This window comes from Anarhichas minor, unplaced genomic scaffold (assembly GCF_050575085.1).
Source record: "Anarhichas minor isolate MPS153535 unplaced genomic scaffold, ASM5057508v1 ptg000138l, whole genome shotgun sequence".
In the NCBI taxonomy this organism is placed as follows: domain Eukaryota; kingdom Metazoa; phylum Chordata; class Actinopteri; order Perciformes; family Anarhichadidae; genus Anarhichas; species Anarhichas minor.
Genome location: NW_027466584.1, coordinates 169 through 142,838, shown reverse-complemented (window position 1 = coordinate 142,838; position 142,670 = coordinate 169). Strand labels below are relative to the sequence as shown.

Genomic DNA, 142,670 nt, shown 5'->3' with positions numbered 1-142,670 from the left:
GTCCTGAATCTAGGGGTCCTATAGGCACTGAAGCAACCTTTCAATGGGTTGTTTTTCAAACACCCTCTGACTCTCTAACGTCCCGTCTCACCTTGTTGTCTTGTCTTCTCTCAGAACTGGTACAAGGAGGCCAACAAGAACCAGATGCCCACCGGTTACTCGCTCCCCCACGACACCCCTCTCATCAAGCAGGCTAAGATGAACAGCATCGTCACCAGCTGTGTAAGTACAACCATCCACAGAACTTGTTTGCTAATGGAGTTTCTTTCTTTTTTTATCTTACTGAATCATATTTTGCTTTATTTGTGCAGGTGAAGTACAAGGAAGCCTACGAGATGATGAAAGCGAAGGCCTACACTCTTCACCCAGAGGGCGTGAACTTCGTCAACTCAAGGAAGGCCAACAAGATCACCAACAACGTAAGATGAGACACAGCTTCTCTTCCACTGGATAAAACTAGTGAGGTAACAGATCGTAGTGGATCCGTGATCCGTGCTGATCCCCTCTCGCTTCATCACACAGTGAACCTCAGATCAATCACACAGTTCATCGTTAACCATCACAGTGTAAATAAAGTTTCACTGACGATCGTTCTCCAATATTCAGTAAAATATGTGATCAGGACTTCATGGAGGTTTTCACATGAATATAAAATAGATATTAGAGATGAATTATGAGCTGTTTAACTTCATAACACGAGCTCTAAGAACATTATAATACATCATTCAAAAATAACAATGACTAGATTCATTTTAATGAAGAAAAATATAATTTGAATGAAGAAAAAAAACACTATAAATGACTATAACAAAGTAAAAGTACAACATTCAGTATTTTGACTGTTTACTGACTTCAGAGCGTTGAAATGATTTTTGGGACGGTGGTTAAAATATCAACATGCTGGATCCTTGTAGACCAGCTGCTGTAATCAAACAACAAAGAGATCTGAATCTGCAGATATGGATAAACAATGATCATCATTTAGTATCAGCGGCAAAAACACTTGATCAGAGATCTAAAAGTAATATTTAATCCTTTTTATCTTTTGTGCTAACCGTAACCGAACCGTGACTTTCATGATCCGCTGCACCGCTCGATATAAAACACTCTCATGTGCTGCCTTCTGTCCTCCACAGCGTCTGTATCGGGAGGAATACCACAAGCAGAAGGACAAGATCCACACGACCTACGACACTCCGGATATCAGACAAGTCAAGAAGAACCAGAAGCACATCAGCGACGTAGGGAACCGCTTCCACACAACTCACGTCATCCGTGCACCTGATGAGTGGTATCTTCTCATCATTCTGCCTTTTTGTTCCCGTCTCATTTCCAGTTGTGCTACAGAGAGAAATACTACAACACCAGAGGCCAGCTGATCAATTTGCCCATCACGCCCCAGCTGATGCACTGCTACCACGTCAACCAGATCACCAGCGAGGTGTGACGACAAGACGCACGACACACGGAGGTATCTCTAAAACTTTAGTATGAAACTGTCGGTTGAAATCTTTGTTGTTTGTTTTGTTGTAGCTGAAATACAAAGAGGATCTGTCGTGGCTGAGAGGACTCGGCTGCTTCTTGTATGACACCCCAGAGATGATCCACATCCGCAACATCACCAAGCAAAGGGTGCGTGTTTCAGTATTCATTTAATATTCAAGAGAAGACGATCCTTCATTAGTGCCACAGCGCAGATCTAAAGTATTACAGCAGCAGAGAGGATAGTGCAACAACAGGAGGCATCAGCAGAGACGTAATAAATAAGTAGAATATTGTCAAAGTGAATGTTTGAGTTCACTTCATTGCACATATGAAATCCTGTGTTTTATAGGTGACCTACCCGGTGGAGGCCAAGAAGAACCTCGCCAACTTCTCCGTGGTCCTCAACACACCAGAGTACAAACGAGTGACCGAGCTGAAGACCCACATGAGCGGCGTGAGTCGTTTATCGCTTTATAGTCAGACTTCAGTCCTGGTTGATTTATCGTCTTATTGGTGGAAACAGCAAAATGTGGTTTAATTCACTCAGGTCCCAGATTTACTGGGCTGTTGTTTTATTTGTACATGTTTAATATCTTTTTAGTCTGATGATTTTGTTTTATCTTATTTATTATCAGTCAATGGTTTAAAATTGGGAGCAATTCAATTTGAGTGGAACCCAAAGTAATCAGTAACTGTTTATGAATTCTTTATGAGCTGGAAGAGTCAGCATCCATCCAGAGATGCACCTTATGGTTCTCTCTTTAGATCGGCTTTGTCAGAAATCCAACATGGCGACACATCTGAGACTTGTTTTTCTGCTCCTCTATTTGCAGATGATCTACAAAGCCCAGAGCAAGCAGGACATGGCGAAGGTCTCCACCACTGTGGACTCTGTGGACATCTTGAGAGCCAAATGGGCCCAGCAGCTGACGAACAACGCAAGTTCTAAACCCACCTTCCCTCACTGGGTGTATGGATGTGTTTTTCTTTCGCTGATGGTCTAAAGAGTATCTGTTTTTCTACAGTTCCAGTACACCAATGTGGCCAGTAAGGAGAGATCTCACTTCACTCAAGAGAGTGAAACTCCAAACATGGGCCACGCCAGAAGAATGAAAGTCATCTGCAGTGATGTGAGTCTTTTCCTCGTTTCTTCCCATCGTACCTTCATCGCCTGTAGAATCAAAGTATACGTTAACAATGTCAGTGATGATGTAACAAGTACGATTGAACTCTCCTCTCATTGCTTCCCGTAGAACAAATACAAAGACCAGTATGAGAAGATGAAGCACAGGTACACCGCCATCGCTGACACGCCTCTCCTGATCCGGGCCAAGAAAGCCTACCTCCAGTCCAGTGATGTGAGTTCCTCACATTCAGAGCACTTCATGATGAATACACCTTCCCTTTAGCAGTGAACATGTGTGTGAGTGTGAGGATTTAAAATGACACTATGGGAATTGTTAAATGAAGATCTGATTTCATTTATTTATTTTGAATGTTATTTTATGTTTGATTGTATTAGTTTTTCCAAGTGTGCGTCTTTTGACTTTATGTTTGTTGATATGCAACAAAAGAAAAGTTTTATCATCTCAGTAGGATTTCACATACAAGGCATTTGCTTTGGTGTACCGGTGCATAACATAAACATAAGAAGAACAAATCTAACAACAGACATATAGAACAGAAGAGAAATATAAATATAAATACCATCAAAGTGTTTACAATATGTCTGAATTCAAACTGCTTGTGGATGATGTGTTTGTGTGTTTGTGTTTGATCTGCAGCTGCGTTACAAAGAGACCTTTGAGCTCGCTAAGGGCCACTGCCACGCTGTGAAGGACGCTCTGAACCTCTCCTACCACCGCAGGGTCACCGATGCCATCAGCGAGGTCAGCAGTAGACACCAGCTGATCCATTGTTATATTCATTCATTCATCTTATATTTAGACCACGTTAGGGAGACATTTAAGATCATTTTCCAGCTTTCTTACTGTTTCTGTTGTTCCTCTTCCTCAGGTGAAATACAGAGAGAAGTACATAAACACTCTGGGAACGTGGAAGTCCATCCCCGACCGTCCTGAGTTCTTCATCAGCAGAGTTGCCAACGAGAACGCCAGCACCGTGAGTTATGAGCCCAGTGTTGAAATATTCACTCCCACAGCAGATACCAAAGAGGGTCATTGATATTTGAATAAAAACCCTGTTTTATTATGTTCCCCTGTAGGTGAAGTACAAGGAGGACCTGGAGTGGCTGAAGGGTATCGGCTGCTACGTGTGGGACACACCTGAGCTGGTCCAGGCTGAGAGGAACAAGACGCTGTACAGCGGGGTGAGGGATCCATTAGAGAAGCCACTTTGAGCACTGGATACAAATACGCTTCTTCACTGTGCTACATGAAGGGGCCTTTAACGGAGCCGTGTATTCCTCTGCGTGTTCCTAACGAGCGCTTCGCTTCCTGCTGACAGAAACTCTACAGATCCTCCTTTGAGAAGAACAGAGACAACTTCAAGTACACCTGCGACAGTCCGTTCTTCCAGGCTGTCAAGTACGCCTCCACCCTCATCAACGACGTGAGTGCCCTCAGTCTGAAGCTCAATGCAATCATTATAACATCGTTATGATTACTCTGTTGTAGTTCATTTGTAAAGTAGATATTTTAATCCCACTTCTCTGTTTCTGTGCATCTCTGTTGGACTCTCAGCTTGGAGGTAAAAGATTGTGAATTCATAGTATTATTATTATCATGTTTATTGACTGAAATGTTTATTACCTGCTCTTTTTTATAGGTAACCATAATACCAAGTGTATAGAAATGTGTCTAATGTTCTTTATATCAACTTGTTTCAGCGGTGGAGGAAGTACTCAGATCCTAGAAACACCACAGTTTAAAGTACTCCATTATAATCAGTAACATGTACTCTAAATATCAAAAGTATTCTCCTTTCAAAATGTAATGTTATGATAGAATGTTTTAATATTTAGTTTTTATCACTACAAATAGACTTAATTGAGACCAGTTGTAATGAGATACTTTGTATACTACGGTAGATAAGAAGTATACGTTGGTACTGCATCAAAGTATCTATAAGTGTAGATAAATGTAGTAAAAGGAACAATATGTAGCAGAGTGGAAATATGACGTAGCAGAAGATGTAAATACTCAGGTAACTGTACTTCACTCCAGCACTAGAAAGCCTCGTCACATGAAAGCGTTTGTCTTTAACTACCTTCTGACGTCCTGAGCAGAGATCCTACAAAGCTACTTATGAGAAAACCAGGGATAAGTTCACCATAACTAAAGACGATCCGAGATACGTTCTGGCCAGAGCCAACAACAACATGAGCCAGGTAAACGTCACTTCCTCGCTGCGTACCAACCCGGCCCGCCTCCTCCGCTGCAAGTCCGGTCCCGCAGACCTCCAGCACCGGTGCATGAGGTCGTCGCATGATAGAGCTTCCAACGCGACACGTTTCTCTCTTTGTGGGTCCGTCTGTTTTCTTTTAGGTCGTAAAACGGCGCCACTCAAAGAGCAGCCGGACGGCTTTGTTGAGTGAGCAGGACTCTCCTTTATCTGTGCCATCGGAGAGAGACGGATTAATCCAGGGGTGCCCGAACCTTTTTCCTTTTAAAGGCCAAATCTGACACTTAATGTTGGGCCACAAGACAAAAGCAAACACAGATTGTATTGTATTATATTGTTAAGATGCCAAATGTTACGAGGATCCTTTGGTCCTTTAATTTATTTCCATGTGCCGCTGCCTCTCCATTTTGTTCTCACTTCTTTGGCAGCAAACTGACTTCCAACAGTTGATAATTAGGAGTTCTACATCTTTTACTCACAAAACATAAACAACAATGTTTTGGATAATTATTATAATTTTTTCTAGAAACATCTGGCGGGCCGAATAGAACTTAATATTCACTCTTTCATTTGTTCATCCAGCTTATGAATATATAGATTTCTGTCCCTCTGAAGGCACAGATGAGGACAAACAGCTCCTCCGTCACGCTTGGATCTCCGGAGCACTGCTCCAGTCCTCCCAGTGTTACTGCTGTTATCTTCACGTGTCCTCAACTTTGGCATGCTTTGTGTGTGTGTGTGTGTGTGTGTGAACAGGCAAAGTATAAATCCAGAGCAAAGGATCTGCTAAAGAGCGGTTGCAATGAGCTTCAGCGCACTGACATCCTCGCAGCCCTTTACCAGTCCACTCTGAGCAGCAAGGTAAACGGACACAGAGCAGTGACCCGTGGTGACGAGCAGAACACGATCCCTGTGTCACCAGCTCACTTTGTTCCTCTCTCTGCTCATCCTCTCGTAGAAACTACTTCCCTCCATTCAAACACTTTAACTTCCACACATTCCACCATTCTCTTCATGCAGTAATCCGTCCATCACCTGTCCTCTCCTCTTCATGTCTCTTTGATTATCGAACCTTTAAGGACTTTACCGAATGTTTTTGGACATACGAAGCTAATAAAAAATACATATTTTGTTATTGTCGGTATTGACTGAAGGCTAAAATCCACCAAATATGGATTGAAGCAGAATAGTTCGTGAGATAAAAACATGAGTTTAGAAAATGATCTGTCTTTAAATAACTTCTGTCTCTCAGACTTAATGTAACTCTCTGTAGTTATTGGAAATGTTTGGAAACAATCCTACGTCGCCACCACTGGAATCTAATTCAACAAATCTATTATCATACGAATAACATCAGTGAAGCCTGATCTTCATCTGACACTGAGCACAAGGGTAGTATCTGTGCACCAGCAGACGGACGCAGCATTACAGACTCTGTAGAGACAGAAGATATTATGTATCTATACATTGGTCACCTGTTATACAGTTACTGACATTTGGTTCAGCAGTTTTATTCCCATAAGGTTTTTTTATGACCTTTTTCTATTGAGATTCCGGCAACAATTACATTTACTTCCAGGTCCAAATAAATACAAATCCTTTTTTTTAATAGTTTATAAAACAAGCTGAACAAAACACGACTCTAAATGAGCAGGAGTCACAACTTTACAAACACCACGCTGACGTATTTACATGTACATGACCAGGTTAAGCTGTAGTCACTGCTGGTGTCGTTGAGTAGGGAGAACAAAGTCTAGTCCAGAGGGGTCCACCGGGACCCAGACCGGTTCTCATATCCTGATTAATCCCTCGACATCTTTTCCAGAAGGAATATTCTCAGTTCCACCTTCTACCAATCGTCCAGTGCAGAGATGTCCAGAGTTTAAGAAGAGTGTTTATTGCTGCAATTCATAGTATTCCAATCAATATAGCGTTGCGGTTGTTCTTTGCAAAGTCAAACTTTAGCTGCCAAAAGACTCTGAGGAGGTGATAGCTCCAAGTCAAACATGCATATGTGCCAATTTGAATTTGCCTCGTCTGTATTGAAGCCTCAGATTCAGGGAGCTGTTGCATGAGAGGAGCTCCGTGGACTCTGCAGACGGTCACGACTGAATAGTGGTAACACGTGTCCTCGTCTTCATCTTCATCTTGGAGAGGAAAATCCCTCTACATGTTCCCTTCTGCATGTTCCATAAAGCATGTTTTCATAAACTTGTGCACGTCACCACTTCACTCATTACATACTGTATAAGTCTTTAAGTCTGATTTAATCTTATTGAGCTGGAGAACTATCCAAGAAAAACAAAAGAGTCTGTTTTTACTCTTTAGTGTTATTATGTAACAACAGAAACTTCTTCATCTGAGTTGACTCGGAGGAGGACATGATTTAAATGTGACTTCTTGTCCGTCACCGTCTCTCATCGACGACTCTTTCACCTTTTTTATGGATAGTTTTCTGTCTTTACTTTAGCTTCGTAGATTTGAAACACGTTGTCAGAATACACATAAATGATTACAGCGGTGAATGGACTGTCTGAGCGTCATTAACTTTCTGGTGTTTGCACGTCATCGTCCTCCATCAGTGGAGGTACAGGGAGCAGTACGAACGGGCCAAGAACAAGTTCACCTCGATTCTGGAGACTCCCTATTACGAGGCCCACAAACGCAGCAAGAAAATCACAGATGTGAGTTTTTGAATCTGTTTCAGAGGGTTGAATGTTTCTATCGGACAGAAAAGTGCTTCATTATGTGGTTATGTTTGGTGTCTTTTGAATCTTTTCCTGAGTGTGATGATGATTATTCCTCAGATCATCTACAAGATGGAGTACAACAAGACCAAGGCGAAGGGTTACACCTTACCTTTTGACACTCCACACCAGCAGCACATGAAGAGGGTCAAGGATATCACCAGCAATGTAGGTCACGCTCACACTGGCTGCACATGGTTATGAAATATGAAACACGTGTGTTTGTGTTTGATGGTGTTTTATTTTCATGCATCTTGCAGCTGAAGTACAGAGAAGTTTATGAGAAGAGCAAAGCCCAGATCACCATCGACCCCGAGGCTCGTTCCATCCGTGCTGCCAAGGACGCCTACAAGAACAACAGCAATGTGAGCGTCTTCAGTGATTCAGCCAGCAGTCATTCAAACTCAACACACCTGAGAATATTCATTCAATGTTGTTGTTGTTTTTTAGCTTACCTACAAGAAGAAGTACGAAGCGACCAAGGCCAAGTGGATCTGGACGGCAGACAGACCCGACTTTCTCAATGCTGCCAAGAACTCCCTGCAGCAGAGTGATGTGAGATGATGCTTCTTCTTCTTCTTCTGGTTTTTCATTCCAACAACATCCAACAGTGTTGTTGTAAAAGAAGCAATAGCAAGATCAGCATTTCATCACCTTGAACACAAAGTCAGGGACCGAACGATGAAACAAGACTTGGAGAAACTGATTTGTGCTTTTATCTCCGGCAAAATGAATTCCTGCAAAGGACCCCGAAATACATCCACGAGGCTCCTGGAACACAATTCATTTTAAAGTCTCGTTACGTATCTATAAATCTCTTCATGTATCTGGACTGCTAGTAGTGCTCAGAGCAAAGTCTTAACATAACCCTATATATATATATAAATATATATTTGATTTGATCTATTTCTAAATAAATCATCTCTTTTCTTTTGCCTGTTTAAACTGTATCCTTCCTGTTTTATGAGACATGATGAATGATATTTCTGCTCACGTCGTTTCACCGACAGGTTGAGTACAAGTATGACAAAGAGAGCATGAAGGGCTGTGTGATCCCCGTCGTGGACGACAGGTTGACCCTCCATAATATGAAGAACACAGACATGGCCAGCGAGGTGAGTTTCTCCACGTCTTCTAAGATAAACATGACATTACCTCAACTGTCTTCATAATTGAATGTTGATACTTGTTGACACTGTCTGCTGCTGCTCTCCAGCTGAAGTACAGAGAGAAGTACGAGAAGGCAAAGGGCCACTACGTCGCCGTTGATGACACTCCTCAGATCCTGCATGCCAAGGCTGTGCGCTCTCTGGCGTCAGAGGTACGTCTCCTTCAGTCAAAAGGCAACCAGTTATCATTTATGTTCAGAATAAGATATTTTATGACTTTAACTCTACATGTGTTGTGATGAATTTTCATCCTCAGAGCAAATACAAGGCGGCCAGTAAGAAGAACATGCAGTCCGGCTTGTTCACCACCCTGTCGGAGACTCGTGACACCGTTCACAGCAAGGAGATCAACAAGCTCATCAGCGGGGTACAAAGACTCCCCTTCATCTGGCTGACAGGAGCTCAGCCGTCTCGTAGTCCTGGACTTGTTTGGTGCGGCTGTCCCTGACGTTCCTCTTTTCCTTCTTTACAGAAATTGTACAAAGCGAAGTTTATGAAGGAGAAGGGCAAGTCCATTTATAACAACATGATTGCTCCACCTGATGTTCAGCACGCCATGGGAGTGGCCAAGAGTCAGAGCAACGTGAGTCGTCTCCTCATCCTCAAATATGATTTATTTCCTTTACAGCACACACTCTCAGCGTTGGGATAGTGTTTTTGGTGCATATTGTATTCTGCTTCTCTGCACAACCTCTACAGATCGCCTACAAGAAAGATGCCAAAGCCAACCTCAACTACACGAGTGTGGCCGACCGCCCCGACATCAAGAAGGCTACTCAGGCTGCCAAGCTCATCAGTGAGGTAATCACAGAGTTCATGAGTAAAAGCTGCACACACACACACAGGCAGCAATGTGCAGAATCTCAGTGTGCACAAGCCTGATTCTTCCCACAGTTAGCCATGAACACATGAAGCGATGTTTGCATATAAAAACAATATCACAGACCATCATGTTCATCTATTTGTGGGGAGCCAAAATCGTGATTGCAAATTAGTTTTTGATTCGTTGTGCAGCCCTGCACACAAACAGACGAAACGACAGGAAACAGTCTCCCCTGCTGTCTGTTTCACGGTCCACTGATTCTTGTTCTGGTCTCGTCTCCGAACAGATCGGTTACCGTGAGAAGGCCCGTGAGGAGGCGAGCCACGGAGGTTCTCTGGTCCACCGCCCAGACATCGCTCTGGCCACTGAGGTGTCCAAGCTGACCAGCCAGGTACGCCAAAACCCAAAATCAACCAGGCCAGACATGCTGCTCCTCCACTACCGTTATCATCTCCTAGAACCGTCCCCTTTTATCATACACGACGACCGGAATCAGTCACCTGCAAAGGTCTTCTGTGTGGGCGTCATGGTCAGACCAGCATTGCTGTGGTAGATACTTAGCAGCAGTCCTGTAGGCAGTGTGCAAAATACCCTGTGACAATCGGGGGGGGTTCCGTCTCCTCCGATTGCTCACCCCCCCCCCCCACACACACACAACGCAACAACCTCGCTCTACAGCAGAATACGAATACTCCTCTCTCGCTAACCCGACACTCAGACCTTCGGCTTCTTCTAGTTGCCGTCCTGGTGTCGAAGAAGAGGAGAGACGACGTCCTGCTTTCATCCAGGTTCTCACTGAAAGGCGCTGGATCAGATTTGTCCAAAGAGTCCGTTTAGGTCCACAAACAGACGTGAAGACGGGCTCGCTTCACGCAACCTCTATCATTTATGTCGTCTCTCGCAAACACTCAAAATGTTCTGCAGTTGCATTAGTACGCTTTTAAAAGAGATTTTAGTGACAATTGCAAGTGACAAATAATCGTCTTGTGACTTTAGAGACCGCTGAACATCTGCTCTGGTGTTTCACACACTGCCTGGAGGCCTAACGATAAGACGAGCAGCTCTTCTGTCGCGCTTCCTCTTCCCTCCTGCATTATCTTCCTCGTCTCAATCTGTCTTCGTGACTCCATGAAAGTAGATTTCCGTGTTTTAACTGCTCATTATCATTGTCTCCATCCTTAAACCTGTCCTCTTCCTCCGTCCTCCTGTCCTCTCCTCGTCTCTCTGTCCTCTTCCATGATGTCCCTGTCTGTGTGTTTTCATCCCTTCATCTCGCTGCGCTTTGTAGGTGGAGGCCAAGCCCTCCCTCCATGGAGTCGCTTCCTATGATACCCCCCAGATGCGCCACATTAAGAAAATGAGTGCCGTGACTAGTGATGTAAGGAGGTTCACGCCTCGACGGTCCATCTGCTCCGTCTTTCTGTCCACTTCTTGTCCATCTCTTGACTGACTGATTTTACTTGCATTTTATAGCATTGTGTGCACCCTCCGCTCTTTGGTTTCCTGACAGACTGTGGCTCATTGTTGCATTTGTTGAGCTGGTTCCAATTCATATTAAAGGATCATTGATTCTAATTATGCAACAACGAAACGCAGCTGTCGCCCATTTGCAACACAAGAAGAACATGACAAACACATGGAGAGAAAGACAGCGGTACATTCCTGTGTGCCGAGCAGCATGCCGCATTACCACAACGTCCCGGGTTCCATTCCAGCATCGTGAACTTTGTTGCATGTCAGAACTGTCTCACTCCGCTCACTTCCTGTCTCTGTCTCTCTACACGAATCTTTAAAAAAACAAGGAAACATGTGTGTATCCGGTAGTGGACTTTGTGGAGCTTCTTCCTGTTTAATCTGAACACTAGAGGTCAGTGCAGACCTTCTGGAACGTCGGTACAAATTTAAATGAACAGATTCATTTAATATTGCTGCTGGATTTACGCTTGTTTTTCTAAGTCTTGTTTAATGTTTAAGGATTTCTCTTTTGTCTTTTTGTCCAGGCTCCCTCAAGTCCACAGTCATACCGTCATATATATATATATGTATATATATATATATATATATATATACATATATATATATATATATATATATATATATATATATATATATATATATACATATATATATATATATATATATATATATATATATATATACATATATATATATATATATATATATATATATATATATACATATATATATATATATATACATATATATATATATATATATATATATATATATATATACATATATATATATATATATATATATATATGTATATATACATATATATATATATATATACATATATATAGGATTCATAGGATACACAGTTTGACTACAGTTGTTTTTTCTTGTATAACTAGGGATGCAAACTTCATTTATTTGAGTCTTAATATTTAAAGTCATACATTATGCAGCATTTCTAAAACATGTAAACAAAACTCTCCCTTTTTATGCACTTAAAAAGAAGCGTTTTGTTGTTCTCTAAATGTTTCCCGTTGGGTGGAGTCTGTACACTAACTCTCACACATATCCCCCCCAATAGCTGAAGTACAAGGAGAAGTTTGACAAGGAGATGAAGGGAAGGAGACCACAATACGACCTGAAGAACAGTAAGATTTACCAGACGTTGAAGGATGCCAATGTGTTGGCTAGTGAGGTAAGTAATAAACCCTTTGAGACGTGAAACCAATCGAGTAGCAAGACTTTGATTACAAATCTCTCATAAAAACGTCAGGAAATGACTGAATATCAAAGATTGTGAGACGTGTTCATTGATAAATGTGTCCGTGCAGGTGAAGTACAAGCTGGACCTGAAGAAGCTGCACAAGCCGGTGACCGACATGGCCGAGTCTCTGTCCATGCAGCACAACCTGAGCACCAGCAAACTGTCCAGCACCGTAAGACGCCGCGCTGCCTTTAACGCGCTCACAGGGAGCTGCTGGGAGTCAGACTCATGTGTCTGAACTCAGTGTTTCCGTCACCACTTTCACAATCGTTGACCACCTCATGGGTTCATCTGCATCCATCATTCACACACATCCATGACTCTGTGACCTCATCTGGTAGTGATCCTCACCCTCCTCACCTCTGACCCTCTCATACCATCACCTCCTGTAACCTCCGCTCCTGTTGATCTATCTCCTCCTGTAGTTCATTAATGATCACTTAACACAAAACTCCTCCTCCATTGATTCTACATCATTTTTCATACAATTTTTAACCACCATTTGTAATTTCCGCTTATTGTTTTGACAGCATGTCGTAGTTTTTGACATTGCTGAGAGATGTTTTATACAAAGTGTTTTAGGGCCATTGTAGGTAAAGATAGATAAATTACAGATCCGGGAGGGGGGGGACAAACTCAGGGGGGGGACAAACTCAGATTTTCCAAACTTAAAATTATACATTTTTGAGAAAAACACTTGAATATTCTCTTTAGGTTTACGAGACAAACCTTAATGTTTTTATGCAGGTTTTCTTCTGAGTTTACCCGATTGATGGAAATGTGTTTTCAAAGTCCCGCTGCTGATCATATAGTGTGACTCTGGTCTAAAATCACTCTTATTTCCTTGTTGATGAATTAGATTTTATAGTATACTTTGATGAGGTCATCAGGAGTAATACACGGCGTCGTCTGTGGTGTGATGAAGTTTATTCAACCTCGCAAAGTGAAGCCACATGCTTCAAAAACACAAGAAACAAACAAACTATTCAGAGATGTTTTCTTGTAAATTTAAGGATTTAATATTCTCAGAAAATATTGAATTTCTTCAGTTATTTTGTGAGTTTTTTCTCATAAATATTCGACCAAAATCTGAAGTTTTTTACTCTGAATATTACCCCCCTCCCCCGGCTCTGTAATAATATTTATTTGACCTACAATGGCCCTGATACGCAGACGTAGTTTTCACAAATATAATGTTACTATTTGTGTTTCTGTCATAATGAGACTTCTTTAGTACTTGTAATGATGGGAGTAAACTCCAGAGAGTCTTTGTTCTCAGCTGTCTGACTTTACTGGAATCCCCCCGTAGTACTGCTACAAGAAGAAGTTTGAGGAGAGTAAGGGTCACTACCACATGATCGCTGACTCACCAGAACAGCTCCATCACAAGGAGGCCACTGAACTCCAGAGCAGCGTAAGTGGAACCGGCTGTGGAACCGGCTGTGGAACCGGCTACTCTCTGCTCAAACAGATGATGTGATTCATGAATCTTCATCCGCTGCTCGTATAGGAGGCTGCTGTTGAAATGTCAATAACAGTAACGCACCTTTGGAACGTAAATTAGCTTTTCAGAGTTAAGAGTTTACTTTATAAACTTTTAAAATATTGATTTAATCTTAAATACACAGCATTAGGTGTTTTGCATGTATTCAAACTATGCAGACTGTTACTGTGACTGTATTCCTATTTTGCAGTTGATGTTGTGTTTTAGATTTTATAAAGTATTTTATACCTTCTAAGCAGCTACTAGTTTCCATTCATGCCCATAGAACACAAGTTACATTATTATATTATTAAGAGTTGTGTAATCCTGTGTGTGTGTGTGTGTGTGTGTGTGTGTGTGTGTGTGTGTGTGTGTGTGTGTGTGTGTGTGTGTGTGTGTGTGTGTGTGTGTGTGTGTGTGTGTGTGTGTGTGTGTGTGTGTGTGTGTGTGTGTGTGTGTGTGTGTGTGTGCAGGTGAAATACAAGGAGAAGTATGAGAAGGAGAAGGGAAAGGCCATGCTGGACTTTGAGACGCCCACATATGTGACGAATAAGGAGGCGCAGCACATGCAGAGTCAGGTAACTCACCCCGTCCGCCTCCTCTCTGAGCTTCAGAAACACAAAGCACTTCATCACAAGCCTCTGTGGGTCTGAGCTCCTGTGAAGAGCATTATATATATATCTATGTGCTTCAGCTTGTTGGATGTCCAGCTATTCTTATTTTACAATGCCTTTAATGCCAGTTTATAAAATCAAGACAATGCGGATGACAGTACATTGGTATCAGCTTTCCCATTTCCAAATCTTGCATTAAACTGGGAGGAGGCAGTGTAAAATGTAAAATGTGTTGTGAACGCCGTGTGTATCGCTGTTCTGACTCTATAATATACTGCGTATATTATGCTGCTTGATCTTACTCCCACGGTGCAGAGATAGCACAGCTGAAGTGTATATTTGTCTCAGTGTGTTGAACCTTCGTATGGCTCCAGTGTTTGACGATAATGAGCTTAAACATTTATCCAGATTGTTGTTATTCTGGTGGCAAACTCCAGACTTTTGTCTCAATAAATACCCCACACATGCACAACTACGTCACATTTAAAGACTGGAAACACGGTGTCGCCACGAGGACAATGGTTATGAACCTGGTATCAGGTAACCGCTGCTTTGCTCGCATGTTATTTGAGTTCTGTCTTTGTCTTTTCCGGCCAATAGAAAGACTATAAGAAGGACTTTGAGGAGCACATGAGGGGCAAGAACCTCTCAGGGTTGGAGGTCACCCCCGCCATGATACATGTCAGACACGCCACCAAAATAGCCAGTGAGGTAACTAAGAGGACGATTCATCCCTGAGAACCTCCCCTCTCTACCTCGCCCGTTCCTTATAATCATACTAAGACCACATCACAACCTCGGTCCTTCTTCCCTTTCACCTCCTTATTTATTTAATCTCACACGTACTTCCTTCTTTCTTGATGGTTGCAGTTTGTTTGCATGATTCTCTTCCCATCCCTAAACTCTTGATGAGAGTCCATCTCTCTTCTCTCCCTAGTTTAGTATTGTTTGTATTTATATCTCTGCCTGTTCACACGTTGGACTCCTAATTTCCCCATCAGAAGACGACTAACAGCTTCATGTTAACAGAATAAAGTCTGCATGCAGTCATGTGAGTCGCAAAATGTGAAATGTTGACTTGAATTGTGATGTTGTTGTTCTTGTTTCCTCGTATCTGATCAAATGTGGTTCACATTGTGGTTTATCAGGAGTCTTTGCCGAAGTCACCGATGCCTCCGGTCTCTGATTTGATTGTAATATTCACTGTTTTATAATCAGTAGGCGATTGTTGCTGATATTTCAGAGTTATGGGTGAATCCCAAGTCTCTTATTTGATACTTCCTGTTGTTCCCGTTGAAGTTGTTCTGCTCCGACATCTCAAAGGACGTTTGAACTTGCACAAACCTCAGTCATGGAGGCTAACCAGGGGGATGCATTGTGTTCATGTTGCCCTCTCATCCCTCCTCTGAATCGCCTACTGTTTAGAGTGATATAATGGACCTGAACTCTGAATCTATCAGTGCTTCAGGGTCTCTGGTGTCTTTGGTGACTTTGAGCTCAGAGTGGGACAAGCGTTGTATCTCGTCCCTTTGTGCCGTCTGTCTGTATGCCTCGGCCTGGCCTGCCTTGTGTTCCCTTTGTCCGAGTCTCTCTGTTCTTCTTCCATCCTGTAGAAAGAGTACAGGAGGGATCTAGAGGAGGGAGTGAAGGGTAAAGGGCTAACTTTACCGGAGGAAACTCCGGAGCGTTTGAGAGCAAGGAATGCCACTCAAATCCTGTGTGAGGTACGACTGACTGAGAGCCGATGAGAACGGCATCGTGCTCTCAACCCGAGTGCCTTTCCCTCACAATCATCCGCTGAGTTCTCCCCTTTAACTGAGCTTAATCATCCCTCTAAAAAGGACCACTGCTGGGTTCGACTCTGACTTTCATCCTCGCTTCATGACATCACTAATATTCCAGCATCCTCCTCCTGTGATTTCTAGAATTTGATGTTCCCACGATTCTCTCTGATACTTTTATGTCTGATAAATATTCCAAAAGTTCACCTTAAATGTACTCAAAGCATATTTAGTTGCAGTTCTTTATATTTATATTATAGCACATGTCGACATGCAACCACAGCCGGCCTGTAATTCAGACGCAAGAAGAAAAAAAGCTTAATGCTCAAGATGGCTTTAAAGATTTACTTTGACTTGAATTAATTTTAATTTATTGATTTCTTTGTGGCGATATGCTCTGCATGCTGTTAAAGGTTGCTTTTTGTAGTGCATGATAGATAGAGCACTGTAGATAAACTGAGATAATAGAAAATAAAGTGTTTTTAAAAGATGTATGCTTTAACACACTTCCTTTAACTACTGCTGTTTTATTTTCCAGCTTTGGGTGGAGCTTGACACACACTCTGCTGTCCTTTAAAACCCTCCTAATCTCTTCTAACTCTTCTGTAGTCACCATTCCCTTGACCTTTTTGGTTGTGCAGCCCCGTTCTTAATCTCACTAGTAGTCAGCTTTGAACAAACGGAGTTTTTACGTAACACGAGTCACCTGTGGTGTTTGCAGAGAGAGTACAGGAAGTCGCTGGAGCTGGAGATCAAGGGAAGAGGAATGTTGGCTTTGGCTACAGACACTCCGGACTTCATGAGGGCGAGGAACGCTACCGACATCCTCAGTCAGGTCTGACTCACTTCCTGTTTTCATTTCGTGGGCAATGTTGCAGATATATATATGTTGTTGATGTAGTTAACAGGGCGGGGCTTAAGTCCTGGGCCCTGAGGACCAGGGGCCTCACAAGACATGACTTTATAATATATAATATTATAAATTATAATATTTACTTCAATGCCACCATGAACAATATTGGGCCAGGAAAGTGCATAACTATGATAATCCCTACCAAACGATAGAAAAATGGAAAATAATGGGTTTTTATTGGGCGGGACCTGATAATCAAAATGAATAGTTTAATATTATGTAGGTTTATATGTTAAAAGACTAGCTTGAAATGATATGCTGATTGACAGTATATTTTAAAGTTCAGTCCGAATGGATTAATTGTGATTAATAGTGCAGCCTTCTATCTATAAGAATGTCAAAAAATAGGTTTCTAAACCTGCGATGTGGCAGTTTCATGATCAGCACCATGGACAGCTCTACACACCAAACAAGCACGACTACAGCAGCTCAGGGGGGACAATTCCAGAAAACAATGTACACTAAAAGAATATGAATAATATGATTGTGGCAGGAAAAAACACTCCTGAAAGTGAGGCAGTGATATATAATATTATTACCGATTCTTTGTTTGAGATGTTTGTGATCTTCTCGTGTTGCCGCTGTGCACACGTGACTCAAACCTGACTCATTGTTGACAAATTGTCTTGAAAAGTTTCACATTCTGTTTACTGATCAAGAGGGCTCATCAGTAGCATCCCCTGCTTTATGGTCTATTAGAGACCTGTCAGTCACTGTGTAGCCCCGCCCTAAAGCATCCCCTGCTTTATGGTCTGTTTGACTCTAAATGGACCATAATGTACTAAATGAACATCATGCTGTATTGAAGAAGACTTGAAACTAGAGATTGAGACCATAAACTCATGTTTACAATGTTTACTGAGGTAATAAATCAAGAGAGAAGTAGAGTCATTTTCTCATAGACTTCTATACAACCAGAGGAGTCGCCCCCTGGTGGACACTAGAGAGAATGCAGCTTTAACACATGAAGCTTTGGCTTCACTCTTCACCACCGGAGGTTGTTATTTGTTGCTGTCCATTAATGGAGGAAGCTGAAATAATGTTGCCGGGCCCTAAAGTAATAGTAAGCCTTGCCTGATTGTGGGAACATACATAAATATTCCATGCAGCAGTTCTGGTATATTCACGTCTGTGCTTCTGGTTTTAGTTCCAGGTCAGAATCTGTGCTGACTGATGTTTTCTGATCCTCAGTCTAAATACAAGCACACCGCTGAGATGGACAGAGCCAGCTACACAAGTGTCATCGACACTCCGGACATCCTCCACGCTCAGCAGATGAAGAACATCATCAGCCAGGTCGGGTTATCAAATCGAAACCAATCCTAGAAAATATCTGGAGACAACTGAAGTACTGTTTAAAACTCTCTATTTTAATTAAATATTGCTGTTGTTTGTGTTTTTGTCCAACAGAAAAAGTACAAAGAGGAAGCTGAGAAGATCATGTGTCACTACGTTTCCGTCCTGGACACTCCGGAGATGCAGAGAGTCCGTGAGAACCAGAAGAACTTCAGCACTGTAAGTAGAACCATGTCAGTGATGAATTGTTCTGGTTCTACTGGGGCAGCATGTCTCAGTATGAAGACAGAGGTTCTTCTGGTGTCTCTGTGTTTGTCTCCATGTCTGCCTCAAAGTATTATCTTCAATACTTTATACTTTTCTATCGTTCTCTTAATGAATGAATCCAGCTGTAAATTCAGTTTTTGCCGTCAATGTTTGCAGAAGCTACGGTTCATGTTTCTGTTCATATGGACGAGTAGTTTCTCTTTCTTTGACCTCTTATCGCTGTCAAACATGTTAACTGCACTTTGTTTTTCTCCCCGTAGCATCAATACCAGAGTGACCATAAAAGCATAATGGGCAAAGTGTCTACTATAAAGGACACTCCTGAAATGCTCCGTGTTAAAGAGAATACAAAGAATTTCAGCTTGGTATCTACGACATAATATTACTTTAATGTTTTCTAATAACACTTTTTTCTTCGTTTGATTTGTTCTTTAACAAACCCTGACATGCAGCCGTTCTCTCTTTGGACCAAACTGATGTTTCTTGTTAACCTGGTAGACTCTGCAGCAGTCTAACTCACGCTACTAACCCCTGACCCGTTGTTCTCTAGTGTAACATTGAGACTCGTTAGTGCGGAGCTTGTGTGTTGTTAGATACGTGTTGACAGTACGTGTTCCTCTGAATGTGGATTTGTTTGTTTCATTCAGTGTGTTTCTGTCACAACGCAGCTAAATCAAGTGTAGACTTTATTCTATCACCTCGTCCTCATGATGTTTAACAGAGTTGACATCAGGCTAACCGCTGCTCTGCTGCTTTCACTCCTCGTCCGTGTAAAGATTCAGTACAAAGAGGAGGTGGGAGGAGGAACGTCTTTGCCCGAGACCCCCGAGATGGAGAGAGTTAAACACAACCAGCGCAACATTAGCACGGTACTCCACAGTGACCCTGCCCTCCGTCATCACCTCCTCCAGCCAGTCCTCCCTCCTATAATTATAATATATATATATAATATAATTGAGGTTCTTTTTGTGGTAAATTTACAATTTACTATAAATCTCAGAGAACATTGTCCCCGGCTCAGTTTTCACTTCCAATGGTCCTGATACATCATCCTTTGTCTTCACAGTACACAGTTCAAAGTACAGTACATTGTGTACTTGTAGTTTAAGGCTCTTAGTGATACAGCAAACTATTCATCATTAACTGGAACTCTATTCATATTAATTCATTACATCTAAATGATGTCTCATCTATTTGAAAGCATAACAAACCTATTTATTGCCCTCATACTCTGCTCCCACTGAGATACGGTTTTACTAACAGCGTGTTGTTGTCAGTTGTTAAGTGTTGTGAATGAATGGAGTGTCTGTGTCTTCAGTACACGCTGTGCTCCTGTTTGTCTCTATGTCGTCTGACTTTGTGTCATTTATGCAACCGGGCAGATTCAGTACAAGGAGTCTGTGGGTCAAGGCACCTCCATCCCAGATCTGCCTGAGGTGAAGCGGGTCCGAGAAACCCAGAAGAACATCAGCTCGGTAGAAGAAAAGAACTGCAGTTATCTGAAATGATCCCTTAAAATCATCCCCAAACGCCCTCTGACCTCTCCTCCTAGTCTAAAACAGAACCTGCACCTCCTGTTCTACTGGTTTCCCTCCTCCATCATAACTAACATTCATAAATCACACCTTTTGTTTTTTAGCAGCTTTTGTTGTCGACTTCATTTTGAATTTCCTCAAGAACATATTTTCCCTCAATTTGTTCCCTAAATAAGTGCATTTCACTGGATTTGTTTTTAATTTAGTCTTATTTTTTAGTCCCTCTTAAAATGAAAACTAATCCTCCTTTGAGTGTTATCGTCTTATTTGACTTTTTCTTTGTGTTGTCTCATTCAAAAGATTCAAAACAACTTTTTGACTTTTCAGCCGTAGCCTTGAAGACTTTACTTCCTGTGTCTTCAGTAATAGTTCCTCCTCCTCCATCTTAACTAAAGCTCATCAATCACTGCTTCGTTCACCAGCCTCCGCTGATGACCACAAACCAACAACATCCTAAATAAGTCTCCATCTCCCTGGATTCTTTAATAAAACTAAACCTCCTTTGAGTGCTACCGTCATATTTAACGTCTTTGTATTTTGTGTTGTCTCGTTCATAAGATTCAATACAAAGCAGGAGTGGAACAAGGCACGTCAGTGTCAGAGACCCCCGAGATGGAGAGAGTCAAACGCAATCAGCACAACATTAGCACGGTACTCCACAGTGACCCTGCCCTCCGTCATCACCTCCTCCAGCCAGTCCTCCCTCCTTCCTCCCTCCTTCCTCCCTCCTTACTCCCTCCTTACTCCCTCCTTACTCCCTCCTTCCTCCCTCCTTCCTCCCTCCTTCCTCCCTCCTTCCTCCCTCCTTACTGCATCCTTCCTCCCTCCTTACTCCCTCCTTCCTCCGTCCTTACTCCCTCCTTACTCCCTCCTTACTCCCTCCTTCCTCCCTCCTTCCTCCCTCCTTCCTCCCTCCTTACTCCCTCCTTCCTCCCTCCTTACTCCCTCCTTCCTCCGTCCTTCCTCCCTCCTTCCTCCCTCCTTCCTCCCTCCTTCCTCCCTCCTTACTCCCTCCTTCCTCCCTCCTTACTCCCTCCTTCCTCCCTCCTTCCTCCCTCCTTCCTCCCTCCTTACTCCCTCCTTCCTCCCTCCTTACTCCCTCCTCCCTCCTTACTCCCTCCTTACTCCCTCCTTCCTCCCTCCTTACTCCCTCCTTCCTCCCTCCTTACTCCCTCCTTCCTCCCTCCTTATCTAGAGACCAGCAATATAACCAGACCTGTCTCTACAAGTAATCCCTTCAATACACATCTTCAATCCAACACACATTTATTTTTATTTTACTTTTGGATTATTTTTATTTATTTTACTAATTATAGGATTTTATTGAGCCCCAACGCTCTGAATTCATTTTTGTTAACTTGTGGAAACTTATAGATGTATTTTTATACTTCATTACTGCAAGATAATAACTTGTTTCTATGACGGCGTGTGAGGACCATTGTAGTTCAAATACGCAAATTACGCAGCCGAGGAAGGTAATATTCAAAGGAAAAACTCTTTCTGTGATTTAGAACAAATAATCGCACAAATTTACGAAAGAAGTAGAATTTTCTCTGAGACTTTAAAGTCATTAATCTGCTAGAAAAAACTCAGAAATTCTCTGAGATTAAAATCACAAATTATGAGACAATAACAAAGGACATGTGTTGTGCTGTTTGTCGAGGAACCAACCGGCTTCACTTTGTAAAGTTAGATCAATGACATCACGCCATCAATCTCTGATCTAACGCTCAGACATTAATTGAGGTTTTTTCTCATAATTTTACGATTTTAATCTCAGAAAATATCCAAGTTTTTCTCTAGTAAATTTATGACTTTAATGTCAGAATGTTTGAGGGTTTTTGTCTCGTAAATTCACGATTCAACTCTCAGAATATAATTGAGGTTCTTTTTGTGGTAAATTTACAATTTACTATAAATCTCAGAGAACATTGTCCCCGGCTCAGTTTTCACTTCCAATGGTCCTGATACATCATCCTTTGTCTTCACAGTACACAGTTCAAAGTACAGTACATTGTGTACTTGTAGTTTAAGGCTCTTAGTGATACAGCAAACTATTCATCATTAACTGGAACTCTATTCATATTAATTCATTACATCTAAATGATGTCTCATCTATTTGAAAGCATAACAAACCTATTTATTGCCCTCATACTCTGCTCCCACTGAGATACGGTTTTACTAACAGCGTGTTGTTGTCAGTTGTTAAGTGTTGTGAATGAATGGAGTGTCTGTGTCTTCAGTACACGCTGTGCTCCTGTTTGTCTCTATGTCGTCTGACTTTGTGTCATTTATGCAACCGGGCAGATTCAGTACAAGGAGTCTGTGGGTCAAGGCACCTCCATCCCAGATCTGCCTGAGGTGAAGCGGGTCCGAGAAACCCAGAAGAACATCAGCTCGGTAGAAGAAAAGAACTGCAGTTATCTGAAATGATCCCTTAAAATCATCCCCAAACGCCCTCTGACCTCTCCTCCTAGTCTAAAACAGAACCTGCACCTCCTGTTCTACTGGTTTCCCTCCTCCATCATAACTAACATTCATAAATCACACCTTTTGTTTTTTAGCAGCTTTTGTTGTCGACTTCATTTTGAATTTCCTCAAGAACATATTTTCCCTCAATTTGTTCCCTAAATAAGTGCATTTCACTGGATTTGTTTTTAATTTAATGTCTTATTTTTTAGTCCCTCTTAAAATGAAAACTAATCCTCCTTTGAGTGTTATCGTCTTATTTAACGTCTTTGTATTTTGTGTTGTCTCGTTCATAAGATTCAATACAAAGCAGGAGTGGAACAAGGCACGTCAGTGTCAGAGACCCCCGAGATGGAGAGAGTCAAACGCAATCAGCACAACATTAGCACGGTAGAGAGAGACCCTACATCTGTCCTCATAGCATCACTCTCTCCTCGTCTACATGTCAGAAATAACACCGTACACGCTGTGCTCCTGTTTGTCTCTATGTCGTCTGACTTTGTTTCTGTGTAATTTATGCAACCGGGCAGATTCAGTACAAGGAGTCTGTGGGTCAAGGCACCTCCATCCCAGATCTGCCTGAGGTGAAGCGGGTCCGAGAAACCCAGAAGAACATCAGCTCGGTAGAAGAAAAGAACTGCAGTTATCTGAAATGATCCCTTAAAATCATCCCCAAACGCCCTCTGACCTCTCCTCCTCCCAGAGTCTGAGGCTGCGGTCGAACGGTCCTCTTTGTCTCATGAAGGTTCCTCACTGAAGCATCTTAGTGTCCGCCATGATAAGAGCTGAGGAAAGGTGCTTCAATGCTTCCTTTCCTTATCTCCTTTAGCATAGGAAACACTGGACCTTCCTTTATGAAAGGAAAGGAGATGATGCCGACCCACAATTCCTTGCGGCGGCAACATTTAAAGTGACGCAGCATGAAAACAAACGATATGTTTGTCTCACACAGGTTTAATAATTCATACAGTCATAAACTCATAAGATTCATAATGAACATGAAGAGACGGTGACAACCAGTTAGTTTCATTTATATGTTTTTATTTACTTTGAACATGAAACAAAACTGACAGTAAATATAGCAAAGTGTCACTGATCAGAGTCTCAATAAGAAGAAGCATCAGTGAAAGGTTTAAGTGCTCTTCAATAATACATTCATGGAGTCATGTTTAAGTGAGAGTGAGAGTGGAGTCTGAGTCTCTCATTTCCTAACTCCTCATGAAGTCTCCTTCACGTGTCTCCTTGACCTCATGACGTTTTCCATAGAGGTGAAGGAGAAGTGGTTAGGAAAGGACGTTAGGAGGTAACCTTTTGACTTTTCGACCGTAGCCTTGAAGACTTTACTTCCTGTGTCTTCAGTAATAGTTCCTCCTCCTCCATCTTAACTAAAGCTCATCAATCACTGCTTCGTTCACCAGCCTCCGCTGATGACCACAAACCAACAACATCCTAAATAAGTCTCCATCTCCCTGGATTCTTTAATAAAACTAAACCTCCTTTGAGTGCTACCGTCATATTTAACGTCTTTGTATTTTGTGTTGTCTCGTTCATAAGATTCAATACAAAGCAGGAGTGGAACAAGGCACGTCAGTGTCAGAGACCCCCGAGATGGAGAGAGTCAAACGCAATCAGCACAACATTAGCACGGTAGAGAGAGACCCTACATCTGTCCTCACCTCTTCCTCACCCTTCCTCACCCTTCCTCACCCTCAAACATAACAAAACTCTCCTCAGCCTTTAGATGTATTAGATGCAGATTTAACCCCGATGAGCCTCGATGGGGGTTCAGCTAAACCTCTTTAATAACCCGCTTCTCCATTCCTCAGGAGAAACTCTGTTTAATTCCACCTTTCATGTCTGCTGTGGTTGTTTTTGGTATGTTGTGTTGCTCCTTGTCTTCCTGGATTTCTGTCTGATTGTCTCTCTTACTTTTTTTTTCCTCCACTTTCTTTTCTAAAAACCTCAAACCCGGTGTTTGTTGGGCAGATAAAATACAAGGACTCTCTGGGTCGAGGCACGGCGATACCGGACCTCCCGGAGGTGAAGCGGGTCAAACAAACCCAGAAGAACATCAGCTCGGTAGAAGAAACGAACAAACCCAACCCCGGTCCACGTGTGCTCCCTAACAGAGTGGATTAGTAGTGCTCATCCCCTTCTTAAGCCTGTTTCTCTGCCGTTTCCTGACCCTTCATTTCCTCCCCTCCATCTTTAATCTTCACCCATCAAACCCCTCAAACCCCTCCTCTTTGACCTGTGATGCCGCCTCCCCCAAATGTCCCGTATCTTCTAACACACAGCTTTTATTTCCACATTAAGCAAATTCTTTCCACTTTACAGCTAACGACAAACTAAATCTCCCGCTGAAGCGTGTTAGGAGTGTGTTTTGTGTTTTGTTCCCACAACAGAGATCCTGGCTGTTCGACCAGGAGAAGTCACTCTATAGAGAACTCTATAGGACCAATTTCTCAGACGCTGTTTAAACTTATTCCATCGAAAACTTCAATTTATTTGAAATATCCTGTTTTGTCTGTATCTTTTTTAAGGTTAACCCTCTGAACCCTGAGCCCTTTCTGGGCGTGTTTTGTTGTTGCTCGCGTCACATGTTTCTCTCTGTGGTCAGTAATATAAAGTTCTGCTCCTCTATGGAAACAGAACCATCATGAGTAGAAGTAGAGAGAACTAGAACATGTCTTTAGTGCAGAACAATACAGTTATGATGACACCAATCATAAAAAAGAAAATAAACGCAAGTTGAATTTCTTCGATAACTTATTTTACAAAAATCTGAAAACAATGTCATCTATATATCCAACATTTCTCCAAGTGTCCAAGTGTTACCGATGTTAGAAAGAACTATTCACGTTTTACAGCCTCTCCTCTCTCCCCTCTCCTCTCCTCTTCTCTCTCCTCTCTGCTCTCTCCTCCCCTCTCTCCCCTCTCCTCTCCTCTCCTCCCCTCTCCTCTCCTCTCTCCCCTCTCTCTCCTCTCCTCCCCTCTCCTCTCCTCTCTCCCCTCTCCTCTCCTCTTCTCTCTCCTCTCCTCTCTCCCCTCCCCTCTCCTCTCCTCTCCTCTCCTCTCTCCCCTCTCCTCTCCTCTTCTCTCTCCTCTCTGCTCTCTCCTCCCCTCTCTCCCCTCTCTCTCCTCTCCTCCCCTCTCCTCTCCTCTCTCCCCTCTCCTCTCCTCTTCTCTCTCCTCTCCTCTCTCCCCTCCCCTCTCCTCTCCTCTCCTCTCTCCCCTCTCCTCCCCTCTCTCCCCTCTCTCCCCTCTCCTCTCCTCTCCTCCCCTCTCCTCTCCTCTCTCCCCTCTCCTCTTCTCTCTCCTCTCCTCTCTCCCCTCTCCTCTCCTCTCCTCTCTCCCCTCTCCTCTTCTCTCTCCTCTCCTCTCTCCCCTCTCCTCTCTCCTCTCCCCTCCTCTCTCCTCTCCCCTCTCCTCTCTCCTCTCCTCTCCTCTCCCCTCTCTCCTCTCTCTCCTCTCCTCTCTCCTCTCCTCCCCTCTCCTCTCCTCTCTCCCCTCTCCTCTCCTCTTCTCTCTCCTCTCCTCTCTCCCCTCTCCTCTCCTCTTCTCTCTCCTCTCCTCTCTCCCCTCCCCTCTCCTCTCCTCTCCTCTCCTCTCTCCCCTCTCCTCTTCTCTCTCCTCTCCTCTCTCCCCTCTCCTCTCCTCTCTCCCCTCTCCTCTCCTCTCTCCTCTCCCCTCCTCTCTCCTCTCCCCTCTCCTCTCTCCTCTCCTCTCCTCTCCCCTCTCTCCTCTCTCTCCTCTCCCCTCTCCTCTCTCCTCTCCTCTCCTCCCCCCTCTCTCCTCTCTCTCCTCTCCTCTCTCCTCTCCTCTCCTCTCCTCCCCCCTCTCCCCTCTCCTCTCTCCTCTCCTCTCCTCTCCTCCTCCCCCCTCTCCCCTCTCCTCTCCTCTACTCTCCTCTACTCTCCTTTCTCCTCTCCTCCTCCTCTCTCCTCTCCTCCTCTCCTCTCCTCCTCTCCTCTCTCCTCTCCTCCTCTCCTCTCCTCCTCTCCTCTCTCCTCCCCCCTCTCCTCTCTCCTCTCCTCTCCTCTCCTGTCTCCTCTTCGTCTGCATTCATCACACACGATGTGTTTGAAGAACACATGCTTTTCAGTCCCGCCGGCGGGTTTTGGGGTTCAGAGGGTTGTAGTCGGAGTCTCTGAAACCAGTCCTATAGGTGTGTGTGTGTGTGTGTGTGTGTGTGTGTGTGTGTTCTGAGTGTGTGTCGTGTCTGATTGGCTCTTCGGGCCGCTGTGCTTCTGTCCTCCAGGTGTTGTATAAAGACAGCTCAGCCAAGGGAACCCCTGTGGTGTATACCCCAGAGATGGAGCGAGTCAAAAGGAACCAAGAAAACATTAGCTCGGTACTACCTCTACCCCCCCCCCCCCCCCCCCCCCCCCTTCATGTTAACCCGTTCTAACTGGCTCTGGTTCTTGTATTAATTCTCCAGCCGTGGTGCGTCTGTGCACATCATCACCGCTAAGCTTTGCTGCTCCTCTTCATCTTCCTCCCCCTGCCGTCCTCCCACTGAAGATTGGGAATCCTTTAATCTTTCAGCCTCTTAATAAAAAAAAATGCTAATTCATCCGTCTGGAATCCCAGTAACTCCCCCCCCCCCCCCCCCCCCCCCCCCCCCAGCTCATGTGTGTCCTCTTCCCATTCAGCCTCGTTGTGCCGCTAAACGTCTGCTTTGCGACGGCTTCAGGTTTGAAACAGCTCACACTTCACTGTGTGTCCTCTCCTCCCCCCCCCCCCCCCTCTCCTCCTCACCAGGTGCTGTACTCTGACAGCTTCCGTAAGCAGGTCCAGGGCAAGGCCTCCTTCGTTCTGGACACACCTGAGATGAGGCGCGTCAGGGAGACCCAGCGCAACATTTCCGGAGTAAGATTCCATGGTCTTTGTTTCTTTTAAGGACATGTTTGGTGCTAGTTTGTCGGTGGATCTCAGCCCCACATTTCTGTCTTTCTCATTTTCAAAAACACGTCACAGATGAGCATTTTTATTTCCAATAAAGGCTCAGTAGTTTCCTAAGACAGCTTCACTCAAACAGGAGTGAAAAGTGCATTTCTGAAGGACTATTTCTTAGTCTCAGGTCTTTGTAAATAAATGAAAACATAGTTCTGTATATTATATTCCATTTCTTACCCACTGTTCCTGTAACCGTGGCTGTGATCTGTGATCTTCTTCAGGTGAGGTACCACGAGGACTTTGAGAAGAGCAAAGGCAGCTTCACTGCCACCGCCTCCGACCTGGTGATAGAGCGCGTGAAGAAGAACACGCAGGACTTCAGCGACATCAACTACCGCGGCATCCAGAGGCGCGTGGTGGAGATGGAGAGGAGGCGCGCCATCGAGCACGACCAGGAGACCACCACCGGTACGGCCATTAGTTTCTACCTGCTGGTGGTTTAACATGCAAAGAGATCGACATAAAAGTCAAAGAGTTGTACTTTAAAAGACATTTGAAGTGTAAAGAAACGGACCAAAGACGGCTTTGAAGGCATAATAACTCTGTATGGAGGTGTGTGTTAACATCATCCCAAATGTTTCCAACGAGTTTAAAACCTGTCATTTAGGTAACGTGCGTTTCATTTGGTGGCCTGTCAGTGGCGTCGTCTCCTCTTTGTGTTTTTAAATGACCGTCCTGGTTCCCAGAGTTGGTCATGTATGTAACTATAATAATTAAGAGGAACAGACTAAAGACTCTGGTCCTGTGTTTGACTCTGCGTCCTCAGATCTGCGTGTTTGGCGCACAAACCCCGGCTCCGTGTTCGACTACGACCCGGCGGAGGACAACATCCAGTCCAGGAGTCTCCACATGATGTCAGGTGAGACGAGACACCAGACATCAGGTCAGCTGTGTTATGCATCAATAAGTATTACACGGTAATAACAGCTGAAACGCTGTCAATTACACTCTGATGTTCAAATGAATTCATAGAACTCTCAGCATTAGGTTTTGAATTACTTTGTCACGGTTTACAATATTGTTAAATAAGTTTTAACTCCACATTTAGCATCTATATGTCAAATAAACAACACTTCAACACATAGTTAGTGAATAATAAACACACTCTAATGCACATTAAAGGACATTTTAAAGTGCTTGTTATCATATATAATGTAAATCATATCTTATGTAATAATATTTCAATCATCCACATTAAAGAAATAGTTTGTTTTATTTATTTGTACATATAAATCATTCACACGAGACGTTAAAACTCTTAATAAATTGATTTAGGAAGAATTCATTACCTCGTTATCTTTATAGACCAGTTAAGTTCAGCTCAATAAGAAACAAATATGTTAATATAAACACGTTTTATTCCAGTATGCTGTCAATGTGATGTCTGACCATAAGAACCGTATCTTTCTCACGTCAGTTCACGCTCAGCGTCGCAGTAAGGAGCACTCCCGCTCCACCAGCGCTCTGAGCGGCGTTGGCGACGAGAAGTCTGAGGTGTCCCACGACGCCGACCACCACATGTCCCTCTACAGCAACGGCTTCATGGCCACCTCCATCGGTACGTGAGCCGCGTCCGATATTAGGATTTACATGTGAGGTTTAGCATCGAGACACTGCAGGGTTGTCGTATCTGACTCCTATCTGTGCAGGTTACCAGCACGCTAAGACTGTGGAGCTGCAGCAGAGGTCCTCATCAGTGGCCACGCAGCAGACCACCGTGTCCTCCGTCCCCTCACACCCCTCTACCACAGGGGTGAGTAACACACACGCACACACACACATTTAGCTTACACAGGCTGCATGAGCAACACAACAGCACCAGTGGTTTAACTCTCACGTTGCTAGTTGGGTGTTTCTAAAGGTGCTTTCAGGAGAATGGACCGAACCAGTGAAGTATGTCATAAAAAGAGTCAAATGTAGTATATTGTGTTGCAAAAATGTCATAAAAAGTCAGAGTAGAAAATGTTATAAAATTGCTGTTATTTTAATGCTATTTCTTAACAAGAAGAATATAGAATATCACCAACCTCATACACACACACACACTCTGATTGACCTCGTTTCACTCTCCACAGAAAACGGTGCGCGCCATCTACGACTACGGCGCGGCCGACAGCGATGAGGTGTCCTTCAAGGACAGCGACGTCATCGTGAACGTGCAGGCCATCGACGAGGGCTGGATGTACGGCACCGTGCAGCGCACCGGCAAGACCGGCATGCTGCCGGCCAACTACGTCGAAGCCATCTAAGAGACGACGCGCCCGACCTATCGACACATCCACGGGACGAAAACGGATCGGCCGCATAGCTTGTAGTTTGTAGCCTGTAGTTTGTAGTCGCTCTGTAACCGTCATGTTTCATGTGCTGCTGTTTCCTGTGGATGTGACGTAAACATCATATAAATATTACCGATTATAAATGCTACGAATTACATTTTACTTTGTTTAAACTGTTCTGAGACGCACCACCACCACCAATACGCCCTTTGTATATTTAAAAAACAATATATATAAAAACACTTTTCTCAAATAGTTCCAATTATGTCTTTAATGGAACTTCTATGGAGAGACAAAGAAAAGACGACAACGATGAAACGACGAAGCCGCTCCTGAAGAGTCGTATGCGTCGAGCCTCAGTCTCCCTCCTTTACACTGACGGCCGGCCACGAGTAGAATGTGTGTTTTTCTTTCCTCCCATTATTGATGAGTAGCTAATAAAGCACACGAGCTCCTGCAGCACTCCGCCTCCGTCCTTTCATTCTCACTTCTTCAGAAACCTTCTCATTGAATGGTTCTGATTCTGTAAAGCAGGTTCCTCCATCAAAAACAAACCAGTTAGAGACTTTCTGAAGCTGATAGTTAATAAGATAAATAAGTTAAGAATATGCAAACAATATTCAGTTAATCAAACAAAGTATTTTGATAATCGATTAAAAAAATAGTATTAATTTTCTGATTGCAGCTTCTTAAATGTGAATACTTTCTGGTTTCTTTCCTCTGACTGAATAATATTTGAAGACAAAGAGAAGCCGAGCTTTTTATTCAGAAGTTACACTGATCCTCAAGTTACATTTAGGTGACTGTGCTTCTGTTTCAGGACAACTTTGATTTGTGAACGTTTCTGTGAATTTGACTTCAGCGTTAAACATTTTTAGGCCACAGTGGTGATCGTTCTCCAACACTCAGAACATGTGTTTCTAGTCTCTGACAATGTTTCATTGAAACAACCAATCAGTGTTTAAAGCAACAGGAGGAGAGCTAGTAACGTTAGCAGCACCGCTAACGGCTAACCAACAGGATGAGAGCTAGTAACGTTAGCAGCACCGCTAACGGCTAACCAACAGGATGAGAGCTAGTAACGTTAGCAGCACCGCTAACGGCTAACCAACAGGAGGAGAGCTAGTAGCGTTAGCAGCACCGCTAACGGCTAACCAACAGGAGGAGAGCTAGTAACGTTAGCAGCACCGCTAACGGCTAACCAACAGGAGGAGAGCTAGTAACGTTAGCAGCACCGCTAACGGCTAACCAACAGGAGGAGAGCTAGTAGCGTTAGCAGCACCGCTAACGGCTAACCAACAGGAGGAGAGCTAGTAGCGTTAGCAGCACCGCTAACGGCTAACCAACAGGAGGAGAGCTAGTAACGTTAGCAGCACCGCTAACGGCTAACCAACAGGAGGAGAGCTAGTAACGTTAGCAGCACCGCTAACGGCTAACCAACAGGAGGAGAGCTAGTAACGTTAGCAGCACCGCTAACGGCTAACCAACAGGAGAGCTAGTAGCGTTAGCAGCACCGCTAACAGCTAATCCAACGGAGGTTCACTTCAGTTACATGATGATGCCTTCAGGCTCTGCTCAGTGAAAATGAGTACTAGCTGAAGGTACATTATAACGTTATGTGTTCACGTGTCATCTGTAAAATGTAGTTTTGGTGATAAACTTGAATAAATCCAGTAGTTTGAAGGAGATGTGTTCACGTTAATATAAAACAGATATTAGGAAGTTAAAAAGCTCATAATTCATCTCCAACACAACTGTAAAATCGACATTTATTAACTCCTCGCTTCTTTTACTGTAGCTTCTGATTCAAAATAAAAACTTCCCCCAAACAGAAATTAGCTCAACAGGAAATGACGTCAGAGTGAAAAAATGAGGTGGAAACAAAAGTGTAAAGATTATCAGAGAGTTCTGCTTTAGAGAGAAACGACGTCTTTAAACAACGTCTTTGTTTTCTTTTACTCAATCTGTTGCTGTGGGTTATTTTCACAATCATTTGAAAAAATATATTTATTTCGAGGTGCGTGTATTTGAAATCATTTAATATTAAAGAAAGACGTTTACAAAATCAATACAAAAGATCTGCGCGCTAGATTTGTTCGTTCTTTCTGAGGATTGTCGGCTCGACTTCCTAATAAGGCACCTTTTACAATAATAATATAACAGATTCACACGGTGAGTTATAATTAACGCCTTTATCAGTTATAAGCGAGTAATAGGAGACATTCTTTGGGTTGCCAGGTTGTGTAAATCTCCTCCAGCTGTGGTATATCAGGTAACCCGCTCAACATGGAGCGCTTCACCTCTGACCTTCTGGATCAAAAGGTATTTATTAACATTTACAATTAAAAAAAAAAACACTTTAATCTCAATTCATTTCCATTTTTAACTACAGATTATTTAATAACTTTGTCTGTCGCTTCCTATGAAGTAAGAAATGTGCAAAACATACTGATGATATTTATACATTTTAGGCTAATTAGGAAGTGAGACACTCGTCACCTTTTATTAATGAACTTATGAATGAGTCACCAGAGATGTTTCACAACCTGGCAAGTTATTAATGGCTTCTACAGAATTAGTAAATTATTATTGATCGACCTTTAATAAAGTAATTAGTCACAACTTATAAAACACTTGTTTTGAACGGCGCCTCGTTAGAGAGTTTAACATCAGGCCTCATCGTGGTGACGTTAGGAGGCAATAATTACAGTTTCTCCTCAGAGCACAAAGCCATCTTCTGACGCTGCCGTCGATGTGTTGATTGAATTCTGACTCCTTTGTGTTTGTCAGTTCCAGGACAAAGAGTCCAGTGTTACTCCTGATCCAGTGAACGTCACAGTGAACTTGAAGCTTCCGTTCGGTCACATTGTGTCAGACGATCTGACGTTGTGGTGAAATGAGTCACCTGCTCCCCTGCTGCAGAGAGAGCAAACCCGCCCGCTGGTGGTACTGCTTCACTTTGGCCGCCGCCACCTTCAAACACAGATCCACCGGCTCCTCGAAGAAGTTCACCAGCGCCTGTTCGGTGAGCAGCGACGCCAGGATCTGAGCGTAGCTGACCGTCCACTCGCTGCCGTCGTCCTCGGTGGTGGTGACCTCCGACCCCGAGCCGGGGCCGCGGTGGCCGGCCTCACCGATCTGCAGCACGAGACTCGTCACGGTGGCGATGGCCTGGAAGAGCTCGTTCTCCTCCGGGCCGCCGTGGAACATGCTGTAGAGCGTTTTACAGAACTGGATGAACTCGCGCTGTGGAGACGGAGAGGAAGACGGTTTATAGTCGTGTTTTATCACATAATATATCGTTTGGTTTCTTTAAAAGGATGAACTTATGATCAATAAACTAAATGACAGGTTAGCTCTTAAACCACTAAAAAAACAATTATTAGTACTAGAAACATTTTGGAGAATTAATCCCGAGTCAAAAAGTAATTTTGTAAAAATAAGCATGTCATATGATATAAGATGGTGCTGTGTAGAACAGTGTGTTAAAGAGAACACGTGGAGCAGATTGGTGAGATTCTCTCTGCAGGACAACAGCACCTGGTTCATGAGGGGCAGAGGTTTCTCCACATCTCGCTCCCTCTCTTTCACCAGATCCTTCAGCATCTGCTTCAGCTGCTCCTGGTAATCCGTCTGCTCGCCTGGAACACACACGCACACGCACACACACACACGTCCATCTTTAACGCGTCGTTTTGTCTATTTTTGATGTGCGCTAATAAATCGCAGTGTGTTTGTACCAACCAGAGGGCAGATTAACACAGAGGGGTCTGTTTGAGGACATCAGGGGGCTCTTCATCAGGGAGGGGTCATCCTCACTCTCAGTCAGAGCTGCACACACACACACGTTCAACTTTAGCATCACGATATAGGTTATTTAATATCTTGATAAATAAATATATCCAGATATAGAATGTTTTGAGGCAATATAAATATATGAAATAACCACACGGTGAAGTCTATTTATGTCCACACTCCTGTGTGAATAAAATACTTTAATCAAGAACTTTAGTGCTAAATTAACATTAACAGTTTTAAGTGAAATTATAGAGAAAAACACAAATCACAGGATCACAGCTCTGCCAGCAGCTTGAGACTCTCATGACGTCCATGATATGAACAGAATAAATGACCTGGTGGGATGTGCAGACGGTAGAGCAGCCGTATCTTCTCATTCAGCTCTTCACAGTACAAAGTGTCTGAGAGGGAGAGAGCGAGAGACAATAAAGGGTTATTTTATTCATTTATTCATCAATATTTATTCAGGATAATCCCCCTCCCCCTCCTCCTCCCCCCTTTACCTACCCAGCCAGCCTGCAAACTCCCTGAAGGTGACCAGGCTGTCACAGTCCTGGTCCAGCAGGGTGAAGGTGCGGTTGGCCAGCGTGTCGGCGTGCTGGTTGGAGTCTCCGGGCCACGGCGCCAGCAGCCCGTAAAGGCTCTTGAACTGTGGCCGGTCCAGCCGGTACTGCCGCTCCACGTAGGAGCGACCGGAGTCGCCGTGACGCCACGCCGCCGCCTCCGCCGCCGCCGCCGAGCTGCTGTCGCCCCAGTACAGACTGATGAAGTGCTCCGTCTGAGGAGGAGATCGGTATGAACGCACAAAGACACGACCGACACAGGAAACTGGTTTACTGGATGAGAAGATACCTTGAAGAGGTCGTAGACGTCAGACAGGTTCTCTGGAGACATGGAAACATCTGGAGTCACCACCCTCAACTGCACAGAAACAAGGAAGAGATGGAGGAGTGAGACGACGCTGGACTCTGAACGTCAGCCTGAAACACGACGGTGCGCTCGGCTCTGCTCACGGCGTTGTCTTTGGTGGTGTCCTCGTGAGCCTGCAGCACTTGGATTCTGTGTCGACAGCGAAGCCTCTCGATCTGCCTCACCGTGAGGTCTCCGAATTTCTGACGAAGGAAACAACAAAGAGTCACTGGAGGTTCAGGACAACAGCAAACCAGCTGCCATGAGGACATAAAGTAGAGAGGAGCAGCGATGCCTCAAGATAAACTGAAACAGATCTGAAGTCGTCATCATCCGCCCAAAATCCCTCACAGCTCCTCCCTCCACGTCGATAGTATAAATATCATAGTACGTCGTAAACAGGACGCACTTTATTAAGATAACTTAAAGAGGAGCTGTTTGTGCGTCTGACCTCGTAGGACTCGTTGATGAGGTCGCTGATGTTTGTGTTTCTCACAGCGGGAATATCAGTGCCGCTGCTGCTGCTGGTGGTGGTGGTGCTGGTGGTGCTGGTCTCTGCAGCAGGCGGCGAAGACTGAGGACACGACGACTCTTCACTTCCAACCTGATCCAGAAAACTACAAGAAACAGAGTTTATTTTATAAACTTACAAATACATCATCGCATACACAGGAAATAGAAATAGACACACAAGCCATGAGAACATAATGAAAAGAAAGAGGTGTAGTGCATCTTCAAAGCCAGGAAAAATTTAAATAATAAAAAAGAAAGTATCTTGTACTGAAACAGATTTATTCAAAGTTTTTTTCTTTTTAAGGGAATAATTAAGAAAAAGCTTTTACATCTAGAGAAGGTAAAAGGGGAACAAATGTAAATAATAATTAGGAATATTTGTATTCGGCTTCACAGTTACAGTGAGATATTTGGAAAATCAAGATATGGATAAGTTAATATATACACATACACAGCTGTTCAATTTAATATTTTAACTAAATATCTCCTTCTCCTTTCAATGAATTGAAAAATGATTTAAAGTTTTCTGCAAACAGAAAAGCTTCCTGAAATCATCCAGACACGATGCAAACTTTTATTAAAAAGGACAAAAAACTTCTTCTTCTACTTCTAGTTATTAGATACATGAGCGATAAAGCATCGCCCCCTAGTGGATAAAGAGCTACTAACACGTTAATGCCTTAACATCACAGATTGAACCTCTCAGGTGTTTTTACTATTAGAATTAGATGTAATCATATTTTAAAAAAGCTTTTTATTTTCAGTGAAATTTGCCCGACCACACAATATTATAAGATTAATAATATTAGTTAGTATTAATAACACAAGTGTGTCTACCCTGTGAGAATCATGAGGGCCTGTCCGTCGTCCGTGCTGGCGGAGAGCTGCGCGGCGTTGGCCTCCAGCGCCGCCAGCCCGAGCTGGAAGATGGCTTTGATCCCGTGGAAGAAGAAGCAGTCGACCACGCAGACGGCGCTGTGGAAGGGAAGGACGCTGAGGAAGAGGGTGAGGAACCAGGAGAGGGAGACGGAGGAGAGAGTGGAGAGGTCCGGCACGTGTTCGGCCAGCTCCGGCAAACGCTCCCGGATCAGCTGCTCGAACACCGACTGGTCCACCTGAGCTCCTGCAGAGAGGGGGGAGGGGGGGGGGGGGGGGGGGGGAGAGAGAGAGACAGTGTGTGAGAGAGGGTGAGATCCTTTAACCCTTTATTTCTATATGCGTATCTATAAGATAAACTGTAGATATCAATAACCTCGAGGGATCGATCAGTAAAGGTTTCTGATGGAGCAGGTTGTTTTCACCACTAGATGGCAGCAACAGCTGAACATTCAGTCTGAGTTGTTGATTTATATGATGAATTACAATCTGCTTAAAAATATGATGTTCATGTGACTTCATTTTAATATTCTCAACAAAAACAAACAATTAGGAAGTATTGACTGAAGACAGTCTGATTATCTAACATCTGTTATGATTCTGTATTTACTAATGTGGTCGACATGCTTTGTTGTTTTTATCTCTTCTGCGTTCAGGAAACTGTTAATAATAAAAGAGATTAAATAACTGCAGCCTCAAATCAATGCTCCCACTATAACTTCTCAGGAGGATAAACACAAACATCTATTACTGATAAGGAAGAGGAAATTGTTTTAAAAGTGCTTCACAAACACAGGAAATGAGGCTGAAAATAATCCGTCTGGCGTCCGATCAGCTGCCAAAACAACCACAAACAACCAAACACACGGCGGTTACGTGACTTTGAACAAGGAGCAGCTTGCTGGAGGTAAATGCAGCGCAACATTGACCTCTGACCCCTCACCTATGACCCTGCGGTTGAAGTAGTCCGGCAGCATCCTCTCACAAACGGCCACCAGCAGCCAGAAAGCTTCTTCTTCTTTAGCGTAGAGCAGCAGCACCGACGCCAGGATGTTCATCGACTGAGGGAGACGAGGAGGGAGGAAGAACAAACACCAGGGTCAGAGGTCCTTAAAACCAGGAAGAGGTCTCAGTCTCTAGTTTCAAGTCTTCTTCAATACAGCATGATGTTCATTTAGTACATTATGGTCCATTTAGAGTCAAACAGACCATAAAGCAGGGGATGCTTTAGGGCGGGGCTACAGGTGATTGACAGATTGCATTTCTTCTCCTACACCAGTGTAAATATAATATTTATCCTTTATAAAGTTTAGTATGAGGTCTTATCAGTAGGTAGGATTTGGTTTGTGTGTTAAATACAAAACTATTAAATAGAATTTATGTATTCTACCTGACAGTATCCGATCTTAGGGTTGCGGTGAGCGTAGGCGGTGAGGACTCGTCTCAGTGCAGCGATGCCGGTGGGGTTCTGGAAGGCCGGGTGGTCCGGCAGCGAGCGGTGAAGGTCTCGCTCGATCTCGTCCGTGGCCAAGCTGCTGTGACCCATCGACTTCTGCACCATGCTGGTGTAGTAACCCTGATGGGACTCCAGCTCCGAGGACGCGTCTGCCATGACCACAAGTAGAAATAAGCAAAAACAATATACATAACGTAACTCAACGCACACGCCAACGGCTAACGCTAACTAGCTCTCCTCCTGCGGATCTCAACACATATTTGTTGTTCACAATGTATCAAGAAAAGAACCGTGTTTAAGCAACAGACTGTTTATAAGAAGAGGACGTAGTCGTCGTGATGTCTCTCGTTGGTTTGTGGATGTTTTGAAGCCTCCAGTTCTGCGATTTCGCCGTCTTGTTTTTTTTTGCAACCAGTGAACAGGAAGTGACAATATCTGGACTGAGGAGTGACGTAGAGACGCCGTATCCGTCTCTACCAGAGACGGATACGGCGTCTCTACGTCACTCCTGTCAATCACTGTGTAGCCCCGCCCTAAAGCATCCCCTGCTTTATGGTCTGTTTGACTCTAAATGGACCATAATGTACTAAATGAACATCATGCTGTATTGAAGAAGACTTGAAACTAGAGATTGAGACCATAAACTCATGTTTACAATGTTTACTGAGGTAATAAATCAAGAGAGAAGTAGAGTCATTTTCTCATAGACTTCTATACAACCAGAGGAGTCGCCCCCTGGTGGACACTAGAGAGGATGCAGCTTTAACACATGAAGCTTTCACTTCACTGTTCAGAACCAGAGGTTGCCTCCTGAACTGAATCCTACACATCTCTTTAACTTCTCTCTTTTCTTACCAGAAAGCGTCATCCACAGCTCCCCTCGCAGCGACTCTGGTATCCCCATGGCTACGAGTCTCTGGATCTTGTCTGTGCGGAACATGTGGACGCCGCGACCGAACTCGGTGAAATGATCCTCCCACAGACGCTCCTTCAGCTGCTCTGTGCTCTGTAAAATACAAACATCCATTAAAAAAAATACAGGAGGGATCAACATGTTGGCTTTTTAACTCTTGAATCAATCAAACGTCTGTAAATGTGAGTTTGACTCGAGGCGTCTCCACCTTGCTGCCGTTGGTTCCGGGTTGGTTTAGGTGGAAGGCCGTCATCAGAGCCTCGCTGTTGACGGTGTTACGCAGAACCTGCTCCTCTATCTCCTCTTCGTCAGAGGGACCGGTGTCGTAGTAGAAGGTGTAGTAAGGCGTCGGGGAGCTCTGAGCACAAACGTGAGGATTTCAGAACTAATTCATTTTAACATTAAAAGCTTCCCGACGTCGACAGAAGAGTAAATGAAGGTCTGCTTCAAACATGTAAAATCAGCAGAATATGAACAAGATGAAGTCTGAAACAGTTCAAGTAAACGTTGTTGCATGTTATTATGGAGTCACAGGAGAGCCATGAAAAAGAAAAGTCTGTAAAAGAATAAGGAAATAAATGTGGAAAAATTAAGAGGAATAAATAAGTCAATAAAAATAATGCAGAAATATAAAGAAAAATAAATAAAATAAATAAATGTGTAAATATAAAGACAAATAAGAAAAAAATGTATATGCATTTTAATTTACTTTGTTAATTTATTTCTGTATATATGTATTACAATGTTGTAGAGAAATATAAATGTATTCATTTCTGTATATTTTAATGTTTTTATCTATTTATATTATACGATTGTTTTCCTTTATTTAATCTTCTATTTGTTTAGCTTTAATTTTGCACATTTTGTATTTTTTTTAAATTTAATTTATCTCTCTTTATATTTCCACATTTATTTTCTTATTCTTTGACAGATGTATTCTTCTTTATGGCATCCTATGACTCCATCTCTCATACCCCTCTCTCTCTCCCTCCACTTCCAGTCTTCTTCTACACTTTCATCTGTAGACGGCGTGACGTGCACCCCCCCCCCCCTCCATACAATGCTCTGTAACTGTAGACGCACCACGCTCCTCTTGCCGTCCCTCCTGCTGCGGAACATGGAGCGTTTCCACTGCAGAGCTCGGAGTCTGGAGTTCAGGTTCTCCACCAGCTCGTCTCGGTCCTGCAGCTCGATCAGCTGGAAGGCCTTCTTCATCCGGACGCTCACTATGACGGGGTTCGGAAGCAGGCTGGTGCTCTCCGCCTTCTCTACGGACAACACCTGAGGAGAAAGGACGAGGCGTCAGGACAGCAGGCCGGCTGAGGGGGAGGAGACTAAACTAGAACTACAAAGAGAATACAACAAGAAACGATCAGATTATGAATTAACTTGGTTCGATTCTCAGTTCATCAACATTTTTTAAATGATAATGAAATATATATATTATTTAGACATAAACATGCTAAATATAAATAATGTGGCGACTTCTCCTTTAATGTGAACATTACGAGACTGAGTGTGTTACTCTTTAACCAGCAGCAGGCCGAGTAAACACAGACTGTTTACACACACACACACACACACACACACACACACACACACACACACACACACACACACACACACACACACACACACACACACACACACACACACACACACACACACACACACACACACACACACACACACACACACACACACACACACTGTTATTTATTACCTCAGGAGAGGTTTAAAGGCACCAAAACAAAATGATGTTTCCTCCTACGTACCCGCCGACACACTGCTTTATTTTATTTAAAATACATCTCAAGTACAAAATGACTTCAGTTCAATTATTCAGTTCAGTTATAATCATCTTTCTTAAATGAAGTACTGTATTTTAAGATAAACATTTTTCAAAAGCTTTCCTTATCACAGTGTTGTGATGGACCACTGACCCTGGTATTTACTGGTAACCCCCCGTGTTTTTATTTGATTCCTTTAAAACAGCCGATTGTCCGGCTGATGGACAGGTGACCTCAGGTTCCCGTACCTCTGACAGCGGGATGAGGAGGATGCAGCTGCCTTCCTCTCGGCCGGAGAAGCACAGGTAGCCGTCGGTGGTGTAGAGGGTCCCGGCCGTGTGGCAGCGTGCGTGGGGGGTCCACATCGAACACGAGGCCACCTCGTGGAGCCGCTCACCACGAGGGAGCCGGAACAGAGCCAGGACGTACTCCCTCAAAGCCTGCTCCTCCAGGATCCTGGGGGCGGGGGGGGGGGGGGGGGGAGACGATGAGGGGGAAGAGTTAGGCGGTGACACGAGGATGAAGACACCGGGCCAACCTTTGAGTCTTCAGGTTCAGTCAGAGGTAATAAATCAAGAGAGAAGTAGAGTCATTTTCTCATAGACTTCTATACAACCAGAGGAGTCGCCCCCTGGTGGACACTAGAGAGAATGCAGCTTTAACACATGAAGCTTTGGCTTCACTCTTCAGAACCGGAGGTCGCCTCCTGGTCTGGATGGATACGAGGACTCAGCAGCAGACTGTCCTGCTTCACTAGAAGCAAAAGTCTGTTTTAACCACTTTTTCTCAGATTTTACTATTTCACATTCAGTGAGATGAGTTCTCTCTCCATTCTGGACTTCCTGAGGTTTCTGTTTTGTTCTCTTGCGTGTACTTTTCATTTCTCCTTCCTCTTTTCAGTTTCCATCTCTTCACTTCGGCACGCTCAGATCTCCGGAGAAGACAGTTTCTATTCACAGGTATCTGTTGTGGTCGGCTAACCGCTCAACCATCTGCTCTGCAGCTCAGCAGCTCTCTTTGAACTGGTTTTGAGGTTTTTACGTCGACAGAAATATGTTTGAAGAGTTCAATACATAAAACACGGAGAGCCTCCATTTTCTTGTTCAAATTTGGTAACAGTTGTGGAAACTTGAAAACATGTTGGAAATATAGATTCCAGTGTTAAATTATCAGAGAATTCAACTTGTTTTTTATGATGCATGTCTTTATAACTGTGTTGTTCTGCACTACAGACATGTTCTAGTTCTCTCTACTTCTCGTCGTGATGGTTCTGTTTCCATAGAGGAAAAGAACTTACAGAGAGAAACGAGGCAACAGAGAGAAAAATGTGACGGGAGCGAACAAAGGCCTAAAGCTGCTGGATGTTCAGCCGCATTTCCAACAGGAAGTTGGTGGTGATTTAAGTCCTGGGACTCATTTTCAAGGAGCTAAAAGGTTCCTTCAGCCCGTGGTTGTCTCTGTTAACATAGCGGCCTGAAGTCTGGCAGATTATGAGCTGATTTAGGCCCCCGACCGGGCCGGAAAAGTGTTTCATAGTAACAGAAACCAGAACCACTGACTGACCTCTTGGTGATGCGGGCCGGCTGCTGCAGGACTCGGTCTATCTCCAGGCCCTCGCTGTCCAGCAGCCGCCTGATGGCGATGTCAGCCAGCTGACCTATGACCCCGAACGCCTCGTCCGGGTTCAGGAACATCGAGAACTCCCTCTGCCGCCGCCGCGTGTTGATCCGGACGGCCTCCGTCATCAGACCGGTGGAGACCCGCTCCAACTGCGTCACCTCCGCCCAGGGAATCACCAACTTCACTGGAAGAGAAACAACAGAGAGAGAGTGAAATATCGAGTTTCTGACCGCATCGTAGTGCAGCTATCTTTCTACAAATCAATTAAACTCTTTTTGTGAATGAAAAGATGCCACAAGAAACAGACTTTTGTGTCACGATAAGCAAGAAGTGAGCTCTGCTGGTAAGAAGTTTGGGAGGATGAAGAGCAGCTTTAAAATAAGACCTGAAACACAACTTAAACTAAAAAGGTTTGGTTGCTTTTAACTGAAATAATCAGTGTTTGCTCTTATTATTCTGAGGAATATCCAGTTTATTCACACGTTCATAGTTTCTGCAGTGAAGCAGTGAATTGTTCTGCAGGAGTCGGTTCGTTTTGAACTTTTTTCCGACACAGCGTGCATAAATATGAATATTATAATAATCTCCCAGTTAGCGCCTTCAGTCTCCTGGTCTTTGAAAGTCAGAGCCCTCACTTTGGTGTACAGACCTTCCTTCCCCAGCAGGAAGGAGTAGAAGGCCGCGTGGTTGATGCTGAGGTAGAGGAAGCCCTGCCGAGGCACCCGGCCCTTCCAGCAGCAGCAGGAGTAGTACGTCACCAGCTTCTCCGACGACGGGAGGCCGAAGTGCAGCTCGAACTTCAGCAGCGCCTCCCTGAACTTGTCCGGCTCGTCCTCCTGGGCGGCCTGGCGACCCCCGACCTCCTCGGCAATGAGGCCCTACGGAGGAGGAGGGAACGTATGCTCATTCATCAACTGAATCCCCTTTTTCAACCCACAGACGAAAAGCTTTTATCAGAACATGTCAGATGATCCTCTGGCAGGTTTCTCACCCTGACTTTTCCTTTGACAAAGCTGGCCACATCCTCTTTATTCTCAAACACAGACAGAGAGTGAAGCAGGTTGTGGACCAGCCAGTCCCAGTGCTTGTTCACCTCCTCTACGGCGGCTCCTGAGGGACAAACAGAACAGAGAGTCAGAGGAGAGGACAAACCGAGACTAAACACAACCACACCAAAAGGAATGCCGGTGGTTCAGCTCACCGCTGGCGACGACCCAGCTGATCTGGGAGCCGGGGACCTGGAGGAGGACGCGGAAGGGTGAAACCCGGGCATTGGAGTCCAGCACCGTGTCCAGAGCCCCCACCAGCAGACCTGCAGAGACGACACCACCGCAGAGAGTCAGGGCACTAACAGAGACCAAGTCGATGTTAGAGAAACTCATTGAGAGAAAACGTCCTTTAAAGAGATGTTTAGTTAAATTACAGACATTTAGAATCTAAAGACTCTACAGGTGAATAGGGTCAAACAATGTATGTTATGTTTAAATATGCAAATGAGGCATTCTGTAACAGTAACTTTTGGTGAATTTAAGAGAAATCTACAGACGCAAACAGACAAAGTAGTAAAATAAATGTTTTCTTTCCTCTAGTCTGAAAGAAGACGAGTTATGGAAGAAAAGATCAAAATCAACCTGCATTTCAAAGGTCTGACTGAACCAGATCACCATCTCTGCTCCACAGAAAGAGTGTTTACATGTTGAGGAGAGGAAGAGCGATCAGTGTCAGCTCTCCTGCATACCGGAGCTCGACTTTACGAGATCTAACTCAACAGCTTTACAGGTTGTCGGCCTGTAAAACCTGCAGGGAAACTTCCAGCAGCTGATTGGATGAACCATCTGTCAATCAAACTCTTAGTGAAGAAAATTTGGACTTTTAACACCATAACCGTACACACTGTTTTCATGCCACATAATAATAAATGATCCGCCCTCTGATCTGCATGGAATGGTGAGATAGCGACAGATTCATAAGCTCCAGTGGAGATGTGAGGAGATTAAGGTTCCTCCCTCTGGCTCTCAGCCTAATGTAAACCGCATGTGAGAGTCAGAGTCGACCTGCCTGGAGCTCTGAATCCGGCAGCCGGGCAACACAAAAGCATCCGTCTGTCGACACAAAGCCCCGAAGAGATTCACACCAAACCTTCCAGAGAGAGGAGTCAGCGTGAATCATCGCCTCCTTTCTGCTGAGAGGGAACACAGCTCATGAGGAACACAGGTCTGCCCTCACAGCGACAGCACTGGCATGTCCATTCTGCTCTTGAACGCATCAATTATCTGCTTGTCTTTTTCTTGTGTTTAAAGTCAAATACAGGAACATTAAAGATAAGCAGAAAGTTAGAAATAAACACAGAGACTGGTGAGACTGGGACTGATCGTTGCCCATCCCTTCTCAGAAATCCTGATGAAAGCGTCTCATCACTGGCGTGTTTTCACAGCTTTGAGCCAATGTTGAATTTCAGTTTATGCTTGAATCTTTACAGCTAGAAACACATTAAAAGCAGTCAGACCTGAGCTATGAACCAGACTTTGCTCCGTGCTGTGTGTCCAGGAGAGAGAAGCTCGTTTAATTAGTTAATGTTGAACGACGGGACAACAGGACTTGACCCTTCACCCGTCTCCTTATGGTAACAAACACATACACAAGTAAAACCCCGGCCAGGAAGTTCCTACTGTTCTGTTTTATGAGGAGCGCTCTGGCCGGGTTTCCCCACAGGGAGGGAGGATAAAGAAGACACGAGCTGGTTGCCTGGTTTATGGACGTGTGGTGTCCCTCGTTACGTAAATCTACTGTACAGACAATGTGTCCAGAGAAGCCTGTCGTACGGACCCAAAAACACAGAGAGGAAGCCAGAAAGAGGAAACGGCAAACATGGAGAGAGCCGCAACTCACAGCGGTGGGAAGCTGCAGCTGCAAACAGCACACACGTGTGTAACTATGGTGGAGGAAGTAGTCAGATATTTTAGTAAAAGTAGCAAGTGTAGAAATACTTTGTTACAAGTGCTGCGTTCATACTCTTAATTAAGTAAAAGTATAAAAATATTAGTATCAAAAATACACTTAAAGTTACTACAAGGAGCTTTAATTTAGTTTTGCGCCCCCTGTGGACTAACGTGGTAGTGTCTCTGAGCACCAGAGTCTCTTTAGAAAACCTCTCATTCTACTGCAGCAGGTCTGACAGTCTGCTCCTCTCAGTCCTGGTTCTGGTTCTCCCGTGCCTCCCTTCCCTCCAGTGGGTCCAGCAATACATCCTGGGTCTCCAGCAGCGTGGTGTTGGTGTTGGCTCCCAGAGAGGAGAAGCTCTGCTCCTGGAGGAGGAGGAAGAGGAGGAGGAGGCGCTGCTGCTGCCGGGAGCTGAGCTCTCCTCCTCCCTCCGGAGCTCCAGATCTGGGTCTGTCCACGGTGGACCGGTCTCTGCTGGAGGATCTGGGTCTGTCCACGCTGGATCGGTCTCTGCTGGAGTCTGAGCTGTAGGAGGGATTTCACCAGAATCTGACCCGGTGGCTCCGATGACGAGCATTAAGAATAACTCTATAGAAACAGACCATCTTCTCTCTGGTGGTCTCTTTACTGATGGAGGTCTGATAGAGGACCAGGACTAAACTGAGACTGGTTCAGGACCAGTTGAAAGTTCCTTAAATGAACGGAGGCGATGGACCAAACAGTGGATGAACAGAGGGAGGAAAAGGCTAAACTGTAAAATTATTGATATAATAAAAATAACTGACAGGCAACTAAAGAAAAGTTAAGTTTGGGAAACTAAACAAAGTTAGGTTTATTCAACTAAACAAACGGTTTTAGGCCACAAAATCACTTATTTAGGTTTATGAAAAACATTATTGTTGGGCTCAAAATAACTATGACAGTTAGGCAACAACAAGTACAGGCAACAAAACAAAAGTTAGTTTTAGAAAAAAGTCACGAACATTAGGCAACAAAACCAAAACACCAGAACCACAACACCCCGAAACATTCGACATCCAGAGTTGCTTTTTAGATACTAAAGACCAGGAGAAGAGTTCAGAGAGTGAACTGTGAGCAGCGTGAAGTTAATTAAACCAAAATGTAGTGACTAGCTGTTGGTGACGTTCTCTTCTCCATATTTCTGAGAGCGGCTGGAGTTTTGACCCTTCAACAACTGAGCAGGAAGGTGTCACTCTGCTTCTAATCTTTGCTCTGAGACCTGAGTGAAACATTTATACAGGAAGTGAGAACGTTTGGATATGACACAAAAGGACTTTAGAGAAATGTTTGTCTGGTCTTTTCACAGAGAACTGAAGAGAACTGTTCTCAGTGTTTCAGAACAAACCTCAACCAGCTGTGAGTTTTTTAAATAATCTAGAATATAACTTATTTATAATAAATCAAATGTACATTTAACATCCTAGATGTCTATTTAATTTAGTTAAATTATCTCCACTTCTTGAAACATAAACTAATATTTTACCATTTCTGTTCTGTTTGTGATCTTAATATTTGACACATTTACATCATAAGCTTTAAGACATGAACAGAAACCAAATATTTAGATTCTGCCTGTTTTAACTTTACTCTATTAGTATAAAAGTATTAGAATTATGACATATGACATACATGTATATCTCATATGTGTAACTTGTTGTTGCATAGTTCTTTTCCTGGTGTTTTCTGGTTTAAACACGGATGTTCTTGCAGTGTCACTGATGTAAAACACTACATTGATGTAAAACACTGCAACTATATTGTTACATTGATCTGGATTTGGCCCACAGTGAAGTAGTTTGGCACCTCTTGGTAACAGACTGTAGTAATGCTGAACAGGGACTTTCCCGTGAACGCTGTGATTTAAATCATCCAGAATGTCCCTGAAGTTTGGTTCAGCAGACCTTGTTAACTCTTTAATCTTTCTCTTTAGGATGCCTTGTGATTTGTATTCCTGTTGTTTCTATGCTTGTTTGTTTGTTGTTGTTTACCAGTCAGTCTGTGCTGGTTCTTTACCTCCTCTATGGTGTTTAAAGTAGGTTTTTCTTTACCTGTGATCCGTCCCGTCGGCTCCCCGTGACCTCTCCTCCTCTGCAGGAGGAAGAAGTCGTTGCTCCTCTCGGTCACCCAGAGCTTCAGAGCGTTTTTCAGCAGAACTTCCTCCGGGTTCAGCCACATGTTTTACTTCCAGCAGGGAGTGGACCTGGAGGAATGCCCTCCGCGGTCTCGGTCCTCTGCAGCGGCGGTGCGCAAAGTTTCTCCTCCGCCCGTCCTGCGGCTCTGGAGCGGCCTGGTCGGTGCTACAGGTGCGTGGTTTCGGGTTGATCCATGAGTCTTATCCTGCGGCCCCCCGACAGCTGCAGGTTTCACACTTCCTCTCCTCGCGTCTGCTCCTTCACAGCCGATTCACGGCAGCTGTAGCCTACACGACCACCAGAGATCGTCTATTTGAGGTAATGACTCACTCTGTAGCTGAATCTGGTTACTGGGGATTCTTTTTTATGTATGAAGATTACTTTAAGTTTTCGAACCCATAATCACAAATCATCACAATAACACGTTGCATTTTATTTATTTTTTATATTTAGGCTCAAGAACATTTAAGGCATTCTCCAATGACAACATTTATATTCATAAATAAAATAATGTTAACTCTGTTTCCTGGACAGTCTATCACATATCTTATATTTTGTTAAATGTTTCTGTTGACTCTCATTGTTTGAAGTTGTAATAAGTAGCTTATATTCACAAAAATCATAGAAATATATAACTGTCATTAGTTGTTTTTTTTGTCTTTTTGGAACAAGAATGCACAACTTTTATTTTTATTTTTAACTCATTTTAATTGAAAAAAGTAAAAACAAAAAATCATAAACTGAATCTGAAAACCGTCTTCATTTTCAACATGAGTAAATAATCTGAACTTGAATTAACTGAAATAGTTAAAAGGCTCAATAAGTAGGATTTTAAATGTTTAGCGTGATGATAGTCTGTAAAAAGACACATCCATTGTTTTATGGGGATTGTCTCATTTTTCCACAAACAAAAACAAAACATGGGACAATCACGCATAATAAATGTTAATAAGGGCTTTAAAATATAACACCTACTCCGATTGAATCTTCAGTTTCTTCTGTGCTGCACAAAATCAGCATTGTTTTGATCGTGCAAAGTGTTACTGTAAAGTGTTACTGTAAAGACTTGTTGGCATTTTGCAAAGAGGAACATTTTCACTGGAATTACTTTAGTTTAAGCAAATCATTCTATTATTTATGTTTAGTTCTAGATATGGAAACATCTGCAACAAACAGCCTTATGTAACACATTGACTCATCTCAAAACACAAGAAGTTTTAGTCTACACACAAAATATATTAAGTATGATTACGATGAATATACAAATAATTAACAATCACAATCTCAGACAATATGCCGGTCAGAATATATAAATATTGACAATAATGTTAATAATAATTGAAGAACAACATAAAGTTACTTAATAAACTGAAGCCAAGAAAGTTGACCAAACTAATTATAATGTATTATATTATTATTCTGTAAATATGGAACTGAAACATGACGTACTGATTACAAAAGAACAACAGAAGGAGAGAAAAACATTCACGTGCAACGAAAACAAAAACAAGACACTCAGGTGAAGTTTGTGGTTCCTGAGAAACAGGTACAGAGTGAGAGCTCCTCCTTTTATTTTCTTTCCGCATTTCACCAACTTTTCCCTTCCGACAGTTCCGGCAGAGAGTCGCAGGCCCTCCTGTGATTGGCTGACTCGGTGCTCAGGTGCTCAGCGCGTTAATTATCCACAAAGGTTCATTGTTTGAATTCAGACCGTTTATCAAGTCAAAGAAGGCTCTAAATATTACTATTACTCTCTCTGCTTAGTTCCATTACTGCTGACTACTGACTGGTAAATTAAACAGCATGTTACTTTAAAGGTCTTAGGAAGATTTATTATATGAATTTATTTATATATGACAGCAAATAAGAAGCAAAACATGACACAGCTGATTGTCGATTCTAGTTATCATCATTTAAAACTAATAGACTTCCAGAGGCAGCAAAAGAAATAAGGATTAAAAATCAAACATTGTGGATTTTCTGAGACGTCACTTCTCAACAATCTAAAATCAAATGGAAGCAATCTTCACATACATTAGAATGAATCTCTTATTCTACTGTCAGAATGTTATGGACAAAATCATAAATTGTTTTAAATTAAATTAAATTAAGCTTTATTGACATGAAAGTTTCAGAAATAAACAATGTTTCCAAAGTACAAAAAAGTACATATAATATTAATATTAATATTAACACAACAGAGTATTTTTAATCTTGAAAGCTCGTTAAACTCTTTGAAATCTGGGATTACAGTTGAAAATAAATGTTCCTTATCTCATCGAGTGTTTTACATGTTAGGAGGAAGTGCTTCTCTCTCAAACAGGGTTTTCTTTGGTGGCCATGCTTTTTGTTTCTTCCTGTTTAGTGTACTTTAATTTGCCATTAATGAAACAAGCCACATTGACACGCACTGAGGCTTCTGGTGAACCATTTTATGAATCCACTTCTGATAAGTTCAGACCAGCAATGAATACAAACCAGATATTCATTTTGCTCAGAGCGGTGTGAAGAAGAGGAAGTAGAAAAAGAGGAAGTTAAGTGAAACTGGTCGGAGCTTAAATTAGATCTCAACATGGTGAACCAAAGATTTCACATGAAGACAGTCCTGTTAGCTCCATTTAATACGTTTAAATCCGGACTTTAAAGTGACTGATAGGAACCTTTATCTGGTCCTGAACCAGTCTCAGTGTAGTCCTGATCCTCTATAAGAGTCTATATGAACCAGTCTCAGTTTAGTCCTGGTCCTCTATATGAACCAGTCTCAGTGTAGTCCTGATCCTCTATATGAACCAGTCTCAGTTTAGTCCTGGTCCTCTATATGAACCAGTCTCAGTTTAGTCCTGGTCCTCTATATGAACCAGTCTCAGTGTAGTCCTGATCCTCTATCAGACCTCCATCAGTAAAGAGACCATCAGAGAGAAGATGGTCTGTTTCTATAGAGTTATTCTTGATGCTCGTCATCGGAGCCACCGGGTCGGATTCTGGTGAAACCAGATGAACTCATGCAGGTTCACCAGAACCTCCTTCGTGTCTTGAGTTAATACAAGTCAGCATTTAGTCGGACTAGTTTACCTGATAACAAAACAGAAAAACCCTTGTTGGCCAAAGTTGTGCATCCTGGGTATTTGAAGGGAAAGAATTTAAACAAACCAAATATGAAAATATTACCAGTCATGATCAATAAAGCCATAGACTGTGGTGGAGCGGGGGGGCAACTGGAATACGATTATAAGGTGATCTTTGAGACTTCTGTACATTGTTATCAATGTAACATCTATAAATTCACCTCTGTTTTAAATACTAAATGTATGGTATACTGCAGTGGAGCTGGTGAACATGTTCTCTGTAGGGCTGAGCCACATCGATCAATGTCAGCAAACATCCCAGAATGATTTAATGCAAACACATTAAGGTATCAAACACGCATTACTACTTTACAGTTAAATATTTAACCTTTATTCCAACATGAAAAAAAGCAGAAAATAACACTTTGATAAACACGTCAGGACATTTTATTATAGTCTCATTATAATATAATAATATATATATATCATATAATAATATATATAGTATAATAATATATATATATCATATAATATCCTGTATAATATAATAATATTCACTATAATATAATAATGTATATCATATAATAATATATATATCATATAATAATATCCTGTATAATATAATAATATTCACTATAATATAATAATGTATATAATATAATAATATATATATCGTATAATAATATTCACTATAATATAAAACACACACATATATATATAAATATGTATTTATAACTATACATCATGTCTCAGCAGGTGCTTCATGTCCCTCACTCCCTACCTGTCCGTGCTGGATCTGTCCCCGTTGTTTTAAAAAGCTAAATAAGTTATTAGCATGACGTCATCCAGCTAGCCAAACCTGTCTGGTGTTCAGCTAGTGGAGAAGCTTCATGTGCTGCTTCCCTTTGCTGCTAGTCTGCTGTCTGGTTGTGAGGTCAGGCTGATCTGATATCAGCTCTTTGGCCTGAAGTTTCTCCTCAAAGTTCTCCTCTCAAACTGGTCTTGGGGTAGGATCGCTTCCGGTTTCAACTTCCGGTTCAAGTGAGGATCGCTTCCGGTTGAAACCGGTTCAATAGCCTTCAATTAGCCTACTTTAATATATATATATATATATATATATATATATATATATATATATATATATATATATATATATTAAAGTAGGCTAATGCAGTTTCACAGTTAATACTAATAACAATAATATTAACAATAATAAGTAATTTAAGGGTATCTATTTATTTATGCAGTAATGATAAGAACTAATATTTGTATCTAATATATTTTTTTGCTATATTTTAGATGATATACAATATATAACTATATATATATTTTTTTTCTTGGTCTTTCTCCACCTGTTATCGAGAATAAATAGACCAACTTAATAGTAAGTGTGTGTGTGTGTGTGTGTGTGTGCGTGCGTGCGTGCATGCGTGCGTACGTGTGCGTGTGTGTGTGCGCGTGTGTGTGGTGTGTTTACGCACCTGTCTGCTCTCGCTCTCAGCAGCCACAAATGGAATGCTGCGCTGACACTCCTTATTGGGTCATATGTGAGAATCACCCGGAAGTTGGTGTCGCTTTTATTATTGTCCTACCCCCACAACGCATGAGTTCCTCAACTTTTTATACAGAACTTTCCACCATAAAATATGTAGAAATATACTGTTTGTGTTCGTTTTAAGATATACTTAGTTAAATTGCTGTTTTGAAAACCTGGACGGGTTTTGTGCTTATTTGTAACAGTCATAACTTATTTATTTCCTGCCGGAATCGGTCCGTATGCGGTCCTTTCCGGTTCCGGTTCTAGGAGGAGAGCAGCGGTGTGATTCCTGAGGAAGCTTCTTTCTGTCAAAATGCAGGTTAGTTTAACTCTACAAGACTTTTAAACTGTGTCTGTTTGACGCTGTTCAACGATACGATTTAACGTCTGTTGATGTTGGTGTTGATAGTTGAGATAATTTAAGAGCAGAGCTTATAAACCTAAGCTAGCAGTGTAGCTGGGCGTGTTTAAATGGTATCTTGACTGTTAGCTAGCTAGCAAAGAGCTTCATTTAACCCAAAACAATCCTGTCAGAGAGACGTAAAGAGAAACATGTTGACGTGAAATTATTTTAGTACTGAAACGATTTGCGATGACAATAATAAAATGAATAATAATATAAATTATAATTTATAGTAAAATAAAATATAAATAAATAAAAGTTTTTTGTCTCCCCAGCTGTACAATAGTCGGTTACAACAGTAGTTGGTATAGCTAAGCTGTTATCTGTCTACAGTATTTTAAAAATCTAGTTAAAGATAAATAAAAAATGCATTCTGGTCTTTGTCTATTGCTTTAAACTGAAACTTGCTTATTCATGCCACCCGTTCAGCAGGTTAGGGTTTCACATCTTCAAAAACTAGCAGATTGTAGTTTTAAAAATCTTTCACTCTTTTTACAAAACCAGAAATAAATGCCACACCAGAGCTGAAAGAAACCCAGAGAAACACTATTTGTATTTATGCTTTGTTTTCCCTCCAGGACCCAAACGAAGACACCGAGTGGAACGACATCCTGAGGAAGAAAGGCATTCTTCCTCCCAAAGAGGTGTCTAAAGATGACGAAGAGGAGGAGCTGGCCCTCCAGCAGCAGTCTGTCGGTAAGACAGAACATATATCATGTTCTTCATGTTCCCACCTCACAAAACATGGCGTCTTCTTTACAGATGTACAAATGAAAATCACGGACATTATATCAAATATGAGTGATGGTTTAATTTGAGCCCATTAATCTGATCCCTGAGGGTCAGATTAATTACATGTAGTGACTGTCTGCTGCTCCTCTGAACAGTTCAAACGTACGAGGACATGACGCTGGAAGAACTGGAGGAGAATGAAGATGAGTTTGGTGAAGACGATGAAGCTGCCATTGAGCTGTACAAGTAAGTGTGAAGGCTCTCCTAATGATGTAGTTTTGCCTTAAAGACTGGCACAAGTCTGAATCCACCTTTAAACCACCTTTCACATCACTCATGTGTCTCCTTGCAGACAGAAGCGTCTCGCCGAGTGGAAGGCGACTCAGTTGAAGAACATTTTCGGGGAGATGTGTGAGATCTCCGGGCAGGACTACATCAAGGAGGTGAACAAGGCCGGAGAGGGCATCTGGGTGGTGCTGCACCTCTACATACCCGGGTAGGTCGTCCAACAGAGGAGAGGACTCGAACAATCATGTGGAACAAAAACATCTGGTGTCTAAAAGGACAGAAAGCTCACGATTCTGACTGTGGTGACTTGACCCTTTAAACCATTTCATCTCTGTTAGGATCACGTGCATCTTCTCTGGCTTCAATAGAAAAACCCTCTGAGATTATAAAGTCACAAAGTTGCGAGAAAATAACTTGTGTGTTCGCTTCACTTCCAGTTTGGATCACTCAGACGCCACCGTTACACGCTGCGGTAGCGTGAGCCGCCTATTCCAAATATATATTAAATTGTATAAGTATTTATTCATATTCATTGCAGAACACAGAAATAATATAAATATATAAAATATACGTAACGTTCAGGACCTTTCCCTCGCCCAGAGGCCGTCCTTACTCTAGTTCAGGTGGCTACATCTAAACATCTATTACCCCGCTACTACCTAGGTTATACTTATTATAATTAATATGGCCATCGTAGTTCAACCCAAAGTACCTTCTGGTAGGATATGAGTTCATACATGAGGAGCAGAAAACCCTTCAGCAGTTTAAATACTGCTTTAAAAAGATAAGTTTATTAATTAGCTAAATGATGTTCAGACAAAATGAGCGATATTAAGCCTGAGTGAGTCAAAACACAGAGAATAATGAGTTGCTGTCAGCCCATCAGTCTCCTCACTATGATCTTCATGACCTGTACCGTCTCTTTCCACTAAAAGACCTGTCTGATGTCTCATCTCCGCCCGTCTCCCTTTCCCAGCATCCCTCTGTGCACGCTCATCAACCAGCACCTGAGCAACTTGGCCAGGAAGTTCCCCCAGACCAAGTTCCTCAAGTCCATCTCCACCACCTGCATCCCCAACTACCCCGACCGCAACCTGCCCACCATCTTCGTCTACCTGGAGGGAGAGATGAAGGCCCAGTTCATCGGGCCGCTGGTCTTCGGGGGCATGAACCTCAAAGTGGACGGTAGGAGTTTGAACACACACTAAAGTCTTGTATTGTATATAATATATTTAATTGTATGTTTGTGTGTTGTTTTTGGTTTTCAGTTTAGTCTCCTTTCATTTGTTAAATCCCATCTGTAATCTTTGAGTTGTTGATGTTTTAGTGAGATGTTTTAAACAAACTCTCCCGTCCTGCACACGTCTTCACATTGTTGGTTCTGGTTCCCGTGCAGAGCTGGAGTGGAGGTTATCAGAGTCCGGAGCCGTGAAGACGGAGCTGGAGGAAAACCCCAAGAAGCAGATCGAAGACAAGCTGATGTCGTCGATCAGATGTTCGCTTCCTACGGGAAAGGATGGCGACTCTGAGGACGAGGACTATTAGAGACTGAGAGGACCCTTCAGAGGGGACAGCGTCTCCTTATTATCAGTGTCTACATTTCATATTTGAACCATGTGGCTCGTGTGCAGAGCTCCATCCTGCTCGAGGACATCTGGACGGGAAAGCAGCACAACAACCGTTCATATTTAAATAAACGTCCGACGGCTTCAGCTTCACCCGAAATCCTTACAAAAAGCATCAAAAGACAAATTGTAACTTTTTTTATTACGTTTCATGATATTTATGTCACAAAAGTGTACATTTGAATCTGTTGAATTAAATGTGAGTTCACCTCTTTGCCACAATAATCCGTCCCAGTTTTTCTTTTGGTGAGCTGGACGTCCTTAAGAGAATATTCTGAGTGTTTGGTGACTTTGGGTCCACATTGACTCACATTGACTCACACTGATTTGACATTTGGAAGCATGCCATGATGTTGCTGCTCTTTGTTTTTCCATCTGTACATACATTTATTTTCTGGTAGCAGAAGTCATGTTGCCCGGAGGCTTCCTGCCGTCCTCTCCTTCTCCTTCAGCCTGATTTCCTTTCTTGTTGTAGATATTTCTCTTCTACAGCAATCCCTCCGGCAGACCTCGGATCCTCTGTTTCATTAGGAAGAGAGAAGAGAAGTCAAGAGGCAGTAAATCCAACCCTGAGCACTGATGCGATTTCTAAAGATCTTCTGGTAAATGTTGACTCGCTGCAGACGGAAGAGAGATGCTGAACGTTATTTCTTTCTGTTTCTCTTCACTAACGTTCAGAAGCTGTTGATGAATTCTCAGCCTGAGGAACCATGGAGGTCATAAATATTATCTATCAAGAAGATTCAAGTTTACGTTTGTTTGTTCAGACTTTTCTCTAATCTTTGATGAGATGAAATGATCGATATTCATCCCAGAGGACACGATGGTGCCAGTTTGATCAACAGAAGAATATAAACAATGGAGGGTATGATGAGTAACACTGACACCACAGCAAGATGGAATAAGCAATAAGATTAAAATAGATATAGGAACGAACAATTCAACTAAAAGAGTACATTATGACATATTAATAAGTAAAAACAAAGTGTACAGAAGTACTTACTGAGCTGGAGCAGGTGCCTAATAGAGACTAAAATAGAGAACTAATATTGTGTATGATACTGAGAGAATATTGGCCCTGATATTAAAGTTATATTATGAATATGTTTGTTCTCAGTGTTCAATGTTTTGGCTGTTCTTCCTGCAGAAGTGGGAGGAGTTACAGTTGACTTTGTTCTACAGTTCTTCTCTTGTAAGAGAGGTTTGGTGTTCTATGAAACTATTTGAGTTTTTTGCTAATTATTATAACTTTTACCAAATTGCACTGAAGTTGGTTATTGTGCTTTCCATCATAATAGTTTTTATTTAGTGTCCTGGTTAAAGATCTGATCTTTACAGTTTTATTCATCTTTTAAGGAGAATATTAATTAGAAATATACATATTGTTAAAGCATTCACAGACGGTGACATCATATTTACTGTCCTCTGTGTCGCCTTAGAGGCAAAGCAACAAAGTTTTCTAAAATAGCACTTGTTGCACCAAAAGTTGAAGACATATTTATCAACTCTCTTCTTCTCTGGTGATCGTTTGAGCAGCTGGACAGAAAGAGGACACGGTTTATATGATGCAGGCCATAAAGGAAGCATCCTGTGGAGGAGTGTGTATTTACATTATTACTGCTGTTACCCAGAATCCTTCGGTCTTCATGCAGCTGGAAGTGAAAAGAACAGTTTATGTGTCTTCGTGATTTCTTACCAAAAGTAACACCTTCTTGTTTCTCCTCTGGGACAGTTTGGGGGAAAGTCGCATCAAGGGATGAACCGAGTGAGACTGGAGGACAAAGGAGAGGAAACACTGTTAGATATCTAGTTGGTATCACACGTATACTGTATCTATATATACATATCTATATATCTATAGATATGTATTCACTACATGCTACATTATTACTATTGTTATGGCTCTTATATTTATCATGTGCCTTGTTTTCTGAGGTCTTCTAAAGGTTCTAATTTGTTAAAAATAAAATAAAAAGTAAATAAAAAAAGATGGTATCAGACAAAAACCTCCATAAATCTATATTAAAGCTGCGTTCAGGCCGACACATAAAGCTCAGTGTCAGTAGTTATGAATCTTGTAACAATTTATAGAAATGTAAACAGCTATCGGCTCACATTTGGAACCTTGTTTGAATTTTTTCCTAAATCTAAATTTTGGTTAATAACTCATGTGAAGCAGCTGTAATAAGGAACATATGGTGCATTTTAAACCTTTTAAACGGGTTCATTAAAGTGTCAACTGGAACCAACAGCTGACTGTCAACAACATGTCAACATTACAAACATTACAAACTGATCTGCTTTAGGTTCGTTTTTCCATTTTCAGAGACTCGATCTCTTCGTGGTTCACGTCAGCATCTAAAGAATCGTTTGTGTAAAGCAGCTGGTGAGCTTCCTGCAGACGTCTCCGTGTTCTCTTCACACCTCTGCTGCTGTTTACAACAACAGGGGACGCAAACACTCATTTAAAGAAGGAGACGCAATGAAAGACAGACCTCAGCAGGGGTTCGCTCACCTGATGCTGCACAGCTCCCACAGAGTTGCGTGCTTTAGAATAATGAAACAGGAACTGAAAGACAAGAGAAGCTCAGCAGGTCAGTGAGCTGAAGATAATATCAGAAATAAGCAGAACTGAGGGTTGAAAACTTACTCTTTTGAAAACATTCTGGACTTGCTCCTGCAGGGAAACACAAGTTCAGATCAATAACTGTTTCTATACTCTGCATATTAGACACATATATTCTGCACTTGGCACTCTCACTGCACAACTGTTGTCTGTAACATTCATTGTTGTTGCATAAAGTATAGAAACTCTGTCAAATCTGATTTTAATGCAATGCAACAACCAACACATCTTTATTTTAAGAAGCATATAAGAAGTCTGTGACTGATGACACTTTGTCACAAACAGCTTGATTCCTTTCTGAGGTCATCCTGCAGTTCATGGTGTTGTGTTCCTTTGTAAAACTGTCTCATGTTTATCACTTTAATAACCATGTACGCTGGATTCTTCCCTCTCTCCTCTCGCCTAGTTTCTGTTTTATTTCGTTCTGCTCTCAGGTTCTGATTAACAGAATCAAGTTTCCTAACGAACCCCCGTCTCTAAAACATGTAGAATTGGTTCTTTATAACCAAACGTATGAAGAGCCCTTCATCTGCCTTACAACTGATTAAAGGTGATAAAACAGCATCTCCATCTCAACATGGCGACTAACGGCGCTGACAAACTGTTAGCAGCGAGGCTGATGGGAAATGTGCTACAGGTGAGCAGTCATGTCCACTGTGTTTACAGTTAATATCTCAAGATACTGCAGTTCAAATGTTAACATCTGCACAGTATATGATATTATCTTCACCTACCTCGTTCTGGTCTCGCCATAAAACATCACTCATATCTTCACTTTGGACACCTCGCACCTGCAGACAAACAAAGAACACACTTATTTATTAATTATTAATAACACAACAACACAACATCCAGGTAAATATATATATATATATATATATATATATATATATATATATAAACTCTCTGGTCATATATACATATATGACCAGAGAGTTCTGGTTATCGACTGAGTTAAGAAGAAATAATTTAAGGAAGAAATATTACTATTAATATCTGACGGAGCGACAAACAAAAGCTGCTGTTGATTCATGATTAAAGTGAATTTACAACCTTTTTACAATCTTTTTAATTAACATTTCTTTCTTCACTCTCATCATTAATCAAACATCACACGTGAAAATGGAAACAAAGAATTGAGACTTAAAGACAAAAAGAACATGCATAAAGTGGTCAGAAATAATAAGTGTTCCCGTGATAGTTTGAATGTGGATGAATGTAAAATAATAAAGATCATTTCTGACCTTTCTAAACTCCATCTCGTCTCCCCACTGGTCCAAAGGAGCGGCGTCTGAGTGAAGAGCACACGTGAGGACTTCCAGCATCAATACAAACGTGGAATCATCACGATAATAAACACAAGACTCTAGTTTGTGGTCCACATGGTTACTTTAGTGCTTTAAATGCAAAGTAGATCTTATAGGAAGTTAACAGCAGCTGTGGTTTAAGCTGCCGCCTCGACGCACTGATGCTGACGTGTACTCAGGAGGTGTTCAGTACATCCTGACATCACTGGCTGTGGGTGTGGTCAGTGTATCAGAGCACACGGAATACGTTTACATGCACACTAATATTCCACTTTTATCAAAATATTGTGAATTACACAGGGGTCATGTTAAGAGCATATATCTGTTTGTATATTGTGAATGAGTTCTTATTGTAAATGGATGATGTTCAGAGTAAAACCTGTGTGATATGTTGATACTGTTCAGGTTCTGGATCATTCTTTGGACATTTATACAGCTTATTCACTATATATATATATATATATATATATATATATATATATATATATATATATATATATATATAAGCTCGAGTAGAGATGATGTCAGAAGAACAGAAGGAGAAACATCATGAAGGACTTGGATATCATCAGGTTTCTGGTTATGAACAAATATCACAGTGTAGTATGCACAGCTGCATGTAAACAGGAATATTAGTAGAATATTCATTTTCATTATCCATTGAAACAGAATAGTAGGAATATTGCATTTTTTCGGAATATGGATAGAGAAATTGTAATATTTTGTGCATGTAAATGTAACCATTTACTCAAGTTATGTACGTCTGAGATACTTTATACTTTAACTCCACTTCATTTCAGATAGAAATACTGTTCTTTATTAGCTGTGTGTGTGTGTGTGTGTGTGTGTGTGAGTGAGTGAGTGAGTGTGTGTGTGTGTGTGTGTGTGTGTGTGAGTGAGTGTGTGCGTGTGAGTGTGTGTGTGTGTGTGTGAGTATGTGCTTGTGAGTGTGTGTGTGAGTGATGGCAGATGTTTTCGTGTTGTTTTTCAGTGTTCAAGTGTGTAGATTCAGATTTCACATATGATCACATTAAAAACACAATCCCAGGATTCTAGATGTGTTTTAAGATTGAATCCAAGACAGAAGCAAGAAAAGAGAATCCACATCATTTACAGCTTATTTGTTTTTTTGCATTAATAATTACCCATAAACAACTTAAGACCAGTTAATGAAGTTAAATGTGATCACTCACCTGTTGTGCTCCAAGATCCAAGAAACCAGAATAAACATAGAAGAAAAAGTTGTCGCTCACTGGGCAGAGACATGGCTCGTGTGCTTCCTCTCTCCTCTTCCTCTCTTAATTAGCGCGCTTCTTTTGGAGAGGCTGCTGTGCCTTGTGGTGCGCACCGGTCTGCTTCGGTTCGGTTCGGCTCCCGTCGTTGATCTCCGTCACTCAAATCAGCTGTGTGGGTTCTGAACAATGTGCCCTCTGCCTGCAGCAGTTTAACCCTTATAAAAAGCGCACAACCCTTTTTGCGGGCTGACAGGAATCCTGTGGCACGCAGTTGGTGACCAATCACACCGACCCGGTCATCACGCCCGCTTGCGTAAATCCAACGCACCCCCACAGGCCTCACTCTCTCCCACACACACACACACGCACGCACACGTTTCTGGGAATAACGCAGCACTGCGTGTGGTGGGCTGAGTGCTGATGTCAGACAGTTAATATGGATCCTATGACTGGACCCTGATGACCAAGCAGCCGGTATAGACTCTTTAACATTTGATTTTCAGGATTATATCTTGAAAATATGTTAGATTGCAAATTCTTCTTTATATATAACTATTTTGTAAGAGCAGACACCAACTACACAGTATATAATCAAAGTAGAATCACATCATTAATTTTAAGACTTTACGCTACCTTTGAAGGACAATATTTTTTTTATTCAGTGAATACGTTTCTTAAATGAGTCTTTTATTTTGAAAAAATATTTTATGTTTCAAAATAAATCAGCAGTTCTTATGTTGAATGATGATGTCATTCACACCTCAACAAACAAACTAAAATATACATTCAATTTTAAATGAAAAGACAAAACTAAAAACAAAACAACCAGTCGGGTTATTAATAAATCAAACCTGCAGAGCTCAACATACTGTAAACACATCTGTCCACATGTCTGTTTGCTCATTGTACGTTTCTGCAAACCACAGGAAACGTTAATGCAGGACAAGTTAGATTGGTGTTGTTGGTTTGTGTTAAAAGAATAACGTAACAACGCAACAGTATTATTCATTTTAGTATTATTCCATAATACTAATAATTAGTAACTTAATAATTGTTATAATATTGTTCAGATAAGTTTCTATTTTTTTTGCTATTCTTCTGTTGTAATCTTTAATGAAACTCTGGCACAAGGGATTAATAAAGTTATATCTTGTTTTTCTTATCTTAACCACGTAACAACGTAACATGACGTTACTTTGTAACTTAACAACCGTAACGTAACTTAACATTGTAACGTGACATGGTAACTTAACATGGTAACTTAACATGGTAACGTGACATGGTAACGTGACATGGTAACGTGACATGATAACTTGACATGGTAACGTGACATGGTAACGTGACATGGTAACGTGACATGGTAACGTGACATGGTAACGTGACATGGTAACTTAACATTGTAACGTGACATTGTAACGTGACATAGTAATGTCACATAGTAATGTGACATGGTAACGTGACATTGTAACTTGACATTGTAATGTGACATTGTAACGTGACATAGTAACGTGACATGGTAACGTGACATTGTAACTTAACATTGTAACTTAACATTGTAATGTGACATTACTACGTGACATAGTAATGTCACGTAGTAATGTGACATGGTAACGTGACATTGTAACTTAACATTGTAACGTGACATTGTAACATGACATGATAACTTGACATGATAACTTGACATGGTAACGTGACATTGTAACTTAACATTGTAACGTGACATTGTAACGTGACATAGTAATGTCACATAGTAATGTGACATGGTAACGTGACATTGTAACTTGACATTGTAATGTGACATTGTAACGTGACATGATAACTTAACATGGTAACTTGACATGATAACGTGACATGATAACTTAACATGGTAACGTGACATTGTAACGTGACATAGTAACGTGACATGGTAACGTGACATGGTAACGTGACATGGTAACGTGACATTGTAACTTAACATTGTAACATGACATGATAACTTAACATGGTAACGTGACATTGTAACGTGACATTGTAATGTGACATAGTAACGTGACATGGTAACGTGACATGGTAACGTGACATTGTAACGTGACATTGTAACGTGACATAGTAACGTGACATGGTAACGTGACATGGTAAAGTGACATTGTAACTTAACATTGTAACTTAACATTGTAATGTGACATTACTACGTGACATAATAATGTCACGTAGTAATGTGACATGGTAACGTGACATTGTAACTTAACATTGTAACGTGACATTGTAACATGACATGATAACTTGACATGATAACTTGACATGTTAACGTGACATGATAACGTGACATGATAACTTAACATGATAACTTAACATGGTAACGTGAGATAGTAACGTGACATAGTAACGTGACATGGTAACGTGAAAATGTAACGTGACAATGCAAGTTGATGGTTTACCAGAACCTCTTTGAGGCAAACTAGCAGTCCCTCTCCATGAACGCCTCATTCACCTGCTTTTCCTAATCATAGAAGATGCAATCCTTCTCACCTGCTTGTGATTATCTGCTTCAGGAGAGGACTCTTTATTCAGCTTTAGCCTCGTCTAGATTAAGTAAAGCGGTGAAGAAAGATATCCCATCTCATTGTGGGACAACATGGTTTCCTCTGCTGCTCTAAGTGAGTCAGATAGCTTGTTGTTTTATTTACCTGTTCAGGTAACAGACCTGTTGTCCGATGTGGCCACTGTGTGTTGTTCTGTGCAGGGATTAACTGCTCAGATCAGGTGGACTGAACACAGAGCTGCATTGAACCAGACTCATATTCAACATATCACATTTCTCCTGAAACAATCTGACCTTTCCAAGAAGAGTAACAGAGGTGGTGAATCTCGGTGGATGATTATTTCGAGAATATCACATTATAACTGAAACGATTTCAAAAGGTCTTGAGTCATATTTTAGAGAGTTTCTATGACCCGTTGACTTTCACTGACTTATTTTTCTCTGCACCACTTTGGCTGTTATTTTGTTGGGCTTTAAACATAAATGTGACCTCATCTGTGGTCCATTATCACACACTTTACTTCTTAGGTTTTTATGTGAACACATTTAACTCTTTTTTGCTGTATAGGGAGCATTTTTTAAAGCTCCACTAATCAACAATTAATCAAATTATTCAGGCTGTTTTACACACTGTTCGTAGCTATACCTCAGAAACGTATTACACTATAACTTGTATATATTCCACGTAATCAATTTATATGTAATCCAAGTAATAGTAAACCAGGACAAGTGACGTAGTATAAAGAGCAATTAAAAATGGGGTTGACTTTAACCCAGGAGACCGCTGGTCATGTCCCGCGGAACCAAAAGTGGATATTGACTTATTTGTTGCGTAATTCTGTATTAAGTAAAGTAACTTCTGTACGTATTTTTACCCTAAACTTTGGCTTATTTGTCACGTAACTTCTTTAATTAAGTAACATCATTTACATGCTTATTTTAACCCAAACTGCGATCTTTTCCTGAACCCAGCGTCCGTCTGCTCGTCTGCTCTCCTCCCGGCTGTAGTCTTCGAGCGTGTTTCCAGTGTAACGTAAGCATGAAAACATGGTGGGATTACCAAGCTAACGTCAGCTAGCTAACTAGCCGGCCACTAAATGAGCTGCGCTGTGATTGTATTGCTACACAGTGGTCACTGAAAAGGAAGGTCTGAAGGGCTTTATCTTTCTTTTATTTCATGACGTAAATTAGTCCAAAACGGTCGACTATATCTCGCTATATCTAATATTAGCATCGCACATTAGAGCTGATTTAAAACAGTAGATGGCATTTTAAGGCCATTTTTAACCAAGAAATGCATATTTTGGTAAGATATGTCCATTTTAGTACCAGCATTAATGTGTATCATCATCGTACAGTCGTATAATTTAGTTTATAGCTTGAAAGATGTGTTCAAGTGTTGAGTTAAAGCTTGTCAAATTGTCTCTGCTCTTCGCACTTTAATTGGATTTTTGTTTAACAATTTAAAAAATCCTTGTCCCTAACATTTTCAGCCAATAAAGGAAAGAAAATATAAATAAACCTTGAAGCTCATTGACTGTGTATGTATTATAGTATTTTTTTAAATTTAGTTCATCTTAATTTTCTAAACCATTGATTTTATTTATTTTGCATGACGGCGAGTAATACGTTTTCAAATCAACCACATCTGTAAACTATAAAGAGCTCCTCAGCAGACTGATTGAGCTCAGCTTCCTTGTCTTTGGGCAGAGATAAAAATAATAGAAAGCAATGAACACAAACACTGTTGACTCTTGAATCTTCCCAGTGTGCAGCACATTTGAAGATCGGGTAATCACAGGCCATCGAGTGTGATTGGCCTGCACAGAGACCAAGGAAATAGGAATAATTGAGCCACAGAGAAGCAGCTGGAGAGCTTCTTGTTCACTTTCTCATTTTAAAAGACAGACGTGCTCCGCTCTACGGTACTTACACAACCACACAGTCACAAAACCAAGTGGTCCATATAGATAAGAACATGAAGCATCGTGTCGGCACCACGACTGTATGGATTGTTCTTTCACATATAGCTGTTTTATTATTGGTTTCATTATCAATTGACACGCGACATGAACAGCGGTCTCCTGCGTTAAAGTGCTGTGTTTGTGTGACACATCCATGCATGCCGAATTTCGCACTGTGAACTTCCGCAGACTTTGATTAGAAACGTATCTTCAAAAGTAAACCTGGAGAAGCACCCTTCAGTTTTTATGCACCTTATATCTGGAACGAACAGAAAACTGCAGGTCATCTGCAGCGTTCACTTCCTTTAAATCAAGGCTGAAATACTTAGTTCGGTTTAAGAACAGATGGTGAAATACTTTAGGAAGAAATCTTGGTTCAGGGTGAAAATATGTACAGAAGTACAGAAGTTACGTGACAAATAAGTCAACATTGACTTCTCGTTTCACAAGCAGCATGAACAGCGGTCTACTGGAGGAAACACCGGTGTTTGTTTGTGTTACATTTTTTAGTCTCAAATCTGAAACTATTGCGGCAGGATAATCGTATGATCCATGTGACCTAAACCTGCAGCAAGGTTTCACTATCTTCAATGGTTGTGGGACCGAGAGAATCGGAGCAGTGTAGGTCAGTCCTCATGTTCAATATGAAGATGCTTGACTCTTTTCTCCTACACTGGCGTTCATCTGATGACATCCTCGGGCATGTGACAGTAACATCATGGTGCATGATACACCGCTCCACAAAAAGCTGGCATCAGCTCCTCAACCTGCTCCTGACGTGTCTCCCTGTGGTCGCATACATACCTTGACACAGCTGCTACCTGTGGGACGCACACATCAGCAATAGAGCATGATGGGAAAGCGTCCTGCAGTCTGGGGCTTTACAGTGCAGCCCTTTTGGACTGATTGGTTTGTTGCAGCAGCTGCTTCATCATCGCCGTGAATGTTTTGTGGGGTTTTCTGATGTCGGATGGTCCCTGATTGCTGCCTCTGTTTGTGCGTAGCGGTGTTTGATTTGCGTCGGCATCCTCCTAAAGTGTAGAAGTGTTGCTGGTTTGATTGCATATGATTGTGCAGATAAACACAATGTTTTCCTCCATCGCCGGCTGCAACGAGCAAAAGCAAGAGCACAGATGAATCTTCTGCATCGGGCAGATTTCTTGTTAAAGAATGAATCTTATAGATGAACTTAAAATGGGATTCACTAGCAATATGATAAATATAGGACAACACCATCCTTATTGCTTAATCTAACGTCCTCTGTCCTCTGTTAGTAAAAGACATGTAAACATACATTCGTCTCTGGAAGGTAACAAAACAAGCATCTCTTCTCCAGAGCTGACTTTTAACAGAAGAAATAGGACTCCTTCCTTTTTCTGTCGGGTGTTAATCAAACTCTGGCACGAACGAGCGAGTCCTCATCACGTTGTAGTCGCGGCGCCTCGATGCTCTTCTTGTCTTATTAACCACATAACTCAGCTCGGCCTGCCAGCAGATCCTCACCTTTACAACGATCCAGACTGTCGCGGCTCACGCTGGTCGATGCGGCTCAAGTGCTGCTCGGGGAACATTAAAACACACACAAGTCCAACTCAACACTTTTCCATGACCACGATTTGTGATCAAATTAGGACTTCCATGTTTTTACTGGAGATTCACTTCTGTTTGGAAGGAGAGTTTACGCTTTTAGTCGCTTTGATGAAAGATTTGAGTTAATTATAACTGAGCAGCACTGCCATCTTTTTGATCTTTCAACCATTGTTCTTACAACTGTTCTTTAACAATTGAAGCGCAACTCTCCTCATGAGAGTATAAAACATATAATTATAGATTTGTCATAAACATTCTGTTCCATATAATACAAATTCATAGCTCACAGAAGAGTGTGTTGTCTTAGCAACAGTCTGATGGCGAGAGAATAAATGTGTTTTATTACAAAATATGAAAGAATGGTTAGAAGCAATTTCATTTCACATTTATTTGGTAATTTATTTATGTATTCATATATTTTGTAAGTATTAATTTATTTATCGCATAAAAATGAATCTATTTTTATTTTTTAGCCATTTATTTTTATATAGTACCATTTTATTCGTATCCCTTATTTTTCTCAATCTTCTCCCTGTTGTTTTTACTTTTCCCTAAATATTTCCCTTTATTTCTTTACTTTTTATTCCTCTTTATATGACATTTATTTCTTCTTCTTTGACAGATGTATTATTTGTATGGCACTCCTATGACTCCATACAGTCTTACCAACAGAAGAAAATAGAAATAAAAAAGAATCAAATATAAAGGCACTATGTGATCTTTTGCAGTAAAAGTAAAATCCTCTTGTCTTCAGCTTAAAACACAAAGTGGAACTCTGTAACTTTCCAATTTTCACCAAATATCATGTTGTTTGAGTCCCTTTGTGCGAATGATCATCTGGTTTGGATCCACACATCTTTCTATTACAGTAATCGGAGGTGACGTCAGAATCTAGGAGTGAAAGCACAGAGCTGGTCAGAACTTGTAAAATCTGAAAATTAAAACATATAAATATTAAAGGTAAAGAGTGCTTATAATGAACTCTCCATTTCTGCATAAAAGAGATAAAGATTGGGGACTTACTCGTAAATCGTAGTGAAGTATTACTGTAAGTAGGATAATATATAAATACCTGGTTAAAGTACTTGAAAGCAATATGATTATTACGTGTACTTGGTTATAATCAGAGCATGCAGCGCATCTTACTGAAGCTTAACACACATTTTATGCAACAAAGCATCAGTTATTTTCTCTATTACTTCCGCAACTAATTAAAACAAAACAAAAACTAATGGCCCTCCTGCACCAGGAGACTGTGACTGTATGTGAATGTGAGTGTTTGATGAAATTAAAGAGCTTTAAACTGGGTGCATCACATCACCGTGGAGTCTCAGAGGAGGCGTAGAGACGAGAGAGAGAGGAGAGACTCTTTGTGTGCAGCAGCTGGATGAAAGAACAGAACAACACTAAAGAGACGTTTTCTGATCGTTTCCCATCTGCACATATTTAATGTCACTTCATATTTGAGCTGAGAACACAACAACTGATGAAAGTGTTCTTAAGTTGTTTTAATTACGTCAGGAATTATATGAAGAAACACAGTTTAATAATAATCTGTATTAATCATCATATTCCTGCATGATTTGATGTGTACACTGGTTTTAGCTTTTAACAATATGTCAATCGTATTCCTCGTCCATGAATTACACATGTGATGTTAGCCGATGCTTCATGTGTTGAAGCTGCATTCTCTCTAGTGTCCACCAGGGGGCGACTCCTCTGGTTGTATAGAAGTCTATGAGAAAATGACTCTACTTCTCTCTTGATTTATTACCTCAGTAAACATTGTAAACATGAGTTTATGGTCTCAATCTCTAGTTTCAAGTCTTCTTCAATACAGCATGATGTTCATTTAGTACATTATGGTCCATTTAGAGTCAAACAGACCATAAAGCAGGGGATGCTTTAGGGCGGGGCTACACAGTGATTGACAGGTCTCTACCAGAGACGTATACGGCATCGCTACGTCACTCCTCCTCAGTCCAGATATGGTCACTTCCTGTTCACTGGGTGCAAAAAAAAAAAACATGGCGACGGACGGCCGTAATCCAAGATGGCTTTCTTGAAGAGCAAAATTATCTTTTTAAATTGACAAACATCATATGTATAATTCATGGCACAACTCGGACGTTAACTACCGTAGATACTTTTTTCTGAAAAAAAGGTCCCATGTTGGTCCACCTGAAGGGGCGGGACTTCACCTCTATAAAACCATGTGTTCTTGATTATCAATCATTTTCATCCCAAATCTATAATCATTAATTCATGGATATATTGTTTCCATTGATTATAAGGGCATTTGTTTTTTGTTGGTCTTTTCATTTGACTAAAGATAAAACAATGCAAATGTTATCAAATAGAAATGGAGGAGGTGGATAGGTCAAATTAAAAAACGGTCTTTCCTCCAGCAGACCACCGTTCGATCCTCGTATGAAACGAGAAGTCAACATTGTTTTATTTGTCACGTAACTTGTGTACGCCGCTTCCGTAGTTATTTTAACACAAACCACGATCTTTTCCTCAACCTAACTAAATACTGTTGTTTCCTCAACCTAACTAAATACTGTTGTTTCCTCAACCTAACTAAATACTGTTGTTTCCTCAACCTGACTAAATACTGTTGTTTCCTCAACCTAACTAAATACTGTTGTTTCCTCAACCTAACTAAATACTGTTGTTTCCTCAACCTAACTAAATACTGTTGTTTCCTCAACCTGACTAAATACTGTTGTTTCCTCAACCTAACTAAATACTGTTGTTTCCTCAACCTGACTAAATACTGTTGTTTCCTCAACCTGACTAAATACTGTTGTTTCCTCAACCTAACTAAATACTGTTGTTTACTCAACCTAACTAAATACTGTTGTTTCCTCAACCTAACTAAATACTGTTGTTTCCTCAACCTAACTAAGTACTGTTGTTTCCTCAACCTGACTAAATACTGTTGTTTACTCAACCTAACTAAATACTGTTGTTTCCTCAACCTAACTAAGTACTGTTGTTTCCTCAACCTGACTAAATACTGTTGTTTCCTCAACCTGACTAAATACTGTTGTTTCCTCAACCTAACTAAATACTGTTGTTTACTGAACCTAACTAAATACTGTTGTTTCCTCAACCTAACTAAATACTGTTGTTTCCTCAACCTGACTAAATACTGTTGTTTCCTCAACCTGACTAAATACTGTTGTTTACTGAACCTAACTAAATACTGTTGTTTCCTCAACCTAACTAAATACTGTTGTTTCCTCAACCTGACTAAATACTGTTGTTTCCTCAACCTGACTAAATACTGTTGTTTCCTCAACCTAACTAAATACTGTTGTTTACTGAACCTAACTAAATACTGTTGTTTCCTCAACCTAACTAAATACTGTTGTTTACTCAACCTGACTAAATACTGTTGTTTCCTCAACCTAACTAAATACTGTTGTTTACTCAACCTAACTAAATACTGTTGTTTCCTCAACCTAACTAAATACTGTTGTTTACTCAACCTAACTAAATACTGTTGTTTACTGAACCTAACTAAATACTGTTGTTTACTCAACCTGACTAAATACTGTTGTTTCCTCAACCTAACTAAGTACTGTTGTTTACTGAACCTAACTAAATACTGTTGTTTACTCAACCTGACTAAATACTGTTGTTTCCTCAACCTAACTAAATACTGTTGTTTACTGAACCTAACTAAATACTGTTGTTTCCTCAACCTAACTAAGTACTGTTGTTTCCTCAACCTGACTAAATACTGTTGTTTCCTCAACCTGACTAAATACTGTTGTTTCCTCAACCTAACTAAATACTGTTGTTTACTGAACCTAACTAAATACTGTTGTTTACTCAACCTGACTAAATACTGTTGTTTCCTCAACCTGACTAAATACTGTTGTTTCCTCAACCTAACTAAATACTGTTGTTTACTCAACCTGACTAAATACTGTTGTTTCCTCAACCTGACTAAATACTGTTGTTTACTCAACCTAACTAAATACTGTTGTTTACTCAACCTAACTAAATACTGTTGTTTCCTCAACCTAACTAAATACTGTTGTTTCCTCAACCTAACTAAGTACTGTTGTTTCCTCAACCTGACTAAATACTGTTGTTTCCTCAACCTAACTAAATACTGTTGTTTCCTCAACCTAACTAAATACTGTTGTTTACTCAACCTAACTAAATACTGTTGTTTCCTCAACCTAACTAAATACTGTTGTTTCCTCAACCTAACTAAGTACTGTTGTTTCCTCAACCTGACTAAATACTGTTGTTTCCTCAACCTAACTAAATACTGTTGTTTCCTCAACCTAACTAAATACTGTTGTTTACTCAACCTGACTAAATACTGTTGTTTCCTCAACCTGACTAAATACTGTTGTTTCCTCAACCTAACTAAATACTGTTGTTTACTCAACCTAACTAAATACTGTTGTTTACTCAACCTGACTAAATACTGTTGTTTCCTCAACCTGACTAAATACTGTTGTTTCCTCAACCTGACTAAATACTGTTGTTTCCTCAACCTAACTAAATACTGTTGTTTACTCAACCTGACTAAATACTGTTGTTTCCTCAACCTGACTAAATACTGTTGTTTCCTCAACCTAACTAAATACTGTTGTTTCCTCAACCTGACTAAATACTGTTGTTTCCTCAACCTAACTAAATGCTGTTGTTTCCTCAACCTGACTAAATACTGTTGTTTACTCAACCTAACTAAATACTGTTGTTTACTCAACCTGACTAAATACTGTTGTTTCCTCAACCTGACTAAATACTGTTGTTTCCTCAACCTAACTAAATACTGTTGTTTACTCAACCTAACTAAATACTGTTGTTTACTCAACCTGACTAAATACTGTTGTTTCCTCAACCTGACTAAATACTGTTGTTTCCTCAACCTAACTAAATACTGTTGTTTACTCAACCTAACTAAATACTGTTGTTTACTCAACCTAACTAAATACTGTTGTTTACTCAACCTGACTAAATACTGTTGTTTCCTCAACCTAACTAAATACTGTTGTTTACTCAACCTAACTAAATACTGTTGTTTCCTCAACCTGACTAAATACTGTTGTTTACTCAACCTGACTAAATACTGTTGTTTCCTCAACCTGACTAAATACTGTTGTTTCCTCAACCTAACTAAATACTGTTGTTTCCTCAACCTGACTAAATACTGTTGTTTCCTCAACCTGACTAAATACTGTTGTTTACTCAACCTGACTAAATACTGTTGTTTCCTCAACCTGACTAAATACTGTTGTTTCCTCAACCTAACTAAATACTGTTGTTTACTCAACCTAACTAAATACTGTTGTTTCCTCAACCTGACTAAATACTGTTGTTTACTCAACCTAACTAAATACTGTTGTTTCCTCAACCTAACTAAGTTGTGTCCTGTGAAGACAGAAGTTTATTTTGAAAAGACTGTCATCATGTAACAAGCTGACTTAGTAGGAAAATGCTCAAAAAATGTGGAGTAATGTATTCGTATTCGTAACTTATCATACTAACCATTGTATGAGGAAATGTTGGTAGAATTCTTTAGCCGATTTTCGTGTTTAATGCTTTTTTATGCTGAATGGCTTTTTGCTGAAGAAGCTTATGAACACATCTCTTGCAAACACAAGATTTAAAGTTCAGAGCTGTCGATTAAATTAACTAATCGACTGAGAATTTCTTTGGTCGAGGACAGCGATTAGTGCAAGTTTCACGGATCTTCAGACATTGTGGAAATGTAGGCAGGATTTTGCAAAATAACTTTTTAGTTCCTGATGTTGTTCCTAAAGTTAGTTCCTACATAGTTCTTGGTTCTGTTAACTTAAAAAAGGGACATTTTGAGCCAAACTGCTGTAAGTTAAATGACTTTTAAGGTCTAAAAGCAGCAGAAGAAGAAGTGGGTAAGTGCTGAATTCTTTCATTATTTTCCTCCATACTGTACATTTTCACATAATCAACATCTTCCCTGAAATAGACGACTTTCAGATCACAAAGGAAAGTGTTGTTTTTTTGGTTTGACAGAAACATTAGATGCAGCAACATCTTTACATCTCCATCCATTGCTGCATGATTTGCACTTTCAATAAACAAATCTTTGGAGCGAGCAGTTAAGGTTAACAACACAATATCGGCCCCGGCCTGATGAAGCACCTTACAGCTTCAATTAAAATAGCCAGCATGTCAAAGCAAAGCTGAACTACGGAGGATAATATATATAGATTGTTCTTTAAAAACACGACTCAGTTTGACGTCTATCTGCAGATCTGTGTTTATCTCTCAGTCAAGAACACAACATAGACGGATGTAAAATGAGACACTTACAACAATGATGACCACATCATGTGCAACAGTACTTTTCAATTTAATGTGCAATATTATTTTAATTATATAACTTTCTTCTAGTTTTCCAATATCATTGACAAAATCTTTCTCAATATCATGCTCAATATTATTTTTCTATTTTAGTTTCCATTAGGCTCTGGTGTTAGTAACACTTCTTATACCACGAATAACAGAAAGACTCTGTGCTACGTACAAACTGGGGCCATGAAATTTGAAAGCTGTTGGCAGCGACTATTGAGTTGCATTACGGGACGTGTTCTTGTAGCTTAAACTCATCTCTGTTTCAACCGTTCCCTCACAATTCCCCCCTCCAACATCATGGGAGTGCAATATACACCTGTTGTAAAGTTCTCATGAACCAGGTGTCACCTCCAGCCTCATTAGACTCACTCCCCGGTGACTCAGAGGCCATGTCATTGAGGCCTCCGGCTGAAACCAAAGGGCGCCCAGAGAGTGTGAGCTCTGACAGCCATCGGCGGCCAGCGTTGATTGGCGACACATGTAGGAACGCGGTTTGTGAAGTTTCAATAAGGTCTCCTTCACTTTAACTGCTTTTACTGCCCACACGGCTCCAACCTGGAAGCGTCATTACGCCTCATATGTTCCTGTATGTGTTGTACTAACACACACAGTCATGCAGTGACTCATGACAGAACAGAACAAAGTCGCTCTTTACGGCCCAATTAGTAACAACACTTTCCCAGAATGGGAGTCTGGTGAGAATCCATTTGTCAGCCTTCCTTGTCGATCAATAACAGACCACGGAGACCACCGTAAAACCTGAGGAACGTTATTATCAGCCTCATAACATGCTGACCCATTCAGGGACAGCAGGAATGTTTTCAACGTTTATTATTATAACAGCGAGGTTTAGTTTGCATCTGATCTTAATTACAACTGAGTACACATTTTAGATAAGACCAGATAGAATGCATCCATCCCACAATGAGACATTAAGGAATGCATGTAAAGAGAGAGCTGAGTTATTGGTACAGAGAATTGTTTAGTGCTTTAAAAATAAGGGGTCATAGGAGTGACATAAAACATAATAAATCTGTAAAAGAAAAATAAACTAAATGTGGAAATATAAAAAACAAATACAAATATTATTTGTGTTTTTTTATTTATTATAACATTAATTTATTTCTGTGTATTTATATTTTTTAGATAAATATAGATATTAGTATTTTTCCTTTATTTTTATTTCTATATAGTTTATTTTATTTATTTGTATCCCTTTATTTGTCCTTATTATTTTCCCTATATGTTTGCTTCTCCCTATATTCTCCTTTTATTTATTTCTCTTTATATATCCACATTTATTTCTTTTTTTTAAAAACATATTCATTATTTTTATGACACTCCTATGATTCCATATGTAGATTGTTGAGGAAACAAAACTTATAAAAACATGAAGAATATGGAAAAGGGGGGGGGATTGATTAATTTAGACAACTTGAATAAACTAATTCTGTGTCTTGAAGACGTAACATATTGATTGACGATTCAATAAAAGCAGAAAGAAAAGAGCTGTGGGTCCAAAGCAGAAGTCAGACTGCCATCTTGTGGTACATTTAGCTGCTCACATGATACAATAATACGTTGATTATTATTAGTATCTCTACTGTGTGTTGATGTGATGGAGACTTACAGATTAATAATGCTTTATTGGGCGATTCCCACCTTTTCACAGGATACAAAGGTGAGTGACACACGGAGTCAAGATGCTCTAAAGGTGCAGGAACGTCATGCTTATGGAGGCTGGACTGCTTCATGAAGATGTGATGACCAACGGGAGGAGAGCAGTTCTGAGGAGGCGACCGACGTGTTCAAACTGTTTGAATAATCAGAATATCTAAATATCTGGAAAAATCCCAAAAATGTAAACTTCATGTTTGAGGGTCCAGCTCTCGTTTTCCTGCGGTTGAATAAATACTAATACGTATGAAATAATATTATATCTGTTTAATGTCCACAGCACTGATATTTATTGCTATCTTTCAGCGCTCATTGTGAACGAGGAAACTCTTCTTTTCTTAGTGAACATGAAGATGAAAGAACAAAAACACAACAGTGAACAATAGTAATAATGATGAATGACGTTCATTAGTAAGAGGGGAAACTAATTCATGAAATAATACAAAATAATAAAATGTATATAGAAAATTAAAACGAAAAAAAGTAATAAAGACAATAAATAATAAAATAAGATAAGGAATTTAAAGAAATAAAGAAATATAATAAAGAACATTTAAATAAAAAGAGAAAATAAATAAATAAGAAAGAAAGAGAGACAGAAATACTAAAACAAAAATACATAAAATATATATAAAATATATAGAATAAAATAAAAGAGGAAAGTGCAGAAAGAAAACACCTTTTCTTGTTTATCAGTGATTATCGTTCCATGTAAACAGGAAATGAACGTCATCATCATTTTATTGTTCAAATCGTTTATGAACAGAAACTGAATGAGGAAATGTTTTTATATCACACTGCCTTTCTGTGTGTGTGTGTGTGTGTGTGTGTGTGTGTGTGTGTGTGTACATTGAGGAGGGGGTAAACTCAACCGGTATGGGCGCCATGGCACCCAGAGGAGCGTTCACGTGTTGCTGCTCTCGTTATTCAATCCGTCTAATGCCACACACACACACACACACACACACACACACACACACAGAGGAAAAGGCTGCAACAATCCAAGTCCATGTATTCCTTGTGTGCGTGTGTGTGTGTGTGTGTGTGTGTGTGTGTGTGTGTGTGTGTGTGTGTGTGTGTGTGTGTGAATGTGTGAGTGTGTGTGTGTGTGACTGTGTGTGTGAGTGTGTGAATGTGTGTGTTTTCACTGAATGTTATCGGAGCCACGTGCCGGTGATGAGGGACGCGGTGGAGAGACGGCTGATGTAAGGGGGCAGAGTTTCACTTATACAACCGTTCCTGCTGTTTGATATTGATGGTGGAGAAACACTCAGTGAGTAAAACCAGAACATTTTATAACTGGCTCAGGCTCTAGAGACCTGTCAATCACCGTGTAGCCCCGCCCCTAAAGCATCCCCTGCTTTATGGTCTGTTTGACTCTAAATGGACCATAATGTACTAAATGAACATCATGCTGTATTGAAGAAGACTTGAAACTAGAGATTGAGACCATAAACTCATGTTTACAATGTTTACTGAGGTAATAAATCAAGAGAGAAGTAGAGTCATTTTCTCATAGACTTCTATACAACCAGAGGAGTCGCCCCCTGGTGGACACTAGAGAGAATGCAGCTTTAACACATGAAGCTTTGACTTCACTTGGTAGAACTGGAGGTTGCCTCCTGATTAAACCTCAGTTCTTCATAGAGCAGGTTAAAGTCTGGGTTGGTAATGTTGAGAAAACAAGAGTACGCTAGATTTTTACAAATGATCCAACCGAAAAATCCAGCCCAGTGTTGCCAACTCTTTTCCAAAAACAGTAGCTAGCAGCACGAGATAAAAGATTGATTCATTGATGGAATGACAATTTCATTGAATTTTTTTGAAGAAGATTTCCAACCCTTTCACTAACTGCAGAAGAAGAAAGACAATTAAACAAAGTAATGTGACCGATTTGTCGTGGTGGAGATAATAACAACCTTTACACATCAGATCTTTTGTTGCCTCGTGATCCTCCGGTCTTTAGGATCCATCAGAGCTACCAGCATGTTAAATAAATTACATTACATTACAGTCATTTAGCAGACGCTTTTATCCAAAGCGACTTACAATTCAGAGTCTATCACATTTCTACACCGTAGGCTCAACTACGGGAGCAATTTTGGGGTTAAGTGTCTTGCTCAAGGACACATCAACATGCGACTAGCAGAGTCGGAGCCAGGGATTGAACCGCCAACCCTCTGATTGAAAGACGCCCTGCTTAGCCACAGTCGCCCAATAACTTTCATGTTTCTGTAGTTTTCCTTTCTTTGCAAATTGTAAATTAAACTTCGATCACCAATGAAATTTGCTGTTTATAAATAAAATGGCTTCCAGAGGCAGTTCGTTTTGACAAAACCTCCCTGCTGTTTATTAGTTTGGTTTATTTTTGCACAATTTAAAAAAATACACAAAAACAGAGATAAAGAATATCCAGAAAACCCACTGGGCTTATTTGAAGCCTCCACCTAAATCATAATAAAATGTTACAATATTATAGAAAACACAGAAATGTATATACAATAGATATGATACGTATATTGAAAAGATGATATACAACAACAATACATTATCAACAACAACAAAAAAGAAAGAAAATGTGATTGTGTGGAGAGTGTATGAGAGTGTGTGCATATGCATGTGTGTGTGAGAGTAAGTGTGTGTGTGTGTGTGTGTGTGTGTGTGTGAGAGTAAGTGTGTGTGTGTGTGTGTGTGTGTGTGTGAGAGTAAGTGTGTGTGTGTGTGTGTGTGTGTGTGAGAGTAAGTGTGTGTGTGTGTGTGTGTGTGTGAGAGTAAGTGTGTGTGTGTGTGTGTGTGTGTGTGAGAGTAAGTGTGTGTGTGTGTGTGTGTGTGTGTGTGTGAGAGTAAGTGTGTGTGTGTGTGTGAGAGCGTGTGAGAGTAAGTGTGTGTGCGTGTGTGCGAGAGTAAGTGTGTGTGTGTGTGTGTGTGTGTGTAAGAGTAAGTGTGTGTGTGTGTGTGTGTGTGTGTGTGTGTGTAAGAGTAAGTGTGTGTGTGTGTGTGTAAGAGTAAGTGTGTGTGTGTGAGAGCGTGTGCTTGTTTGATAAGGCGATATTGGTTCATAGATTAACTTCTAAACAATAAACAAGTCCCTATGAGTGAAACAAGATATAAAACCTGAAAACAAGGAATACATGGACATTGTTGCAGTGTTTGTTGCAGCCTTTTCCTGTGTGTGTGTGTGTGTGTGTGTGTGTGTGTGTGTGTGTGTGTGTGTGTGTGTGTGTGTGTGTGTGTGTGTCAGTGCGAGCGGCATTGAAAAACCCTGAGATTCTCTCAAGGAAAGCTATTGAGACTCACCCCATTCTTGGAAGTGATGGTGGAACAACTGCAGGCCATCTGACCGTCAGCCAGGACAGCAGAGCAAACTGTCACGTGTTGCCGTCCAGCTAATCAAATAAGGACCCCCCCCACACACACACACACACACACACTCCCTCTCAAACCAACTGAGAAACTCAATAACGCAGCGGTTCATCATAATTTCATGGCCACATCATGATTTCTTCTCATGCAAAGAGGAGCGTCTGAAACAAACACTCTGTGAGCAGTTGAGAACATGCTGCAGAGAACAGATGGACCAGCGAGGTCATTGTTATTTATACACAACTGAACGGTGAAAGAGTGCAGGAACAGTTTCATGTACACTCAACATGGTGGTTGACCTCTTTAGCTCAGCTCCACTTATTTATTTATCTTTTCTGATTCTGCAGCTTCACCAACGACTAAAGCAGACAAACGTACAAACGTTCTGTGAATTTATGAAATAAAATCACTTCATCTTCATCTATAAATACTTACAAATCCAAGGCAGCAACATCCGGTCATATGTCTCTCTGTGAGCTGACAGATTGACTGCTCTACACCTTTCACATTCTGAAATGGAAAAGGAAAAGAAACTAGGACATGAAATTGTCATTTTTAGAACGCCTGCATTACAGGACAAGTTATACTTCAAACACTGAGTTGTGGCGCAAATTATTAGGCCAAAGTCTCAAAAGTTTAAATTGAACCTTTTCAGAAAACAGCCACATCGATCGATGCTTCTTCTTGCATGTGAGACCCAGAAACCCCCAAAATACAATGTTCAGGTAAGTGCTCTGAATGATATCATTTTGGGCCTGTGTACCATAAGGAATGTGTGTGTGTGTGGTGCTTTAGGATTCAACATTTAGGTCAAATAGGTGTAATGAACACCTGGATGTGTTTACCCATCGTTCCACTGTTAACTCCTATTTAAAGGAACCAGGTCATGTGGTTGTATTAATTAGCAAATGGCAAAAAAAAATGAGAGCAGTTTGATGTGTCCGAACCTCTTCAGATTATAGTGTGTGTGTGTGTGTGTGTAGGTGTGTGTAAGTGTGTCTGTGTGTGTGTGTGTCTGTATAGAAGTGATACGCTGGATGATTTGCACCAGTCACTGAGTGTCGGGGTAATCTGAAGGATTACAGTCCAGCGCAGGAACCTCAGGTGGGCGTCGGGATTACCAGAGATTAACATAAAGTGTTGGCTGGAGTGACTTCAGACGCTGGCAGCTGCAGTGAGGAGAACATAATCTGTAAAAGAATAAGAAAATAAAGGTGGGAATATAAAGAGGAATAATTAAGAAAAATATAGAAATATAAAAGGAATAAATAATAAATAAATTAATACAAATTTAGAAATATAAAGAGAAATAAAGTAAAGAATAAATGATAAATTAATTAAAATACATATATAATTATTATTTAATATTTTGTTATTAGTCTTTATATTTCCACATTTGTTTTCTTATTCTTTCAAAGATTTACTCTCTTTGATTTCACTCGTATGAAAAAATACAAAAACGTAATAATCATATTCTCCTTTAATTGTGTGAATTATTGTCATTATTTTGTTATAGTGTGACAGTTTAATGGAGTAATACAGTAAAACAGCCTAAAGACTCAAACCTTCAGTATAAAGCCCCGAACCCTCCCGATCTAACTGGATGTTTACCAGAATCATACGTAACAAAAAATGTTACACGCTCTAAAAATATAAGTGTAAATGTAAATATATCAATATCAATATCAATATAAATGTAAATATAAATATAAATATAAATATAAATGTAAATGTAAATATAAATGGAAATGGAAATGTAAATGTAAATATAAATAAAAATATATAAATGTAAATGTAAATGTAAATGTAAATGTAAATGTAAATGTAAATGTAAATGTAAATAAAAATATATAAATGTAAATGTAATGTAAATATAAATGTAAATATAAATATAAATATAAGAATACTGCAGAGAAGTCGGTGTAACTTCCACCTTCACATTCTGATGTGATGCACACTGAGAATAATCATCTTCCATCTGATTCATTACTGGAAAGCTGAGGTCTAATTAAATTAAGAATGCGGGGGTGTAATTTCCTCTCGTTCTTGGCTGCTGCAATAAAGGGAAAATGATTCATTATTGTCACCTCATGTTCTGACTCATCTCCCTGACAAGGCTTTGGCATTTCTATTTAAAATATGAAATTTGTGTGGAGAATTGAAAGAATAATACGTTTGAAGTGTGGGTCAGTCGGGCCGCTTTCATAAGGTAGAGACTGTAACGCTCGCTGTCGTTACACAAGGTGTTTATGCATCAGTGCAGGTGTGCACATGGGTTGTACATGGGTGGCCTGCACATGTCTGCACCTGTGTAAGATGGCAGGTTATATCATTACACGATACCTTATCAGGACATTCATCACACACACACACACACACACACACACTTCCTGCAGAGACTGTTGAACTGCAGCACAGCAGCGGTTTTATGATACTTCAGAAGCTCTGACAGCATTTATACAACCGTTCAATTAGGAAAATTACCAAGAGGGAGGTTTGTGAAGGAGATGCAGATTCATGAAGCTTACTGGTGATATGTGGAGCATATTAAAATAGTCAATTATGAAACTTATGTTAGAAACAGGGTGCTGAAAGAATGATAATTATGAGACGACGTACTGTTAGACAACATGTGTGTTGACCTCAATAAAGACGCCAGAGATCGTCCTGGAAAAACAGCCTCAAAGGTCTGAATTCATTGGTGAAAACTTACTCTAAGAGTTCATTTGATGATCACAAAGCCACAACAACACTTCGTTTTATTCATTCTTTGTTTTGCTGAATTACTGTCAAACTTTGTGACTGGTGACATTTAGGAATCCAGTCCAGTTTACTTACAAAATAGTTTAAATAAAAGTACAATGATGAGACATAGTGGAGATATGTGACAAGATATCTGAAGCCAGACACTGAGAGGATGAAGCATTTAAAACACGTTGTCTAGATTTAAAAGCACTTATTAAACAGTAACATTTACCTACAAAGCACCCAACATAAGAACCTATAAACTAACTAAACATGTATTCCAACAGTCTATTCATTGGTTAAAAAGGTTAAATAAGATACAATACATAGAGCTTTATATCTTATGTTGCCTCCATTTAGCTTTGCTTTGTCTGTCAAACTCCGTTTTTAAAGATGGTATATGACTAAAGTTACTATTATTATTTGCTCTTCATATGAAAATGATAATGATGGTAATTATCATTGTTTTATTTATTTATTCTTATTGTATCGATTGTTTTTATTGTTTAATCTATTGTACTGTTTTGTCAGTGTTTAAATTCTACCATAGTTTTTTATTGTTGTCTGTTATATTGCCTCTCTTTAGCTTTGCTTTGTCAGTCAAAACACTTTGTAAACTTTGTAAAATGATTTCTCACCCTGTGTATGTATAAGAATAGAAACAACATTCTGTTGGTTATTATATCTAAATGTCAGAGTGTGTCCTCTTAGCTGGATGCCCCATGTAGTCACTCATTGGTAAAGTCCTCCAGAAACCAGGCTATTTATTCTGCCTCAAACGGCTCTGCAACATGATAGTTTAGTATTTAATATTTTAACAACAGACAAGGGAAAAACTCTGCTTATATAAATGCATTACATAAAAAAACATCAAATCAATCCTACATCCGGGACTCTGAGTAAAGCAGCAACAGTGATAATTACACTCAAAGAGAACTCTTTTTACTGCGATGTCACGTATTATTTATTATATTATGTATCATTTTATATAATTTCATAAAATTCATGATATATTCATGATATAATTTTACTGTGTTATAACGTATTATTTATTATATTGTTATTATGTATTATTTATATATATATGATATTACTTATTATCACGTATTATTTATTATATTGTTATTATGTATTATTTATATATATATGATATTACTTATTATCACGTATTATTTAAAAAATAATAAGTGTGAGCTTGGTTTTAACTCGGAGACGACTAGTCCACCACTGTTGCCTTCTGGGAAGTTATACAATATATTTTATAGCGTTATATAAACGAGCCAGTTAACGGGCCAATGGGAGCCCGCCTCGCGCGTCACGTGACTCCCAATTCCGAACGACGCACACGGAACCTTTTAGCCCCCTGAAGCTAACAGGCTAGAGGACCAAGATGGAGAGCTCCGGTGCGACTGCTTTATTTTCGTCAGGCGTTACTCGTCGTTGAAGGAGAAGCAATAGCGAATGGATTCGTTATAATATACGGTTTTCTTTTTTAGCGGACATCGGTTTTTGGAGAGAGTTTGTGGGTCTTAAATTTTAGATATTTGTGGATATTTTAAAGCCTAAAAGCGAAAAGACCCGAGTTAACACGTTGGACCAAATGGAAAAGGATAAGCTTCTTATTACTGACGGAGGACTTTAACCACCGCACCTCTTCGGCAGACCGGAAACGTTGCTGTAGCAAATGTATGTGTTTATTATGCTCTCTTAATAAGTGATATTATCTGGTTTCTATAGCCGAGAGACGTTATCGGGTCTGTGCTGTTAAAAAGGTGAAGGAGAGGGAGTGGCTGACGAGGCGGAACGTTTAGTATGTAACACCGACCTTCATCCTCAGAGAGCCGTTGTTTACAGGTAAAAGGGTGGCTGTTTGTGGGGCTTTAGACAAGATATTCCTTTATTATTAAATATTATTAAATTTACAGTATTACAGCAGCGTAGTGGGTAGTGCAAACAAGAGACATAGTAAACAAACAAGATCAAAACAATTACAAATAAGTAATAAAATAGTAAAAAAGTAACAGATATTATATATACAGACAGAATACTTGTAGTATTGCTCAGTGTATTTATATTGCACAGATTTATAGTGTTCAGCTGGTTGTGCAGCCTGACAGCGGCAGGAAGACGTACCATTTTGTCCGGGTTTGGGTCGTACGACTCGGAATGACCTACTTCTGAAATGAAGTAGACGGAGACCGAAGTAAGGTCTCACCAGGACGAGCTGTCCGTCCACCCGCTGTCCAGCAGCCCTGGAGGTCTGGAGGTCTGCACCGACATGCTGGAGGTCTGCAGCGACATGCTGGAGGTCTGCAGCGACATGCTGGAGGTGGCAGAGGAGGCCAACCGTGCTGGAGACTTTGACCTGGCCGTGGAGATCTACAGCTCACAGCTCGCAGACCTTCAGCAGCCGGACAGGACGTTGTCTCTGAGGAAGGCCGACTCTCTGACCAGAGCCGGGCGCATCTTCGAGGCGCTGGACTCGTACTGCACGGCGGCAAGCCTTGGAAAACTGCTCCCGGAGGAGCTTCCGATCTTGGTGGAAACCATCGCCCGGACTCTCCGCGAGAAAGAGCTCGGGACGTCCAACGGGTACGGTAAAAGCAGCAGCAGCATCAGCAGTGGCGGAGAAGATGGGGTCGAAAGTGACGGAGAATGTGGAGAGGACGACGCGTTGGACTTGTTTTCCTGTCGCCTCTGCAAACGTCTCCTCCACGAGCCCACCACCGTGGAGTGCGGACACACTTTCTGCAAAAGCTGCTTGGATGACAACTCCGACTCCAACTCGTCCGTGAACGATTGCTCGCAATGCAAGCAGTTGTTGAACCAAAAGGACGGAGGACTGCCACACGGCCGGAGACTAGACGTGGTTCTCAGCGGCCTGCTGGACAAACTGTTCGCCACTGAGAGCAGAGCCAGGAAGTTCTGGATCGAGGGAGAGGTTCTGTGGAAAAACCAGAACCTCTCGGATGCTTTGGAGAAGTACAACGCTGCCGTGGATCTGGGTAAGAAGACACAAACTTCATGTATGCAACAACAACAAAAAATAGTTTTATTTATTTACCTTTTCTGTGTGTTTTCATCCAAACTAAAGTATCTTTTTGCACAGGTGACCTACTTTTCAGTGTAGTTCCCTGGTGTCGCCCATAGGGGGCCACCTATTTTAGCATTGCACTGAGGTCAGAGACTCTGTGACGCACCAGACTCGGTTACCTAAGCAGCACACACACTGATCTGCTGCGCTGCAGTGGCACATTCACATACCCTTCTTTCTATTCCTGCTCTGCAGTGCTGTGGTGTTTCTGCATAGAGCAGCTGTGAGAGAAGGGGTGTAGCTCTGGTTGTTATTTGGGGTTCCCCATTATTTCCATAAATACCTCTTATTTAAATGCTTACATCATGCATGGTGTCCATTCTTGAGCTGTGAATGGCTGAGTTGAGCATAGACTCCTCCCCCTTACTTTTGGTGTTTTATAAGCAGCTTTGTGAAGTGTTGGATAACAGTGAAAAGTGATGGCGGCCAACTGTAACTGGTGCTGCACTACATTATCAGAATGGTGGACCGAGGTGTTCGTGCATGTATCAAGTGGAGACGAAAGCGTAGAAAGAAATACATTCCAGTCTCTTTCTTCTTCTCATTTTGAACGTTACCATATGCACACCCCCCCCCCCCCCCCCCCCCCCCCCCTCCAGATGAATATTGATTCATGCCTTCTGTCTTGAGGACTGAGGGTGAAATGAGGACAGAGTTTCTTCACAGCTTCGTCACCGCCAGTCAGTGTTTTCCCAACAAACGCAGCAGGAGGAGTGCAATGAGCTCACGATGTCAACACAACTACGGCTGTTATCCAACCTAAATACCTAAATACCCCCCCCCCCCCCCCACCCCCTAGTGGTTAACCGTGCCACGTGTCTTATGGCTGCACTTACACAAAGGAAGAGATATAATGGTGGAGTGATGGACACTGAGGGAGAGACTGCAGTATGTTTTACAACTAAAGCAGGAAACAAAAAATACATTTAATTAATAAAAAAAAAACAGGAAACAGTAAGTGACCATATGTGGACTGAGGAGGAGTGACGTAGAGACGCCGTATACGTCTCTGGTAGAGACCTGTCAATCACTGTGTAGCCCCGCCCTAAAGCATCCCCTGCTTTATGGTCTGTTTGACTCTAAATGGACCATAATGTACTAAATGAACATCATGCTGTATTGAAGAAGACTTGAAACTAGAGATTGAGACCATAAACTCATGTTTACAATGTTTACTGAGGTAATAAATCAAGAGAGAAGTAGAGTCATTTTCTCATAGACTTCTATACAACCAGAGGAGTCGCCCCCTGCTGGACACTAGAGAGAATGCAGCTTTAACACATGAAGCTTTGGCTGAAACAAGAGGAAAACGTGTAGAACAATAACAAGATACCCATTTGCCTCTTCTGTGACCTCTCTTTTCTTTGCTGATCTCGGTCTTGTGTGTTGTTTGGTGAGAAGAAGCGATGAGGATGTCGGTCATCCACCTCCTCTGTTAAAGCACATCCAGCTTGAGAAGCTGCAATGATCACCTGTTGGGATGTGCCACACCTTCTAAGTGCTGACAAACACTGCTGGTGTAGTTTGGAACATGAAAAGTCTTCATTTCTCACTCATTGTCTGTTCTGCTTCAGGTTTGAACATCAGGTTTGAGTAACACCTATATGAATGCATCAATGTGTTGTTTTTAAAGTCTTCGTGAATATGTGATCAGACGTTCTGCACAGCGGTGTAATCCATCAAACTACAGAGCCACAACCAGCAGATACCAATGACTCAACAGTTCTGGTCTCTATAGATCAGGGGTCGCCAATTGGCGGACCGCGGTCCGGATCCGGACCCAGACGCCGTTGTATCCGGACCCAGGACCTAAAATCTATTTTATTTTGACAGGGCGCTTCGATTTTAACCGGCGCAGCTTTTTCAGCCTTTACGGTACTTGTTTTTTTACAACGCACCGACCAATGCGTTGTAAATCACATCACGTGATGCGGCTCAGCCAATCAAATATGGGTATTCTGACAAGTTTCCTGACTGGAGTGAGATGTACACACACCGGGGAGAGATGAGGAAAGAGAAGGAAGAGCAGGAGAATAATACGTGAGTCAGAGAAGTTCACATGACGTTCTCCAAAGAGAGAAAAGAGACCAGAGTCTTTAACCAAGAATGAACAGACTCTTATAGGTTCATTCTTCACACGGACAGTTTATAACCAGTGTGTCTCACATGTTTAGAGACCGTGACGATTATTAAAAGCAGTAAATGAAGCAACACTACGAGACAAAGCACAACTCTTTTGAGCAAACGTTCAATCACATCTGAATGAAGTCACAGAAAATAAACCGAAGAGCCCAAAATGATCACAATCATAACACATGAGTTCACTGCCCAACAATGATGTTAACAGAGAGAACAGAGCTGAAACAAGTGGTTTAATAACCACAGATAAAGTCCATGCTCAAACATTTCTCTTGTTAGAAGATGAGAAAAATATAATATTGTGTCTTTTTTGATTGACATCACTTCACACCTGAATGAACTGAATTTAAAGCTGCAGGACAATTCAGTGAAATTAATTTTTCTAAAATGAATTACTTTATTTTAAGATGCACATTTTTGAAAAGCTTTCTGTTATGTCAGTTATTCTTTAATCCAGCCCTTATTTTACTTGAAAGTAGAGAACATTTATGTATTTCTATGTATTATATATAATCCATCCAGTTAAATTTGAAAACTGAGAATAATAATTGTTAAAATATAATTGATGTGCACGTTCTTTATTTGATTTGACAGTTGTTGACGACACAGACACGTTACTACTGCTAGACTTCTTGTATATATATATATATATATATGGCACTAAATAGCGCAAGTTAGATATTATTGTAATGTTCCGGACCTTTGCCCGAGGAGATTTTCTCAATCTGGACCTTTTAGAATTTTAATTGAATACCCCTGCTATAGATAATATCCACGGTCATAGTATCATTATATTAGGGTTCAGAGTTGGGTGTAATTGAGGGTGTGGCCTCTTTGAGTGACAGGTGGGCGTTGTCTCAGGTCGCCAGCTGTCTGCTCTGAGCTCCAGAGTCGATCCACCTCTTTGACCGTTTTTAGAGTTGGAACGTGTCGTTTCTGCCAAAGACGGAGACGTCCGGAGACTCTTTGAGTCACACGGCGGTTCCTCGGGAACCGCCGTGTGGCTCCACGGAGACTACGTCCATAGTTCATACAGTCTATGCTAAAAACACGTGAACTTTGTAGAAAACAAACCTCCTCCACTCACGAATACTGGTTCAGCCAGTTTTCATGAGATCAAACTGGTTTAAGCTGCGGACGGGCAAACCCAGGAACATGACCAACCAGCATGCCAGTTATAGAATAACGTTACTACAAAATAAACATTAAGACTTCAGTGATAGAAGCAGCTATTCTCCAGGCATAATGCTCCAGAGGTCTGTCCCTGCAGCCTCTCATAAAGGCTGTTTAAAGCCTAATACTTTGGGGGCATATGAACACGGTGTGTTTGTTCTGTGCCGGTTGTGCTCCGGTCTCAGCTGACTCAGCTCAGGCAGCTTCTGCACCTTCTTTGTTTGGGGGAGATGAGAGATCCAGCTTTCTGGAAAAAATAGTTTCTCAAATGACTTACGATCCAAAGTTCCACCTACGAAAGCGCCGAAGGCAACAACCAGTGACGTGTTTTGTGTATAACTCGGTAAACGTCAGCAGGAAGGTGACTGTGCCGTGGTGTGTACTGGTCTTTGGACTTGTTGAGTACGCACCGTTCCTAACCTGAAGCCGAATGAGTCCAAACAATCACCTGGAAATACAGTTCTGAAGTCCTGAGTTACTGCCACGAGGAAACGAGGCCAACAGCTCCGACTCAAACATATCTGTGAGAGGAAGTGACCGCGTCCAAACGTCTGCACAACTGTCCTGCTGTTTCTTTGCTAGTTTTCTAGTGCTAGTGTATTTAATACACACAATAGTACATACAGTATATTACCTTTAACTAGTCCCATGTAATCAAAGTCTCTGGTGGAAATAATGCTGTGTGCCAGTTTATTAAGGTGGCACACAAACCTGACCATGCACTGCCTGTTGTATAACAAGATCATATATATATATATATATATATATATATATATATATATATATATATATATATATATATATATATATATATATACATATATATACATATATATATATATTAGGGGTGGGGGAAAAAATCGATACAGCATAGTATCGCGATATTTTGCTTGGCGATATTGTATCGCCAAGTATCGATCTTTTATTATATAAACTATAAAAAATAAAAAATAAATTAAAATAATTACTAGAAAAATCACATCAATTGCTTTTTCAGTCCACTAGATGGTGCTGAGTTGTTTTCTGGTGAGGTCAGCAGAGGTCCCGGGTCAGTGTGATTGGTAGGAAGTGGGTCAAAACAAAGAGAGACATTTGGCCTCACAACGGGGTTAAATCTGCCAACAGCAGCCAGACTCATGGGGAGAGTGCAGCGCATAACTGTCTCTCTGCCCTCATGTCCACGCATCACAAGTTATACTGAGTTATATAACTCTAATATCCAACTTATATAAGTTATAGTTCATATACTGAGTCCACACGTTTGCATTCAGTTAAGTTGGACTATGTAGTAATACAAACAGTTCAGTTGGTCAGGTTCATGCAACATTTATGACATTGTTGGTCAGTCTGTCTGCTTGACAATCATATTCTGCTGCAATAAAAATGATTGAAGTGAGATGAACAGACTGAAAACTTTATCTTATTAGATAAAACATGTTGACACAGTTTTCCTTTGGGGACATGATTTGAAGTTGAAAAAAGTAATAAATCGCAATATAGGCCTATGTTATCGCAATACTCAGAATATCGTGATAATATCGTATCGCGGGACCTCTGGTGATTCCCACCCCTAATAAATATATATATATATATATATACACAGGTATACAGGTAATTGAACACTGCCACTTATCACTACATAAGCTTCATAGCATTCTCACACTCAAACAGGTCTCTAGCTACATGTTACATCGTTGCCCTACTTCTGATGGACCTTGTGTGTGTGTGTGTGTGTGTGTGTGTGTGTGTGTGTGTGTGTGTGTGTGTGTGTGTGTGTGTGTGTGTGTGTGTGTGTGTGTGTGTGTGTGTGTGTGTGTGTGTGTGTGTGTGTGTGTGTGTGTGGTCTACAGTGCCCTCTTCAGGCAGACTGCTGTGTCAGCGGGCTGAGTTGCACATGGAGATGAGGAACTTCAGTCAGGCCGTGCAGGACGGCAACATCCTGTGCAGGATGAAACCTCTGTGGACGAAGGTGAGACACGGAGATAAACCAGATGTTTTTATTCTACAGCTCGTTCTCACCCAGATGTTCTGTTCATAAGCATCAGAGAGTTGTTCTAACAGGAGACTTCACAATATACGTCCACTCAAAATAAAGGGAACGGCTGTTTATGGTGCAGATCAGCATTAATGTGTCTCAATTAATAATTAACATTACATAATGTCTATGCTGCAACTAACCGGTTTTTAGATTTTTACACATTTTGCGTGAGAATTTTAAATATTTAAAACCTTTTTTTATTGTTGACCAAATCTATAACAATAATGAATGTGTAGTTTTCAACCAGTTACACAGTGTTTAGACCAGAGAACCACATGTGTCTAAATAACTACACAACACTACTAAAATGTTTAATATTAGTTTTTGAGTTCGTTCATTGAGGACTGTTTTAATCACAAATACGTTGTTTATCTCAGGCTCACTGTCTTAAAGCGACGGCGCTGAGTGAGGCGGGCCGGAACGACGAGGCCCTGCAGGAGTACTTGTTGTGTGTGGCGCTGAAACCCAACTGGACCAAAGTCAAACTGGAGGCTCAGAAGGTAAATCACTTATTCATCTTCAGTCTTCTGAACAAGGAGAAGATCTCTTTGTAGAAGTGGAACAATACACGTATTCGGAATGAACCGTTGGGTACGAGGCTCACGGTTCGGTACGCATTACGAACCCAACAATACGTTTCAATAATACTAGAGCATTTAATGCAGAAGCTTAAGTTGTGGGAAATATAATGTTCTCTCGGTGGAGCCACTGCGCTCAACCTGGGAACCCACCCAACGTAACAGACAACGTGCTGCCAGACACGCCCACTGCGTAACAGACGACGTGCTGCCGGACACGCCCACCGCGTAACAGACGACGTGCTGCCGGACACGCCCACCGCGTAACAGACGACGTGCTGCCGGACACGCCCACCGCGTAACAGACGACGTGCTGCCGGACACGCCCACCGCGTAACAGACGACGTGCTGCCGGACACGCCCACCGCGTAACAGACGACGTGCCGCCCGACACGCCCACCGCGTAAGAACAAATTTAGCATTTAAGCTTCTTTGCTGTATTGAAAACGTACTGAACCGTGACACCACTGTATCGTATTGAACCGAACCGAGAATTCCCCCCTATCTATGTGTGTGTGTGTGTGTTGACGTTGTCTGGTTTCCTTCCTGCAGGTCCTCAGCGAGGTGTTCTCCTTGGTCTTTGAGAACCAGGACCTGCCGACGCCGCTGCACCCGCTGCAGGGGGGGGTGGCCACCCGCCTCATCAAACCTCCGGCCCTGCTGAGGACCCTGAGGCCGCTCACACAGAAACCCAGCTCCTCCTCACAGGTTAGTACACACACACACACACACACTAACACACCCCACTGAGACACAAGGAGACATCTGAAATGTGAGGCCGTTTTGTCTTTGACCACACAACCCTCTGAACACCAGAATGGAAAAGCATGTTTTCTTTAAACAGTCGCCAAAACTATACCGTTTATCACAGCTGCAAGGAAGCTGTAAAAAAAGCGTCAATATCGTCAGATTTTCATCTTTCTGACGGTGACGGATAAAAACATTTTATTCTTCATGTTCTCATTCAAAATGTCTCCTCTAATAAAGCGTTTACTTTAACCGGATTGTGTAAAAACATTAAACTGTGAGCTCCTCAGAGAAACTATGAAGTCATGATTGATTCATCTGAGACCAACAGTCATGTGACAACAAGGAGGAGACACTCTGACTGAACTACAGGAAGTGAACACGGAGAGGAGAGAGAGGAGGGAGGAGAGGAGAGGAGAGGAGAGAGAGGAGGGAGAGGAGAGGAGAGAGAGAGGAGAGGAGAGAGAGGAGAGAGAGGAGAGAGAGAGAGGAGAGGAGAGAGAGGAGAGGAGAGCGTCCAGCGTTGCCCTCTCTGCTGGACTGAGCTGGGGAAGACCCTCCAGGAGCTCCCTACTGCTCTCCGTACAGGATTGCTCTTCCCCAAAAAGAGCAGCGTAGAAGCCCACGGCATGGGTCCTCATCTCCCTCTGGTCAGTGGTTATCCTGCCTCCTGGGAGCTTCAGACAGGTCATCCGCTTCCTCTGCGCCACCGATCTCTCCAGGTTGAAGAAAAACGAGCTTGGGGCATCCATGTCCTTCAACTGGAGGAAACGGGACCTGACCAGAGCTCCTTTCACTCTCTCTTGCAGGAAGGAGCTCAACTCCAACCTCCTCTCCTTCAGCAGTTGGCCCACACCGGGATCTGGGTCTCTCTGGAAGCCCTCCTCAATGATCTTTATGTTGGCTTCAAGGTCTTTAACAGCAGACTTGATTATAGCGGTGGCGTTTGAGGTGTACTGCTGGCAGAACACACGGATCTGTGCTTTTCCGACCTCCCACCACTGTTTCAGAGAACTGAAACGAACTTTTTCAGTTTTCCACTGCTGCCAAAGAACCCCAAAGCTCTGACAAAAAGTGCTGTCCTGTAGAAGTTTATTATTAAAATGCCAGTAGGAGCTAACCCTTTCACCTGGTGAGGTTATCAAGCCTAAACTGACGAGGTGGTGATCAGAGAACCCAACTGGACTGATTGTGCTGTTCTTCAGTCTGGAACTGAGACTGCGAGAGATGTAAATTCTGTCCAGCCTGGCTGCACTTATCCTGTCGTTGCTGACTCTAACCCATGTGTACTGTCTGTTTAGTGGGTGTTTTATTCTCCACGTGTCCAACAGATCTAAGTGTGTGATGACATTGTGGAGACTCTGAGCTGACTGTGGGTGTGGTTCCTCACTATTCCGGTCTATGGTGAAGTCTAGAGTACAGTTAAAATCCCCTCCGATGATCAGTTGCTCCTGATGGCAGCTCTGCAGTTCGTTTTGCAGCGTAGTGAAGAAGCGTGCTCTTTCTGACCCCTGATTCGGTGCATATATATGTTCACGAAGCAGTAAAGCGAGCTCTCTATCTCTGCCCTCACCATCAGCAAACGACCCTTCATCACCTCAGTGACTGACAGGACGGTTGCATTAGCTGCTGTTCTAAACAGCACGGCTACCCCGGCACTAAGATTGGTGCCGTGGCTCAGGGTGCATGAGCCCTCCCACCATAAACCCCAGTCTACTTCATCTGATGGAATGGTGTGAGTTTCTTGCAAAAAGAGGATGTCCAACCTTTTTTGATTTACAACCTCCTGTATTAATGCTCTTTTATGCCCGTCCCGCCCACCATTGATGTTTAAAGAGCCTAAATTGAAGCTCTGCATAGAAAGGTCAGAGGATGGAAGGAGGTAAGACAAGATAAGAAGTAAGCAGTGGAAAGTGGAAAACCCCGTGTGACACATGATCATGTTAAACTGTCTTAGTTTTTGTAACCCTTTTACCTTTCCTTACTTTCCTCAGGGTTGTGATGCGTTTCTTTAGGCGGAAGCGCTTTCGTTCATCTAAAAGGTCCAAACCCACCCGTCTCTGCACTGCCCCAACAGATCGTATGAACTGAAATAATCACTCACTTTTGCAGATCTTTTGTAAGTTACATCCAAAAACGAGTTTATTTCCTCTAGTGAATACAGATCAGTGCTTTTAATGCACGTTTCAGAATTAGATGCAACATCTGATTCACTCTCATACTCCATGTCCTCTCCCTCACAAGACAGCTGGCTGTTGGACACAGACCCTACACTCTGTGCTTCATCTAAGGGTATGGTGAGATCTCCACCTGCAGAACCTGTAGCTGCCTCTTCACAAACTTCTACAGACTGTGGTGGTGCTTCGGTACCAGATACAGTGAGGTTCTACGCAACCACAGAAGCCTGCTGGTTGTAAGACTGGCCCTGATCCTCCTTATCGACATTATTGTTATCAGACGAAGACGAAGAAGCACCGCTACACCAGCAGGACTCGCCGCTAGAGCGCCTGTGGCCGGCGCCACGGCAGCGCCTGCGGCTTCAGCAGCGACCTCGCAAGCCGCGAGAACAGCCGCGTCCGCAGCAAGTGCTTCCACGCTTCTCTGCTGCTTGTGCGGACACGCGAAGCGTCTGTGTCCTACATCTCCACACTCAAAGCATTTGATCTGTCCCGAGCTAGCGGAGATACCTGCACAAAGCTGTTTCTGATGAACACGCCGCTCTCTATCAGGTTGTGGACATACGCCTCGCCAGCACCTCCTCTACTGACACGCTGCTATCCGGTGGAACTACCCGGACTCCCTGCCGGATTGACGGGCGTGGAGTCTCAGAGGACGCCATCCTCCCGAACAACGCCAAACACCACCACTAATCACACGTTCTACCGATAAATACACTGCTTAGTATCTTACCTGATCATGTGCAGAGACAGAAGAACAGAGGAACAAATCCCAAAGCAGTGAAAGTACAATCAAACCTCTGCGACACTCTCACATCCACCACTCACACATCCACCACTCACACTCACAGGTTCACCACTCACAGGTTCACTACTCACACTCACACGTTCACCACTCACACGTTCACCACTCACACTCGCAGTCACGCTCACACTCACACTCGCACACAGTCACACTCGCACTCTCAGTCGCACTCGCACTCAGTCGCACTCGCACTCACAGTCACACTCGCACACAGTCACACTCACTCGCACTCGCAGTCGCACTCGCACTCACAGTCGCACTCACAGTCGCACTCGCAGTCGCACTCGCAGTCACACTCGCAGTCAGTCACACTCTCACTCAGTCACTCGCAGTCACACTCGCAGTCAGTCACACTCTCACTCACAGTCACTCGCAGTCACACTCGCAGTCGCACTCGCAGTCGCAGTCTCACTCACACTCGCAGTCGAACTCACACTCGCAGTCGCACTCGCAGTCGTACTCGCAGTTGCACTCGCAGTCGCACTCGCACTCGCAGTCGCACTCGCAGTCACGCTCAGTCACACTCAGTCACACTCGCAGTCACACTCGCACACAGTCACACTCACTCGCACTCACAGTCGCACTCACAGTCGCACTCGCAGTCAGTCACACTCTCACTCACAGTCACGCGCAGTCGCACTCACAGTCGCACTTGCAGTCACACTCGCACTCAGTCACACTCTCACTCGCAGTCACACTCGCACTCGCAGTCGCACTCGCAGTCGCACTCACAGTCGCACTCGCAGTCAGTCACACTCTCACTCACAGTCGCACTCGCAGTCAGTCACACTCTCACTCACAGTCGCACTCGCAGTCAGTCACACTCTCACTCGCAGTCGCACTCGCAGTCGCACTCGCACTCGCACTCGCAGTCGCACTCGCAGTCACGCTCAGTCACACTCACTCGCACTCAGTCACACTCTCACTCACAGTCACACTCGCACTCGCAGTCACACTCGCAGTCGCACTCGCACTCGCAGTTGCAGTCACACTCGCACTCGCAGTTGCAGTCGCACTCGCAGTCACACTCGCAGTCACACTCGCAGTCGCACTCGCAGTTGCAGTCACACTCGCACTCGCAGTCGCACTCGCAGTCACACTCGCAGTCACACTCGCAGTCGCACTCACAGTTGCAGTCACACTCGCAGTCACACTCACACTCACAGTCGCACTGACAGTCACACTCACACGCAACCGGAAACAGAGAGGGGAGAGGAGAGGAGGATGTAAACATGTAAATAGTTTAATATTTATATAACGTGTAGAGCCTATATTTTTTTCCCAACATTATGAACACTTGAGGACACTTGGAGAAATGTTGGGTATATAGATTCATTGTTTTCTAATTTTGGTTTAAAAAGTCCTTCAACTTGCGTTTTTCTCTTTTGAGTTTATCTGTGACATGTTCGAGTTCTCGTCATGATTGTTCTGTTTCCATAGAACTTTATATTGAAGTGAAAATCAAGTCCACAGAGAATAAAATGTGACGGGAGCAAAACCAAACAAAACGCCCCAAAACTGCTTTAGAGTTCAGAGGGTTAAGGGATGAAATCAGTGAGCACATCCTGCTGACTGTGTTTTCACCACTGACGTCAAAATGATCATCCCTTCATTATCATCTCTAATCCTTCTGTCTGTCTGTCTGTGTCCAGGACTCAGAGTTCAGCGTGACTAAAAGCCCTCCGGTGGACGAGTCGTCCTGCAGACTCTCCTCTGGGTCTCTCTCTGCGGTGGAGAGCAGCACCAAGAGTCTGGCTGGCGTCCTGGCTGCTCTGCCGGCGCCTCCTGGTGGCCTCAAGAGGAAACACAGCGGGGACGGACCCTCGGCCGTCTTCAACCCTCCCTCCAAACTGCCCCGACCTGGTAGGACAATCCGAGTTCATTCTGAGAGAATTACTTCATATGAAAAATGAAATATTATTTTGTCCCTACTTGCCATAAATTCTAAATAATTGACTTAGTTAAAAATAAGAAAGAAATTGCATTTAACAGAAAGCAAAAACAAGCAAATGAATAATTACAGATTAAGTAGAAGTTTTGTTTCTAATTTATTGGAAAGTAAACAATAACGTTTAACTATTACATGATCAAGTTAATGTTCAGGACTTTGTTCACAAATACTAAGTAATACTACTATCATTTGTGCGTTTGCAATGATTAATGTGTGCAACAGATGTTTGTAGAATGGCATGATGGGATGTTCACAGTGTGATTGTTCTCCTGATTAAACTCTATGATGATGTGTTGATGTCTCCGTGCAGACGAGAGCAGCGTTCAGTCGCTGTTTGTTGGACGCTCGTTCCCTGTGGAGCTGTTGGACAGCGGAGACATGGAGTGTTCACTCTGCATGAGGTGACCACTCGCACAACAAAGTTCTCTAATATCGTTTCCCCTCAAAATATTTGTTTCAAGCAGCCGACAGTTTGCATTGAAAATAGGAATATTGAATATAAAATGTAGTTTATCAGACTCGCATTTCATTGAACTTATCATAGTTTCATTAAGTTAACGTAATAACTGTGAGAAACACAGTTGTAGTACACACACAAGAACTGCACTTTCTCAAGACACTGATACACGATAATAATACATGATGCTGCAGGATGTCATTCACTAAATGGAGCCGCAGCGTTTTCAGGTTTCTCGGAGTGCTTTGTGTCATTTGTTCCGTCTGTTCTCCAGATTGTTCTACGAGCCGGTGGCTACTCCCTGCGGACACACTTTCTGCCTGAAGTGTCTGGAGCGCTGCCTCGACCACAACTCCAACTGTCCTCTGTGCAAAGAGAACCTGTCTGAGGTACAGGAACACCTCGTTCTACCACTTCATAACAAAGCTCATAACATTGTTAGTGTTGGAGTAGAATCAATGCATCGTTTGTCCAATTAGTATGTTCAGAGACATCACTTTTTATCATTCATTGATTTCTAAAGTCAGTAAAACTAAAGCTTCTGGTTCTACTTTATTTAATGTGAGATTTGTTCTCAGTTTTATATATTTGGAAATGTAATCATTGGACTGTTGGTCCGACAAAACAAACGTTTTAAAGATCACAATTGTTCTCTGTTTTCAGACCATGATAATGAAGCTCTCGTATGTAACTGTAACTTATGGGGTGTGTGTGGGTGTGTGTGTGTGTGTTGTCATTGCAGTATCTGGCCACTAGGGGCTACAGCAAGACCCTGCTGATGGAGGAAGTGCTGCAGCGTTATCTAGGAGACGAGCTGGCGGAGAGGAAGAAGATCCACGAAGAGGAGATGAAGGAGCTGTCCAAGTTAATTTCACACACACACACACACACACACACACACTCTCTGAAAAATCTGAATACACAAGGTATCATTTAAATCCCTCGTGTAACACTACACCGCTCTAAAATCAAACATCATTACATTACAGTCATTTAGCAGACGCTTTTATCCAAAGCGACTTACAATTCAGATTCTATATTATTTCTACACCGTAGGCACAGCTACGGGAGCAATTTTGGGGTTAAGTGTCTTGCTCAAGGACACATCGACATGCGACTAGCAGAGCCACAGTCACCATCACAGCACAGAAGCTCTATTTTCTGATTTCTAAACTTTCCACCAACGCGTCTCAACAGCCTCCTCACTGTGTCTCTCGCAGCTTGAACCAGGAAGTTCCCATCTTCGTGTGCACCATGGCGTTCCCCACCATCACCTGCCCGCTGCACGTGTTCGAGCCCCGCTACCGCCTCATGATCCGCCGCTCCATGGAGACGGGCACCAAGCAGTTCGGCATGTGCATAGCCGACGAGCTCAAAGGCTTCGCCGACTACGGCTGCATGCTGGAGGTGTGTGTGTGTGTGTGTGTGTGTGTGTGTGTGTGTGTGTGTGTGTGTGTGTGTGTGTGTGTGTGTGTGTGTGTGTGTGTGTGTGTGTGTGTGTGTGTGTGTGTGTGTGTGTGTGTGTGTGTGTGTGTTACGGGATGAATCGGCTCTGCTGTGTGAAGTCAGATCACTTCTGAGATTCTACCGGCGTGAAGACGAAATCAAACTGTTGTTTCAGGTGCGAGACGTGAAGTTCTTTCCCGACGGTCGCTCGGTGGTCGACACCATCGGCGTGTCGCGGTTCAAGGTCCTCAGCCACGGACAGAGAGACGGCTACAACACCGCCAAGATCGAGTACCTGGAGGATAAGAAGGTGTGTTTGTTACTTTAAATCTGCTGCTGTCAATTAAAATGTTGCACAAAGTAGAAAACCTCAGGTTTCAGCCCTGAAGCCATCTCTGTGACAGCTGAGGAAAACTTAATGAATACGTTTTCACTCCGGTGGCAACCTCTGGTTCTGAAAAGTGAAGCCAAAGCTTCATGTGTTAAAGCTGCATTCTCTCTAGTGTCCACCAGGGGGCGACTCCTCTGGTTGTATAGAAGTCTATGAGAAAATGACTCTACTTCTCTCTTGATTTATTACCTCAGTAAACATTGTAAACATGAGTTTATGGTCTCAATCTCTAGTTTCAAGTCTTCTTCAATACAGCATGATGTTTATTTAGTACATTATGGTCCATTTAGAGTCAAACAGACCATAAAGCAGGGGATGCTTTAGGGCGGGGCTACACGGTGATTGACAGGTCTCTACCAGAGACGTATACGGCGTCTCTACGTCACTCCTCCTCAGTCCAGATATGGTCACTTCCTGTTCACTGGTGCAAAAAAACAAGATGGCGACGACAAAATCGCCAAACTCAAAGCTTCATAACATCCACAAACCAACGATGTCATGATGACAACGTCCACTTCTTATAAACAGTCTGTGTTTTCACTCAGGTTGAGTAAGTGAAGTCATTTAAAATGTGTCCAATCAGGTGGAGGGGGAGGAGCTGGGGGAGCTTCTGAAGCTGCACAACGCCGTGTACGAGCAGGCCAACAACTGGTTCACCTCCCTGAAGGACAACATGAAGAGCCAGATCCTCAGCCACTTCGGACACCTTCCCAGCAAAGACCCCAACCCACAGGTGAGCGGACCACCATCACGACGATAAACAAATGAAATGAGGATGCTAGTTTACCGTCGGCTCCCTGAAACGGCTTCAAACTGATTTACACTCAGCGGGAACGGATAATACAAATACATCCACGTTCAGATGGTTTTAATATAACGGGTGCTTCCTGGATTTAATGAGACTTTAGAGTCTTAGGCCCAGATCAGCGCTGTCAAAAGTAGACAAACATCTCTGTTGGACGCTGGAGTTCGATTGTATCTTCTAAAGAAAAAGCATAAAGGTTCATGAAACAATAAACCAACACAAAGACCATTTAAAAAAGTGGTTCAACCTGTCATCACTGACTTCCTGCCACAAGATATTCACCCAGAGCTCGACGATAACTCGTATTAGTAGAGAGCAGACGAAGTGTATTCACTCCTGTGTGACGTTATTTTGAGTGTTGATGGAGCTGCTACAATGTTAGCTTAGCATAGCACCGATCGATCCGAGCTCCGTTCAGAAGTATTTTTAAGTATTTAAAAGTGATTTACTTGTCGTCTTGCGGAGAGAGCTAACAAAACATGAATTCAGACTTTTGACATCATTATGTCGTTATTTCAGCTTCCTGTTTATTCTAGTTAAATCACATTAAAATAGTTTATTTTGTGTTGATGCAGCTGCAGTGAACGAGCCGAGTGTTTCTTGATAGACGCAGTGAATACTCCTCCAGATGATGTTATGAAGCAGACAGGACGGAGTTTAGTTTCCAGATATCTGGGAGGTCTAACATGAACAAAGCAGCTGTAGAGGTTATTTCAGCCATCACTGATAGAACTTAGTCTTTGTTTGGTACATCTCCCACCATCAACCTCCCGCCTGGTGTGAACACAACACACATGCTGAGTGAGAGGTGACAGAACAGTAAGCGTCTCCGTCTCTTCTTCCCCTGCAGGCCAGTCCCAGCGGTCCGGCCTGGTGCTGGTGGCTGCTCGCCGTCCTCCCGCTGGAGAACCGAGCCCAGCTCACCATCCTGGCCATGACCTCCCTCAAGGACCGCCTCATCGCCATCCGCAGGGTCCTCGTCTTCGTCACGAGGAAGAGGCCGCGGTGATCGCCCAGCCGCTCGGGGGGGGGCAGACCCGAACCCCGAACCGCTCTGGCTTCCATGAAGTTCAGCAAATCGTTGGTGACTGACTCTCATGTGGACACTGGTCTCCTCTCTCATTTACTCGAGCGTTCTCTCGGATGCAGCACACGTCGGTCGTGTTAAGCGTCTTCTCACTGTTCTAGTGAGAAGCTGTGAGCTTCTAGCTGTTCCACTTCCATTCAGAGTCTCTGTTGTGAGGGAGCACCGTGTCCTCGGTCCTCCTCGTACTGAGCAGTGTTTCTTCTTAGCTGAAACTGAAGTTTTCTGTGGCCGCAAAAAAACTCCTGAAATATGAAGCAAAACACGAGAAACACGCGGCGTTAAACGCCAAAGTGAATGTACCCGGTGTGGCTGTACATGTGGACGTTTTTTGTTTTGTTCTTTTTTTCCTCCGACCTGCATTTACAGAATCCATTTGGCGAGGTGCACGTGAGGTCAGACTCCTGCATGTGCACCAGCTGCTTCCTGACTGAGCCAAAAGTCACCTGGAGCTTTCTACCTGCTGCCTCACCTGCTGGTGGGCGTGTACCTCAGACGGTCTGATTACAAACTACGACAACACGACAACACTAGAAACCGACGACAACGACGACGTGCTCCTCTTGTTCTCAGATCAGATTTAAAGTGCGGTTGCACACAAATGCATCCTGCAGGACTGAGTTGATTGTGTCCTGTTGTAGCATATCTCTGGGACGTCACACAGACGTAGTTCTAGGGGCTGATTGTATATGTTCTCCTCCTTTTTGTGTTCTTTTGTGATCCTCTCTCTCTCTGCTTTACCCTTAAGTGTACGTGTACGGTGAAATCTTAAGTTGGGAATTCACGTGTATATCAATGTAACTGAGGCCTTTTTAAATGTTTGATTTAAGGAACATTTCACCCTCTCTGTCTGATGCGTTTACATGCACGCTGTCTTGCGATTACTTCTGTTTATATTCAATGTTTCTCACCAGAACACACGCTGCGAATCCTCGAGGCCACGCGAACGTGTTCACTAACGTTCCCTCTTTATCTTAGCGCTTCACATCGCCAGCTGTTGATCAGTCGAGAAGCTTGAAACATGTTTGCAGGAGCTGGTTAAGAAAAACTGGAAACTATGAAGGAAACGGGTTAAATGTTGCACAATAATGACCCCGCAACCCTAACGTACATGATGGTTGAGAGAGAGAGAGAGAGAGAGAGAGAGAGAACGATGATTGACAGGTCTCTACCAGAGACGTATACGGCGTCTCTACGTCACTCCTCCTCAGTCCAGATATGTCACTTCCTGTTCACTGGTTGATAAAAAGGCAAGAGAGCGACGGGCAAATCACCAAACTCGAGGCTTCAAAACGCCCCGATGACTCCGTCCACAGTCTGTGACGTCAAACAAAGGTCCCTGGTTGGAATCGAACCACAGTTATGTAGCATGCATTTAAAACATGTTGAATGTTTTACCATAGTAGCACCGTAGAGAAACCATTTAGACTTTGTTTTGGTGAGAAACGCTGAATGTGAACTTCAACAGCGAACCTTCTTTAAAAAGGATGATTGATGACGAACGTGTCGGTTGCTTAAACTGAACCATCTCATGAGTCATTCAGTACGGAGCCTCCTTAAAGTCACAGTACCTTTAAGCTGTTGTCACGTGACGGACAGCTGTGATTGCATTCGTAGCGTGCATTTAAATTCACTGTCTGTGTAAATCTGTCCTTCCAGATGTTTGTGACTCCTCTGCAGTCACTTGCTCGCCGTACGGCGGCGGGGGTTCACAACGTACTGCGTTTCCCTGCTATATTTGTAAAGGGAGATCTTATACCTATTTTTTATTGCAAATAAAGTAAAAATCCTATTCCGCCCTGTTTCTGTGTTGTTTTCGTAGCAGCTGCTTCCTGTTGTCCTCATCGATCGACACACGCTCCCAGTTATTTATGTTCAGACGGGGAACTTCTAGAGGTTTGTTATCAGCTTAATATGTCACTCAGTTAATTCTGCAGACCATAAACAGGGCAAACAATCACCAATAGACAAAACGACTAGAAAGAGACACAGCAACTTCAAAGAGACACAAAACAACTAACAGGAGACATAAAACGACTAGAGACATAAAACAAGACGTAAAACGGCTACAAAGACACGCAAAACAACTTAGAAGAGACAAAACAAGTACAAAGAGACATAAAATAACTTCAAAAAGACACAAAACTAACAAGAGACATGAAACGACTAGAGACACAAAACAACTAACAAGAGACATAAAACACCAACTCATCACCACCATGTTTCCAAAAACTGAACTATCAGAGAGGAAAAAACACGGAGAAGACGGACGAGGTGCTCACTTCACTTCACAAAAAATAGCATCTTCCTGTTTGTCCTCTCAGGCTCTCGGACGCTGCAGCTGTTTTATATGGAACGCACAGCGTGACTGCTGATGTGCAAAGTAATATAGGATGCTTCTTTACATTGTTTTTACATGTCTTTCTCTCTCCCTCCTCGGCTGTGGACGCAGTAGCAGTGGTTGGCCACATGGGGGCAGTGTTCGTCAGTGAAACAGCAGCTGAGATGAATTGCAGGACGTTGAGTTCATTCAGGGTTCATACTGAGAGGAGAGAGGCAGACATCTTCATGATGTTTCCTACACATTCATGTACAACACATGTTGACATCACTTTGTTATATAAAGTACATCATGTGAACTCTATTCAACATCCTAAAAACATTGTTATCAGAACGTTCTATCATTATCTACAGCGATACAACAATGATGTCACCACATCACCGAGAACAGTTACACCTTTGAGATATGGAGTCATAGGATGGAATAAAATAATGAATCTGGAAAAGAATGAGGAAATATAATGAGAAATAAAAGTATCAATAAAGGGAAAATATTAGGGAAAGCAAATTCAAACAGGGAAAATAATAAGGAAACGGGATACAAAAAATAAATGACATAAGATAGATTCAGAACAAATGAAGAAAAAGAAAAGTTCAGATATGCATACATATATACAGAAATAATACAGAAACAAATACATGTGAAAATAAATAAATTCTTATAATTATAATTTTTTTAAATCTTGTATTTCCACATCTATATATTTGTTCTCTCATGTATTTGTCTTCATATTTTGAAAATGTATTTTACAGATTTAGTCTTTGTTTTGGCTCTGAGGGATGAGATGAGTCGGTTGGCTGCTGGACTTCAGAAAGTTAATAGTTTTGTGGTTTTTCTTGAGTCTTGAATTCTGGAAAGAGACGCAAGCAGAGCGACATCTAGTCCGGTTATGTACGAGAAGGAGACATCCCTACGGATGATACCTCTAACACTCACACCTCACACCAAAACCATCTATTGATACATATTACTGCTGGTAAGAGTCTCAGTGTAGTCCTGGTCCTCTATATGAACGAGTCTCAGTGTAGTCCTGATCCTCTATATGAACCAGTCTCAGTGTAGTCCTGGTCCTCTATATGAACCAGTCTCAGTGTAGTCCTGGTCCTCTATATGAACGAGTCTCAGTGTAGTCCTGATCCTCTATATGAACCAGTCTCAGTGTAGTCCTGATCCTCTATATGAACCAGTCTGAGTGTAGTCCTGGTCCTCTATCAGACCTCCATCAGTACAGAGACCATCAGAGAGAAGATGGTCTGTTTCTATAGAGTTATTCTTAATGCTCGTCATCGGAGCCACCGGGTCGGATTCTGGTGAAACCAGATGAACTCATGCAGGTTCACCAGAACCTCCTTCAGCTCAGACTCCAGCAGAGACCGGTTCACCGTGGACAGACCCAGATCCTCCAGCAGAGACCGGTCCACCGTGGACAGACCCAGATCCTCCAGCAGAGACCGGTCCACCGTGGACTGACCCAGATCTGCGCCACAGAACAACTTCCGGTTCAAGCGAAAATCGAGGAAATGACAATTAAGAGACTTGGGATGTATCCTAAGAGACTTGAGTAATCAGCGTTGCATGTGTGTCTGACCAAAATACCAAAAACAGCAAAAAAGAAATGATTAATTTACATTATTATTTTAGAGTTTTTAAAGTGTTTTGTTTGTAATATGTATAATAAGCATCATTTAGTTATCGCTACTGATAATTTAACAAACATAAAAACATGAAGTAGATAGGTTTGCAGTTTTCAAGGTGTTTTTATATTTAAATGTCATCTCTTACACACATGAAGATCATCATTATAACTGTGTTATAACTGCTGCTGTATAAAGGGAACACTGCTGCTAACAACAACCTGATGTGTTTAAAGTGTTTGCAAACCAAATGTTATTGACCTTTTGTTCATATAGCAGTACTTTCAAAATAAAAGTGTGCAATACACTACTTCTGAATTCATTATTGAACTTTGCGCATAACAATGAGATTAATCACGATTAATCACAAAACAATCATGCGATTAATTGCGATTAAAAATTGTAATCGTTGCCCAGCACTAGTTTTTTTATGACAACAGAACAGCAGAGCAGCGACAGTGTTACTGAAATATTTATCACTGTTTCCATTTCACATGCTCTAATTGCCCTGAATCTCTCTGACGGAGAGAGAGAGAGAGTGAGAGACAGAGACAGAAAGACAGAGAGAGAGAGAGAGACAGAAAGACAGAGAGAGAGAGAGAGAGAGAGAGAGAGAGAGAGAAGAGAGAGAGAGACAGAGAGAGAGAGACAGAGAGAGAGAGAGAGAGAGACAGAGAGAGAGAGAGAGACAGAGAGAGAGAGAGAGAGAGAGAGAGAGACAGAGAGAGAGAGACAGAGACAGAAAGACAGAGAGAGAGAGAGAGAGAGAGAGAGAGAGAGAGAGACAGAGAGAGAGAGAGACAGAGGACAGAAAGGACAGAGAGAGAGAGAGACAGAGAGAGAGAGAGAGACAGAGAGAGAGAGAGAGAGAGAGAGAGAGACAGAGAGAGAGAGACAGAGACAGAAAGACAGAGAGAGAGAGAGACAGAGAGAGAGAGAGAGACAGAGAGAGAGAGAGAGAGAGAGAGAGAGAGAGACAGAAAGACAGAGAGAGAGAGAGAGACAGAAAGACAGAGAGAGAGAGAGAGAGAGACAGAGACAGAAAGACAGAGAGCGAGAGAGACAGAAAGACAGAGAGAGAGAGAGAGAGAGACAGAAAGACAGAGAGAGAGAGAGAGACAGAAAGACAGAGAGAGAGAGAGAGAGACAGAGACAGAAAGACAGAGAGAGAGAGAGAGACAGAAAGACAGAGAGAGAGAGAGAGAGAGACAGAGACAGAAAGACAGAGAGCGAGAGAGACAGAAAGACAGAGAGGAGAGAGAGAGAGAGACAGAGACAGAAAGACAGAGAGCGAGAGAGACAGAAAGACAGAGAGAGAGAGAGAGAGAGAGAGAGACAGAGACAGAAAGACAGAGAGCGAGAGAGACAGAAAGACAGAGAGAGAGAGAGAGACAGAGACAGAAAGACAGAGAGCGAGAGAGACAGAAAGACAGAGAGAGAGAGAGAGAGAGACAGAGACAGAAAGACAGAGAGCGAGAGAGACAGAAAGACAGAGAGAGAGAGAGAGAGAGACAGAGACAGAAAGACAGAGAGCGAGAGAGACAGAAAGACAGAGAGAGAGAGAGAGAGAGAGGGGAGGATGTACATATTTATTAAATATTAGAATTCATATATTTCATTAAACCACTAGATTTATAATTTCATTAATTTCACAGCAGAAGAAAATGCGGATTCATTTCCCGAGTTTGACTCCGAGAGTCCGAAGTAGACGAATCAATCTGTCAAAGAATAAGAAAAGAAATGGAAATATAAAAACAAACAAAAACAATATATTTGATTTGAGTTGTTCATTACCTGGAGCTCTTTTCTCTGCAGCATGACAGCGAACTGTTGGTTCTGTCAAAAAGAAATGATTTACACTTAAAATGTAAATTCAAAATGCATGCTTTATCCTAATAACTTTTATTGATTTCATGTTATTCAAAAAACAAATTGACATTTTAAATGCAATTTTTTTCCCAGTTTTTATTTATCTGTTGACATTTTTTAATTACTCTTGAAATGTCCCGCAGTGGGGAAATTTACAGAATTACAGCATAGTGGAATATATACACATATATATATATATATATATATATATATATATATATATATATATATATATATATATATATATATATATATATAGTGGATAGTGCAAACAAGAGACATAGTAAAAAAACAAGATCAAAACAAGTATTATAAATAAGTAAATAAGTAATAAAAAAGTAAAAAATCCACAATAACTAAAATATATATATATATATACAGACATAATAATTGTAGTGTTGCACAGTGTGTTTGTATTGCACAGATGTTTAGTGTTGTGTGTTCTACTATTATTACTATATTCAGAATAATAGTAGCAAATGTACACATTGGTTAATTTCCGGCTCCCTCTTCATGGGGGGGGGGGGGGGTGATAAACTGTAATCAGGGCCCCAGAAAGTCTCGGGCTGTCCCTGTTTGAGAGAGAAGGGGCGGAGAATGAAGAGAGAGAGAGAGAGAGAGAGAGAGAGAGAGAGGGCGGAGAATGCAGGCAGAGAGACGTTCACTTACACCGGGAGAGAGAGAGAGAGAGAGAGGGAGGTAGCCTCGAACAGGCAGGGCTCTCCGGTAGTCGGTCGGTATGTAGCAGCAGCGGAGCGTCTGCTCGGGATTACAAAGAGGGACGAGAAAAAAAACGCGCCTTGGATAGAAAATATCACCAGAGGGATTATAAACACCAAAACCAGCCGAGGATGAGACGCGCACCGTCCGCCTGAAGGACACCAGCACACCGAGCACGCCGTTAACCCGCTGATTTAGCTCCGTTTTTCCACCAAAAATGGCGAACGAGTCGCCGGCCAAGAGTCTGGTGGATATAGACCTGGCATCCCTGAGGGTGAGTGTGTGTGTGTCACCGACACATTATATATTGTTAATCACACACTCTCTATAAACGCGTTGAGCTGTTGTTGACACCCTGCGGTGTCTTTTTCTTTGTCTAATATCTAAGAGGGCCAGCAAACCGGGCGCTGCCGGCTCCTCCATCGAGCGAACCCACCACAAATACAGGGAATCAATTATTAATATACGTGATCATTTTTAATTTAATTTTTTTTGTTTTTTTAATGCTGAAATACAGGATCCTGCCGGGATCTTCGAGTTGGTGGAAGTGGTCGGAAATGGCACCTATGGACAAGTCTACAAGGTTGGTGTGAGCCTCCATCTGTGTGTGTGTGTGTGTGTGTGTGTGTGTGTAACGGGCGGAAACTGGAGCACAAACATGCATTTATGTACCCCCCCCCCCCCCCCACGGTCTCAGGAACACGTTTATTATAACCCCCCCACACACGGTCTGGACTGGATTATCTCTGATGGCCTCTCGCTGCTTCACATCCATTCATTATCTCTCTTCTTTTAGCGGTGCAAACATCACCCAGCGCACCTATTTCTGGTCCCACAGACGTCCCTCCTCTTCCTCCCTCCTCCTCCTCCTCATCCACACCCCAGTGAAATATTCCTGCTCGCTTTGCATGACAGCCCTCTTCCTCACCACGCTGACCGACTTGTGCGCCATTGGATGGGCGGTGTTTCATTGCGCATTTGTGTGCGCACACACACACACACACACACAGACAGACAGACAGACAGGCCCTTCGCTGGAGTGGCTCTGTGCTGCATTAATGGTGATAGGCCTGTCCATCGCATCGCATCACACACACACACACACACACACACACACACACACACACACACACACACACACAGAGTGGAAAAGGGCATCTGATGGAGGACCCGGTGCTCCTGCATTGTCCCACCTCCAGCTCTCCATCAGAGACGAGCAGCATCCTGCTGTTGCCTGGTAGAAGAAGAAGAAGACTCATTTTCAGAGTCACGTGCATTGATGTGCACGTTGCTGTCGTAAACCCGGCTGATTGAAGCCCGAGGCAGCAGTGTGTGTGTTGCTGTATTCTCACTACAAGCTTTGCTTTGTTTGTTTGGAGTGATGTCATAATATTCTCACACCATCAGATAACTCCTGCAGCCGCGGTTGAAGCTCATTTTCTTGGAAAATACACAACACACACACACATGTGTGTGTGTTGTGTATTTGATCTGCTGTGTTGCATCACAGCATCGAGGTTCAAACCAAAGAGAAGTCCGGTGAACGTTGAGCACGTTAACTGGAGGTTTGTGGTGCAAACCTTCTACTTGCTGGTTGTCATTGTTGTTGTGGGTTTAATTGAAACATACGTTCTGAAACACTCACTCATTGTCACTACACAGGAACAACGACAACACGTGTCCCTCTGATCCGTGCACCCGATCTCTACTGAGCATGTGCGAACGAGTACCACACACCTGTGGTTCAACACTCTACTGCAGTTTTTCCCCGATTAAACTAAAAAGTACACATTTTAATGCACATTTTGAGGTATTGCACTAGAAAAGTGTACTGGCGGACTTGAAAGAACAATTCAAACTTGACGAATAGAAACAGATTCCTAAAGATGGACCAACTCGACCTGTTGTGTTTCCGGTTCTTAACCTCCACTTCTTCTTCTTCTTCTTCTTCTTCTCTGTTTACTGGCAGATAACAGCCCCTAGTTAGCTGTTAGCTGTTAGCAGTTAGCAGTCAGCAGCACAGTGTTGAGCGAAGGTAAATTAAAATGTTATCACGATGAGTTCAAATGTCATCTTGTAAAATCCAGTTGTTTTGACGGAGATGTTTTCACAGAAACATTAAATAGATATTATTTTTGATCGGTTCTTGGTATCGGTCGGTAGAGAAGTTCTGATATTCTAATTGAAGACTGAATATTGAGGTTTTCTAGCATCGAGCGCTGCTTTAAAGACTTTGTTCGTCATGTGAGGGTTTAAACCAATGAATAAACTCTGGATTATGGTTTAATTACTCTGGATTATGGACGTAGCTGGAGACGTCGTTAGCATGTGAAGCTAATTGTGCCGACCTGTCGTGACGCTGAAGGCTGCATTAGTGGAGGTCAGAGGTGAGTCGGTCGCTTCAGGTGCAGAGGAAACACCTGGAGAGGAGTCGACACTGAGCAGCAACATCTGTACACGACCAAACGTTCTTATTCCTCCTGAATCATAAGAGTGACATCATTCGTCTCGTCTTCATTGATGAGCACATTAAAACGATCAGGCTGGTCTCATCCGGCATTCGTAGCAAAAGCTACAAATAATAATGCGGCGTAATTAGTTTGATATCTCAAGATGTGATTTCTTAATTGAATAGAAAAGTATAAAGAAGTTTATTTTGAAAAGTCTGCATTCATGTAACGAGTGACTTTTTTCGTAGGATATCAAACGAGCCGTTTGTATGAGGACAACGTCAAACCAGGATTAAGGCGGACTTAAGTGGACCTGTACCAAAACAAAGATGTTCTATTTTTACTCACATGTTGCTTAAAGAAACAAAGTTTTTTGGCGCTCACTGGAGGAGAGAGCGAGAGACAGTTGACGTGATTAATACATATACAGTATATATATATATATATATATATATATATATATATATATATATATATATATATATATATATATATATATATATATATATATATATATATATACTGTATATGTATATATATATATATATATAAATATACAGTATATATATATATATATATATATAAATATACAGTATATATATATATATATATATATATATACAGTGTATATATATATATATATATATATATATATATAAATATACAGTATATATATATATATATATATATATAAATATACAGTATGTATATATATATATATATATATATATACTGTATATGTATATATACGGTCTCCATCTCTAAACAAAATGAAACATGGCCAAAGCAAATTCCCGATGTCTTCTATCCATTTTCCTCTCGTAGATTGTTTGATCGTCCAAGACGACTTGTTGAGTTTCCGGTTCTTAACTTTGACTTCTTCTCCTTCTTCTTCTTCTTCTTCTTCTTCTCCTTCTCCTCCTCCTCTGTTTACCGGCGGATCACAGCCTCACTTTGAGTAGCCGAGTTTATTCGCTTCAAACCAGTCGATGGAAACGAGTCTTCTTTCTTTCTTTCTTTCTCTCTTTGCAACATTTCAGCAGGTTGATTGAATGAAAACCCGGTTATTGTGAGCGATTGGTCGTATCAATACAGCTGACATCCTGATTTGTTGTTGTCGACTTCGAGGCTCGGGGGGGGGGGGGGGGGGGGCTGTAAACGTTTGGTGAAAGAAGAGGCCGTGTGTTTGTGGGAAACGCTCAGATGCACCGGAGCACAAATGAACCTCGACATTTTGAGTTTAGGTCCTCAGGATTCGGTGAATCATGAACCGAGCTCTCTTCTTCTTCTTCGCCTCGCAAACGTCTGACCCAGAAACGTGTGTGTGTGTGTGTGTGTGTGTGTGTGTGTGTGTGTGTGTGTGTGTGTGTGTGTGTGTGTGTGTGTGTGTGTGTGTGTGTGTGTGTGTGTGTGTGTGTGTGTGTGTGTGTGTGTGTGTGTGTGTGTGTGTGTGTGTGTGTGTGTGTGTGTGTGTGTGTGTGTGTGTGTGTGTGTGTGTGTGTGTGTGTGTGCGTGTGCGCGTGTGCGTGTGCGGCACGTGCACTTGATGCTCAACACTCTGTGATTGGTTGGAGCTTCCCAGGCCAGCGAATAGCTGCAGAGAGAGACGGAACGAGGCTCGTTGCAGCTGTGTGCAACGACAACAGCTGTTGGGATGGAAAAATAAAATAGAGAGAGGAGGAGGAGGGAGAAGAGAGGAGGAAGAGGAGAGGAGGAGGCATAGAAAAAAGAGGAAGTAGAAAGCAGAGAGAAACACTCAGCCTTTAATCATCAACATGTTTTTGTTCAGTCATAATAAGCCTGAAACGTCTCACGCTGATGTTCTGAAACTTCAACTTTTAACAGAAAACATCTGTCAGAACGTTTTTCCTACTCACTCGCGTGGTGAACAGTTTCATTGTGACCGGTTCACAAATAGAAACCACTCACAGATACTAAGAGGCGGTCTGATGCCAGTGTTTGATCAATGGACACATCAACTCACAGCTGAAGGAAGACGGAGTCTTTAAAGCCTCGGGGGTCAAACCACACTCTGCATGTGGGGCCGGGAATCCCCCCTCTCTGAGGAAATGGTTTAACCCGTTTAAGACTCAAACCACAGCTGAGATTGTTTCAGCCGAGCCGCCTCCTGCACGTTGAGAAAAACCAAATCTGACTTCTTCTCTTGTTGTTGAGCGGATGTTTGTGAGGAAGAGGTGAAGCGGAGGAAGTCGTTGTGCAGAGAGGAGAAGTCGTGATGGTCAGATTATAAAAACCACAGAGTTCCTGTCGCTCTTTGTTATGAATGACGCTTATTTCCTGATTCTGGATTATTAGATTCTACATTTGATCAGCTCCTCTTCCTCAGCTTCATCCTGACATCATAATGATGAAGAGGAGTTGACTTACAGCTACTAAAGCAGCCTGCAGGGACATTTGATTTTCTGTGATTATTTTACTAATACAATAAAATCATTCTGGCTTTTACAAGAACTGCAAACACACATATATTTGTATTGTCCCGTAACGGTGTAAATAAGTGCTGCGACTAATAATCATGTTGCAGGTTATTATTTGGAATTTAAAGTCATAAATTACCAAAAACATGACTTCTTCAGATGACGTGACCAACAGTCCAAAAACCGCAAAATATTAATTTATATAAAATGGCAAAAAGCAGCAAATTCTCCAGATTAAATGAGGTAAACTGTTAATTGATTAACAAACCTGTTACTGATTCATTTCCAGTCAATCGACTTTTAATCTAAATTTAGTTTCAACACGTCCATTCGCGGGGGAACGCTGGATATTTCCAGCATGTGAATTATAAATAAATGAATTTATAGTGGAAGATATGAACCTCAATAACTTCTTTAACTGAAGCCATCAGAAACATACTTCCCCCTCTTACGTGTCTGTGGGTTTCTACTCATTGAAGCGGTGCGGGACCTTTGTGTGGAGTGGAACTACAAAGCTGTCAGAAGGAGTCGACTCGTGCAACGCCGGCTCTCCGACCTTCCGGCTATTCAGACTGGAATGTGAGTCGTGTCTGCCGTGACCTTTCCACAGCGCAGGAAGTGGAGCTGCAGCTCCACTGGGAACTTTTTTCTTTCTTTCAAAGTCAGAGCTACCGTTAGCCGCCGCGACCTTTCCAATCACTAGAAGTGGAAGCTCTGCTGCTGATAGCAGCGACGGGGAACTCGACTTTGTCACGATTGAGGATTGGAGAAGTCGCGCTGCCTTTTGTTCCCGACCTGCTTCTCATTGTTCTCGGTGTTGACGGACAGATGCAGAGTGTTTCAGTGTCAAAGGTCACAACGAGAGGACCTGAAGTCTTTACCAGCACCTGTTCACGTTCACGTTCACGTCACTGACATGTCTCTGAAACTTTGTTGTTTTTAGCACTCAGAAGATTAAAACCTAGAAGTGCAAATGCACAATAAAAGATGGAGCGCTCATTATTGGATGATTATTAATCCCATTTAATAATCTTGATACTCTGAGGACGCTTAAGGTCCAGGGCTCCACGGTGAGGGTTGCCACTTTGAGATATTGGCAACCAAGTCTTGTCCTTTGGTTGCCATCAGTAGCAACCACTTTTTAACATGAAATAAACAACAAACTAGCATCCTGAAATAAATACTTCTTATGCGTAAGAACCAGAACCAGAGGACACTGCGTTGGTGCGTTTACCTTTTGACTGTTCAGGGAAAAGTTTGACTCACGTGTTGCAATCTAAACCTGCGTGCTTGTGATGACGATGATGATGAAGAAGAAGTTGTTGTTGTTTAGCGGTAATCCTCTCTGACTAAACTAAACAAAGTCGAGACGTAGATTAATGGGTTTCCCGCAGCGTAAGGACGAGTATTCTGTGTCTAGCGAGCCACACGTCGGCTGGTTTACTGCAGCTGTATGAACACAAAATAAACACTTTGCTGTGATTTAATCACAATAAACGGACAAAAAGATGCTGAAATAACTACGTAATGATGCCGATTAGTATAAAGTCTGAATTCATGTTTTGTTAACTTTTAAAATACTTGTTTTCTGAATGGAGTTTGGATCTATTGGTGCTATGCTAAGCTAACATTGTAGCAGCTCCATCAACACTCAAAATAACGTCACATAGGCGTAAATACGGCAGCGTGGTTATTGTTTGTGCCGTATGGTTTATGCACATATTTAAGTGTAAGTGGACTAAACATGGCAACCAACTTCAGTTTCGGCAAAAGCTGAAAGCACTGCCAGCGAAGATTATACGCTGACGATGCATTAAAATGCAATCACAAGTGGTACGGGAGAGTATTTATAGAACGATTCTTGTAGTTTGACACTCGGGTGAAGTTCTTCACGCCGTCGTTAATGAGTCTGTTGGCTGTGAGCAGCTAAGCTACGGCTACAAATAAGACCTGAGGCGGTCTCTGGGTCACGGTCTCTGATGCTCACCGTGTGGACTGATGCACAGACTCTGAGGGTTCTCCGTGCTTTTGTTTCATATTTGCAGCCAGAAGAACAAGAGACGCTCTGAGAGAATGAACCTACCAACCCTGGCGGGTTTGTGCTTCCAGAAATCAGTTTAAGAATACTTCACCCATAAAATGACCATCTGTATATGAATTACTCAGCCCGAGGTACCTTTCAACATAGAATTAAAAACCAGAGAAGAGTGGCGATGAAGTGAAGTAAATGAAGGCTGTGTTTAACAACAGTAAAGCAGCGTGAGCCTGTTTATGCAGACATGTTTTAAATAGTAATGTTTCAGTGAAGATGCTTGTGAGACTCAGATTGTGCTGAATGAATTGTGTGAGAGTTTGTAAATGGATGATTTGATATGGCAGCCAAACTCTCCCTTTAGTCCCAACATCTCTCCTCCAGTGGATTCACCCTGACGCTCACATTCCACACTGAGGTTGGGCTCTAAGAAGCTTTTTCCATCTTCATCCAGGTTCAGGAGGGTCTGAGTGAAACAGAGAGCTCTTCTTCTTCTTCTGTGCACAAAACAATGTATACGTAAACTTATATTGATTTAGTTTTAGGTGCCACCAGACTCCTTTTATAAAAACCTCTCAGAACACAGGAGTTGTTGCTCTACTGCTGCCTCCATCTGTTACTGTGTATGTGTTGTTGTGACTTTGATGTTTTAAATGTTTAGTTCAGATTCACTAAAGTCACACAACACAAACACACTAACCGATGGAGGCAGCGGTAGACTAGAGACTCCCGTGTTCTGAGAGGTTAAACCTCTGTGTTTGTGAGTGGAGTCTGGTCTGTTTTGAAGAGAGCTGCCTAACAGCAAAGTAAAGAGGTGAACATATTCTAAATATAACGTTCACTTAAACTGATATAGATTATTTTAGGAGTCTAAAATATGTCCGCAGCAGAACATTACTGTAGTGAAACACTGACTGTAGAAGAACCTCATACAACCGCACCTCTAAACATCACTACTGTCCCTTTAACAGTGGAGGGAAAAGGCTTTGAAATGAGGAGGAAAAAGGGAAGCAGAGGAGCGTCGGTTACTCCTTAGCAGCCTTCCTCCTCCTCCTCTTCCTCCTGAACCCTGGTCTGCGTTTCAGTGGGATGAGATTGAGAGAGGGGGGGGGGGGGTTTGGTGGAAGGCACCATGTTGGCTGTAATCCCTCAGCAGGACACGGCACAGGCTGGGAGGAAGAGGAGCAAGTCACCAGGATAAAGAGCAAAATATGTGAAAAATTACCAACATGTAACTGCTAAGATATTCATGTTATTATCTACTATTTGGTCCTTCCTTGTCTCTGACGGTGATCATTCCTCTGTGCTGAGGAGATGTACAGTTTGTCACAAGTGTTAATTACTTTAAACATATTATTATACAGTTGTTGATGATGCATCATTTCCGACCTTGTAGTCGCATCATATAATGTTCAAAATGATCGTTCTAGCACTTTAATTATATTATAATGTATCTCAGCTAAGTGCCTAAAATTAAAATGTAAATCATCAGCTGTGTGTTTGTCCCACTGACACTCTTATGAAAGAGTCATCATAATTAACAAATTACCCTCTTATTGTTGTGGTCTGGCTCCTGTACGGCTGTTCTGTAAGGCAGCTCCAGTATGTGTCGATGTGCTGTTGGCTGGAGCGCTGGATGCATGCAGACAGATGGCTCGTTGTAGCGGCGAGCCAGCGATGCTGAAGAGACTCGGAGAGTATTAACCGTGTCTCACTGTCTGTGGTGTCAAAGTGGAGCTGGTGCATTTTCTCTGAGGAGCAGGAGGCAGAAACGAGTTCAGCTTTGATTTTTGTAAAACCAACTGCCAGAGCTGGTTATCAAACCTTTTGATGTTGACCAAAAATGAGTATCAAAAACTACCAACTGCAATATAAATAGAGAAAAATAGTTTTCAAAACATCCAGCAGTGCTACGTCATGATGTTGTTGCCAGCAACTGAGATGCTAGCACCAGCCCCGCTAGCACCAACCCTCCTGGTTTGCCCCAGCCCAACTAGCACCAGTCCAGCATCACCCTTGCTACCACTAGCCCTGCTAGCATTAGCCTCGCTACCACCAGCCCCGGTAGCATTAGCCCTTCTAGAGCTAGCCCTGCTAGAGCTAGCCCTGTTAGCATTAGCCCTTCTAGAGCTAGCCCTGCTAGAGCTAGCCCTGTTAGCACTAGCTCTTCTAGAGCTAGCCCTGCTAGCGCCAGCCCGTCTAGGACCAGCCTCTCTAGCAACAGCCCTGCTACAAACCAGCCCTGCTATAGACTAACCCTACTAGCGCCAGCCCTGTTATGCGTACTTGGTTGGAAACGTTTCCCCATGACGGGACTTTCCTCCTCATGTCTCGATACAACAACAAACTTGTGTTTTCCAGTTAAGGGTATTCAGACACACAATATGTTTGTTTTCATCACAGTGCTTTGCCCGTGCTAGCGCTTTTCTTGACGCAGTACAAGCCGTTGGAAATAATGCATTTCAACGCGCAGTTATAGCGTCGTGTCTGAAAGGGCCTTTAATCTTCCGCACTTATTTGCAGATCAGATAGTTCCAAATCTAAATGTGCAAATTTCATGCAAACATATACATATATTTCTCAAAGTAAGGTGTCAAATCAAAAGAGCCCACGGACCACAGTATTTAGGATGAGTCAAATTTGACTCTGGTTGAGTAAAACTGCCAGACGTCCTGCTCTGCTTTAAAAACATCCCGTGGATTTACTTCTTCTGCTCTTGGCCTGCTCTGTGTTATGTTAGTCTTGGTGGTGTGTCTGGATTTAAACTCTATCTTTCGTTGTAAATCTCTTGTGGATAAGAGTGTCTAAATGCTAAACGGCTGAAATGTAATTTGGAAGCAGAAGCTGGGTTTGTTTCTCAGCATGAAGAGGCTGTTGTGTGACAGCGATTTGTAGTTTATTAGGTTTATTACGTGTCCTGTTTTGGACAGACGTCCCTTTGTGTTGCTCTTCTTCTTCTGATTTAGATTTTTAACTGCGGCTTCGTGTTTACGCACCGTTAAGTGTTGGGTTCAGAGCGTTTCTCTACAGACAGAGAAATGTTTGTTTTAGTGTCGGTTTGCTTGATATTTCTCGTATGGTAGATCAATCATACTTCAATAACTGCTGACGAGACACAAAACTCAAAATACTCGGCGTCCATGTGACCAAAACTAATGTCCAGATGGAGAAGCAGGAAAAGGAAAAATAACAGATCTATCTGATGTTTAAAAAGCTGGCACCACGTCACATTCTTTTGTTATTCAAGAGGTTTGTCATTAGATTAATGGCCGGGTCAATCATGAACCACAGAGTACAATAATGCATCAGTCCATTTTATTAGACTACATCGTGAAAAATAATGCAGTAGAAGATCGGTAAACAAGACAAGTATCTACAGCCATGCTAGCGGCTAATGGCAGCATGCTTAAATGGCCAACATGCTGATTAGATATTGAGATATCTCAAAGGAGAAGCGATCACCAAAGTCACCGGATCACCAAAGTGAGTAGGATTAATCCTCTGGGGACCATGAACGTCTGTACCAAATGTTTAACCAATCCATCCAGTAGATATTGAGATATCTCAAAGGAGAAGCGATCACCGGTTATTAACAATAGTGATGTCATGAGATAATTGGAAATGTATTTTTCTATTTTCAGATCATTTTCATATGTTTTATCTTCATGAGTGAGTGAATCAGACTTCCCCTCGTCCTTGGATTCAACGGTCATGAGTCATGAGCTCACAGTGTTTCCAGGGTCGTCAGTCATGCGTGTCCAGTGTTTCTACGTAGATGGGTTTCATGCCTCTCTCTCTCTCTGTCTGTCTCTCTCTGTCTCTCTCTCTCTCTCTCTTTCTCTCTGTCTGTCTCTCTCTCTCTCTCTGTCTCTCTGTCTGTCTCTCTCTCTCTCTCTCTCTCTCTCTCTCTCTCTCTCTCTCTCTCTCTCTCTCTCTCTCTCTCTCTCTCTCTCTCTCTCTCAGGGCTCCACCCTTATTGATTTTCCGCAGCACTAGCTATCCTCTTGTACAACGGCTCCTTCATTTTGTTATCTGTGACCTGCTCCTGGCTGATAAACGCAGTGAAAGACCCTCTGTTTGGAGCCAAAATGGGCGCCATGATCGGAGAGTTGTTGTGCTTGCTCGCTGTTTAAAATCAAACCAAACTTTCCTTTTTCTTTTATAGATTAATAGATGTGTGTTCATTTTAGTGATACATATCTGCTCTGATTCCACAAAGGTTTCATGATGTCCTGTTGTTTATTTTGTGTATCCTGTGAGTCCTCTCAGCCTGTTCTTTGTTGCACTCCTCTGACTCCATAGTGTCCTCTCAGCCTGTTACCATACAGTCACATACAGTTAAACCTCATCCTGTCCTTGTTGTTTATTAGCATGCGTCAAGTACAACAGCACTCCAGCATCTAGTCTAAACTAGACACGTTGAAATCTTTCTCAGTTTATGGACTTCATACATTTAAAGAGTTGGTTTATTGAATCAGATAAAGGCACAACCCAGCAGCATCCCTCGGGTTGGCTTATTATAGCCCCCCCCCCCCTTCAACACACACACACACCAGCTAACTCTCAGCGTCTGGTTGAGGCTCTTAAAGACAGTTGTTCTGTCTGAGCTTCTTTGGTTGAAATGGTTGGACATGGTGTGTGTTTGTATTCTGTGTGTGTGTGTGTGTGTGTGGGGGGGGGGGGGGGGGATTACTGTATGTGTGGCCATATGGAGAAGTAAAACAAAGCTGCGGGGGGGGGGGGGGGCTGTTTGTCCTGAGTACGAGTTTAGGAGACGTCTTGGAGATCAGATTGATGGACTGAAGTTTTAGTTCAAATATTTAACTTTTCGTCTTTTGAGGAAAGAAGTGTGTGTGTGTGTGTGTGTGTGTGTGTGTGTGTGTGTGTGTGTGTGTGTGTGTGTGTGTGTGTGTGTGTGTGTGTGTGTGTGTGTGTGTGTGTGTGTGTGTGTGTGTGTGTGTGTGTGTGTGTGTGTGTGTGTGTGTGTGTGTGTGTGTGTGTGTGTGTGTGTGTGTGTGAGAGAGTGAGAGAGTTATCCTGTGACACACCTGCACCCGTCCTTTCTATACTGAGGAAACACATAGCGGCTCTATCTTTACCTCAAAAACGCTGCTTTTGTTAATATTTCCGTCAGCTGGACGCCGCTTTACGTTCTGTTTCTCCGACTCCAAACAAACTAAAACACAAGAGCTCGTAAGAAAGTCAGACCAGAAAACCATCTCATGCAACGTTTGCATCGCACCAGAATACAGAGAGGACTAAATACATTTTTTAAATTTACGATACTATATTAATCCCTTTAAGGGGGAAATTTGTCTCTGCATTTGACCCATCCCTGTATATAGGGAGCAGTGGGCTGCCAATGACAGGCGCCCGGGGTTCAGTGTATTGCTCAGGTACACTTCGACACGTCCCAGTCGAGGATCGAACCGTTGACGTTCCGGCTCCCAGACAACCCTCTTAACCCAGTGAGCCGAATACGTATGCTTTAGGGCGGGGCTACACGGTGATTGACAGGTCTTTATCAAGACGTTGTCCGTGTTTTCGTCTTTAACTCTTTCACAGCCTGTTTTCACTTCATCAAAGTTAATCGTAAAATGTTGGTCGTAAAAAGGTTTTATTCAGCGTTGTACTTAGCTCCGCCCTCTCGCATCACTTCTTCTTACAAAAAACTAAGATGGCGTAGTCAACAAACCGATGTGCTGATTGCGTCCACTTATTATATAGTGTTTGGCTGCAGTAATTATTTCCACTTTTGATTAATCTGGTGATTATTTCCCTGATTAACGAATTGAGATAAATGAATAATCCTTTATTAGTATTCCAGCATCAGAGATATGAGACAACAAGAGGCATCAGTGAAACGATCAACTTACTTTCAACTTAAATTCACAAAATCCCCAAATGACGTCTTAAAATGTCTAAAAACATTTAGAGAAGTAGTAAATCCTCTCAGTGAAAACGCTGGAACAACAGAATGTTTCTTTACTTTATAAACGACCTAAATGAGAGATTGTTTCAGCCCCAAACAGTAGTAGTAGTATAAAAACATTAATAGCATGGTAGTACACAGTGTATTTATATTTTGTTCGTTGTAGTTTGTTGATGTCGGCTGAAGAAATATAAATACTAAATAAAAGTATAAATCTGAACTTTCAGTCCTTTTTATTTCTCCACCAGCTGTTCTACCTTTTCATTCATTGTGTACATTGTCACACACAGAGACACACACACACACACACACACACACACACACACACACACACACACACACACCCACACACACACACTTGTTGCCGGAGTGATAACACACACTCTCCTCTCACAGAGAGGCAGCTGGCAGAGACGCCCGGCGGCCTCATTAGCTTTTGTTTTTCATCCGCTTCAAAAACACACCGTGAGTCGGTCTGAGCCGGGTCACCTGATCGCGAACCCCGCCGCCTGATTGGACTACAGTGATGAGCTCTCAGCCAGCTGACCAGAAGCCGGCGCTCTGATTGGTTCTGGAGATTCTGAAAGGCACTTCCTCCTGTAGCCGGGCAGACTCTGTGCAAACTCCAGAGGGTTGAAAACACATGTAGTCAGAAGAGAGAGAATCCTCCGCACATGAATGCATTTATAGATACATATGAATACCACACATACAGCTGTTTTATTGATCACTGCTCTACTTGATGTTTACATGCTGGATTTTAAAGGCTTTAATAAAAAGAGGACGAGCTCTGAGCCGATGAGACACAAAGTCCTTCAGCTGAACTCAAGAACCTGAAAAGTGAATGTTTTCATCTCCCTGTGGGGAAATAAACGTCACCAATGGAGCCGATCTGGTCCGGTGTTACCAAGCAGAAACCTAAAGACTTCTATCTGTGAAGATGCTCGTGCAGGGAGGGAGAAGCTGCCGGAGCAGTTTGAGTTGTTAAAGGAAGAGTCGTGTTTTCATGTCCTCCTTTGTCCTCAAAGCCGGAGCAGGAGGAGCTGCTCGCTTAGGGACAGAGACACTGTAGCTTTTCCTACACGATGAACTGTCCCTCTTTACGTTTTCAAAAGGTTTCCTGATTGATTGATTGATCCTCATATCAGGAGAAAGGAACCACAGCGCTGATTATCAGTCCTCAACACAGCGACAACCAGAATGTGTTTGATTTAGTTTGGAAACTGTCAGGTTGTTATCTGAATACTTTGTCTGTACGTATTCTTTAATGTCAAAATAACTTCATAAACTCATGTTTACAATGTTTACTGAGGTAATAAATCAAGAGAGAAGTAGAGTCATTTTCTCATAGACTTCTATACAACCAGAGGAGTCGCCCCCTGGTGGACACTAGAGAGAATGCAGCTTTAACACATGAAGCACTGACTTCACTCTTCAGACACGAGGTTGAGGCCTGATTAAAATGTTCCCCCGTGGTCAGTGTGACGCAAGACATAAAGTTAGGCGTTTTAAACGTACTAGTGTAGATGTAGCCGAAGCGTCCCAATATTTGCCCCTCTGTTCCTCTCTCTGTCTCCTTGTCCGTTACTCCTCCTCCCTCACCGTTGTAGCTGATGCTCGCTCTCTCGTCTCCTCCGGTGAATCCGCCCTCACGGCAGAAACACTGAAAAGTCTGTTTTTGCCGTTTTGGCTGTTCGGCTGCTTGTTGTCAGCAGCTGCTACTCGGGTCACCGTCGGGTCACCGTCGGGTCAGATCTGGCACCGATGAGCCCGCCCACTGCTGCTTCCCTCCAGACCATCATCTGTTCACCAGGTCGCCATGGAGACGGGTGCTGTCTTAGTGTTTAGCAGTCCGACACTCGTCTCCAAAAACAGGAGGAGAGATTTCTATTGTGTTAATGTATTGAGGAAGGCATTCATTTGGAAGTCATCACGTTTTCGGTCCATATGCCTTAATAATAATACTACTTATTATTAAATATTATCGTTATTATTATTATACTATTACTATTATATAATAATAATAATATTTATTTATAGTGAACCTTCAAAAACGTTTTCTTCTTTTACAGACAAAGCATTATTATTATTATTATTATTTTGTATTTTATTGAAAGTGCGGTTACACATTCAACCTACAGAAGGCTGACATTAAAATAATTAGTCATTTAAATATATTTGAGAGCATTAAGAACATTTAGATGGTATTTGTAGATTGTGTGTGTGTGTATATATATATACAGTATTTTCTATATTGTCCCGTAGTATTTTTATTTATCATTTAAGCAGAGTGGACTATTGTGTCGACAGGACTTTAACAGCGTATCTTTAATGTCAGAGTAAAGAAAATATTCAGGCTAAAATGTAAACGTTTTGAACCATAACTGCACCGATAGACGTGAAACAATTCAGGCTACTTCTAATCTACATCCTCCTCTTTGTGGTTAACTTGATTAAACACACAGTGTGAATCCTGTGTTTTCAATCATTACATTACATTAATCTCCGCCTCGGGGCGTTTTGGTCAGCAGTCTTTAGGTGCCAACATGGAATCGGTTTATCAGCGGTGTGTATCTGCAGGTGAAGAAGCGACGCTTCTTAGAATAAAACCAAACGTTTGGATGTTCAGTGAACCACAACGAGTCGGCTTCAGTTCACTTGGAAACACTTGATCCAGAACTAACTCTCTGTCTCCTTAAACCTCCCGACACACAAGAACAAGCCTGGACACGGTGTGTGTGTGTGTGTGTGTGTGTGTTCCTCTGTATTCTGCTCACTGTCTTCTAGACATGTCGTTGACCCTCCTGACTCTGATGGATTACTCTTCTGGGAGTTTCTTTAGTTTCAGGTTCACATATTTTTGCCGTGAGTTGCTCTGAAACGTTGGTTTCTTCTCTGCTGCACTGAGCTGCATCGATGACTTTACCTTTACTAACGGACTAACAGACTAACAGACTGCTGCATCAGGAAGATAAACACAGGAACAATGATCGTTATATAATAACAACAATAAGTCTTTATTTCATGACGATTCTCTGACGTTTTTAACTTTCAGATCAGAAGATGAGAATCTTTGATGAAGTTGAAATAACTCAGTTAAAGATTTGGCTGAAAAACACATCACAACATATTTAGTGCACAAAGTTTATGTTTCTGACTAAAGAATAAATAACACAGAAGACGCACATCCCCATTCAGTGGAACTGACTTCTGGATTATGTTTCCAGTGAACGCAGTCTGTCGTGGATTATCTTTGTTTTTGACGTTTCACACATTTCAAATGAGTTAAAAACTTAAAAATATACATTTATTGCATTTTAGTTTAGTTTAAATGTAGTAATTATTTAAAATGTTTCTTACTAAACAATACAAAGTAGTTTTGCAGCGTACAGTAAAGTGTGTTTTAACTATGTGAACATGATTTAAATAAATAATAAATCTATCACTCTCAAAGTGTCGTCGATGACACTAAACCTTCATCTGATCAGCTGATCGTGTCCAGTGTGCCGACTCAGCGAGTATTGATTCGTTAGTATTGATTTTAAAGACGATGCCACTTCAGAACCTCCGTTATTACCACGAGTCTGCTTTTACAAGGGCCACTCTTCTAAAGAAGCAGCCCTTAGAGGGATGAGGATGAGGAGGAGGATGATGATGATGAGGATGAGGAGGATATTCAATCTACTCGTCCTTCTGATCGCCGGCTGGTCTCCTTCACACTCTGATAACGTCCTAACGAGACAAAGAGACACGACACGACACGACTTGTGTGTGTGTGTGTGTGTGTTTGTTTGCATATTTACAAGCAGCGAAAGTATCTCTGAAAGTCTGGCAATTTGTCAGCATTTTAATATGCAAAATCAAAAACCTGGATGAACAGAAGATCTGCAGAGTAATAAAACACTCACACACACACTGTAAATCATTCAGTCAAGCCACAGGGCTTGTTGTTTATTGCATTGCTGCAGTGAAATCATTCTGTAATCACTGTCTCTTCCTCTTCCTCCTCTTCCTCCACCATGTGATTAAAACAAAGCCCTGGTGACGTCACGTGGCTTTAATGTAGTGTTTTATGATTTTATGTCTTATTATTTAGTCTGTTTCTATGAAGGGTCTCATGTGTTTTTATGCTAGTATTTATATATATATATTACATTCTTATTTTATTCTGCTCTAGTTTTACGTTATTAAGGTTTCACTGTTTTACATAATCAAGTTATTCAGTGGTGTATTTTTTTGGTTTATTTTGAACTATTTCTTTCGTCTCTTTCTCTTCGTTTTCATCATTTGAAAAGCTTTTTGACTTTTGCATCTCTTTGAAAGGTGACATATTAACACAACTTGATTGATTGAACTTGTGAGGCATGCTGGGAGTTTATCCAGACTAGTACTCTTATCAGTTCTGCTTATTGGTTCGGTTCTTAAATGTTTTCTTCTCTCTGATCATGATGTGAGTCTCACGCTGTACTGAGAGGAGACAGAGACAAAGAGACAGATAGACAAAGAGACAGAGAGACAAAGAGACAAAGACAGAGAGAGACACGGACAGACAGACAGAGAGAGAGAGACGAAGACACAGAGAGAGGACAGTTGACATCTTGGTGTCTTTCTTTATGACTGAAGACTGTAGCCAGTCTGGGGTTGACTGTCTGGATGAAGGAGGACGTCTGTAGTTGAAGGACGACCGTCCTCGCTGCCAGCCGAGCGGAGAGCAAAGAGGTGACATCACTCCTGAGGTTGCATATGTCTGGAGGATGATGTAAGCCTGCTGCAAGCCCACCTGAGTGGACACCTGCAGACCACGAGGAGGGTTTAATACCAGAGCTGTCCTCTCCTCCTCTGCTCTCGATGGTTAAATCGATCGTACGAGGATCTCGTATCGGTCCGAGCAGAACGGACCCTTTTTCTTCTTCTTCTCCGTCTGTGTTCACACTGCAGCTCCTAAACCTCATGTGTGATTCCTCTTTAGAGTGATTGGATGTTTCCTGTTTGTGGGAAAGGGCATCAAATTAAAAGGTGTTCATAACTTTGATCACTATCCTTCTTTGGAAAGAATGATTTAGACTTGTTAGATTTATTTTTTGTGCAAGTTTGTCATTATATTTGAACAAATTGTTGTTTGGCTGTAGTGTACAACAACAGACAGGCTTCGTAGTCTGAACTGGTGACTGTATATAAGAAGTGGACGGAGTGACCGCGACGTCATTCGTCGGATTGTGGAAGACCTTTTCTCGAGTTTGGAGTTTTTTGTCATCGCCATCTTTGTTTATTAGCAAACTGACATTTATGGGCAACTAAAATATTACATTTAACTTTGATGAAGTGTAAATACACTGTGAAAGAGTTCAAGTTGTAAGACGGAAACACGGACAATAGAGACCTGTCAATCACCGTGTAGCCCCGCCCTAAAGCATCCCCTGCTTTATGGTCTGTTTGACTCTAAATGGACCATAATGTACTAAATGAACATCATGCTGTATTGAAGAAGACTTGAGACTAGAGATTGAGACCATAAACTCATGTTTACAATGTTTACTGAGGTAATAAATCAAGAGAGAAGTAGAGTCATTTTCTCATAGACTTCTATACAACCAGAGGAGTCGCCCCCTGGTGGACACTAGAGAGGATGCAGCTTTAACACATGAAGCTTTGACTTCACTTTAAAGAACTGGAGGTTGACGCCTGGGAATGAAACCAATTACTCCTTTCATTCTTGACAAAGACAACACAGACCAGATCCACTCCTTTCGTTCTTACCTTTCACAATAAAAGCCCTAGACATATAAACTACGTAACTGCTGCATCAGTTAACCTTGATGTGGACGTCACTGCAGGATCATCACTCTACTTTTTACTGTCCGTTTCACAACACCGAGGACGTTCCCTGATCTTTCGACCAGACTTTGTCCCCCATAATTCTTGTCTCCCGTCTCGTGAAGCATGGAGGCCACAAAAAAGCAGAAGCTGCTCTGTAACTCATTAGTCTGGAGGACAGATGGATGTGACTTCCCGCGTCTGCTCATCACGCGCAGGTCTACAGGAACAATATCAGACGTGTGACCGTCAATATCTCGTAAAGAGTGGAGCTTGAAGACCTCATATTTGGCTCCGCCCTCGTCCCTCTCTATCCCCCCGCGCTGCCTTTCTATCCTCCGCCTCGCTGTAGGTTGAATCCCCGTCTATTTATAGCGTGCAGCAGCAGAGCTGAATTGTGGGTCAGTATGTTGAGAGGGAGGAAGAGCTGCTGCTGCGTGGCACATCACGACGTGCAGAATCCATTCTAATGAGAAGAAGAGTCTTTTAGGAGAACGTGTTCCTCTTTATATCAGTATTCATGCTGTATAATCAATGACTGTAGCTGTGCGCCGATGATGACGGAAGGAAAAGGTGTGGTGGAGCTGAATCCAGGTCAGCGGGCGGTGCGCTATTATTAGCACAGCCACTTATTAATCAGCTGGAAACAAAGGCTGCACAGTAACAACATATTGGGAATCATTTATCGGTCTGTTTAAAAAAAACAGAACATCTACCCCGACTTCCTCCCAACGAGGGGCGTCCACGGACTCATTAAAAACGTTTTGGTAAAATGTCAGAAACAAACTGTCCACCACAAAATACATTACCGTGAAACTTTATTCACATTTCATTTTCCTTGTACGGGAACGTAATATTTAGGTTATTTATTTTGAGTTAGAAACGTAAACTAAGGATCGTTTTTCAGCCAGATCTTTTACTTAAAACGATTTTATTTTACATAAAATTCTCTTACAACTTGTACTCTGAGAGGAATCAGGCGGAAACCTTCTGCTGAGTGAAGTCAAAGCTTCATGTGTTGAAGCTGCATTCTCTCTAGTGTCCACCAGGGGGCGACTCCTCTGGTTGTATAGAAGTCTATGAGAAAATGACTCTACTTCTCTCTTGATTTATTACCTCAGTAAACATTGTAAACATGAGTTTATGGTCTCAATCTCTAGTTTCAAGTCTTCTTCAATACAGCATGATGTTCATTTAGTACATTATGGTCCATTTAGAGTCAAACAGACCATAAAGCAGGGGATGCTTTAGGGCGGGGCTACACAGTGATTGACAGGTCTCTACCAGAGACGTTTATGGCGTCTCTATGTCACTCCTCCTCAGTCCAGATATGGTCACTTCCTGTTCACTGGTTGCAGAAAAACAACAACATGGCGACGGCGAAATTGCAGAACTCGAGGCTTCAAGCAAACCAATGGGTGACGTCACCGTGACCACGTCCACTTTATATTAACAGTCTATGATCGTAATATTTCTTATCATGCAACTTTCACATATTTTTCCACTGTATTCCAACTCCAGCACGTGTTGCTTTTTATACTTAGAAAAAAATGTAAAAAAAACAGAATATAAACCCAGAAGAGGATGTGTGGTCGTCGGTCGTCTGGTTTCAGCAGCACACACTCGGTGTGTTGGACCGGCTGTGTGTTACGCCAGCAGCTAATCTGAGCCTCCAGCAGAGCTCACCCAGCAGTGAACTGTGCAGCTACTGTTGACTTTAGGCTTTAAATGAACTACTCTTTATTCCTCTTAATCCCAGCGCTCTGTGCTCAGCCGAGTTTTCATCCTGAAAACTGAACTGTGGTTTGTCTTCGCCTCGTGTCTCGGGCATTGCTTTCAATAGTTTTCACTGTGGTGGTTCAATATGTGCTCTTAATTCTTTGTTCTGAATTCCTTCAAAGGGCTTTTCACTATACTCGGTGTTTGAATGAAGCCAAAAAGTGTCGACAGAAAAGTGGCCATTTTGGCTGAGATAGACAAATCTGTTCAGGTTGTTGTAAAGGACATTTTAATAAAAACACAAGGGATCATCTGTATTTTCAGTCGCACATATGGACGCTAAGTTGCAGGTTAATTAGTCGGGCTGGACGTCTGTAAGATGTTCTTCATTTAAATGCACGTTAGTCTATAAAGGAACTCCACCACGGTCACATGACTTCATGTTAGTCTATAAAGGAACTCCACCACGGTCACATGACTTCATGTTAGTCTATAAAGGAACTCCACCACGGTCACATGACTTCATGTTAGTCTATAAAGGAACTCCACCACGGTCACGTGACTTCATGTTAGTCTATAAAGGAACTCCACCACGGTCACGTGACTTCATGTTAGTCTATAAAGGAACTCCACCACGGTCACATGACTTCATGTTAGTCTATAAAGGAACTCCACCACGGTCACATGACTAGTGTTCTAGTGAGGACGTTTAGTCGTCTCATTTACACTCTTAAAGATCCACCAGAGGGGCGTTCACTGACCTGTTTTATATCAGAGAAATGACTGATATAACTGACTTCAAGATGAGGGAACAGGAAGTGTAGAAACGCTGACTCATGTCTGGGTTTTAGGACTAAATCTGTTCTATTTAGTTCTGCTTGACGAACCTAATACGTCTGTCACTGCGGCTCAGGTGAGGCTTTCACAAGTAAAGCTCATCTCCTAAAGTGTCAGAACTCGGATGTCTGGAGGGATTTATGTTATTTATTACTTCCTCAGATTTAGATCTCATCTTTCTTATGAAGATGTTCGTCTCTCCGTACTTGTTTCCGTCTCTTCTAGCTTTCTATCACAGAGTAGGACTGAAAAGTGCTGAATGGGAGATCTTCCTCACACACCCGGTGACCCGGTGTTATCCAACCCTCCGTCTAAAGTTTCCCTTCTTTTCTTTTTTCAGCTGTGTGTTTAAAACATCTCCGTCTTAATTAAGTGCGCCTCACCCTGAAAAGAGAGCCGCTCTCTTTTATTACGGCCCGCCGTGAATGTGAAACCTCCTTCAGACCTCACTCCTCGACACAGCAGGGCCCTATATTTACCCCCCCCCCCCTCCTCAAAACCCCCTCATTACCCTTGCAGGCCTTTTTGAAGAGGTGATGGAAAAAAATGCCAGTGTACAAAGTTCCAGTGGTTTTGGTTATTGCCCTGCCCTTGTGTCTGAAAGTGGAGGGTGTAGTTAGCATCCCAAAACACCAAATCGTCAGATTGTACCAAGAAACATACATGGCGGCGTCTGCTGGAGGAGGAGGAGGAGGAGGAGGAGGAGGACTTTTGCCCTCTCTGAAGATCTCCTCCTATCTTCCTCTCTTCTTTCCTCTCTTCTTTTCCGCTGAGAGGGTTTAGTTTTATCCATCAGCTCTATTAGCAGCACTAAAACGCTGCGGTACCTGAACGCACCATCTATCAAAGCTGCCCCGAACCATCGAGGGAGCATCAGGGTTTGTTTTGGAACAGGGCCTGGCTGTTTGGCTCAGTCAGATACATCTATATATAAATATATATATATTATATTATATATATATTTAGTACCCACTGCAGATTAATCTTTTCCTGTCTGTCTTCATTGAGACATGAGGGGTTGCTAGTTTGATGACATTAAAAGGAATGTGTGGGGGGGGGGTAATGTGCAAATGTACGATGCCAGTGTGAAGTTCAGAAGTGAGGTTAAGTCGTATATTTGAATTGATAGTGAATTATGTTTACACAGTTCATTGTTTACGTACTAGTTCCAATCATCTACCTCTCTGTGGTGTTCCTCACATTGACCTCGGTCTAAGTCCTTCTGATTGGTTAGTTCAGCAACACGTGAGTCAGGAACGAGGAAGTGTTGCTGTGAAGCTGTGACGTGTGAAGGTCAGTGAAATGATGATTTAGAGAGTTATCCGTCTCCATCTGGTCGTTTCTGTCGTGTTACCGGTTACCGGATTTCTCCACTCAGCCACCGGAGAAAACGTCGCAGGATGACGAGCGTATGAATCAAAAATACTTCTGAGCATTCCATGTTTTAAAATATGTGATATTGTGTTAAATCACCTCCCAGAGTCACAGTTTGCTCTGTTGGTGATGCAGTGAGCAGTGCTGCAGCCGCTGGAGGGGCTGATGCATTATGGGAATGAACACATCAATCCCCCTGCCACGCACACACACACAGTTATAACCTTCAAACATACGTTTTGTGTCCACAGACCAATGAACCAATCATGTAATTGTTCCAACATCAGTCTGGTACTAAATGGTTCTGATCTTCCTCACGCTGTCTGATTCACATAGACACTGTAGGAGCGGCCATCTTGCATCAGCGGCCTGCAGAAAGTAGGCCATCGCCACCGGCCGTGTTCACACATCACAGGCGAGCGGCTGATCTCCACAGCACACGCGTGTCATCGGAAGGAGCCGTGTCATGACACACGGACGACTGCACGCACATGCTGCGCTTCCACTCGCGCTGCGTTTCTCTCCTCAGACGGAGCCGAGCAGCTGAGCGACGGGCCGACGCCGCGTGTTCCAGATTAACAATACAGACGCTGTGTGATCGCAGAGTTTGTTTCTTTTGTTTCAACACGGATTACACATTTCCACTTTCTAAAATTCAGTTGCTGTTCTGCAGCACGTGTTTTATTTCCTCTATTTCGTCCTTTCACTGTTTACCTGTTCTTACTTTGCATCGACAGTTTTGGTACGAGAGCAAAGTACATGAAGAAATTACACTAAACCAAGTTTTTCTCGCAAATTTCACGACTTCAAATTCAGAGAATATTCAAGTTTTCTTTCTTGTAAATTTACAACTTTAATCTTTTTTATTGTTTTTTTCTCTGAGTAGTGCCCCCTCCCCCGGTTCAGAAGTATATATTTTTCTAATACGCAGTCATAGAGAACACAGTAAGACTAAAATAATAAAAGTTAATCTTGAATTGAACTGAAGATGATGATCATTGAGTCCATCACCACGTTCTCTTTAACATACTCTGAGTGACTCTTCCAGCACCGAGGCTTCTGATGAGCTTGGCAGGTTGCTCAAGGTTTGTTTTAATCTCCTCCTCATTATTAGACTTCCTCATTATATATTTTAATCCCCAAGAGGAAGAATATCCTCCTGCCACTGAGAGCACGACCGTATCGTTTCATCTGACTACATTGCCGATCTGTAATAAGTGAAGAAGTGGGCGGTAGCTTAGCCGTTAGCGCTCCCCGCTCAATTCAGAGAGCAGGGAGGCTAAAAACACAAGTCAGCCGCGGCTAACAAGCTAATTAATTTAGCACTTTAGCCCGGCTGTAATTAAGCCCACCATTGGTTTGCAGGTTGAATGTAAGCAGCTTGAGGCCCCCGTGGATTAGTCAGCCATGCTTCAACAATGCTCCGACTGACATCACTTACATCTTGGAAGAAGTGTTTTTAAAAAAAGAAATGAGGCTGCAAGTCCTCAGTGGGTAGGATTTAAATCCCCAAACTACACTAAAGAAATTAATAGTTTAAGCTGCTGACGCCGACGCAAAGCCCCTGAATTAGAAGGTTTGATAGTCGGCAACCCGTAGATACAGAATCTGTGGAGATCAGTTATTAGTATTAATGAGTCATGATAAATCAGATTGTCATCCGTCAATTTCTTCCTCATTAACTGCTAAATGAAGAACCTTTAAAGAATCAGTCGGTTTTGGCGTCCTGTGGATGAACTCCTGTTTACAAGCAGGAAGTAAACGGTCTCTGGTCTGATGTGGAGGTTTTGTTAAGCCAGGCGGGAGATAAGACCGAGTGTGTGGGTCACGGAGGGAGCTGCAGAGGGCAGCGAGCCAACCGAGAGGATGAAGCAGATGCTCAACACTTTGGTCTATATATATATATATATATATATATATATATATATATATATATATATATATATATATATATATATATATATATATATATATATATATATATATATATATATATATATATATATATATATATATATATATATATATATATATATATATATATATATATATATATATATATATATGAGGACGCCATCTTTCCTCTCTTCCTCCATTGTTCCTCTCAGTAGTAACCAAGGAAGGACTCTGTTGTCAGACAGCTTTTCAAATGATACTTAAAGAGATTAAATATTAGTGTAGAAGAGGATTCACAGATACTTTACAGACTGTACCCGTGGCAATAGTATACTGAAAGGAGCTCAAAACAGTTTTAACGGATTACAAAATCTAGGTTTTTAGCAAAAAATGTTTTTTTTCTAGCAAATTTCCGACTTTAATCTCAGAGACTAATCAAGTTTTTTAGAATGAACAAATGCTACAATTGACATGTAACATGTAAATATGAAAGGATCTGTGTCCAACGGGGAAAATAAAATGTTTGCATCTAAAAGACCCAAACATGACTAAAAGGTCTGCAGCCTTGCAGTGCTTTGAGCTAAATACTGTTGTCTGGATGCTAACATGCTCACAATGCTAATAGTAACATGACTACATTTAGCTGGGGTTACGTTCACCATCTTAGTTTAGCACGTTAGCATGCTAACATTTGCTAAAAGTACCGCTGAGACTCGATGTCATTGTTCTGCAGGTATTTGGTTTTAAACCAAAGTGTGGGACAAATTCAAACCTGATGGTGAAGCTGGATGCAAAGTCAGAGGATTAACAGAGTCATTAGGGTACATCCTCCCGGGAACATGAATGTCGGCACCATATTTCTCGATAATCCATGCAACAATTGTTGAAACATTTCAGTTTGGACCCATTTAAAGGACCGAGCAACATTGCCATTCAAAGACGTTTTTAGCCAAGCAATCAATGGCTAAAAGCAATAAAGCTGACTCAACCAAGAATGCACACATATGTCCGTCAATGGCGGGGCTTTTGAGGGGGATTGGACTTTGAATTGTTAAAACATGCCACACTGGACTCAAACTGAAAACCCCTGAGAAGTTCCCTGTTTACTTCCCCTTTTTCTACTGGATTTAATTACCTTCTAGCGAGCAGCATGAGCCGATCTCCCACAAAACATTGTTCTATCTCTTCATCTAGCTTCGTCCCTCCCAGCAGGCCTCTCTAACAGGATTTGTTTAATAGCGTTCTACTCCCTGATTCATATCTCTGCAAACCCCCCAGTCAGCCCAGATCAGCTCTAATGAGCCGTTGAGAGAGAATAATGAGCTTCCAGCAGTCGCGCCGCTGTGTCTTCTTCTTCTGGACGAGGGTGGACAGCGTGCGGAGGCGGGGTCAGCGACGACTCTCAGTAACAACACGGGTAATGGCGTCCGACAGCGAGCTAATTCCTGCGGTGTACTCAGCCGCGTCAACTGGGCTCGGAGTCTGATTGAGAACCTTTTTCTTTTTAAAGTTTGTTTTGATTATGTGAACAAACTAGTACTGTTTTCCCTGATATGATGGCTTTCTAAAACGTTCGTTAATGCAGCTTTGAAAACCATTTTCTTTTAGATAACAGTTGTGCAAAGCAGACGAGGCTGCAGCTCCGGATGTCACGATGCATTTGTTCAGGTTGACACACCGATGAAGGCCGTCTGTCTGTCTTTTAAAATGCCAACAAAATACACAACTCTGTGGAGGAGGTGATGGTTTCTTAACATGTTCTGATCAACGAAAGGGTCCACTTCTTCCTCTGGTTGTCAAACAGAGCCTCTACAACCAAAACAAGAACCTGTATCACGCCTTTCTCTCTGCCTTTGGCTCCAATTGGTGTTGGTCTTTCCCTGCTGATCCTCCAGCTCTGGGGGCTAACGGAGGAATGTCCTGATAAAAGGAGCAGCGAGAGGACGTCTCGTGTCTGGACCTCCTCTTGTCTTTGTCACTTTGAACTCCTGCTTGAGGCAGAAAACTGCTGCTGTTCTTCTTCTTTACTACTTTCAAGACTTCCCTGAATCGGACACCACTATCTTCAGCTTTTTGAGAACTCTAACATGACTTTCTTTCTCATCTTCTATTCCGTCTTAAGAACGTGGCGTCTGTGGCAGTAGTTTTGTTGTGTGGTCGACATTGTGAATTCAAACAAAAAGTCTTGCTTAGGCCAGAAAACCACTTTGTTAGGTTTAGGAAGAACATTGGGCTCAGAATAAGTAAAACATAAACAACGTAACAAAAGGACGGAAAACAAGTAACTTCAAAATAACTCAACAATACTTTGGGACACAAACACTGGTCTCCTGGGTGAAAGTCCTGTGTTTGTTTGACCCGTACACCTCCCTCCTGTTCAGTCTTTATACTACTTCATCACAATCTCCGGGTATTATCTGAGCGTCTAATAATGACGGGGATGGGTCGTAGTTACTTGAAAGCCCGGTGCGTCTCATACAGATGTTAAAGGGTGCCTTGTGCGTCGGTATCAGACGCTGAGGGGCGGGACAAAGAGACTGTAAATGGTCTGGCAGAACGTAGGTGCTGGTTGGTCGCCGGCTGTCGTCTTTTGCGGTGTGTTCAAGTGCAACTCTTTGGCCAAAACATTCGGCCTTTATCTCTGCTAGTTCTTTGATGTTTGCTGTTTCAGTTGGATGTATTTTTGTTGAAAACAATGAAAGTGATCACAACAAACTTCTGTTATAGAAGTCTGAGTCGGTGTCGGTTTGATTTGAAAGCATCTTTTGGGCAGCAGGTTCGTCTTTTAGCTGCACTTGGAGTTGGTCTTTGGAGGGACTCAGCGCTTTCCCAGCTGCCTCTGCGTGGCGTTTGAAAAGCCCTGATGTTGTGGTTTTGTCGGCCTGGTTATAAACGATATCCATTTCACTGACGGTCCGTCCTCCCTGTGGGTCTAAAAAAAGGGGTGATGGCCCATTACGTTATGGAAAGTTGCACCAGTGCCCAGAATGTCACCCCTTTACTACTACTAGATCTAATTACAGCAGCTATGCAACACTGCCTGTCTCTCTCTCTCTTAATGATCCTCTCGCAGCAACAAAAGTGAGACAGCAGAGCTGGAAAGTCAGGATATGACCATGGAAATACAATGTCTAACGTCTAACTGTGTTCTGGGCATTAAGTGAAACATATCTGGTTCAACTAATATGGACCTGCAGGGTTAGTTAAAAAAAAAAAAGCACTTTTTTTGCAATCCCTAATGTAATTACAGTTTCTCTCTCTTTTAGCTCTGTCTTTGGTCTCCACCAACTCCCGCGGGAAATATCTGTCTTTAGCTGCTAAAAGCTCCACTATGATCACCAGCTAGTTCACTGATTGTGTCCGTCTGCTGTTTGGAGATGATCTGGTAGTGAACAGTGTATTTTTACAGCTTTTTTCCCACTAAAAACAGCTGCCTGCTGCAGCCGAAAATAACACTACGAGAGCCGTCAGAGTGAACTGAAACTTTCACTGTTATACCTTGTTTATCTGGACATTTTAACTCCAAAGATCTCACTTTAAAAGCGTTGTGTCGTCTGTATGTCTATAGAGATAAAATCTCTAAAAGAAGGGACACAAAAAGACCACGTATACTTGTATTTGCTGCAGTCAGGAACTAACATTTAGAACAATCATTGTAGATATCAAAAGCAGAGCTTCCATATTGATCCATCCAGACACTCCCCTGGACCACAGCGATCTCTCTATGTCTCTGTCTCTCTGTCTCTCTCTCTGTCTCTCTGTCTGTCTGTCTCTCTCTATGTCTCTCTCACACTCTCTCTCTGTCTCTCTCTCTCTGTCTGTCTGTCTCTCCGTTTGTCTCTCTGTCTCTCTCTGTGTCTCCCCGGACTGAGGCTGTGTTCTTGGCCTACTTACACAGAGCGCCCTGTTTGAACAGAAACTGAGCTCGAGAGCAACGTCTCTTCATCCCTCACCAACTCTTTTCAACCGAAAAACGTGCCTTGAACTTAACCACCTCTTAAATTAGTGGGAATTTAAAAATAAATACCATCTTTACTGGCTTTTCAGACCCAGATCAACGGTCGCTTTCGACGCCGTAGTTGTGCCGTTTAATATCGAACATGAGGTTAAAAACATAGATTTAAAACAGCTTTTACATGGACTGTTAACTGTAAATATCATGAAGCCTTAACGACAAACTTCCAACCGTTTAAGCTGTACTTGAAGATATTTATACTCTGCTTGCTGTCACCGTGCTGTCACCATTGTCTCTTTAAAGAAAAGGCGGCGGTGGTCTTTTCCTCAGGGATCACTGCTGAACATCAGCTCGTGTTCTGATGTGCAGCTTGTTTTTCATATCACGGCTTCTTCCGGTTTTAGGGCCGTTCAGTGGACAAAATGAGCTATTTTTAAGAAGTCTCCTTGAGCTCTGGGGATTTGTGATCGACCAACACTTCACTGACATTTTATTGTGGTTAATCATTAATTGCATTACTAGTATAAATTACTACTTTCTGTCTGACAAGGCAAATTAATTACGAGGTTTCTGCAAACTGACAGCGTCTCCATGTCTCTCCTCAGTCCAGATGTGGTCACTTCCTTTTCATTGGCTACAAAAAAACCAACATGGCTACGGCCGTAATCCAAGATGGCATCTCTCGGAGCTGCCGCCTGCTCTCCTCCCGGCAAAGTAGTCTCCTGACATCAGAAAGGACAAAAACAAAAATATGAATCGTTTTCTCATTTCTGCTAATTTTGGATTTAATCCAATAAACAAAAGGTACACGGTACCCCGTACCTTCAGCTCTTCTTCCTGGTCCTCTTATGTTGGACTGACTGGACGCTACAGTGACTCACTATCGCCTCTCCAGGTTACAAGTGGTATTACAAGACAGGACGGGCCGTGGCTAGCTGGTTAGCATGCTAACTTCAGTCTTTGACACAACGTCCACACTGCAACTGTTTCTTATTCTGTTGATGTTTTTTGAACGTTTTAAAATTCGGGACATGTTTTGCACATTGAACCTTTTTAAAGAGAAATATTATGTTGTTTATATCAATAAACTATATCTATGTTCTTTATAGAGTGTTTTTATGATGACAGTGGAAATACTACAGAACTTATTGAGACTCTTCCCTTGCTGCTGCTGCTGTTGATGATAATGTGTAACAGGAAGTAGCAGCAGCTGCTGTCTGTTCGCTCATCTGGAACCATCCAAAAATATAATATCTTAATTCCTCTGTTGGACCTCATCTCTTTTTAAATATTTCTGTGTGTGTGTGTGTGTGTGTGTGTGTGTGTGTGTGTGTGTGTGTGTGTGTGTGTGTGTGTGTGTGTGTGTGTGTGTGTGTGTGTGTGTGTGTGTGTGTGTGTGTGTGTGTGTGTGTGTGTGTGTGTGTGTATTCTGCTGCTCAGTGTGTGAAAAAACACCCTGAAGGTGTGGAAACTCATCATTACGACGCGATGATTAGCAGCATCTTCATCGGGACACGCGTCGCTGGCTTCGATCAATGAAGACTTGTTACTGAGACGGTTTACACACTCACACCGAGCTGCAGAAATAGGAAGTGTGTGTTTGTGTGTGTGACTCTGTTTGTGTGAATGTGGGTGTGCCAAAGCTTGCACCTGGCTCCTTGTCTGTGCCCCAAAGACCAGAGGGGTGCAATAAAGAACGCCTTGTCCACGACACACACACACACACACACACACACACACACACACACACACACTCCCATAAAGCTCAGCAGAGCCAGACATCTGTCCAGATTTTAACACAAACTATCTGGGTGTGTTGACAACAGATTATTACATGAAAGTATATATTACAAGTTTAAGGTGCGTGCGTGCGTGCGTGCTGGTCCAGGATGACTCCACTCCCCTGGCATTTCCTTGGGGGGGAAGTCGTGCAGCTCCCTTCTTCTCTCGTCGTAGTTCTATCTTGCTTCCATCTTCTTCCTCCTCCTCTTTAAACCCTCTGACACTCAATCTCCTTCCTCCTCCTCTTCCTGCTCCTCCCGCTCATCTTCACGCATCCCTCTTTCTTTCTTTCTTTCTTTCTTTCTCCAGACTTCCTGTGTTTTTCTGGCAGCAGCCTGAAAACGTCCCCAAAACAGATTTCCAGCAGCAGAAATGTTACCGGCCAATATTACATTGGCTTTAATGATCCTCTTACAGGGACAGAAGTCAGATAGCAGAGCTGGAAAGTGAGATTATGAACATGGAAATACAATACAAGGTGTTCTGGGGCGTTGAGTGAAACATCTTTGATTCAACTTATATGGTCACTTATTATGTAATTACAGTTTTCTCTCTTTTAGCTCTGTTATACTAAATGAACATCATGCTGTATTGAAGAAGACTTGAAACTAGAGATTGAGACCATAAACTCATGTTTACAATGTTTACTGAGGTAATAAATCAAGAGAGAAGTAGAGTCATTTTCTCATAGACTTCTATACAACCAGAGGAGTCGCCCCCTGGTGGACACTAGAGAGGATGCAGCTTTAACACATGAAGCTTTGGCTTCACTCAACAGACTATTTCAGCGGTTGCTGCCTGGAAACTACAAGCGACTTTCTTTTACATTATTACATTGCTATTACAACAATATTGATTTGTAGCCCCTTAAAAACAAACATTAAAGGATCATTCTGCTGTATTTTGTTTTCCTTTCAACATGAAGCAATTAAAACTGACCACAGATCAGTATCTGGGTTCAGCTTCGGTCTCTTCCTCTTCAATGAGAAATCCAGATCACTCCCCCCCCCCCTTTTAGAGTCGAAGCCAAGGGTCAGAGGTCCCACCAGCTGAAGGATCATGGGGGTACCTCATGAACTCCGGGGTCAGGTTCCAGTAGTCTGAGTAAGGGACCTCATTAAAGCTGTTGTCTGGAGCCTGGACGGGTCCTGATTGGAGTGAAGGAGGCTTTAAAGGTTAGGATGTGACCGAGCCGTGACCGTACGCCGGGGGCCTCATTCAGGCTCCTGGATTGTGGTTTTAATGACCCGCTTTATGTTTCCAAATTGCTGCAAATGTACTTTGGTACGAGCAGTCTGTGAAACTGTCAACACACGAAAACAAATGCTTCCAAATGTCAACCTTGATTTATTCGTCACCTAAGTGGCGTAATGTAGTTATTTTAACCCAAACAAAGATCTTTTCCTGAAAATAACTAAGTAGTTGTGTTGCCTAAACTTAACTGAGTTGTTTCCTGTGAAGACGGAACTTTATTTTGAAAAGACTGTATTCGTGTAACGAGCGATACATGACGTGTTGCTGGAGCTCATGAAAACTGATGAGTATTTTTTCGTACATTGCTCATAGATATTTTGCATCTGCATGTTCTCGTTTTGTACTGAAGCTTTATTTTTTTAAAGCCTTTTAAATATTCCATCAAATAGAAATATTGTGCATATTTTTATTAGTGCTGGGCAACGATTACAATTTTTAAACGCCATTAATCGCATGATTTTTTTGCGATTAATCTCATTGTTATGCGCAAAATTCAATAATGAATTCAAAAGTATTGTATTGTGCACTTTTATTTTGAGAGTTTTGGTCTCCCATTATGTAAGATTTGGATTTATAGATGATATAATATCTAGAATAAAGGTTCTAAAGGACTTCAGCTTAAAGCAATAACCGTGACAAGCCTTCAGAAACCCACAGGAGCTCAAACTAAAGGCTGTGTTGTTATCTCTGAAGCAACGTTTTCTCCACTAACACTAACTTTGCATCGAGGGCTTCTGAAAAAAACGAATTGTGTCGAGACCACGTGAGAAACCACCGCGTTCCTTCCAGGCTTCTCTATTATCGAGACAGACTCTGATCCCAAACGTCCCACAGAGAGACCTGACCCATCACGGGGAGATGGATGACATCAGGACCACTAACGGAGAGCTTCAATAACTTTATTATCTACATTCATGTGCGTGAAGAAGAAGTTTCTCTCTCAGATCTGCTGAACTGAAGCTGCTTTGATTCCCATTTTATTCCTTTACTTCCTAGAAGTCATGTAATGTGGCTTCAGGGAGGAGCTTGACTCCCTTTTGATGATTGAGGTGAAGAGGTTCAGACTTCACTGAAGAGCCACATGTCTTACTATTTAAAGTTTGGATTCGAGCACCGAAACCAGAATGAAATGATGGAAAAATAATGTGTTAAATGGTGAAAACTCCCAGAAATGACTTAAATATTAGTGAAAATGTCTGATCGAAGGATATTTAAAAAGTACCAGTTTCCGTCTTTTACACGTAGAGTTATTGTTCAGTTATGCTTTTATGAATCTTAAACCAAAGAAATGACAATAACAAAACCACAGTTTCACCAAAATGATGTAACGGTAAACAAACACAAGGTGGAAATTCTAGTTTATTCCTCTTTCAACCATTAAAGCACTTTGTGACTTTATTTTGAAAGGAAGGTGAAAATAAAACTATTACCTGGAAATGTTTTTAAAAACGACAAAAAGGTCCTTCAGCTCAATCGTGACGGACCGTCCCTCGTGTGTGTGTGTGTGTGTGTGTGTGTGTGTGTGTGTGTGTGTGTGTGTGTGTGTGTGTGTGTGTGTGTGTGTGTGTGTGTGTGTGTGTGTGTGTGTGTGTGTGTGTGTGTGTGTGTGTGTGTGTGTGTGTGTGTGTGTGTGTGTGTGAGTGAGAGAACAAAGGAAGCAGAGAAGAGGATGATGTCATTTTTTAACCGTTGCATTGACGGTTGGGGGGGGTTCTGTATTATTACAGTCTGCGTACTGAGGTCACCTTTCACACACACACACACACACACACACACAGCATCTAGTTTATTCCTTTTGAAAACTGCAACATTAAAAGAACAATAGCAAATATTTCCGAGCGTGATCGGAAAAAAGGATTCAGAAAGAAAGAACTGTAATCAAACTGTCAGAACACACACACACACACACACACACACACACACACTGGTCACGAGTGGTTTGTTTTATCTTCAAGGACTCTTATGAAACTAAACCTCGGGAAGGAAAGACGTGTGTGTATAAAGATGATGTCATCGTGTGCAGACAGCAGCTTCTATATGTCATGTTTCAGTCTCGGACTACATTCACACTAATGCGTTTTCCTTCTAAAACACATAACTTGGCTGTGTGTGTGTGTGTGTGTGTGTGTGGACTATTGTTTCTATAAGTTATTAACAACTTACTCAGAACACTTTGTTGTTTTTTACCTGCCCGCCTTAACCCCTGATTAGAACTGCAATCAATGACTCTGTTGATTATTTGTCTGTAAAATGTGAGAAATGTTGGTGACTTTTCTCCATGACGACCGTTCTAAAGAACACAACCAGCCTACCTACCCTTTGGATTTGAAGAATAACAAATAAAAACATCCTCTCCCCTTACACACTACTGCCAGATTCATATTTCACCCTAAACAATATAACAACATCAGAACAAAGTTTCTTTAACTCTCTGTTTGCTTCATTCTCTTCTTTGCTCTCCCATCAGCCTCTTGACCTTTTCACCAACCCGGCCTCCACACACACACCTACACACACACACACACACCTACACACACACACACACACACACACACACACACACACACACACACACACACACACACACACACACACGTCCCCTTTGGCTAAACCCAAATGGGTTAATCCCTCATCACTCGGACTGCGCTAACTCACTCAGGACTGGGGGGGTGTCGGAGGCTCAGGTGTCTTAGCGGTCCTGTTTCACACAAAAGGAAACCGGATCATGTGGCGGTTCAGACACAAACATAAAACTCTCACACTTTCTCTCATTCTTTGTCTGTTAGTCTGAACCAGGCGTCAACCTCCAATACATGTGTTAAAGCTGCATTCTCTCTTATGTCCACCAGGGGGCGACTCCTCTGGTTGTATAGAAGTCTATGAGAAAATGACTCTACTTCTCTCTTGATTTATTACCTCAGTAAACATTGTAAACATGAGTTTATGGTCTCAATCTCTAGTTCCAAGTCTTCTTCAATTCAGCATGATGTTCATTTAGTACATTATGGTCCATTTAGAGTCAAACAGACCATAAAGCAGGGGATGCTTTAGGGCGGGGCTACACGGTGATTGACAGGTCTCCGTCTTCGTACAGTTGTAAGTCTTTCAGTGTGTTTTCACTTCTTCAAAGTTAATTGTAACATTTTTGGTTGCCTTAAAATGTCTTCTTCAGTGTTCGGTTGTGCTTGGTTGTAAAAAAACAAGATGGCGGCGGCCAACATGCCGAACTCGAGGCTTCAAAACCGCTGACCACAAACCAGTTGTTGACGTCACGACGCCTGCGTCCGCTTCTTACTGTATAGAGTAAAAACAATGTGATCTGTCATTGATGTAAAGTCACTTCTCTGGTTTCTTTCACCAACACTGAAAGACGCTCATGTTGTGCTCTCAGCTCTGCTGTGGTTGATGATTCGTACTTGTTTGCACTAGAGACAAACGTCACAGCGTTGACTCATCCGTCCTCTCCTCTGGTTCTCTCTGCAGGGTCGACACGTCAAGACGGGACAACTGGCCGCCATCAAGGTCATGGACGTCACAGAGGTCAGTGAACACAGAAGGTTTCAGTCCTCAGTAGTGAGCAGCTGCTGCTGATGCTGCTCCTGTTTGATGCTGTTAGAACGTTACAGAAGAGAATTAAAAGAGAGTCAGTCCAAACTGGAAAACGGTGGAAAACGACGTTGAAAACGTGGCATTTATGTTTGTTTCCACACAGAACTTCTATTTCTCTCTTCAGAGGAGCTGAAGCTTTCGTGGACATTGACGATTTATTCGTCTGTTCGATTTACCAACTTTCCAAATTTCCCTTCAGGTTCTTGAACATTAAACTGGTGGATGGATGATCATTTAACGTTGTCGTCGTAGACGATCTATTTATAGCTGCATGCAGGTTAAACTGCTGCACTTTTCTGTGAAACTTTGGTTTTGTTTTCTGTTAGAATCTCCACCAGCCTGCATTCTCTCTGCTGTTATAATATCTATAAATATATCTTTTTAAAGAGAACAGCTGACGGATGCACAGAAACTGAAACAGCAAGCAGTTACCAGACAAACCTTCACAGACACGACTATTGATCCCAAAAGTAGTTTCATTACATCTGTTGGCTTTAAATCACTTCTGATTCTTTACAACCAAAACAAACAGACTCTCCCCTCTCCTCTCCTCTCTCCTCCTCTCTCTCTCCCCTCTCCTCTCTCTCCTCCCCTCTCTCTCCCCTCTCCTCTCCTCTCTCCTCTCTCTCCTCCCCTCTCTCTCCCCTCTCCTCTCTCTCCTCCCCTCTCTCTCCCCTCTCCCCTCTCCTCTCCTCTCCTCTCTCCTCCTCTCTCCTCCCCTCTCTCTCCCCTCTCCTCTCTCCTCCCCTCTCTCTCCTCCCCCCTCTCTCTCCTCTCTCCTCCTCTCTCCTCCCCTCTCTCTCCTCCTCTCCCCTCTCCCCTCTCCTCTCTCCTCCCCTCTCCCTCCTCTCCTCTCTCCTCCCCTCTCCTCCTCTCCTCTCCCCTCTCTCTTCCTCTCTCCTCCTCTCCTCTCCTCCTCTCCTCTCTCCTCCCCTCTCCTCCTCTCCTCTCCTCCTCGCCTCTCCTCCTCTCTCTCCCCTCTCTCTTCTCTCCTCCCCTCTCCTCCTCTCCTCTCTCCTCCCCCTCTCTCCCCTCTCCTCTCTCCTCCCCTCTCCTCTCTCCTCCCCTCTCTCTCCTCCCCCCTCTCTCTCCTCTCTCCTCCTCTCTCCTCCCCTCTCTCTCCTCTCTCCTCCTCTCCCTCTCCCCTCTCCTCCTCTCCTCTCCCCTCTCTCTTCTCTCTCCTCTCTCCTCCCCTCTCCTCCTCTCCTCTCCTCCTCTCTCCTCCCCTCTCCTCTCCTCCTCTCCTCTCCTCCTCTCTCTCCCCTCTCTCTTCTCTCCTCCCCTCTCCTCCTCTCCTCTCCTCTCCTCTCTCCTCCCCTCTCTCCCCTCTCCTCTCTCCTCCCCTCTCCTCTCTCCTCCCCTCTCCTCCTCCCCTCTCCTCCTCTCTCCTCCCCTCTCTCTCCCCTCTCCTCTCCTCCTCTCTCTCCTCCCCCCTCTCCTCCTCTCTCCTCCCCTCTCTCTCTCCTCTCCTCCTCTCTCTCCTCCCCCCTTTCCTCCCCCCTCTCCTCCCCTCTCTCTCCCCTCTCTCCTCTCTCCTCCCCTCTCTCTCTCCTCTCCTCCTCTCTCTCCTCCCCCCTTTCCTCCCCCCTCTCCTCCCCTCTCCTCCTCTCTCCCCCTCTCCTCCTCTCTCCTCCCCTCTCTCTCTCCTCTCCTCCTCTCTCTCCTCCCCCCTTTCCTCCCCCCTCTCCTCCTCTCTCTCCCCTCTCCTCTCTCTCCTCCCCCCTCTCCTCCCCTCTCCCTCTCCTCTCCTCCCCTCTCTCTCCCCTCTCCTCCTCTCCCCTTCCCTCTGCCTCTCCTCTCCTCCTCTCCTCCCCTTTCTCTCCCCTCTCCTCCTCTCTCTCATCCCCTCTCCTCCTCTCTCTCCTCCTCTCTCTCTCCTCCCCTCCCCTCTCTCTCTCCTCCCTCTGTTTGAGGCTCAACAGATTTTAAACTTCCTGAGGGAGGTTTCAGCCAATAGTCTGACAGACCTGTGTGAGTGTGTGTGTGTGTGTGTGTGTGTGTGTGTGTGTGTCTGTGTCTGTGTGTGTGTGTCTGTGTGTGTGTGTGTGTGTGTGTGTCTGTGTCTGTGTGTGTGTGTGTCTGTGTGTGTGTGTGTGTGTGTCTGTGTGTGTGTGTGTCTGTGTGTGTGTCTGAGTGTGTCTGTGTGTGTGTGTGTCTGTGTGTGTGTGTGTGTGTGTGTGTCTGTGTGTGTGTG

The 142,670-nt window shown here is 42.3% G+C and overlaps 6 protein-coding genes across 9 annotated transcripts in view; 4 read left to right on the top strand and 2 right to left on the bottom strand.

The window, feature by feature from the left end:
• Window positions 1-30,376, top strand: part of neb (nebulin) — a 76,037-nt gene extending 45,661 nt beyond the window's left edge. Inside the window, exons 93-140 of the mRNA XM_076085102.1 lie at window positions 115-222; window positions 312-419; window positions 1,137-1,241; window positions 1,337-1,441; window positions 1,534-1,632; window positions 1,835-1,939; window positions 2,319-2,423; window positions 2,511-2,615; window positions 2,739-2,843; window positions 3,270-3,374; window positions 3,502-3,606; window positions 3,710-3,814; window positions 3,952-4,056; window positions 5,605-5,709; window positions 7,431-7,532; window positions 7,656-7,763; window positions 7,856-7,960; window positions 8,046-8,150; window positions 8,606-8,710; window positions 8,812-8,916; window positions 9,021-9,131; window positions 9,237-9,347; window positions 9,464-9,565; window positions 9,874-9,978; window positions 10,876-10,965; window positions 12,145-12,258; window positions 12,395-12,499; window positions 13,637-13,741; window positions 14,284-14,388; window positions 15,025-15,135; window positions 16,038-16,148; window positions 16,927-17,040; window positions 18,310-18,414; window positions 18,529-18,633; window positions 18,942-19,046; window positions 19,458-19,550; window positions 20,064-20,156; window positions 20,775-20,867; window positions 22,524-22,616; window positions 22,983-23,075; window positions 24,672-24,764; window positions 26,947-27,039; window positions 27,450-27,557; window positions 27,866-28,052; window positions 28,411-28,503; window positions 29,062-29,202; window positions 29,294-29,397; window positions 29,720-30,376. Of these exons, the coding sequence (XP_075941217.1) occupies window positions 115-222; window positions 312-419; window positions 1,137-1,241; window positions 1,337-1,441; window positions 1,534-1,632; window positions 1,835-1,939; window positions 2,319-2,423; window positions 2,511-2,615; window positions 2,739-2,843; window positions 3,270-3,374; window positions 3,502-3,606; window positions 3,710-3,814; window positions 3,952-4,056; window positions 5,605-5,709; window positions 7,431-7,532; window positions 7,656-7,763; window positions 7,856-7,960; window positions 8,046-8,150; window positions 8,606-8,710; window positions 8,812-8,916; window positions 9,021-9,131; window positions 9,237-9,347; window positions 9,464-9,565; window positions 9,874-9,978; window positions 10,876-10,965; window positions 12,145-12,258; window positions 12,395-12,499; window positions 13,637-13,741; window positions 14,284-14,388; window positions 15,025-15,135; window positions 16,038-16,148; window positions 16,927-17,040; window positions 18,310-18,414; window positions 18,529-18,633; window positions 18,942-19,046; window positions 19,458-19,550; window positions 20,064-20,156; window positions 20,775-20,867; window positions 22,524-22,616; window positions 22,983-23,075; window positions 24,672-24,764; window positions 26,947-27,039; window positions 27,450-27,557; window positions 27,866-28,052; window positions 28,411-28,503; window positions 29,062-29,202; window positions 29,294-29,397; window positions 29,720-29,893 (5,157 nt within the window). The 3' untranslated portion in view covers window positions 29,894-30,376. The remainder of the gene's footprint in view (window positions 1-114; window positions 223-311; window positions 420-1,136; window positions 1,242-1,336; window positions 1,442-1,533; window positions 1,633-1,834; window positions 1,940-2,318; window positions 2,424-2,510; window positions 2,616-2,738; window positions 2,844-3,269; window positions 3,375-3,501; window positions 3,607-3,709; window positions 3,815-3,951; window positions 4,057-5,604; window positions 5,710-7,430; window positions 7,533-7,655; window positions 7,764-7,855; window positions 7,961-8,045; window positions 8,151-8,605; window positions 8,711-8,811; window positions 8,917-9,020; window positions 9,132-9,236; window positions 9,348-9,463; window positions 9,566-9,873; window positions 9,979-10,875; window positions 10,966-12,144; window positions 12,259-12,394; window positions 12,500-13,636; window positions 13,742-14,283; window positions 14,389-15,024; window positions 15,136-16,037; window positions 16,149-16,926; window positions 17,041-18,309; window positions 18,415-18,528; window positions 18,634-18,941; window positions 19,047-19,457; window positions 19,551-20,063; window positions 20,157-20,774; window positions 20,868-22,523; window positions 22,617-22,982; window positions 23,076-24,671; window positions 24,765-26,946; window positions 27,040-27,449; window positions 27,558-27,865; window positions 28,053-28,410; window positions 28,504-29,061; window positions 29,203-29,293; window positions 29,398-29,719) is intronic.
• Window positions 30,377-31,246: 870 nt separating this feature from the next.
• Window positions 31,247-51,005, bottom strand: tbc1d8 (TBC1 domain family member 8). Its single transcript, XM_076085101.1, has 20 exons — window positions 46,805-51,005; window positions 42,997-43,107; window positions 42,787-42,905; window positions 42,445-42,673; window positions 41,739-41,979; window positions 40,424-40,631; window positions 39,469-39,666; window positions 38,594-38,743; window positions 38,328-38,478; window positions 37,407-37,621; window positions 36,960-37,077; window positions 35,978-36,263; window positions 35,079-35,244; window positions 34,732-34,830; window positions 34,571-34,639; window positions 34,226-34,496; window positions 34,054-34,119; window positions 33,665-33,751; window positions 33,461-33,561; window positions 31,247-33,166 (listed from the first exon to the last, which is right to left on the bottom strand). Exons 1-20 carry the CDS (start codon window positions 46,929-46,931, stop codon window positions 32,822-32,824), a joined length of 3,357 nt encoding a protein of 1,118 aa, XP_075941216.1. The 5' UTR covers window positions 46,932-51,005; the 3' UTR covers window positions 31,247-32,821.
• Window positions 51,006-51,653: 648 nt separating this feature from the next.
• Window positions 51,654-54,763, top strand: pdcl3 (phosducin-like 3). Its single transcript, XM_076085099.1, has 6 exons — window positions 51,654-51,809; window positions 52,472-52,589; window positions 52,781-52,871; window positions 52,978-53,121; window positions 53,890-54,098; window positions 54,310-54,763. Exons 1-6 carry the CDS (start codon window positions 51,804-51,806, stop codon window positions 54,456-54,458), a joined length of 717 nt encoding a protein of 238 aa, XP_075941214.1. The 5' UTR covers window positions 51,654-51,803; the 3' UTR covers window positions 54,459-54,763.
• On the bottom strand, window positions 54,315-59,737 carry nms (neuromedin S). Its single transcript, XM_076085100.1, has 7 exons — window positions 59,665-59,737; window positions 58,409-58,455; window positions 57,899-57,955; window positions 57,189-57,215; window positions 57,054-57,107; window positions 56,235-56,309; window positions 54,315-55,057 (listed from the first exon to the last, which is right to left on the bottom strand). The coding sequence occupies exons 1-7, from the start codon at window positions 59,735-59,737 to the stop codon at window positions 55,025-55,027; spliced, it is 366 nt and encodes a 121-aa protein (XP_075941215.1). The 3' UTR covers window positions 54,315-55,024.
• A 21,558-nt stretch (window positions 59,738-81,295) lies between these two features.
• Window positions 81,296-100,612, top strand: lonrf2 (LON peptidase N-terminal domain and ring finger 2). 3 transcript variants are annotated; one of them, XM_076085106.1, is made up of 13 exons: window positions 81,296-81,621; window positions 82,018-82,961; window positions 88,192-88,310; window positions 88,757-88,879; window positions 89,510-89,665; window positions 94,339-94,549; window positions 94,948-95,038; window positions 95,369-95,483; window positions 95,837-95,958; window positions 96,315-96,501; window positions 96,716-96,850; window positions 97,515-97,664; window positions 98,587-100,612. In XM_076085106.1, the coding sequence occupies exons 2-13, from the start codon at window positions 82,214-82,216 to the stop codon at window positions 98,743-98,745; spliced, it is 2,316 nt and encodes a 771-aa protein (XP_075941221.1). In that variant the 5' UTR covers window positions 81,296-81,621; window positions 82,018-82,213; the 3' UTR covers window positions 98,746-100,612. The 3 variants fall into 3 exon arrangements, with proteins under 3 accessions (XP_075941221.1, XP_075941220.1, XP_075941222.1); XM_076085105.1 differs by having other exon boundaries at window positions 81,296-81,789; XM_076085107.1 differs by having other exon boundaries at window positions 81,296-82,940.
• Window positions 100,613-105,342: 4,730 nt separating this feature from the next.
• On the top strand, window positions 105,343-141,002 carry LOC142943541 (mitogen-activated protein kinase kinase kinase kinase 4-like). 2 transcript variants are annotated; one of them, XM_076085104.1, is made up of 3 exons: window positions 105,343-105,658; window positions 105,902-105,967; window positions 140,351-141,002. In XM_076085104.1, the coding sequence occupies exons 1-3, from the start codon at window positions 105,602-105,604 to the stop codon at window positions 140,456-140,458; spliced, it is 231 nt and encodes a 76-aa protein (XP_075941219.1). In that variant the 5' UTR covers window positions 105,343-105,601; the 3' UTR covers window positions 140,459-141,002. The 2 variants fall into 2 exon arrangements, with proteins under 2 accessions (XP_075941219.1, XP_075941218.1); XM_076085103.1 differs by lacking the exon at window positions 140,351-141,002 and adding an exon at window positions 110,752-116,960.
• The last annotated feature ends 1,668 nt before the right edge of the window (window positions 141,003-142,670 follow it).

Coding starts and splice junctions, on each gene's coding strand:
- pdcl3 (XM_076085099.1), top strand. Junction 53,122..53,889: donor CTGCACCTCTACATACCCGG/GTAGGTCGTCCA, acceptor TCCCTTTCCCAG/CATCCCTCTGTGCACGCTCA. Junction 54,099..54,309: donor CATGAACCTCAAAGTGGACG/GTAGGAGTTTGA, acceptor GTTCCCGTGCAG/AGCTGGAGTGGAGGTTATCA.
- LOC142943541 (XM_076085103.1), top strand. CDS start 105,602: ATGGCGAACGAGTCGCCGGCCAAGAGTCTGGTGGATATAGACCTGGCA. Junction 105,659..105,901: donor TAGACCTGGCATCCCTGAGG/GTGAGTGTGTGT, acceptor GCTGAAATACAG/GATCCTGCCGGGATCTTCGA. Junction 105,968..110,751: donor CCTATGGACAAGTCTACAAG/GTTGGTGTGAGC, acceptor TACTCATTGAAG/CGGTGCGGGACCTTTGTGTG.
- lonrf2 (XM_076085106.1), top strand. CDS start 82,214: ATGCTGGAGGTCTGCAGCGACATGCTGGAGGTCTGCAGCGACATGCTG. Junction 88,311..88,756: donor TGAAACCTCTGTGGACGAAG/GTGAGACACGGA, acceptor TGTTTATCTCAG/GCTCACTGTCTTAAAGCGAC. Junction 96,851..97,514: donor AGTACCTGGAGGATAAGAAG/GTGTGTTTGTTA, acceptor GTGTCCAATCAG/GTGGAGGGGGAGGAGCTGGG.
- tbc1d8 (XM_076085101.1), bottom strand. CDS start 46,931: ATGTGGCTGAACCCGGAGGAAGTTCTGCTGAAAAACGCTCTGAAGCTC. Junction 33,752..34,053: donor CCGTCTGCACATCCCACCAG/GTCATTTATTCT, acceptor GTGTGTGTGCAG/CTCTGACTGAGAGTGAGGAT. Junction 33,167..33,460: donor CTCTGCCCCTCATGAACCAG/GTGCTGTTGTCC, acceptor CCGTCTCCACAG/CGCGAGTTCATCCAGTTCTG.
- nms (XM_076085100.1), bottom strand. CDS start 59,737: ATGTCTCTGCCCAGTGAGCGACAACTTTTTCTTCTATGTTTATTCTGG. Junction 57,108..57,188: donor TCCAGAATGTTTTCAAAAGA/GTAAGTTTTCAA, acceptor CTTGTCTTTCAG/TTCCTGTTTCATTATTCTAA. Junction 56,310..57,053: donor TGGGAGCTGTGCAGCATCAG/GTGAGCGAACCC, acceptor TTTGTCCTCCAG/TCTCACTCGGTTCATCCCTT.